Source organism: Aquila chrysaetos, chromosome 3 (genome assembly GCF_900496995.4).
Source record: "Aquila chrysaetos chrysaetos chromosome 3, bAquChr1.4, whole genome shotgun sequence".
NCBI lineage: Eukaryota > Metazoa > Chordata > Aves > Accipitriformes > Accipitridae > Aquila > Aquila chrysaetos.
This window is the reverse complement of record NC_044006.1, coordinates 38683955-38828133: the sequence shown is the minus strand read 5'-3', so window position 1 is coordinate 38828133 and position 144179 is coordinate 38683955. Positions and strand designations below refer to the sequence as shown.

Sequence of the window (144179 nt, the reverse complement as noted above, 5' to 3'; positions counted from 1 at the left end):
GCAGAAACTGTCTCTAAATATTTATGCTCAGCTAAATAATTGCTAAATAATTCCAGTTCTCAGCTGGAAATTCAGGATCAGGCCTAGCCCGAATGGGTGGCTGAGTAGGATGGTATATTGGTATTTTATACAGCAGTCCTCTTACTCAATGACACTTGCAACTTTCAGGATATAATTAATCTCCTTTTATAAAGTGCTCTTCATGGTCTGTCATTGGAACACTTCTTTTAGAAGTATTTCTTTAAAATAAATGAAGCACTTAAAAGCAATATATTTGGTGTTATTTATTTGGGAATTAGTGAAGAAAGTTGTGCTTTTCTGCTCTGATTGTGTACTCTGCTTTACATGAACTCTATTTTTGTCAGTTAACAACTTTGTGTGTGAGAGTGAGATTATGCTATTACTGTCATTATTTAGGCTTCCGCAGCTTAGGGACAAGATTTTTTTTAATGTTCTTTTTACCATGTTGGCTAATACTTACTGTGCTCAAGATTAATGGTGGGCTCCCTGTAAGGAGTTTTTTATGGAGAGACTCTAGGAGAAATTACCTCTTATGAACATACAGGGAAGAGAGAGCCTCATCACTCAATGCAGCTGGGAGACAGACATCTACAGTACAATATTCTTGTATTTTCCTCATCTCAGAGCAGTGTTACAGTGATGTGGCAAAGGGGACTATTTTGAGTTTATGATCATGAAACAAAGAAACATTTTAAAGGGACCTTGTCAAGATTGGGAATTCTGATATTGGTACAGGCCCTCCAACGGACTGGCTTTTGGTTACCTCTGTCTTCTCCCCTAGACCATCCCCTCCTCCCCACAAGACCCCTTCTGTAAATCTGTTGAAATAACCCACTGTTACGATTTATAAAAAACCTGACTGCAGCAAAAGGGAGAAGGATTGCTTCTGGGCAGTTAGCACACGACCACCCGGGCCTGGGAAGGTGCAGTGGGCATCGCAGCCTATTCTACACACGTGTTGTGGGATCTGAGGACTAGGGATACCAGATGGTGTGCTCTTGACACCAATGAGTCAATGTCTTAGCGTTTTCGAGAACTGAGCCCTTTTTCTCAGAGCTGAAATGGTGTTGATCCCTCCCAAAAATCAGGTGCTAGGAAGAAGATATATTTTTCCCAAATAGAGGCTGGGTGATTTGTCCAGGCTTTCACATGCTTTGATCTGTGACTCACTGACACCACCAGATATTTGGACAAACCTGCCATGGGTTGCCACAGTAGAACCAAAATCCTTCCTTGTCTTCGCGTCTCTCAGATCCCTTTTCTGGAGTGCTGGACTGCCAGAAGCACTCCCTTTCCAAAGGAGGGAGAGACAGTTCTGCGACATTAACAATTGACTGGTCAAAAAATGCACCCTAAAAATTTAATACTCTTAATCTTCTGGACTCTTAAGACATTATTGGATTCATGGAAGATAAGATATCTTGTATCTCCTACATGTACAAAGCAGCACCTATCTTCTGAACCAGATATATTTTGAAAATTTATGCAGAAACAGCTCCTTTATGCATTTTCAAATGTTCCTGATCTAGTTTAATCAATTAAAACGACATTAAATGCATTTGAATATCTCAGCTCTTTCTCTTATCAATATAATTCTCAAATGTTTTCTTTTCAGAGCCTAAGGTGATGAAAAATAGATTCATTTACTCTATTACTTCTTATAATTGTGGCTCCAAGAATTTTTTTCCCTAATTTTGAAGCCACAAGAAGACTTTATGTGGCTCTAAAACTGCTGTTGGTTTTCATACCACAATACTCAAGGGCATATCTCTCCTTCAGGCTGCTATTGTTTGCAATCTGGAGATAAAGGCACACTTGATAAAACTCTTTTAATGATGTTAATATTAATACTTTGGTGGAATACTTTATCCTCTAGTAATAGCTTTAAAGAGTTTGTTGAGATTTTGTCATCTCATACATTTTAATAGAAAATTAGGTTTGTGATTAACAAGAAAAATATATCTACCTGTTACTTTATTTTACTTACAGTGTCATATAACGGCTGCCAGTGGAATAATGTATACCTTGCACCATATGTAGCTCAGCACTCATGGTGAATACTTGATGCTTCAGACAGAAAGCGAGGTGCAAACTAGTTATGAGCATTAGCATAGGCCACGCTGTTCACTGTCAGTCCCTTGGGAAACTGCACAGAGGTAACCTGCTCTGAGGACAGGGCGTGAAGTACTTTTGTCTGAAGGAGGGAAAGCTCCCAATCTCATAGGTAACACAGCTGCTCTGATACTCCCTTTGCAGGGAGAAGGTCATTTTCCTATCTGTAAGCCAGCAGCTCTGTGTAGGCTCTGGAGCTAAGCCAGGAACTTGTAGTTTGTCCCTCTCTGCTCCTTTGGAAAGTGTTTATGCTTGAGGAAGTAGGAACAGTGGCTTGAGAGCACTTAACTGCAGGGCCATGATGAGGAAGGCAGAGGAGTCCCCAGCTGTAGAGGGCTTTGTTGGCTGGAAACACCACTGGTAACTGTGTATGATTGCAGTTGCTGAAGCTGCACAGTGCCTCCATGGAAGGTAGCTCAGGTTAGTCCCTGGGCAGGGAGGTCCCACGCTGGCTCAGCTCCTGAGAAGCTTAGGCTGCAGAGCATGCAGCACAGCATGACACCTGGATCATTGCAGTGGGGTCTGCTCCATAAAAGCCAGGATGAAAAAACGGTTCGGGGCTGCTCAGTGCTTAGGGAATTGCCTTTACTGCTGCATGTCTAACAACCATGATGCACACTTTGCTGACTCCTTTGGCTCCCGTTTCTAACCCACTTTTGCCATATTTATCATGGATTTCCTGAGTCTCAGCCAATCAGCCATCCTTTAGGCTTTAGGTTCAGGTAGTCACAGTCACATTCACTACATTTCACTACCGTTTTAGAGACAAGAGTATTGATGACATTAGCTGTTGAATCTGCATCCAGTTCTCCAGCAGGTATACAAGCAGGCTAAAGCAAAGGCTTCACTAAAGGAACTTAAGCCCCTACATGAGAAGTCCTCCTATGGGCTGTAGCACTGCTCACTAACAGGGTTTCTTAAGAAATGTGGAAGCAGACCTGCTTAAGGGAAATCTTACCTGGACATAGTCAGTGGTATCCAGTGCTATTGCTACGTAACAGGAGGGAGGCAGCATTTGCCAAATAGGCCAGATTTACTCACATGCGGGAGAGTAGGCGACCAACCTCCAGTCCCCTTGGCGGAGGGCAGCGCTGCTCTGCCCTGCATGGGGCTGCATCACAGTGATATGAGCGATATCACTATCCTTGCACGGGTCAATCGCTTCAGATGCTGTTGCATTCCCAGCTGCATAATTTATTGTGGCTGCCACATGAGGGCTAGTGAAGACAGCCAGAATGAAGTGCTGTGCCAGTAACAGCCTTGGTAAATTAAGTAGTGATGGGCCTGAGCAGTAAGATTTTGATATGGATCTGAATTTTGAACAGCTCGAGTTCAAGGGAGCTGGGATCCTGGTTTTGGGCTCTGTCCCATTTAGAATTACAGCAAATGAACCCATCACCATTTTGAACCCAATGTTTCACACTGTGATAGTGGCTGTGGGAACACTTGATCAGCTGCTGTCAGTCAGAGCAATAAATTGGCCAGCTTTGTGTCAACTGATGAAAATGCTGCAGGAAAAAGTGCAGGCTTTAAATGTCCTTTGGTCTTTTTACTCTCAGGCCAAAAAAACAAAAGATCTTCATAATAATATAAATAAGAATTAATTCCCCAGATTCCCCTCTCTTTCAAGCTGGTAAAACAATCATCTTCTCTTCTTGCAATGCTCATCAGAGCTCAATTCTTTGTGTCGCAGCCAAGTATAGCAAAGCCACTGCAAATCAGGGAAAATAAACATTCTCTTCTTACTTGTCATTTGAGGTTATCTTAACCTGATTCTAGCTGAATGCCACTTTGCAGAGCCTCATTACACAGCCCAACTATTTCTTCACCTGAAGGAACTTGCCTCCTCCTGAAAAACTTCTCAGAGAGGAAGAAGTTTTCATCCCTCACATATGAAAGAATTTTAATATTGATACTAGACGGCGTGCAGGATTCATGCTTCATAATGAGCTTCTTCTGTGAATCAGGATGGGACTTTAAACCTGTTAGGGGTGGTGTAATGTGTCAATGAAAGAGAATCCTGCTTGGAGTTCCCTAAAAAGACCTAACAACTGTTGGGCAAGCCAGTAGAACTGACTGTGCTGGTAGTTCAGCAGGCTCAGTCTGTACGAGTCTTTGGGCTGTTCTGAGTGCATATTTTTATCTTCCAGATACATTATCCAGTCTGTAACTTCCAGGTGACACTTAACGTGGCACGTTTAGCCTGAGAATAAAGCTTCATTGCAAAATTCAGTGTATGTTGGTTACCTTGCAGGAGCTGCAGAGAAACACTGCCAGGGAGTGTAGCGTGACAGGACGTCTTCAACTTGCATTAAGAAAATACAATATAGACTACATGGTAGCCTTCTTTTATTTAGTGAGGAGCTGGACTGTTAGTTCCACTAAGCTTGACAATCTCAAGTATTAACAGTCTCCTTGACCCCTGTTAGATGTCCTATAGTTATGCACATGACTACTAGAAATATAGAGCTAGCAAAAATGAGTGATTCCTTGCTGAATGCCCAGTATTCATGACACTAACTTTTTCCTTCCTCTTTCTGCTGCCACAGGATTAATTAATACTGTTTTCTAGGCCTCTATGGCCAGAGAAACTCTTTATCAGTTCATTTATTGTTTGATTTTGCTAGTTGAGATGTAATTGTTATTCCTGGGATTTTTTCTTTCTTTTCAATTTTTCTTCCAGCATCATTTCTCTTCCAGATAGTTCACATTGCCCAGTGTAACCTTGCTATCAAAGATAATGGACTTTCTGAAAGACTCTTTAAGTCCCTTCTTCTATGAATAATCCTAATTGCCTAAAGAGCCCATATGGCTTCCATGAGATTACTTGTTTAACTAATGGTTTCTCTCTCTTGCCTTACTGTCTCTTTCAATCCATCTGGTAATCCAAGGTTATAATTGGTCACAAATACTTTGTTAATTTGTTTTTGCAATTCAAAAAGGAAAAAAAACCATCACTGAATAAATGGTTCTTCTTTTTTCACCTTGTAAGGCTATCACTCTTTGATAATTCAAAATTGTAATGAAAAGCTCTAGCAAAATTTTGAAATATTTTCATCTTCTTGGCTCTTCCGACTAGTATTTTTAAACTCCATTTTCCTTATTATGAACCTACTGGACTTATCTAATGCGTATGCATGACAGTAAGTCTGACAATATCAGGCTACAAATATGATTTAGTAAACATGGTTATTCTGAGGAGGGTATTTCTGTCTTGATAGTACCATCATGTATTGTGGTCCTTCACTGTCCTACAGTGCCTTTTAAGCACTTGCCTTCTTCCAGTCTCGGGAGAACTTTTCAAGTGTGACGAGGTGATAATCTGTAATAGGATTTCTGCTTACAGAGTACTCACAGGGTTTTGAAGCTAATAACTTTAACTAAAGATATTAAGCATTCTTGAAAGAAGCATGCCCAAAGAAAGACTAATCTTAATTCCGACATAGAACAATAGATCACCAACTTAAAGGCTAACTGATGAGTGCAGATGTTCAGGGATCATGGCTAATTACATCAAAAGCTGGCAACCACTGGATTCTAAGTACCATATGTTGTTTCTCAAAAATAAGTGGTGCTGCTCCTATCCAAGAGGCTGCCACCACTGTCAAGAAGCTAATAAAAGAGTTTGAGGTCTCAGTGGATCTGCACTGGAGCCAACGATGTAACTTAGAAGCTGCCACTTTACAGATACAGCCTAATGTTTGTGTGCCCGAGACCTAGACAGTAGTGCTCCAGTCACAAGTGTGAGAGTTGCTGTCTGTTCCTCTTGAGAACAATCTTGTTTGCTAGTATTTGATGGGAAATTTGGTAGGGAAATAGGGTGCCTACAGTAATGGTAAAATGTTACAACATTATTACAGGCATTCTGCAAATACTTTAACAGTCCACTGTTTGTTCTGTGAATCATATCACCAATCAAACCCTGGAAGAGTTTCATCTGTTTATTCCATTATGCACGAATATTCAGGATGTAAGTCTTCCTCCTGCAGCAGCAGGCACTGGATCGGCTCTGTTGAGCTCTGTACTCTTAGCTGTGCCTGTCTGCAGGCAGGACTTGCTCCTCCATGTAGTTTGAAACAGTTGTACCTGCCCCACTGCATGGTCATGGCTGATGTTTCAGCTCAGCCCAATTTTCTGCCCTCTCCAGGGGTGAGGTTTCCCCAGGCACAAGGGTGGCTTGTCTCAGCCAAGGAGTTAGACAGGTTGGGCAGGTGGAGAGTCTAAGCTGGAGCACTGAGCTGGCAGGACAGTGTAGATATGTTCATGTTGGCTGAGTTCCCTTTTCTTTCAGTGAATCTTGGAATGGACACCTGGACACCTATGCATACAAAGGCTTGTGGGTATTAGCTGTGAAGGAAGGAAAATATTCCGCAGTAGTTTTACATTAATTTTTTCAAGTAGACCAGTTGCAATGATCTGTATTCTGAGAGAACATTTGTGCAAGAAAAACTGCATATTTTATATAAAACAGTGACCATTTTTATTGTTGGCTGGATGTTCTGCTTATCCACACTCACCTTTTTTGCCTCTTATATCAAAAGCTGATCATAGAAATTAAGCACCTAGCAACTGTAGTGAAAAAAACATAGGGGGAAAAAAGTGTGAGTGCTGAGGGCTCTGAAGTTTCAGTTCCTAAACACAAGACCTCATCTTCTGTTTCATTACAGTAAATGGCAACTTGACCAGCAATTTGGGCAACACAGCCATTATGAAATGCAATGTTAAACATCCATTTTTAAAAAGTCCATTCCGTGCAGTTGTTATGATACATTATTTTCTCTGAATTTCAAATGTGTCAGCTGTCTTATGAAGGAAACACTTTCTTTGAAATAGATCTAAATGGAGCATAAAAAAAAATGGGGTTTTAGCCAAGACCAGGCATTGTAGAAATAACTATACTTCAAGTAGGAGGAGCTCTAAAAGGGCAACACAGAAAGTTACCGTAATAAATACAGTCACAAAGTTTCAATGAAACAACAGGTAGTTTAGTACTTAAAAAGGCAACCCCTTAACCTGTTACAAATTATGACAGTAATTTCTAGCTCATAACACCTCACATAGCGATTGCTATCAAGAAAATCTTCATTTGGAGTGAGAGATGCCTCATCAGGTGTGCTGGAGCACTTGCTACACTTGCACCTTCCTGAAATTGCCTATAACCATGACACTTACTATCCTGCTGTTTATTCACATTTAAGATTAAGAAATTATTCATTGTTTAATACATCATGTAATGCCTCCCCTAGAAAACACCTCCTTTGTGCAAACATACCATGTATTTATTATGAATGAAACTCATTAATAAGTACTGCAATCAATATTTGAGCTCTCACAAATATCAAATGCTAGAGGTTGCCGTTTGGCTGCCATTCGTCTTAATGTCAGGATTTGGAGAACAGGTTGTACTTCAGCAGAGGTATCAATTTCCATAAGTCAGAATCAGAAGTTGTGTCACCTGTTTTGCCATCTACCTACTAAATCTTTCATCTGTCTCTTACACACATGCACACGTGCTGCAGTCCCTAGTTATGGCTGCAATACTTACTGGCTTCATTTTTACAGGAGTGTTCCCCACCACTGTGTTTATCCCCGAGTCAGGAAGATCTTTTTCAAATGACCCCCCCCCCCCCCATTCAATCGTTTTCTACTCAGATTGGTTTCCTCATTCTTAACCAGAGTCTCATTGCCATCCACACTTCATCACATGCGAGGCACTTCAGTCTAGTCCAACTCCCAAAAACTTAGAAAAATTTGAAAATGTAAGTAAGTAGGACTCATAAACTTTTTCAGCATAAACCTCTGTGTATTCTTCTGTTGTCTGTTTTTCTTGCTGTATTTTTCTATTATGAACTCAGTGCATGGAGACTGCTTTGTACATCCAGACAAATCCAGACCTGATGAACAAGCAAGGCTGTAACGTGAGATGTGAGTGAAGTGAGTATGAGTAAATGACTAAATCTGTAGGAACTGAGAAATGATCCCACGGGCTGAGCTATTGGCAAGGCGTGAGATTCAGCGTAATTAGAGAATGATGCCTTTAAACCAGCTCAAGCCCTCTCTGAATGTGGCTGGAGGTCTCATGGAGAAGCAGCTCTGGGAGTCCTCAGGCCATACCAGGTCTTTGCAGGTCACTATGCAGATTTCGGTCCTCGACACATGCCCTGCACCATAGGGCAAGCAGCTCCTGTGATGAGCAGTCCTCTGCCTTCCCCATCCTCTGTTCCCACATCATCCTGGCAGGGATGCTCACTGCCCTCCTCTGCCACTGCCCCCTGCAAGAGCCCGTCCTCCAATGGGCTCACCGCAAAGACCAAGTGCCTCCTCCAAAGACTTCTGCTGCCCTGGTTTTTCTGGTGTAGCCTTTCACGAAGAACTATTCGCCTAAATAAATAATCTGTACACTTTGCAGAATGTTTCCCAAGTACAGGTCTCTTGTACTATGGTACAAGGAATACTGTATTCAATGCAAAATTAATTCAGCTGTTTTTCAGTGTTTCTTGCATTTCTCCTGACAGGTCTTTGGACTTTGAGTGATACCCTTTTGGGACCCTAAAAGATTCCTTTTTGTAACTTCTTCTTAACATTTATAAGATTGGATTTCTTTTCTTGAACATGAAATTGCACGTATTCTGTTCCTTTTTTGTTATTTATCCGTACATGAATTCTTTTTAAATGACTGTTCTACATCTCTTGTCTTTGTCTTTTTTTCTGAGAGAAGAAAACCTACTGCACCAAACCTTATTCTACATAAAGCTGGGCTGGAGCCACCCTACTATTTGTTAGGGCTGATCAATTCAGATTATTTATTTTATTCAGTGTATGAGCAATGTAATACCTGAGCCATTCACAGACATCCAGGCATCAGGCTTCATAGCCTCACTACAAGTAGATATATAATACAGTAAAAACTAAGAATGTAGCAAGATCAACAGTGTAAGAAGAGTTCATAATGTCCAGCTGAACTCATTAGTTGTATGAAGACAGATACCCCAAACCATGACAGGAATATATATGCATGCAATTTAATTGTTACTCAAATATTTTAAAATGTCATTATGGCACCTTCTAAATTGAAATTTCAGTCTTTTATTCTGGGGCTGTTAAGCGGTAAAGTACCTATGTGTTCCTACAGGAAACATAGGTACAGATTTCCTGACTCGTTTTCTGCTATAGATCTAGAAACCTTCCCCTCTCCTTATTTTTTCACATTTTTTTTTTCTTTAGGTAGGTAAGAAGCACATTTGCACAGCAGTCCAATACAGCCTGTATAAATCAGTGTCACTCCATCCAAACAAGCAGAGCTACACTGATTTACACCAGCTGAGGCACCAGCTGAAGATGGTCGTAAATTTTGTGGTGGTTTTTAACTTCAGACTTCCTCCTTTTTCAAGGATATGTGTCATGAGATGTCTCATGTAGACCATGGACAAGTGCACTATGCCATCCCTTTTGAGGTAGTCACAGTCACATTCACTACATTTCCCTATCGCTTTCAAGACAAGAGTATTGATGACATTAGCTGTTGAATCTGCATCCAGTTCTCCAGCAGATATACAAGCAGGCTAAAGCAAAGGCTTCACTAAAGGAACTTAAGCCCCTACCTGAGCCCCTACTCACTCCTCCTGTGTGAGTTTGTGCTACATATAACTCCTAAAGGTGTTTTTAACTGTCCTTGATTGTTCTTCTACTAAGTCTGCAGTTAAGCATAGCTCTGAAGAGACACAATTTTCTTACTCTGGCTCTAGTTTTCCATGGTTCTTTTTTTTAAATATTGACATCCTTAATGCATGACATGTTAATCAAATAAATACTACTTCAAGCAGTGCATAGCAGAACTTAATTTTTAAGCAAGAATATTCTCCTCTCTTAAGCATCACTGAAAGCTTATACACAGAAAAAAGAACAGTATCTGCTGAACTGTATCAGCGTCCTCTGATATAGCGATCTTTAAAGCACTCCTTTGGGTAATAGTACTAATTAAATCCTGCAATGCTTATTCAGTCTTCTGTCCATAAAAACTCCCACTGATGGGATCTGAGAGTCCTCTGAAAAGCAGGGGTAACTTTATTTACGTGTATAGATATGGATTCAAATGCCTAACATTACACAGTCTGTTGGAAAATGTTGGCCTCCATGCTCAAGGACCACAGAATGAGAGACTTCAGAGAGGGACTGACAATCAAATAGGGTCTTTGTCAGCCTCCTACCAGTATAAAGATGCATGGTAAACTACAGTGTATATTGATGGGTAGAATTTCTTTCTTTCAAGAAAAAAAAAAAAAGAAGCATTGAAATGATAGAAAAGGAAATCAATAGTGACTGATTCCAAAGTACAGAAGGAATTTGTGGGACATGAGTTCAAGGTAATGCACAATTATAAGAATAAACTATTTCAACTATTCATACATAATGTTCTGTTCTAAAACATTTGTAACTGCTCTAGAGGAAAGCTCTACACAAAGCCACCAATACCAGAAAAAGCAGTTTGTTGAAACACTGTTTTGATGAAAAAAACCACAGAAAAATTAACTATATGGTAATGTGAGTTGGTCCTATTGTATATGGATAAGTCCTTAAAATTTTGTCACAGATGGGTGAATGGCACATGACACAATGGTGATTCTTCAGTTAGCTATGCCTTGATATCTAACCCCCTGTCCTATCCAGATTTCAGTGATTTGAGCAGCGGAGTCTTTTTCCTTGTATTCTGAATTCCTTGACACTGAATTAGATCTTGTTAGGAAGGGTTTTCTGATCTGCCTGGGTCTTACCAGGTTTTGGGGGTGAGTCTTATATTCTCCATTGCTGTTTACATGCCAGGTCATTGTGAATGCGACCTTCTTCAAAATGTCTTGGCAATTCCACTTGACCTTGCCGGACCCTAGCACCTTTGTTTTTGAAAGTCTAATGGAAAGTCAGTGGGACTGTGACTTCTAAGACACAGATTTTCAAAGCTGCCTGTTTACATTTTTATGATTTGGATTTCTAAGTCCTGAATGTTAAGCATCTAAATCCCTTTGGCCTTGCAAAGCTAAAAGAGGACTGAAGAGAAATGGGGATGGTTTCTGTATAGCACTTGGAAGAATATCAGGTAGTTTATTTTTGCCTGTTCATCCAGCTGCTCAGCCATTTACCATCCTAATAAGTCTAAGTAGGCAACCTTCTGTTTCCCTAAGGAGTCTAGATTGCCTGTGGCTACGTGGATTGGTCTCTAATAGACAAAATATACTATATGCAGAGGAGATCGTGCTGGTGCATTGACATTTGCTCAGGGAGGGGAATTTGCCATCACTGTCCATCTCCTCAGCTGTTTTGCAGGCCATTTCTGTCCCTTCTGCAAAGGCTGTGGATCCTGCGTGTTAGCCCCCCACCACCCGCAGAGGTAAGCCTCTCCCCTCTGCGGGCGTGTGGGCACTGTCCTGTCCTGGGATGTGGGAACTCTGCACGCCAGTGTGGGATTGGGGCTGATGTGGCTCAGGCATCGCCCCAGAAAGCTGCTTGGCATGCAGTGTGCCTGCTGCGCTTGGCAGCCCGGTGTTTTGTGGCTAATCAGCATGTGCTGGAGCACAGACAGCACAGTTTAGAGTGGAACTGACCCCCAAATGTCCCTTTTTGGAAAAAAAGCAAGGGTCAGATTAAAGTAAATCTCACGACTGAGGTGGCTAGGCTGGAAGCTCTCTTTAGTCTTGCTCCTGGCTCCAGATGGCCCCTAGCATGGCAAAGGCCAGCTGGGAGACTGCCCAAAGAGAAGGGCAAGACCGGCTTTGGACACCCCTGGCAGCCGGCCCCCATGGCCACGTCACCCCTGTCCACAGCTCCTCTGGGCTAGCCGGTGGGCTGGCAAGCCCACAGGATAAAACCACGTTCACCCCTCGGCCTGCGACAGCAGACATTTATCTGATGTCAGCTATATCAGTTTGACATTAATATCTCCAGCAATTAGTGCTTTTACAAATCAGTCATGAACTGCAGTTTTAAACTGATTTTAACAACCAGAGCACACTGCCACTAGGAAATGAAAGCAAGTTTTTCAACAGCTATATTTTAATGAATAGGAAAGAGAAACAGACTGTACCTGCTGCTGAGTACTTTGTATTGTGTTTTAAAGAAAATGAGAGTTTTGTTGCATTTTCTTTTTTTTTTTTTCTTAGTAGTAGAAGATCAATTTTTCTGGCTGGACACAACACAGGAGACAAACTCTCAGGCTTCTAATTCCCTCGAACAGGCAGTGAGTTTGCAAAACAATTATGGGCTTCTGTGAATTAGGATAAATAACCTCTCTGAACTGCAGTGTTGTTACATACAAAACCAAAGTATATCCTACAGCAATGTCTGCTGTGCTTTTGTCTAGCTTGAACCTGCCAAAGACTAACTTGATATATGACTTTCTCATAAGCTTAGCAATAAGCAGACATATTTACAAAATTTCCAAACCACTAAAGCAATGCTTGCTCTTCCTACTCCTAAGGTACAAGGAAGCTCAGTGGTGCTGCATTTTCCTGCAAGGGAGTCCAAGGAGATACTGGTTTAGCATGATGTTATGCTCTCACCAGCACCCAGAAGGAGCTGGACCTATGTCTGGGGATGACGGGAGACTGGCCAAGAGCAAAGAAGAGGACATCAAGGATTCCTTTTCCCAATGAAATTTTGAAGGAATTTTAGGAAGACAAAAACCAGTCTCAGTATTTCCAGGAAGTTGCCAGGGTATGTGATTGACTGAAGGTCTGCTTGGATCTTAGGGATGGGTGGGTCCCCAGACGTCATATCCTTGATTGCTCTTTACCCATGCGTCTATCATGACATTGCTTTTATTCCCTGGCACAGAAAGAGATGTGCCAGTATCCTCCTTCAGGCTTTTGGGGGATCTCAGTGGTAGGGGTAGGAGGAAAGAGCAGATCCTGTGTTTCAGTAGTCTTCAGGGGCTCCTGGCCTCCAGACAGTGACAAAAGGAAGCAGGAGAGTTAAAGAAGGCAGAAGACAGGGAGCAACAGAGTGCTCCTTAATGTGCAGCTTTTCTCCCAGGATCAGGCTCCAGCCCATGGCTGGGGCTACTGGGGCTGTGTGGGAATCCTGCTGCCTGACCAGGATGCTTCATCTGAGCCCTCGTCCACTTACCATCATTAAAGAGACCACAATCTTTTAAATGAGACGTGACTTAGCCATTACTTTCTGGTTATGTTCCAAATGAGTAATCATATTTTACACAGGTTGCACACTCTTCAGGGAGAGTTTTTGATCTATTCTTAGGATACTCACTATTAATAATGGGGACCTTTGCAGAGGTAGGTGATAACTCATTAACATTCTTCCCAGAACCTTCTATGTTTAGATGTTGTCATGATAATGCTGTCTTCTGGTACAAGTGCTCAGAAATAAAACTCTAATATAATCGGCAAATTAGCTGCAGAATAATAAGCTTCATTACAGCTAGCCAGCTACTCCAGCCTTCTGCTTTTATCAATGAATTAAAAGCTCTTCATCTGCAGTTATTACTGTAACATGACACGGCAGCAATGCTGAACAGTTGAGAAGGCGATTTTGCTGTGATAAGCATGGTCCCCCACAGACTCTGTGGTTCTGTAGCATGCATCCCTAGCCATGGGATTGTTCTCCATAATCAAAGATTTCATTTAAAAATAAAACTGCATTACATCCAGTGTGCCTGTAAAGGCAGCTTTTAAAATAGTCCTCCAGTGTAGGACAGCGTCAGGATGTCAGTCTGAGTCTGCTGGCAGACAGGAAATTACCAAGCCTGATTCAGTCGCTGCAGTCCTCCATGTATTTTGTGCAAGGGACAATGAGAAAGTGCTCAGGTCCCTGCACAAAGAGTAACCGTAGTAGTTAATGTTTAGAAAAACCCTAATTTCTCTTTGGACTTCTGGATTTCCCAGGGGCTCTTTGTGGAGTGTGGGGTCCTCACTCTTGTCAGTGTCCTTTTCTGAGGTATTTGTCATAGGTAAAGACTGTAACTTTCAACCCTTCTCCTTTCTGAGACTTAGAGATCTTTATGCTGACACTTTCTTTCCATGATATATTTCCTGTGATGTTTGCTAGAATCCTATCTGGCCTTTTAGAGCTGGTATGACTAAACAAAGGTATGATGAAAAACAGCTTGAAAAAGATTTTGAAAAATAATTTAAAAGAAGTTGTCAGCTCAAAATCTGATTGGACATCCCTACTGATTTCAGCAGAAATTACCCTGGGCTTACATCTCCCAGGTACCTAACTACAATTTCGCTCATTTTGAAAGGGATCTTGTCACTCCCTGGTTTTGGCAATAGCCAAACCCTGTCTTTTCCAGGTGGAAAGTCCTTTGAATGGTGCTCACCTGGCACAAGGACACAAGGGCCTTGTGAGAGTGCTGGCAAAATGGATGTCGGGTTCCTGATGCCCAGGCCTGAGAAACTATCTGAAGCAAGAAGTCTGCAGAAACTTCTACTACATTTCTCCTATAGAAAGTCCTCCGGCATTTCTCTTGCTCTAGGCAATGGTACCAGCGACATGGCTTTCTGCTGGCTCTTCTTAAGTTTGGGAACTCCTGCAAGAAATGGGATGAGAAGGTAAGCTCAGAAGAGAGACAAGAGAGAGGTGTTATGTTAAGGCTGGACTGCAGTCATCCTCTCCCTACTGAAACTTTTCTCAGGTGTAAAAAAAAAAAGTAATTGCTAAGTAGTGTAATAGCACACTAAGCAAGCAGGCATACATAACCTTTTTCTGAGGAGGAATTTCTCTTAAAAGCCTCATTCTTCCACTCTCTCTCTAATAACTAGTAACAATATTTTTGTTAGTCTTCCCCCCCTTCTTTCCTAAACTCTTCTGAAAGTGTTCCTGCATGGTACATTAGCTGAGGCACTGGAAGCAGCCTGTGTTAGCTAAGTACAACTTCATACTCCCTGCTGGCACAAATGAAGGGTTGACACGAAAGTGCAAATGAATATCCAGCAGATGCTTTTTAGGCTGCATTACAGTTCAGGAAAAGTTGTACATACTCATATGTTACAAATTTAAAACTGTGAAAAAGCCATCCCTTCAACATCTAGAAAGTCCTTCTTCCTTTTTGGAAGTTTCTAGCCTTTAAGCTTCTTTCTGCAAGGATAAGCATATGCACTGAGTGCACCCTATGGAGTCAAGAACTTGGAAGATTTTTACAAAGACCCTAAATCTTTTTTAAAATGAAAAACCTGAAAGCAATCTCAGCCTGAGTCTCAGTGGCTTTTGAATGCTTTAGACATGACTACACAGTTCAGTATCTGGAAAAGAAGAGCTGCCTTTTTTTTTTTTTTTTTTTAACTGAAAATTGTATCTCTGAAATAACTGCTTTTGCTGAATTTGATTTTGTGTGTGTGAGAAAAGCATCATTTTCCAATGAAAAAGTTCAGCTGCTGTGCAAGAATGCTCAAAGGAAAAAAATTTTTTCTTGAGTTTGCATGACTTTTTTGTGCATGTATTTTGAAATCCCAGTTCAAAATGAAATGCAATTTTGAATTTCTTCCAGACTTGCCATAGGAAAACAACATTTTTCTAACAAAACAATTATTTTTGCACTGAATTTTTTTTTTGCATAAGAAAGTGTATAGGGGTTTTGTTGTGTTTTGTTTTGTTTTGATCAGCTTTAATAATGATTAATACCAGAAATCACTTTATACCAAGTCTTTATTGGCACATGCCACAGGTAGCATGTATATTATATGTTGGCTCCAAAAATAACCAAACCAATCCAGGTAACATTAGCCTTTGCAGGTGCTGATGGAAGGTAGGACTGGAAAAGCTCTGCTCCTTGGACAACTCGGCTGCTCATTGCCAAGGAGCTGGTGCAGAAGGGGGCCTGGCCAACTAGCCAAACTTCTCCTCAGCTGAATCAGTAACACTGCTGATATGCCAGCATTGTGGACTTCCAGGTTCTTGGTGGCCTCCCTGGTCACTGACATCCTATGCTGGACAAAGGCCAGCTATTTTCACCCAGGCCAGGGCAATAGTTTTCCAAGGGATGGTCCATCCAAGAGCCAGTTAATATCTATTGTATTAACTCCTTCAAGGAATTTTTATTCAGCTTCATTGGGGCTGAATGTTGGTTTGATTTCTGTTGCACATTCGTCTCTGTGTAAAGATGAGGCAGGACTATTTCTGCGCCAAGGAGAGGCCCATCATTGCAGGAGACAAGAGAACAAACATTCTCACAGTATAATCAATCTTATAGAGCAGATGGATACAGTAATTAGAGCAAAAACAATTTTGCCAAGAATATTAACATTTCAACAGTTTATCAGAAAGGGGGTGTTGACACCGGTCAATAATTTTCTGATTATTGCAAAAACATCTTAAGTTGTTGACTATTTTGTGCAAAACAGGACAGACTAATTTTGGCCTCCTGACCTTGTTTACAGCAATGGGAGATAGCATTGCCACCAAAATATTTTTTAAAAAAACCAACCAACCAAACATGTGTTTTTCCATGATTTTAAGGTATTGTAGGCCATAAAGATGTATGGGGTTTCCAAAGAGCATATTTATTTATATTTTACTCAGTCTCATGATACTTGGGTGCATGTTGCAAAAAATCAAACAACTGTTGTCAACAGTTAGCACAAGTCAAGCCTGCCCATTCCTCCCCCTCTTCCCATGCATGGATGGGATAAACATCATGCCTGTGAGCCCAAAAGGAATAATAATAATAAAAAAGAACTTAGAAGAATCCAGGACCATCAAAGTTTAAAACACTCCCTTCACTGTGGAGGAATTAGCTTCCATTTGGTTTCTACCAGCTGACTGAAGAACTGGCAAATCTTTGTGAGACATGGGAGGAAATACTGGAATAAAATGAGTACAGATGAGGGGTGGGACTTTTTACTGTGTATATTTCAGTCATCTATTTGTCTTTTATTTCCTTTTCCCCCTCTTTTCTTTATTGTTTCTTCCGTTTTTTCAGTATCAAGGCAATCCTTCCCATCCATGTTTCCTCCCCGGTGCTGTTCCTCACTTGTCTCTGATGCTGTTCTCTTAGAGCACTTTCAGTGGTGGGCCATTAACATGCTGTTACACAGCCCCAGCGGATTGGATCATTACACTGTGCTGAAGGACCCTCTCATCTGCCTGCTGGAAGGGATCCCTCCACGGGGCAGCAAGGTGCCTTGATATTAACTGTTGATTACACAGCTGGATGTGAACATTTGAGAGAAGTCAGCACAAATCCCCTGAAACAATTTCCTGCCCCTATAGGCAGCCCTATAGCTCACATTTGGGTATTGTGAAAGGACTGGGGCTGAGGATATGAATTCACTTTGTATCTTGCTTTCCCTTAATGAATCACACAAGCTGGGCTCTGGCAGAGCCCAGGAAGGAGAAATCAGCAGAAGCAGGGAATTTCCTTGATGTTGGGAATGCCCTCCAGGTTACCTGCCAGACCCCAGTGCTGAAGAAGTGGATAAAAGACCATGTGGCCAGGCAAAAAACTGCAGTTACAGCTGCTCATCTTGTGGGTTGCATACAACTTCTTACTAGCAGTGGTAACACTTTGCAGATATAACTTCATAGCCCTAAACTATGGGGATACTGATGGTTTGATACTGATTAGCAGCGCTTGCAGCAAAACCAAGGAGGTGTGGAGTAGTATGGCCTTAAATCAAATTTTTTTAGCCCCACTCTCAGTGTTGGGTGAATATAAGGCCAATTCCTACCAGTCCTGGTTTCAGCTGGGATAGAGTTAATTGTCTTCCTAGTACCTGGTACAGTGCTATGTTTTAAGTTCAGTATGAGAAGAATGTTGATAACACTGATGTTTTCAGTAGTTGCTAAGTAGTGTTTAGTCTAAAGTCAAGGATTTTTCAGCTTCTCATGCCCAGCCAGTGAGAAAGCTGGAGGGGCACAAAAAGTTGGGAGGGGACACAGCCAGGGCAGCTGACCCAAACTGGCCAACGGGGTATTCCATACCATGTGACGTCACATCTAGTATATAAGCTGGGGGTGGGGTTGGGGGCAGGGGATCACTGCTCCGGGATTGACTGGCCGTCGATCGACTGGTGGTGAGCAATTGCACTGTGCATCATTTCTATATTCCAGTCCTTTTATTCTTACTGCTGTCATTTTATTAGTGTTATCATTATCATTATTAGTTTCTTCTTTTCTGTTCTATTAAACCGTTCTTATCTCAACCCACGAGTTTTTCTTCTTTTCCCGATTTTCTCCCCCATTCCACTGGGTGGGGGGGGAAGTGAGTGAGCAGCTGTATGGTCCTTAGTTGCTGGCTGGGGTTAAACCACGACACTACCATAAGTCAGAGCAACACAACAACTATTTCAAGTTTAGTTTGGTGGCTCGTGACCTCAGTGGAGCCACAGCAAAACTGAGGGCTCAGGTAGCTGAGCCAATGTGTTGGCCACACACCTTTTTTTGCCCAAACAAAATCTTATCCTTGAGAAGTGAGGTGAAGAGGTACAGCCCAGTGACCATGAGTATTTCTTGGAAAGGGTGAAGGCTGGTATCAAATTGCTTGAGTGTCCTCAGTAGAATAACTTTTTATGACATGTGGCACATTTGCTCCTGTGTTTTTCTTCTTGATGTTATTCCAATGGGTTTGGTGAAGCCATGCCCCAAGGCAGCCAGTGAAGTTCAGGAGACAGGTTTGAAAGAGCCTGCCATAGACCCTTGCTCAGCAGATAAGTTGGAAGCCAGGAGCTGTAGGATCCCGAGTCTGAGACTGCTCCAGGTATCTTTAGGTTGTAGGAATATCTGCCCCAATGCCTCTTTAACAACAAGTTGAGGTGTGAAAACTGACAGACAGAAAGAGCTTTCCTGTCATGTCTTGTGCCTCTTTCTTACTCATCTCCTCTCCGGGTGCAAGGTAGAGCTGCCACAGGCTACTCTCTATCATGACCACACTGGGTGGGAGCTGGCTGTGGTGTTTCGCCTCCTTTCTTACAGTAGCAGTGAGTTAAGCTTTTATACTATGATGTCTAGAAAAAAAAAGTAGTTTTTCCCCTTGCCCTAGCAAAGTAGCCAGAGACCATCAGGAGAGCAGCTCAGCAGCTGCAGTAGAAAAGGGGCAGCTGCTACTCAGAGCTCTTGCAGCTGCTCCATGCTGGACCTGGTGGGTTAAAAGTCTGGACTTAAAAGTCCTTGTGAGAATAATTGTCCCACTAGCTGTCTGGCAGCGGTTGTGATCAACAGCTGATGTATTGATTAAACAGGGGAGACAATGGGTAAGCAGAGAGACTTGCAAAAATAAGAGCAAGCAAAATTGAAGCTAAATCACCGGAAATCTGCCCCTTTGACTCTTTAAAGGTCAGGAGTGTGGATCAAAGATCAAGTACTGCAGGAAGCAGCAGGGGAATAAATGCCCCGAAGGGCCTGAAACAGCCTGAGTTTCGGCCTTCAAAGTTTGTGCAAAGCATCTCCCAAAAGGAGGTGGAAAGGAGGAGGGCAATCTGAAGCCAAGCCCTAGGGCAGACGGTGGCAGATGCTGCACGCTGGAGCAGTGCTCCATGGGACACGATGCCAGCCCGAGGGTCTGCCTGCACAGGAATGATACATTGGATTAGGCTATTCACCCTGGCTTCAGGAATGAGCTGTAGCAAACGTGAAATGCAATCACACTGCTTTGATCTGCTTTCCCACGGTGCTTTTTTTGTCCAACAATGTACTTGCAAGCAGTGTCGTGCTTGTGTGCTGCGTGGTGCCCCAGGGAGCCACCCCTGGCTGCAGTGACCATCCATCTGCTCATGGCTCCCCAGAGTGTGTTGCAGAAAGCCCGGTGACAACTGGAGGAGACCTGGGGTCAAACCGGTACATTCCCATGATTCTTCTCCCAGCCATCCTGTAACACACCCTAAAAAGCTTGGGAGCAATGTCTCATGAGGGGATGATGCAAATATACACATCTACTTTTGTTTCCAGTCATCCTGGAAGCCCTCAGTTATCTTTCCCTGGTTTGAACCTTTCCAGTGGGCTTTTGAAGAAGAGAAAGGAACAGGTCAGCTAAACCTGAATGAAGGCGGGATGTGCACAGGGGAGGCTGAAAGAAGGGTGGTACCACATGGTAAAAAATGGCCCAGTTTTGTAGGCAAATGGGGTCAAAGGAGCCTTACTTTGTTCTTGCTGCAGTTAGAGCATAGCTGTGAATAGTGATTGCACTGGTACCATGGCAATGGCCAAAATGATTTGGGTATAAATTTTTATGCTGGTGTGTGTGGGAGGGAATGTTTTGTAAATATGGGGTGACCTACTCCTCAATGAAATTACTCAGATCAGTTGTTTTAAAATCTGGTTATAAACAAGATAGGGAATAAAGTACAGAAGCTGCATTTAGCATACCTGACCAAGAAGACAGTGCAAATTTCAGCCCATTCAAATTCATCTCACTTCTGACTATGGAGGGCTAAGGCAACCATGTCCCTGGCTGGATGCTGGACACTGTCCACATGGATACCATCACTGGGTCACAGAAAAAAACAGTACAGCGTAATCTTCACACATTGTCTAGCAATGCAGAGTGGAAAGCAGTCCTTGGCCTCTTTCACAAATTCTTTGATCTTTTTTTAAGCCGTTTGTGCTTTTGGTATGAAGGGGTGTGTATAGCAGTGAGTTCAGCAGGTAAATGTGCAGAAAACTGCTCCCTTTTGCTGTTTTGTAGTCCTGCTGGTTGATAATTTCAAACATTGCCTCTAGTATTGTTACAAGAAATTTTGAATTTTCTTTTTGTATTCACCTTCCATGCACCACTTATGATTCTGCAGGTATTTGCTAAAGAAGCAAGCTGCCACTACCTTTTTGCAAGCCTTCTCTATATAATCTTTCCTCTGAAACAACTCTGTTAATGTGTCCACTCTTCCTGCATTTTGGCAGGATGGCCAGTATGTGAACCACAAAGTGCTCCTCACTTAGTTTTTCCTGGTGCCTAACTCAGATCTCCTTCAATTTAAACTAGTCTTGCAATCCTCCAGTCATCTCTAGGCATGACTGCCCCCAGTAAGTTTTTATCTAGATATTTCTTCTCACCTTTCCTCCTTCTCTGTCTCCTTCAGTCTCTCAGCTGACATTAAATCCTTATTACGCTGGGGATACAGCATTTTGCCTACTAAGGCAAGCCAACACCACCACCTGTATTTACTACCCAGTCCAAGCTGTCATGCTGATAATGATAAAGACTCACTTTTCCTACACTTCCTATACTTTTCCTACACTCGTTTCCCTGCTGTGGTTTGCTCTAAGGTAAGTTGTTTTCTAAATTGCTTTCCCCAGGTAAAAACATTGACTGCAAGATGAAAGGCCGTGTTTAGGCTGATGATGGAAGAGTTAAGCCATTTTGGGGCATGTTACATGCAGGGGAGCCCCCTCAAGATGGGGCAAGAAGGGACACACAGCTGCAGGCACTGCTGCTAGTTAGCAGGACGGTGTCCTGCTTTAGTACAGATGTGGAAGAGCAACAACAATTGTAAGGTTGGTCATGCAAAGATGGCTTATTTTGTAATGCAAATAACAAAACAGAGTGCTTTTTGCTTTAAATTCTGTTCTGGGAGAAAGTCCCCTGCAAAGTTAGTAGGACTGCATGAATTGTTCTGGCCCCAACAGTTTCAAATCATTGCAACTGATACTTTAAGATGACTATAGCAATACGAAATCTCTCTCTGAAGCCTCTTGGGGCAACTTACTTGCTCCAAAACTTTAGAACTGTGTGTGCTTATATAACTCTGTGTGCCCACAGAGGTCATGTTTTTTCTGTTGTCTTGCACTATGATAAACATCTGGGCCATACAACACATTCGATTTTTTTTTTTTAAACTCCTGGGGCACATCTGATCCGAGCAGGAGCAGGGCTGTAGGAGACAGCTCAGAAAAGTAGGTTTGAGGCTGCAAACATACTGCTTGTGGTTGGATGTGATCCTGGAGGAAAATTAGAGGATTTACAGCCTGGATGTTGTTTTAGCACATTGTGTGGGTAAGCAAATAACCTGGAAAGAGAGTCCTAACTGCATCTGCCATGGTAGCTCTCAGTCGAAAAGACGGAAAAAATCCTGCACGTCCTACACACAGGGACTGTACAAGAGGACAAACTGTTAGGGGACCTCTTTTGCCACAGACAGCTGAGGAGGCTTTTGTGCTACCCTAGATATTGCCTGCCAAGGCAAATCCCATGATTGGAGACCATTGTACATTTCAGGTCAGGAACATTTTCCATGGAGTCTTGGCAGTACCTTGAAGTATTTCTGAGTATCGCTGTAGCATGGCTTGCAAAAAGACCCCATTCCTCCATGCAAGGGTAGCTATTGTGACTTCACTGATGATCCCATCTTTCTCTGGCACCTTCTTCTCTCCTTTTCCTGCTCCACTCTGGGATGTATGTCCCCTTGCCCCCTCTACTCCATCAGCTCAGAAACTGCTTGCCTGCTGCTGGGTTTGCTCCAGTTGTCACCCTCTTTCCAATGCAAGTGGCCTGTTCTAGCAACTCTGCAGGGCTCACAGCGTGAACGGTGATGATAAAGGATAGGTGACATCAGATACATACAGGCCTTGCTGCCTCATGTTAAACTGTTGCACATATACCAAAGTGCTGGCATGTAACCAGGAGAGATGACATTCGGGCAAGATGACCCAGAGCGGGAAGGGTGCCCAGGCCAGGCCAACACGAAACAATTGGCGTGGGATAGCGGGAGGACTGCCAGCAGCAGACCGGGCGGGCAGGCTCCTGTATGAACCTGAAAGCAAACAAACTCACTGCCAAGTAGCACTACTCCTGCTCCAAGGAGGATCACTTATTGCAGTTTGAATTATTAGCTCATTTGTTGTAGTAAACCACTGTGTGGACACAAGGCGCTGTGAGGACACCAAACTAAAATTACATCTGTGTGCAAAAAAAGGCCCAGGAGTATATTTGTATGCCTGCTTTGCTATGGAAGTGTTATTCAAAGCACAATATAAATCATTATGTAAAAATCAAAATACCTTTGGTCTCTGCAATGTACCGGACATCAAAGCACAAGTTCAGTAAGTTAAGCAGAACTGCTAATACTTGATGCTCAAGTAGATCTTCTGTAGTATCTAATTTATACTGCTCTTAACATATGGGGCATTTGCTTTGGCAAATGAACTTAGCAATGTTTCGTGCTTTCCCAGCACACAACCATTGTACTGACTCAGTAAATCACTGAAACAAAATCACTGCTTTAGGGGAACCTTCCCTTCTTTCTCCATTTGCTGCACCTTCCCAACTTAAAGAAAAAATTAAGTGGAATAATTTAACACCTGGACATTTTTTCTGCATCATCTGACCAATTTAAAGTAGCTGTACAAAACACCAATCTAAAATCCTGCATTGTAGGATAGGGAGTCTTGGTAAGTAACAATAAGCAACCTTTTTATGTGTGACTGGGGCTTGAGACTGTCCCCAAGCCATGGACTTGTTGGAATCTGGGTCCTCTTTGGTTTTCTTTCAGGCTTGAAAAACATACACCGGGGACTCTAGCATATACACATAAATCTTGTCAGTTAAATACAGATTAACGGGAATCAGCAGGGAGTAAAAATACTTCACTTTCTTATGGTAAACACCATAAAACATGGTAAATACTTCAGTTTTATAGCAAAAACTAAGTCCTGCCATCCCCACCCAGCACTCGGTTCCTTCTTTTTTAGGCATTTGGCTTTCTTTGCAGCTTAAGTATTATTCCTAGTAAGCAATATTCGTTCCCCATACTTCCCTAACTATATACGAAATACTAATTTCATATGCTCTCAGTGAAGTCCTACTCAGTGAGTTTTACTAACACGTTCCCAACTAATAGTGTTTTGATGTCTCAGTTTGTGTTCTTCGTTACAGAAGTCCAGTCTGATTTCTTAATCTTTGCAGAAATGGAAAGGGATTTTTTTGTAGGATACCAGATGGTGAAAAAAAGGAACAGAAGAGGACATAAGGTAATTTTCCAGGTAGTCTAACCGGTCCGTAAGTCAAGGTGGCATATGCTTGTAGTATCTTAACTCCTAACAGCATAAATCTCTCGCATACCACATAAAGTTGGGATCCTTAATACCCATATCACCTTTGAAAATGCTGTGAAGGATTTAACAAAAATGCTTTTGGTCACTTAGGCCAAGTTAAAAGATTGTACTCGCAGCCCACCCACTGGGACACAAAAATGCACTGCTTCAAACCTCTGTGCAGGTAATATGTGACTACAGAGGCTGAACTACTTGGAAGATAACCTCAGCTATGCTAGGAGAAAGAAAAGCGAAGATAATGGAAAAGAAACAGCTATAATAACTATCCGTAAGCACACATGGCCTCTACTTCAGCACCCATAAAACTTAAAAGGATAAAAGAAAAGGAAATTGCTTTCAAAATAGCAAAGACAATTTTATAAACATTTCTTCTTATCCTTTTATAGGGTGTTGGAGTTGTTGCCCTGTTTCTGGTATTAGGAGTGCTGCGTGTATTAGCTTTTAGCATGAAGAGAGGTATACTCCAGGAAAGTCTTTCCTTCACTTTCTGTTCTAGCCTGCATATGCCCGCGCATTAAAAGTGTACATTTAAAAGTGTATTTTTTTTTTTTCTTAAGCAGCCCTATTGAAACGGTCACTCGGCTCTTCGACCAGCCCAAGGGTGCCAGTAGTATCGTCCTGCACATAAAACCAGCTTGCACTGCCTGGGCTACATTTCATCCTGTCCCATGGCTGTGAACAGGGGTCTGTCCTCGTTCTGAGCAGCTGTGTGGCTGTACAAAGCAATGATCACATTTGAAATCAGTGAAGAAATCCAACAGTGACCACAGTGGCTTCCCTGGACCAGGCTTAGGTTTTGCCCTTTTGCAACCAGCATAGCTTTAGGCTATCAATAGCTTTATAGCTACTGCAAGTTACTTAAGCGAGGGTATAGTTTGACTGTCCTTCCCTTGGAATGCAATGCCAAGTTACACATCCAAGTCCCTCCTAAGCCTTGTTTCCCTCCCAGAGTGATACTAAGGCTTTTTTCTTTTAACTGGATTGGATCCTAAACCCAAATCATGGTGCAGCCCCAACACATTCCCAGGAGGAGCAAAGAGGTGCCGCAGCCGGGAACTGCTCAAGAAACCCCAAGGGCACTGCGGCACCTGCAGCAGTTTTAAAAATGTGGAATGAAAACCTGCTTTGCTGCCTAATATGTATCTTTTTAAAGAACTTAATGGAACTAAAAGGAGGAATTTGCTGCAACCTAAGAGTAATTTGTGCCTTTGAAACTCATCCTGAGTTTTGCAAACTTTTAGTCATTTTAGAAGAGCTGCACTCAATTCAAATCCTGAATTGCACTGGGTGTAAATTGTTTCTCTCCTAGGAAAAGAGAACAATGGTGTGTACTTCACAACTTTCAGCTGCAGATTTCACTCTGGCCTCAACATGAGCTTGTATAAATTCAGAGCTCACCAATTGTTATGGCTTTATCAAGAACCTTATTAGTGATCATTAAAAATAATCTTGCTTAGAAGGGGACTGCTGTGTGCAAAGCCCATCTTTCCTATTTACTTTGTGACTATTAATGGTCTTTTTTAATGTTTATACATTAGTGCAAGGAATAGTGTTAGCATAATTCTAGTGTAAAATAAAACCAGCTGTATCCATTATAAGTGCATTACTGCCAGGAACTGTAAATATGTTTATGCCTGATAGCCTTTTGACTCAATAATATCCTGCTATCTCTGTTGGGCAGGCAAGTTTTTAAACCAAGAAAAGACAGGTTATGATTTTCATAACCAAACTGTGTTTCTTTTTGAAGTATGTTATCTAAATTCAAATTTTAAGAAGGTCATTAAAAAAATCTGTCTGTGATTTTAAAGGAGAACAATTGAAATGTCATCTTCAAAGTGGTGGCAAGAAGGTACAATGTGCACTAAGAACAAGTTATTCCTCCCAGATATACACATACGCAGACAAACCCTGCCATATCATACCATACAAACAATTTTAATTGTGTAGTTACAGTCAATAACCACTCCTAGTCAGAACATTTCTGCATAAAGAAAATTGTGATACACTTATAAAAACAGCCAGCTGTAACAAAATAACTGGTGTTTTCATAGCAATAAACTCATAAAAAAGAAATACACCTTTATACAGAAAATTTATACAGCTGTAGCTTTAAAATTGATTGTAAACCAAAGGAAGACACATTGCAAACATCAATTATTTTCACATTAATTGCATAAGTTTCTAAGGTGATCTATTAGTTTTATTTACCTAAGCTTATTTGCATGATAGTAAAAATTGCATACAACAATAAGAGTGAAGCTTATAGTATGAATTGCTTGGATAACATAGAGCACTTTTTATAGGCAACTGTGTAAAGCACATTTTCTCTATTTAAAACTTTTAAGACACTTTGTTTTACTGCCCATCAAAATACATTTATAAATAGAAAAAAAAATCAGTATGATAACAAGAGAAGCAATATTACATTTAACGGAAACTTCCAAAAAAATTAATTACAACATGATGCTGCAGGATCTACAAATAAATAATGAGGACTAAATTGTGTTTCACATTTTCTTTTTCATTTTCTTTAAAACCATGTAACAATGAGAATGGAAAAAAAAAATACAGTGACCTTTATTTCCAAAAGAAAACAAATCTGAATTACGGCAGTGCCATATAATACAAGGCATTTGTTGGCATATGTTATCTTTAAACTGCATTCCACAGTCTATAGTTCTTTTGTAACATACAATAGAACAAGAGTAACAAACTCTTTTTATTTTATTTTTTTAAATAAATGTGAGTTTCCAAAGATCAAGTGTGGAGTGCTACAGTAATAATTAAAAAACGAGAACAAAACAGAAACAAAAAACAGTAAATCACAAAAGTTGTAATGCTTGTCTGAAGGCTCCAGAATCAAAATCACTGGTATCATGCTTATTGGGTACACTCACAGTGTATCCAGTGAACACAAATTAATATCAAACAATCCTCAACGCTTCATCTGTTGCTGCGAAGCAGTTTGTAAAACAGAGTAAAACATCTAGTGCAGTCTGCATTATCCTTTTTTTCAACTTTTGTGCAAGTTTTGGAAGATTCATTGGCCAAACAATGAATAATAAAGGTTTTTGACAGAACGCAAGATGGAATTTTCATTTCATTAGTAAATACCAGTGGCACTGTTGAAAGAAAATAATACTTTTAGATCAGTCTTTCAATTCAGCATTAATTTCTGTGTTCCCTTCTACCGATAACTCTTCTTCTAGTTTAACTGAAAAAAGCGTGTTTGCATTTTTGTCTTGGATGCTGTCTTCTAAATCCTTGAGCAACTCTTCTTCCTTGTACTCTGCAACATCCACCTCCAAACCAGAATTGTCCTTCAGCTTCCCATGGTGCTTGAGATAGTATCGCTGGTTCTGAAAGAACTTGATAATGGTGTACTTGGGCAGGTCAAGCTGAGCGGAGAGAGTCTGGATTGCTTCTTCATCTGGATACAGGCCTACATCTTGTATGAAACTCTGTAGAATCCCTAGGGCTTCAACAGAAATCTTTGTTCGCGGTCGGGGTTTCTGACGATTTTCATCCTCAGATTCAGCTGGTGATGCTACTGTCGGTTGCCTTGGGGGTAGTCTGGGACCTGGTTGCTGTTGCTGTTGCTGTTGCTGCTGTTGCTGTTGCTGCTGCTGCTGCTGCAAGACAAAGCACAGCATTTTTTTTGTACATGTATTCTTGCTCAGATTTTGTGTTACCAAAAAATCTGGGGCGGGGGGAGTGGGGAGGAATTGCAAAGCTATAAACAAAGGCTTAGTAAGTTTAAAGAACAAAAAGGGGGGGGGGGGGGGGAGAAAAAGAAAAAAAGGCCCATTATTGGTGAACCAGAATTAAAATATGAGTTAGAACTCTCTGCATACCTCGCATGTGTCTATATGTGTGTGAGCAGAGACAGGGGATAAAGGGACTGTGGGATACGGACAGAGAGGTGGAAGGAACACTCTGGCTTTGTCTGACTGAAAGCGCCGATGACGTGACATTGGTGCGGTTTAGCTGACAAATTTTAATGAACATGCTCCATGAGTCAAGTGCAGACAAGACAAAATGCTAAGTAGGTGACATAGTATAGGATTAACTTGACCAGCTTAGCCAGAACTGTAGCAAGGGCAAAGTGAGAAAAGTGCCAGATGAGGGCAAATGCACAGGAGCTCTGCCAGCAGCAGCAGCTGCTGCCCAAAAACAAGGGCTGCAAATCTCTAGCAATAGACAGGCTAAGGGACTGGGGCGATCAGGGAGAAGGAGAGCATTTTAGCTAAGTGCGGAAATATCCCACTGCTGATCTGACCTTAGCATGCACTGAAGTCTTGTCAAACTTGCAAACGATACGACAGAATGCGTTAGCTGGAAGCACCTAACGTCACACTGTCAAACCCGGCCTCGGCAAGGACAAAGAGATCTGGAGGTAGGAAATCTGTATTTCCCCTTCTGGCTCTGCCCTCTCTTGCCTGTGGTCTCAGAGAGGGTCTGTCTTGCCTGTGTTCAAGTATCCCAACATATAAATAGGGAACAAACATATTTACCTGCTTCTGTGTTTGTGCTGGGGATTATTTAGTTAATATTTATAAAGCGCTAAGATGCAAAGCTCTAAATAAGTTGCACTATTATTATTAGAAGGGAACATGCTGCATTCCAAAAACTTGGGCAGTAAAAATGAGCCAGTATGCACATCAGAAGAATACGATAAAGCAAATCACGATGTAAATAATTAACAAGAGCTTAAAATGAAGTTTTGCAAGCATGGATTCAGAAATGTTCTTAAAAGGTGAGGCACTGAGCCCTAGGGACAGAAATGTTTTTCTCATCTACCACCGGAGTACAGTAGACTATAAGATCATGTTTAAAATCTAAAGTAAATTTATCAGCTACTGTTTTTGTTGACAATTCTTTTGCTTCATAGCACAGGAAGCACTGGTTAGTAAGATATTTTGGATCAGCAAATTTCTTGTCATATGGTACAAACCACCAGTTATTATTAAAAAACAACAGCAGCAAAACAAGCAGTTGCTATCACTACATTTCATTTCCCTTTGCAAGTCTCCCCTCGACAATTTTTTTTGTGTGTCGGTAGTGGTTTCCAAGCTTCCAGTTGCAGCTCACTTGCAGACCCTAAGAAGCACAAAATACTGTACAAATAGTATAAATATTATAATTATTTAATTAATTATAATTCTGTCCACTTTGCAGTACCACTCGTAGTTGTGGAGACTTCACATAGGTCTCAACACCCGGTTTAGAAGCCACTGCTTTAAGTGATCTTATTGTAAGGTCTGACACAAATGCTAGTGGAATTAGGGCTCTTGCCTCATCCCTATTCACATCCTTTCATGTTTTATGGTCTGTGAGCAGTCCCATTCAAGGCTTCAGTCCCAAAGAGATCCAAGACTACTCCCAGCACATTAAATTCTTACAAGACTGGAGGCTTTGTACATACAGTTTGAAAACTTGTGTCTTAGCTACATGTTTATGCATCTACAACAATTACCATGTAGAAGAGTAGAGACAGAACTCAGGCCCAATCTCCCAATCCTTACTCTCTACAAGTCATATTAAGAGATTACAATGCAACTGCTTATGTGAATAATATTTGCGAGATCAAACACACAACTTTTATCAACAAGGCAAGAAAATCTAAGTAAGTGGCATAGTGGTTGAATGTTTATGCTGTGCATAACCTTCTCCTTTTATCCCCTTAAGAAGCAATTTTATTAAAAACAATGTACATTTTCAGACAAGTGCTGTTTTATTACTTAATATAGATCTTTTTCTCTCTTTTTGCTAAATCAAACAGCAAGTTTCCAGGCTTTCACAATTATTTTTGTACTTGATATCCTAAGGGATTGTCTTATTCAGTTTGCTTTATCTTTAATATACACTCGTGTTGTTTCTGGCTGCAAGATAACTCTATCCTTCCTAGCTTTGTAAATATTTTTCTGTATAGGTAATACAAATGATACACTGGGTCTCAGCTGAGGTTGGGAAAGGATGGGGTAATATCTGCCCTTTAAGAGGGAGCACTTAAAAGGCTGACCTCAGGTCTTTTGTGAAAGGGGATTAAAGAGTCCCCAGCTCACAGAGACGGCAGTCCGCACCGCCGACCTGGGCTACAATATTTAGCAAAACAGCCAGCCACGCTCCCGGTTCACGGTGCCCGTTTGAGCAAAGGGTGGGTGCAGCCCCCGGAGGAGGGGGGCACTGCTGCGGCTGCCCCAGAGCGCAGGGCTGCCGTTTCCAAGCTCCGTGGCGTGGATCCTGCATCCCCTCCTCTCTCTCCCTGACACGGTGCCCTTGTGCCAGCTCACCTGCGGAGCAGCACCCAGCCAAGGTCCAGCGGTCAGCAGGCCTGGTAAGAAAGCGCCTCTATGCTCTCCTTTCCCAAGGGTGGTGGGAGAGGGGCTCTGAAGGAAAAACAAACAAACATTGACTCACCCCAGCCTTGACTGGGGTTAAAGTGGGATGAGGAATCCCCTTCCCTTCACTCCTACCCGGGTGAGCCGCCGCTGTTGAGGGTTCAAGCTTAGCTTTTGAACAGCAGCACAACAAGGTCCTCCCGCTTTGCTGGTAAGGTGTTTGACAACCGGTGCCAAACACCTCTGCCTTTCGGTCCTGACGCCTGTCTGGCCAGGGACAGCCAGCACGGAGGCCTGCCCTGCCCGGCACGCAGCTGCCTCTGTGCCACCGCGTTCACGCACATTTGCGAAAAACCACCGAACCGAAACAAAAACCATGGGTGGTTGCACGCTCTCCTTTGAACTCTGGTGGCGGACGGCAGTGCGCTCTTATCTCATACCGGGAGACCTGCATTTAGCCTGGCCGGGAGGAAAGAAACACTAATTTCCTTTGCTCCGTTTAAAGCTTTATTTACTTAGCGCTCTGCGGGATTGGCCAAGGTAAACTAACCTGAATCTGTTCTGCTGGCACATGGATAATGTGGGAAGGCCTGTCACCATGGTGATGAACTGCATTGCTTTCTTGTTCATAAATGGCATCGCGTTCAGGCTGAGGAAGACTGAGGAACCTTCGGATCATGGAGAGATTCTCCCAGAGGGTCCTGTTCTCTGGTGAGGGATCTTCTTTCCAACGTAACAGCTCACAGAGCCACCCCTTGAAGATAACACCAGCAAAACATTAGTTTTTTTCCTCACTTCACGAGGGGCAAAACGAGGGCAAAACGTGTATTTTAGAGGTGCTGCATTCTCTCACACTCTTCCCCAGTAGGAAAGGGCTTTCACCGTACAGGCTGGGCTTAAAGCAAACACCAATACACTGAGAGGCTGCTGCGTTATTTCACAGACCCTCGCCAACCACCAGCGTTTTGGAACGCACCTTCCCCTTGGTCCTGCACCACAGCGCTGTTGCTTGTTTGCTTAGAAACAAACTGGTTGATGAAGGCGGAATCCCTTACACACTCCCCTCCGCAGGACAGGGGTTTCACTGACGCCAGTATATTCTCTGTGCTGCCTATTTTCTTTTATGCAAGGCTACACCCATCTGAGGGCTTCAACACCGTGTTTCAGGAACTGGTAGATTGTGTGCTGAGCAATTTTTAAAATCCTGGTACTACTACTCAAAACGAGAAAGTACTTCAATTATCTGCCTTGACTGTAGGGCTGCCTAATGTCCATCATAGCAGTAGAGTAGCTCCCTAATGTCCTTTTAAAAGACAGGAATCCTTTGATTAGATGCAGTCAAGTAATACCTTCTTCCTATCTGCTACAAGTAGAAGTGTCTCTGCAGGTGAACTTACTTCAAGTGATACATGATTACCTGTTTCAGGATTTTTGTCATGGACCCAGAAAAAAACAGTCTCTCAGTTTTACGTACACTATTATGGCGTGGGGGGGAGCAAGATACGTCCAAGATTCTGATACACCCTTTATACCATTTCCACATCACAGGACAGCAAGTTGCCCAAGAGCTTACCTACTCTAATTCAGACATGGTTTTGGGATACATACTATCAAGTCACCTACAGAATCCCCTGCAAGAACTGCAGCAGTTGCTAATTTGCTTCTAGACAAGACATACAAGTTAATCTTGAAAATTTAACAATTGTTTTCTTACATCTTCTTAAAATTTAATTGAGGATTTTTTTCTTAATTGTGTACTGGTAGTTTTAAAAGAAGAGTACAAACACTCTAGCTAGCACTCTGTGCATCAGCAGTGATTTTTTTGTATATTAAAATAATTTAGAAACAAAATATTACATGTGTAAAACATGCATACTTCCTTTCTTTTAGCTTCAAGGATTTGTTTTCAAAACTAGTCCATGCAATTTTATTTCTTAATGCTGTAGGAAAGATAATTTGACATTTTATTGAATCAACAAATAATATAAATGTACAGAAGCTTTTAGATCCTTTTTATATGTACTGGTAGTTGAAAAATGGTTTAGCCGGACTAGTTTACTACTAGATACAATAGATACATAGATACAATATAGATATGTATTTTCTTGAAGACATTCATATCTTTAGCTAACAGTTAATAAATGCAGTGTAAAAATATTGCCACGATAGGAAGAGGTGAAAGTAAACAAATTATCTTAATGCATTCATATTGTATACGAAAATATTTAGTGAGGTGTGTATAAAAATTTGAAGTTCTCCTGGATATAAGTGGAAAACTGAACAAATGACACAGGAGAAAATGCCCCCAAGAAACAGAACCAATCAAAATGACAAATGTTAGAGAGATGGTGGTAGCAGAGCTGAGAAAGCAAAAATTTAAACAGGGCCAAAATCCGCTGGGTGCTCACTAGGTGTGCTAGGAAGGGTGGGGAGAGGGAGGAGAGCAGTGGTAGCAGAAGGGGCCCCCTGCACCCTGGGGATGCAGCACAGCCCATTCCTTGGCCACACATTGAGGGTGGGTGCCAGGTAGTGCCTCAGGGTTAAGCAAGCTGACTGGGAAATGTGGCCAAACGCCTTCATACAGAGCACATAACTTACAGTCTGTCCCAGCTGGAATCGTATGGCATATTTTTAAAACAGTAGCAAGGGTCTGTGGATTCTCCCTCCCCATCGTAAGGCACCCTGGGATGTCTTAGCAGGTTAATCTCCTTGCCCCTAACAAAATCAACATGTTGCTCATGGTTCTCTGCCCACCTTGCTTCCACGGGGACGCGTGCTGGATTACGCTCAACAGCAGTATTAGTTTTCTGCAGTGAGTTAAAAGAGGTGCAATCAGAAGGCATAGGTAGTTTGTTGGGGATGGAGGAGAGAAGAAGATGAAGAGAAACAAATCTAGATCTTTTAATTGAAATGCAGTTCTAAAATTTTCGATTAAAAAAAAGCCCCAAACCCACAAACAAAACCCCAGCCTGCCCCGAAGCATAAAAATTGTCCTTTGGCTGTCTGGAGTCTGCACTGCTTCACACTGAAACTGTTGGACCTCGTTCTAATGGTGGTGAAACAGAGAGCAGAGCTAACTATCACGGCAGTTCAGTGAATGTCAAAAAAAAAAGACAAGACAACCTGTCCTCTCCTATGGCACCTCTCTAAGGTACACAGATAGACTGGAAAAGAAATTGCATCATGCATTCAGAAGCTGCACGTATTTTGTCCAGTGACCACAAGAATCACAGATCTTTTGGAAAAAAGACAGTAGAAACTCTTTTTAAATGTCCAGTAGTAAAAATAATTCCTAACAATCACATTTTATAATAATTAAACTTATTTCACACAGTTTTTCTTAACTAAGAAATTCCTTTTCCCCTTATTGTCTTTTCTGTTTCTGTCTTTACTAGATCAGACCTTATTTTTATTAATTACTGATGGCTAACATATTTCCAGTATTTTTCTATCAACTTTTGCACTGAAATAATACTTCTAATTCCTTATCTAAAAATGATTTGATTAGCTGTAACCTGAAGCATGTCTCTGCTAGCCTTTCAGGGAAGCAGCGATTTTGAGATCCCAAAATCAGATACTTCTGACACGGTACCCAGAATAGACTGCTATTCTACTAAAATGTCTCCTTTCACTGGGTTCATCAAGTTTTTAAAGAAGTAGACATACTCTGGTGAAACATATGATGGGCAACATGGAAACAACCAAGTGAATTATTCTAAAATTACAAGGATAGGAACAATTTTTTGGTCTTCATGGTATATTTCTGAAAATATTTACGAAAGTTGATCTCCAAATATTCTCAGAAGAGATAGTGAACGGGCAGTAACAGAGGCTGTAGGGGTTTACTTAGTTAAGAGACTAAAAACTTTATACCAATATGCCTTCTTTTAGTTCAAAACAAACCAACCAACCCTAAGTATTTCATTTAGTTTCAGGTTCAGAATTCTGCATATGACACAAAGCTCATTCATAGAAGTCAGCTAAATGAGAATGTGTGAAATGTTTTTGTAAATTTCAGGAAAAGTGATCATACAGACTTTTCTAATGGTGAATTTTAAGTTCTGTAAAACTTGTAAGTTTTGTTTCCGTTTGATCTAAAGAAGTAGGAACTGCTGTAGTTAATGCAGTTGAATTTATAAGTGAACATAACAAGGCTGATTTTTCTCCTCTTACACTCATTTAGGTCTAGAGCAATTTCTGCCTAGTTCAAACAATTTATTCTGAAGGAGGGCTTGGGCCACTGTTTTGAGGGGGGGTGTCTTTATAGTCTTACAGGAAGTGGAAAGGACCACAAAATAATAAGGAAATATTTATAACTCAGATTAGATCACAACTGGTTTATACAGCATATATAGTACATAGTTAAAAAAACAGCCTTAAAATAATTAAGCTGATATATCTATGCAGCAAGGCAAACCCCCCAAAACTCTGTAATGACATTGGGAACAACCTTGATTTTAAAACAGAGTAAATTTGCCAGGCAACATTACACTGAATATAAAGAGAGTACAAAGCAAAATATAAACATTAGCCACATGTAAATATGTTTGGAGAACTTTCAGGATGTTACTACTTTTCAAACTGACAAAGTTTAATTTGACACCTTCTGTTCTAAAACCTTTGTTTCTATTCAAAATCACGCCTTTAGCTGCTATCAATCACTATGCTCTCCCTATTACTTAAAATACTGGCATGGGCCCTGGATAAGCTGAAAATGCCATGCAGATGAATTCTGAGATAATATGTTCAAACCTGTTATATACAACACAAATCCTGTAAAGTTATGTATTGTAAACCTACATTTATTGGGAACTAAAAGTCTTAAATCCATCTGCTACAAAGAAAATACTGTTATGCACTTTCAAGTAACCAAGTACCATCTGCAAAGGTCTTGCTACAGTAAGCAAGAAAATGGTGAAAAAAAAAAAAGATGCTAAACCTAAGATATTTAAAATAAATAAGAGTCTTCTGTCTGGTTTTCTGATAGGGATTTAGTAAAAAAACATAAGACATTAGAGGAAAAAAAACTGTGAAAGCCGAACTGCCAAACTATTGCAGAAAAAGCGCAAAGAGGATAACTGCCAAACATTAGACTCTGCAAGACCCATGAGCATGCTTATTTTAAAGAAAGCATCTATGCATTTTATCTGTGTATCCAAATGCTATTTTATTCAGTCTGACCTGTGCTATGTTTAAATAAAATAATCTGCTCTTTCACGTAGAGTCTCTAACAAACCATTTTTGCATCCTGGTATCTTTCTTATTAAAAGAAAAAAAAAGTTAATTGAAATCTGCACTTAAGGTGTAAATACCAACCCTAACTAGATCAAAGAGGGCAGCATTACAGTCATGAAAGATGTTCTCTGGGCAAAGCTTTCCAAATCAGCAACAAACACATCTAGTCTGGGAAGAAAGGGCTTCAAGGTGGAGCAACTGAACTCTTTTGTTTGGTGAATTTGTTACAGTGATAAAAATTTGCCAAATGATGAATATTTCTTACAGAATAACTAACAAAGACGCCAACAGTTTTTGGCAGAGCTGTAATTTGAATCTAAGAAGGCAAAACATTTTAGAGTATCAATGCTAAGATATGAACAGTTTTTCTTTGGTACAGTATATCTAAGATTATTTTGTATCATTCTCTGGGGCATATAGTATAATAAAAATATATGGTGTTAAAAGAAATCAGTCTAAATAGGGAGATATTTGATACAAACATTTTAGCAGAAAGTGTGAATTGCATTTCAGCATCTATTGTAACAAAGACTAAGCACATAATCCATTAAACAGTACTTCTAACTCAAAAAAATGAGTATTGTAGACTAAACTAAAGTAGGCATTTTGAATGAGCACATTTTCAGCAACTAACTCTAAAGCTAGCAATTTATCATTCAGCAAATAATTTCCTACTTTTAAAAGAATCTGTAAGTGTTACTTATGCTAATGAAGACTGTTTTTAATCTGCCCACAAACATGCTAATAGAGGGCAATTTTTTTTTTATTTACAATGCTGAAGGCACTCCAGTTTATAGAACAGAGATATGAAATTACACTTGGTAAAATGGGCTCTTAATTGTCTGAGCAACCCAAATCCTTCACCTTTAACACAAAATCTGATAGACAAAACAAAGGAAAGAACTCATGAACTAAACTTTAAATATTGACTTTTTCCCCTTCAAAAGCCATCCAACTTGCTTTACAAATCTCACTTTTGTTCCAAACGGCTGCGTTCATCACAGATATTTCCATTTCTTTTCAAAACAAAATCCATGTATAAAAGAGAAGAAAAAAGGCTGACATCACCACTACAGTATATGCATATAGTTTTAGTCTTTAGTATTAAACTTGTAAGCTGCTCATTGTACAGAAAGGTTGCTTTTGGAAAAGTCATAATACTTTGAACAAGATACATAATGGTAGCAAAGGAGTACTGAAAGCATTTTAAATTATTTACTAGGTTAAAAGGGTGAAATGGTACTTTAAATACATCAAATTTCATCATCTGGGCCATTTTTTGGTGGCAAAGTGGTATTGATCTTTCCAAATGCTTAAAATTAACTATTTCCAGAAGGTCATTATTTGATTAAAGGCATTAAAGTTGAGGGCAAGAAATGATGCACTTTGTCTTCTTTCCCATTCAAATAATAATGTAATTTAATCAGAACTATCCTTTCATGTCCTGTAATAAAAATGTTTGTCTTAAGATATTGTTCTTTACCTAACATATTAACCTTTAAATGTTATGAAGTTCTTAAGAATAATCTCTGCTTAGAGAAGATTCTTCCATAATGCAATGAAAGGATCTCCAGCATTTAAATTGATAAGGCCAAATTTCCCCTACACATTGATTGGAAAACGCATTAAACCCTTCAACTGAGATTTCTCACAGTGTTCAACAGGATCGAAAATTCAGAGAATTCTGAATCAGTAAGCTTATGCATTGAGAAGCAAAATAAACAAACGTCACTTCAGCACAAACAAGTAAGACAAGTTTAAGTAACAATGGACGCTGCTTTAATTTATCTGGGAAATGCATTTTGCATTACATTTCTATCAGCTGGAAAAATACAGCAGGGAACACCCACCGCAAGGTAAAAACAGAACATTTAACTCAAAATTTGTTTTCAGGTTGAGATTACTTAAATTTGACTTCTTTCTGGGTGAAATACCTGTGGGTTCAGACATGGGAACAAGCCTAGATGACACAAGCAGTCCTTTTTAGCTTTAAATGTTCTTCTGGAATTTCCTGACTGCAGGAAAATTTATTCTGACTGCAGGTTTATCTTTCCTAAAATACATAAATTGTCCTGGTTATCTCCTATGCAAAGCTGAGTAGACCTAAATGCTTCACAGAAGAACTGAAGTCTATTAAAAGAAAGGCCACTGGATATTTTTATAAAATTTTAGGAAAACTAATAATCTACCAGACTTAGTAGTTTTTGATACTGACCAACACATTTGTTAGTGAAAATCTTTTCAGTTGAGCTTATATTTTCAAGTAATTTTAAGCACTGACTTCTGTGAGGCACATACTTCTGAGCAATTTTAAAAACTGCTGTGAATGTTCAGAACTTTGAGATTTCCTTATTCTTCCCAAAACCCCATGTATCTTTACTTCAAGAAGCAAAAGCAGTTTTTTGGCCTGTTCCAGAAGATGAGTAGAGATACCAAAATACGGGTGCCTCTTCTCAAGACGTGGCCTGAAGTGATAATAAATGTCCCCAGAAAGATGGTTGCCTTAGTATTTTATTTACACTAATCAGCCTTTGAGCATTCCCCTAAATCAGGGAAAGTTTGAAACCTGAAGCTGTCCTTTATCTCCAGATTTTCTGGTTTATCTATTTTATTGGCTTTCATTACTAGAACATTGAAAGGAGAAGCCAGATGTGAATTTTAAGCAAATCTGTATCTGCCATCATAATAGATGAGATTTAGCAAAACAAACAAACTGAAAACCCCACAACCTCATAGGGCTTTTCAGAAGAAAGGTAAACCTCACTAGCAGGAAAAACTTCCTTTGAAGAATACTGAAACAGATTATGCCACTTCCTTAAATTTCTTATCCAACGTATTATTTAGCTACACCATCTGCCTGGATGTTACCTCCACCTCTGCTCTGGGTTGTGAAAAACAAATGACCAAACAGCTAGCAGTGGTACTGATAGTATTTCACTGCAATTTTTTTGTGATATTTTAGGGGAAAAGGATTCGTGATGTCTCTTCTTCTGTCTGCCTTTTCTCCTCTCTCGCTGTAACACTTAAAAATTAAATATTTCTATTCTTGTAAACATCCAAACAAATAAATACGAAAAGGAAACTTGCTAAAGCAACCTCTAAAATTCAATGACAATCAGCAACAAGTACAGAAACGAAATGACCTGGAGAGCTGTGGCCCTGCTCCCACAGTCTCACCTGTCTTATTAGACCTCTCCTTCTACCCGGAGCCATGGTGAGTGGCTAAGAGCCAGTGCTACCAAAAAACTTGTCAGATTAAGGTCTAAGGCTCTATCAAAACTGGTGGGTGTGTTCCCTGTTTATGAACACTTGAGACGTACCACCAGCTCATGGAAAAAAAAAAACCTAACCCATAACTGTGACTGAAAACATAAATATCATTACTTTTTAGTTGAGTACAGAGCGAATTGAATAATCTAAATGAAGGGTTTCTCCCAAGCTTGGTTTCTCTGCTCTCAGCCTCCTCCACCTTTCCTTTCCCTTGTTCAAATGTATCTTTTTTACAGTATTGCCTTCAATTGCCTAGCAATGATAGATAGGCACAAGCCCTAATCAAAAACATAATATGCATGCCTTTGAAAATCTTACATAAAATGCAACTACATTCATATGTAAAAAGAAGGAAAAAAAGTAATAGATGCAAAAAAACAGCGGGTGAAGCTTTATTCTGCCTTCCTCTACTCCAGATTCTTCCTCTTTCACACACACGATTCAACTGGCATTATAACCGTGAGATACGCGTGACAAAAATGGACTTAACAATAAAAAAAAAAATCTAAACAAGAAAAAACAACTGCTAATTATTAAATAAGTCAGTCTTGGTCTGGTACATTACTTTTTATAGTACAGACATATAAAATGGGTCAGTGGGTTTCACAGAGGGTGACTGGCAATATATGGTCCTTTATCTTCTAAGTAGAGACAAGTACTGATTTCACTGCAATTCCGATGCTTCCCTTGAAAGTAAACACAACCCTAAATCCAACCATGACCCTTAATAGCCTGTATTTCTTTATTCTTAAACACGTAATCAATTTTTGTATGGCAGCTGTATCTGCAGTTTAGTTAGAGTCTTTAATAGAAAGAACCTGGCAATTTTAAAAATCTTTTTTACTACTATCAATTTACAAGTGAACAGCAAATGTTTATTATTAAGTTGCTTACAGAGATTTAACATTTGCTTTGGGGAAAGACCTCCAGTAAAAAGGCTATAGGGCCAAAGTGTCACTTCCGTAATTACTTATACGTGTGTATATCATGTTGTTAGATGTATTTTTTTTTTTAAAGATTATAATTTCCCAGAAGGAGTAATTTAAATCCATGGCTTCTTGTTTTTTCTTTCCAGAATTCATTTTGGATCCGGGGACAATATACCACACACTGAGGAATCACAGGCTCACAGATATTTGGACTTCGTTGTAAATTCAGTTTAGCTGACAAGATGTTCCAACAAGCGACATCATTCCAAAACATACACAGCTCAAATCCGTTCTCAGACATCCCTTCACATTTGTATGGCCTAACTAAATGTTTTCATATAGGTTTGAATTAGACGTTTAAATATTCTAAGAACATTTCTTTTAACTTGCCTCTTGCAGTTCAGCTGGCTTCTGTGGCTCACAGTTTCACAGTGAAGAACGCTTAATGCTCTGATAATGCCAAGGGTGAGGGGAGTCTTAAGGGTTGAAAAGAAACATTTCCTTAACTTTCCTCCAGATTTTGTTAACCACAGAAAGTCAGAAAATTAATAATGCCCATTACCTCAATGCAGTTTAAAAAAATCTTTAAAATCCACACCTGTGAAAGACAGATGCCTCCCAGCAAATGAGAAGGGAGCAGCCTGAAGCGTGTATCTCACCCATGGAAAAATAAAGGCAATGAGGCCCTTAGAAAGCTAAAATACCCTCACTTGTAGCATGGTTGCTTGGGGCATAGACTTAAAAGAATAGGAAAGCTGGATCAAAAGGGAAGCTGCAGAGATCCAGTTTCTCCCTCCTGGGTGGGAACCAACACAAGAGTGTTTTCAGGTAGTTTGCCGTCAGGATGGGGACAACAACAGCGACAAGGGAAAAGCTCTTTGAGAGAGCAGTACTTAGTGTTAGACTTTTCCTCACCGGCCAAGCAAAGTGCCAGCCAAGCTGAGCCCCAGCCGTATTTCCAGGAAACAGCTTCAGCAGCAGCTTCTGCCCTTAAATCAGACACTGCATGGAGCAGGCACGCTTCTTCCTGCCCTGATCCCTTTGTCCCATTCCCCAGGTGAAAAGGATCAATCCCTTTAGTTAGACTCTCTCCTCATATCAAATAAGAGTAGCAAATGAGTTCTCAAAGGTGAAGCAAACTGGCTGTCCCAAAGCAAAAATAAAAAGAATCTCATTTAAGCCCTTCATAGCTTTTTTAAAAAATAACTGATTTTATATAAACAGCGGAAAGTTCCTATATCTGTAGAGTTTCGTCTTGCATGTTACATTTACTAGAGACGCTAAGCACCAGGCTCGGCAAAATACCTAGTCACCTAAGGGATCCCGCAGACGTAACTGACACGTGTGCAAATCCTGCTCAGTTGGGGTCCAAAACTTCAGGGAATTCTGCTAAGGACCACTCAGTCCAGACACCTTTGCTTTACAAAGATCCTGAAAACTATTTTCATATGCTTCTCAAATGCTGTCCTGAAGTAAGGGAACATGATATTTCACAGGAATAAAAATGAGATGACCACTGAATAACAATGTGTTTTCAGATAAAATTTGACAGATTTGGAATCGGATAAATATTTGCAAATTTGAATTTTTCCCCACTTAGCTAGCTGCATGCTTGCCCTAGCCTATTCATTATATGCCAACACTTTGGGGTAATTTGTAACCAAAAATATGAAGCTTGACTTAGAGGTTACATTTGAAGAAAATGAAAAAATGGACACAAGGAGAAATTATTAGGAACAGTGAAATTAAAAATTATCTGGAAAAAAACATAGTCTCCTTTCTCACCTTGCACCTAGAAATCCTGTAACATTCTTTCAGGTGTAGTGTGTTTTGAATTATCCAGTTTAACATTAAGGGAGAAAATGCACATCTATTATTTCTTACTCCTTCCTTTGCCCGACAACCCTTCACCTGAATTGTAATCGGTCTCTCCTTTAACAAATCGCTTCTGGGACCGTTACTGTATATTTGTGTTTGCATAAGATGCCTTTATTCTTTCCCGTAACGTGTTTAGCAGCTCTCGTTTTTTTCAGGAGGAATTTTACCCTGTCATTTCCTGTTTAGTTACGGGTTGAGCTTGCTTTTGTTTTCTGCGCTGTTTACTTGGTACCCCGCTTCCCCCACTGCCAGGAACCACGGGCTGCTCTCTAACTACTCAGCCTCCTCCTCGGCTTTGGCACTACAGCTTTGTTTTCATTTCTGTACGTCATTAAGTCTCGTACAGCTTGCTCAGACTTTTCGCCCCCTTTTTTTTTTTCAATGGGGCTTTAGTTTCCTGTTAAAACACCGATATACTGAATCTTCAAAAGCCTCTCGAATCAGTGATCTGCCCACAGCAGGCACGAGCAACCTGAGAAATCAAGAACATGGCTCTTTTCCCAGCTAAATCTGTGTCGCCATGCGGGGAAAGGAATGTTTCACCCACGAAGCCGGCAGCACTGGTGTCCAGCCCATGGCTCCCCACCACCCCCAAGGGCATGGGGTGCCCATGCTGTGCCCCACGCACAAGGGGATACTTGTGCAAAGTGACTGCATGTGGGGGGGATGTACCTGGGGTGGGACTCCGGCACGCAGGGGACAGCGGCAGGACAGGAGAAAGGCAGATGGAGCGAGAGTGGATGGTGAGGGTGTATACGGGAGAGGAATGGGGTGGGAAAGAGTCAAAGGAGGGCTAAGAGGAGAGCTGTAACAAGAGAAATTAGTGAAGGTGGCGAAAGGAAAACAAAACAGAAGGTGAAGATACAGAAAGCAGGAAGAGAGATTAAGAAAATCCATCCTGCCAGAAACAGCACCTCTTGTCAGGCAGACAGCAGGTGCTGCCTAGGGAAGAGCTGATTCATGCATCTGGAGTGTAGGAACTGAAACACCTCTACCTAAGAAAGAAAAACTAAAAATAAAAGACTCAAAGGAGGTGGGAGAGGGTGCCACGCTTTTTTTGCTTTGGCAATCCGGTGCTTCCCGACTGCACAACATTTTTCAAATAGTTCTGTGAAGAAACAAGAGCTGGATTTCCGGACCCTTGCAAGAATCCTGATGACTGTTCATGTCAGCGTTCTGTCTTCCAACACAAGCCCTTCCTGCCCTCCTCCAGACTCATTTTTGAGACATCTGCAGCCACAGCACCTCCAGGGCTTCGGCTGCACCTCCAGGACGAGATTTCCCCTTTGTTCGGGGTCTGCACGGACACCGGGGGAGTCCGTAAGAGAGGTGGCACTGCCATGCAGCGAGGGACACTGATGGCACACCTACAGTGACCTACCCCAGCTCAGCTCTGGGGGACTTGTAATGCAGTCAGTACCTGCTGGCCAGGTGGTAAGAGTGTAGGTTTTTAACCCTCTCTGCAGCAGTCTGGGGGGCTATCTATGAAGCCAAATCTTCTGCTCCAAACTGTGCCTTCAGTGGCTTTCAAAAACTATTCTGCTCACCTTCTTCTGACTGACTTTGAACACTGAGTCTTACCTCCCCGTCTCCAGCACTTTCAATATTGCCACTGCATCACAAATCACTGGCAACGGATAAAACAATCTCTTTCTAAAGCTACTTTTTTTTAAACCTCCCCTGGAAGCCTTATTACAGATCAGATTTGATGAATTTCTATCAGATGCACTGCACCACTCCTCTTGCCTGACAATACCTGCAACAGCTTTTAGGGAATCTGCTCAGTTGCATTCTGCACAGATTTTTTTTCCTTGCTGTAAGAATTGTTTTAGAACCTTATAATGAAAACTTTCTATCAAAATTGCATTAATTTCTTCTCTGTGTAGGAAAAGTAGCCAACAGTGATCTACTAAAGAGTAGATAGTTTCAAAAAAAAAAACCTTACTAAGTATTGAAGGCTGTTTAATAATGGCAAACTGAAAAATTCAGCTAAAAAAATGGATTTATAAAAAAAGCAAAACAATTTACAGACAACATTTAGTTTCCAAAAAACTAACCATAATCTGTTTTCATACGAAATACTGGAGTGTTTTAAATTAAAAAAAAAAAAAAAAATCAATTTTCTATTTGCCAAAATTCTAAACACTTTGAGGATTCTTTTTTAGAAAGACTCTTTTCCCCAAAGGAAGAGGTAGAGGGAAGAGTTTGCAGTGAGACAAAATTCGTGGTGAAAAACTTTGGCAGCAAATTTTATTTCTGCTAAATTTAGGTAGCAGTGAAGACTACAGTTTTGGTTAGAAGCTCTTCTTAAAGCGAGGTGTTTACTGGCATGTTATTTTGAAGAACAGCACAGTAGGATGACTTCTTTAATAAGTGGGCATAAAACCCAGAGATTAGAAAATCTCAGAGTGAGAGACAAAACCCCCGTGCAATATCTCATTCCTTTGCCAAAGCAAGGAAGGTTTTTAATAAAGGTCATGGAGAAATAATCTCCAAAGACGGCACTGCCTCCTTCCCCCTATATGTTTACTCTTTTCTTTCACTCCTTTACAGTGAAAGGCAGACCTTTACACGCGCGCACACACACATGCACACACAAAAGGAAACAACAACCAAAGGGGGGGGGGGGGGGGGGGGGGAGGAGAAAAAAAAGCCTGAAATTTTAGTTACACCACATGTGGTTTTCATTTGTGAAAAATGAACAAGCTGTTTGTGGTTAAACTGTCTAATCTGCTGTTATCAATCTAGCGCTGCATTCAAGATTTACAGGATACATCAGCTTCTGTGCCACATTAGCTGTAAAAGGGAGAGGGGGTGGGAGGAAAAAGGAGGAGGAGAGAGTTTATCCTGAGGAATAATATTTCCAATGCAGCCACACTCACACTACATCTGGTTGTGCTGGTAGCGGCAGTTAAATTGAAATATTTCACAGCGTGTGTCAGAAACATGCAGAATGGTAATTATGACAGATCTGATTAAGCCTGAGTGCCACTAGCTCCCTGGCCAGCTCCGGTTGTGCAGGTGTGACCTTGTGCGTGCCTGCGTGTGTAAATAAAATTAATTACAAGCGAGAGGGCGAAGGCTTCGGTGACATCACAAAGCGGAGAAACTCCCAAGGGGGAGACCTAATGGAATATTTTCCCTCAGTCTAATAATACAGTTCATATTGACTTGAGGTAATTAGTGGGATCATTAAAGCAGTTTTCCCGGCGTATTTGGCTGCCTGATCAGATTAGTGAAAATGTTCTTCAGAACAAGCCCTGTGTGGTCTGCCAGAGAAGGAGGAAATAAAAAGCAACAAAGCATATTTTGGAATGATAAGCAGCACTGGACTTTTTGCACAGCATTTTGCAGGGCTGGTCTCGGGAGCCTGTGCGCCCAACTCTCCTGACCGATTCAATCTTTCATCCGAGGCACACGTGCTCCCGCTGCGCGTCATCTAAGACTTTTTAATTTTTGTTTCTCTATCCTTCAAAACTACGCCACCTCTATCCCTTGCTGCTTAAAAAAATCCAAACAGATAAAAGCCTTGTGGAAGCCCTAGCCTTAGAAGAATTGCATTAAGATAACTGAGGGAAGGAAGAAGAATAAATATGTGCTCAGCAATCCTCCACTTCTCCCCAAAAAGCTGTCAGAAGATTGAAGGCACTGGTTTGAGAATTAGTAACATTTCCATTTCCTAACGAGCTTACCCCAGAAAAAAAAAAAAAGGGAAAAAAAAGAAAAAAGTTTAACTATGATATAAAGTCTTCCACAGGAACAGAACACAGAGCCCTAATCAAGAAATGGACCATTTGTTTAAAAACAGTCTATTGAGCATGCTCTACCTTGCAAATGGAATATGCCAAGCTCTGTCACAGATGGCAAGCTTTGACAGTTCCCATCCGTAGCGTCGATACTCGACAGTTCAGCACAAGATCAGTGACATTCTGTCTCATTAGAGCCACGCTAATTATCACAGCTAGTTTCAGGGGAAACCATGTGTTGCAATGGTCAATTTGAAGGAGTCTGTGCATCAACAAACTGGTAATAAGGATCAGACACCTTATTATATGACAGCATGCTGCCTATGATCTGATTTACTGAATCAGAGGTACTGAGGCAACACTGAAGCCTGATGGGTTATGGAATCGCGTGTACACAATGCGGATGTGAAATATGCTTTCAAAATAAAAGGGAGCTATATAGAAACAATACAAATAAAAATTTTAAAATGGTGAAGTTATAATGAGGACTTTTTTCATTTGTGATTAAGACATGCAGAGATCTTCAAGATCTTGTCAGCCAGTTTTATCTTTAATCAAATAATATAAGATAAATAATTCAAAACGAAAACTGTAAAATTATGGATTATGCTAAATTATAATTCATTCCATACTCTGATTTTTCAGTTTCAATAACATGTACCAAACATTCCTTATGTTGTGCCGTCTTGCTGTTTTAACAGAATTTTATATTTTGTAAAGGGCTTTCTCTGCTTGGCTCTCTTCTTTCATTTGTATATTTAATGACTTAAACTTGTACTTCTCCTAGCTTCTCCCACACATCCCTTCCACCGGACAAAAATCACCCAACCAAGACCCCCCCTTTGCCGTTTCTGGCCACCTGCAGGGCTGCATAGTGCCAGGAGCTCAGCAGTCCCAGCCCCAGGGACGCGCTGCAGGCTGAGGCCGTGAGAGCGTTCAGCATTCACTCCCGACCAACGCAGGGCAGGTGCGCACCACATCCCTCCAGGGAGGCTCTCCTTAGGGCTCAAATATACAGCGTTTCCTGAAGCTGCTACCAGTTCTTTAAACGGCCTCTATGTGGATTGTAAGCAGCGTTTGCACAGCTCACGCTGCCACCCGCCTGGCTGGGAACCTCTAGCAGGAGCTGACTTGACCCCACGTGTAAAGCATGCTCAGGAAGCACACTTTTTCATTGGTGTGTCAACAAATCCGGCCTTTTTGTGTTGAAAGCTCTGCCTGGCCCCAGATTGCTGCTTGAAGAGGCCAATATAATACCCTTACCAGCTAAGTATTTTCCATTCTGTACCTTTTTATTTGGCTTGAACTATTTGAGGTTTTAATGCTTTTTTTTCCCTCTATGCAGATTTCCATGGGCAACTGCACACTGATATGAACCACCTTGGAGATTTTAAGGCAGTTTCTCTTCAGTGCATCTTTGTTGATTCAAGAAGTTGCTGTCTACTTTTTACTAGTGGGAACCCAAGACTCACTGAAGTCAACCCAATCCACCAAGGTCATACCCATAATGTGGGATACAGCCAAGATCAGTGCCGGTCCTTCTCCATGTCTACCCAGATCAAGCAATAAGCGAGTTAACTGAACTCAATTTTTCTACCCCCTTTCTGAGACAGAATTTAAAAAAAACATACATAAGGAAACTTCCTGAGGCTTTAACCTTTATTTCTGCAAAGAGATGTCATAAAAGAAATTAAGACATGGGGCAGAGGAAGGACCTGGAGCACTCTAAGCACACATTTCGTTCCCGCAATAGAAACCCGAAAAGCTCCTTCTCTCCGACCCGGGCGAGACAGAACACACTATGACTCTGCAACATGATATTTTGTGAAAGAAACAAATCAGCTCTATCTGCCAAGTTTCACAGCTTCACTGAACGACATGCCGCTTTATGGGGCAATTCTTGATTGCACGCAGAAGCCCATCTTGCTTTCTCAGTTCACACTCTTCCTCTCCCATCCCTGCTGACACCCGATCCTGTCCTGACTCTTGCTGCTCATGGCACCTCTTCAACTGCCAGAGCAATCACCCCGGGGTAGCAGAGGGGGGAGGAAAATAAATTAAAAAAGTAAAATTAAAAACATAGAGGCTGTTGTGTGGTGTACTTCTGCAGCTAATGTTTTCTAACTACTGTATCTCGCCTTCCCACAAGGGCGAGGGGTTTATTTCCAGGTGGACCTGTGAAACAATGGCAGACCTCAGAGCATGTTTTGTTTCCACCTCGCGTCTCCCCGTGCAGTATCCCTCCCCGCTCCACAGAGAATCCATTGTACGCTGAGGGAGGCAGGGGGAAAGAAGGTTTTTAAGCCAAGATTTAAACCCAGGAAGTGACTCAGCTGCTCTGAGGGAGACAAAAGCAGGAGAGGACTTGACAGAGACATGGGGTGACAGGCAAAGGACCGAGCCCCCTCCTGCCCCCCAGGCTGGACCCCGCTGAGGCAGCCTGAGGTGCAGCGCCCTGAGGAAACAGCTTTGGGAATAAATGTCAAGCCCCTCCCTCTTCAAGCCACTTTGTTACCAGAGGGTTACTCTTGGTGATAAAAAGGTTTCTTTCCCCCTCGCTGGAAAATAGTTGAATAGATTGTTCTATATCTGCAGTAATGGCATGTTACATCTTCGTGCCAGATCCACAATACTGTGCTTGTTCAGTGTGGGAAGCTGTTTAAAAATGACTTTCCTATTAGAGTATATAGCTTAGTCTCTAGATGGAAAAAGCCAGATCAAAGATATAGCATTTATAAAACTGCTGGTTAAAAAGATAAAAGTGAGATAACAGACATCAATTTTTCACTATAAATCTCCGGGTTTACTACAACATTAAAATTTCCAGTAAAAGCAGGGTTTTATATACCTGAACTCTAATGGCCTATTCTGAAAATATTTATGTCAGGAAAAGCATGGTATTTGCATGCCAAAAGCAATTTTAGTGCCAATGTTTAGCATTCCCTTCCCATTTAACTCCTTACCATCTACTCACGAGTATCAGATGCTCTGCCTAATGCCTACCGGGTGCACCTCCCCACACAGCCTTTCGGAGGAGGACGCTCCAGGTGCGTACTAAGGCAAAAAGTCGAACACTTCTAATAAAATACAACTGCACAAAAATACTTCCCTGATGGCTTAAGATGGAGTCTCTAGCATGGTCTGAACCACTGATTTTACCTCCATGCCTTGCCTGTGAAACTACTCATTTCCAAGGGGCTAACTGCCTAACCAAAGTGAAAGACGGGGACAGAAGGACAGGAAATTGGGCAACGCAATGCAACAGCTCAGAAGTAACGGGTCGAAACCCTCCGTAATTAGATGAGGTTTCTGGAGTTATGGGTAGTACTCCATTAGTTTTATTCTAAAATTAAAATTGGAGCATGGTTCTGTGAGAGCCAAGCATCTTTCCTTCAACATACAGGCATTTTTATTTGGTGAGAAGAGAGGGCATTCAGCACCTACCTGGCCATACACAGCAATCAGCAGGATTGACGCTGCAGAAAAGTGTTGATTTTACCTATTTATACTACTATTATTTAGGTATAATAATAGGGGCTAACAGCCTTACATGGTAGTGCATGGGACTCTCAGAGTACAGCAGTTGATATTACTTCAGTTTTTGCAACCTGTAGTTTCCTAAATTTAAGAAAGATTTAGCACTATAAGCTGATTTTCAGCAAAGTTTTTTCTTCCCTGCTTCATACTAGCATGTGCAGACCACAGCTTTCCAGGATAAGCCGATATGCCATTAACATAAATGTAACTTCTCAAAACACAGCAAACATACAGAAACACTACAAGTCTCTACTTGCCTTATCTCTTGGGGCTCTTACGTTTGGGGTTTTTTTGTTTGTTTGTTTGTCTGTTTTTATGGAATAAAATTAGATTTCAGCATCTGTCACCATCAGGAAAAAAACTCATCCCTGGCTCCCACATGAAAACATTGTAACCAATGCACAGTTACTGAACCATGATGCCTTAATGATCATTACACAAATCAACTTTTTTTTTGTTTGAAATAACGAAATTAAGAATGTGCTTTCATAATTACTTGAATCAGACTGTCAGGTTATAAATTTAATAGAAACCCAATAAGATCAAATTGTAAAAGTAACGTATACCACGCAAATTTATATATGCGTGGATTCTTTTCATTTTGACTTATTCAGGTGTGCTGATTAAATGTTAGTAAACAATATTGTTACTATTGCCGTTCTGCCACTAAAAAACAACAACCTGGGAGCAGATGCAAAGCACTTGGTAAACCTTTCTGTCTTCCTTTTGCATGCATTTTTCTAAAGCTCTCTTTTCAACATAATCTTAACAAAAAAATACATAGGCCTATTAGGCAGACAACTTGCAATAAAACTGTAAGATTTTAAATACCGACATTAGGTGTTTGCCAATTACAGTTCTAAAATTCCCCACAGATATGATGTATTCAAGCAATTTGAATTACAGTATCTTCCTTAGCTCCTCAGTATAACCATAGTAACTTTTAAAGTATGTATTTTGAATTTAACAGAATTTGAATTTATTCTGCAGATAATATATCGATTCTTAAAAACATAGGAACTTTAAAAATATACAGAATGCATACATTCCTATACGGGAAAGGAATTCAACATTTGAAAGAATCTTCTAGATAAATCCCCAAACTCATTCAAACCTATGTGCCAGATAGTCCCTTTTCTTTGGGAAAGCCAATAAGCCGCCAGCAAAGCGCACCATGAAACTACAAGTACGCAAAACGTCACTCACCTAAGCCAGAGCACGATCTCACTAATATCACTGCAATCTCTTCCTGCTCCCATCACCCCTTCCTTGCCCTGCACTATGACCTCTGCCGTACTGAGCCCCTGTAGCCAGCTGGTTTGTTGAGCATCAGATCCACATGCGGTCCTCCGTCAGTCAGGTTACTCTTGCCAAAGGCACTAACACAGTGCAAGGGAAGATACTTGGTTTTTTACCTCGGCACTACCTAAATAGAAACTTCTGTAGCGCATCATTTAATAGCTCTTCTGTACAAAGTGCTCTAGTCAGCAGAACATTATCTGCAGTCTCCTGGCTCAGGCAAGTCCGGCCACCTTGCAGATGCTGGCTGCTTAGACACCCAGTCTAACGTGACCCAAATCAGTTCCTTAAAAAAAAAAAATAAAAAAAATAAAAAGGCCCTCCAGCAAACAACTGTCTTTGTCCACTGGCAGAGCTGTTTTAGGTCATGTACCATTTTATACCCTAACTCCAGACTACACTCACGATCAAGTTTTTATATCCAAAATAAGATAAGAGCAGCAATGTTCGATTTTAGTGATTTTAAAAACAAAACTGTTAACTATCGCATCATTTTCTAATACGTGTCCTCCAGGCTTTTCACTATAACTGGAAGTGGTTATGCCAGCATTTCCAGTTCTGAGCAGGAAACCAATATCCCCAAATTAAAAAAAAACCCCAACAACAATGGACCTCTCTCAAGAGAGGTTCTCTTAAAGAATATCTTTGAACAAGCCCCTTTTTTGTGCAAGGGAGACTTCTTTGCCCCAAGAAATATTTCTCTTTACCGTTGACAAGCTCCAATGCCGAATTTTTTACAATACAGGTATCTCCTTTAACATACATGGCTTTGCTACATATTTAAAGCTTGCTAATTGGCCGACTAGTAGTCAACTGGTTAGAGAAGACCAAACACATCCAGTTTACCTAAGAGGTTACTTCTGTGAAGCAGCTTTCTACTACAAGTGGTACTTCGGCTCACTACAGACTTGAAAGCTTGTTTAACACATAAATTAACACTGCATTGCTTAAAGTGGGGAGAAAAATAACCTCTGAGAATACAGGCATAATCTCCACAATAAAAGGGAAAAGAACTACGTGTTTGATGTTGTTTCTTTTCTATACTTGGTAGCAAAGTTTGTACAAGAATCTAAATTTTATACCAATACTCCAAAAGAACTGCACTGCATCCTCCAGAAGCTTTTGTGCTTCATTTTGATTACCTGTCCCTTTTAAAGTCAGCATTGGAAGAGCTGTCCCGTCTAGAAATTTTAAGGCTACTCACTTAAATAACTATACTATCACAGAAATCAGATCAGATCAAAATTACGTGGACAGACAGATTGGCTTCATATCTTAGGTTTACGGAGAACTGCAATGGGAAGGGGAAGGTGTAGAAAACGGACAGTTCTCTAACCCTGAGTCTTGACATGTAAATAAAGACATCTGAGGAGCACACAGGTTGGAAGGGGCTGTAACATTCTATCATAATTAGAAACATTTCAAGAGCCCTGTAATTTCCAATCAAAATTACAGTAATTTCCGATATACAAGCCATGATTCATGACAGAATTTTTACATTCCATGGGAGATTATAGTGGCCTGATGTATGACACACTGAGTACAGCACTAACATAAACAATTCAGTTTAATGTTTAAACAGCACTTGGTGTTTAGAATCCCACAATAAAAGAAACATATTATTGTAGAAATTATCACTTTGACAGTGATTGAAGGGTAGGCAGGCATGTGGCCTATAAAGCTATAATTTTTACAGTCCACAGCTTGAGTTTAATCATTTTGATATAACATTTCCAAAATATCCCTTAAAATGCTCCTTACAGCATATAACTTAAAAGACAACATCCTTTCTGTACAATGAAATGGAGTAAACTCCAATATGTGAACAACACAGAAGTCAAAAGTTAAAGGCTGTTAAAAAGAAAACCAGCACTAAAATGCTGACGGTCCAAGAAACGTTGGTCTAACTGATCATTAGCAGCATTCCCTGCAAGATGCTGTATCTTTCTACGAAGCAATTTTAGAGAAGTAAAGGAATAGTAACTAAGTGGACTTAACATTTCATCTAATGTGGAAATTCAGCATTGCAAGCATTGGTGCCTTTCCCATTTCCTTCAAGCGTCAGTATAACTGTGGTTCTAGTCTCTCCCATTTTTCTATGTTTTTCCTTTACTTGCCTCTTTAGTACATTCTCACTGAAATCAATGCTTTTGCATACGCTGGTGATCTTTCTCAGAAGATACGTCACTTATGATAATCACACCTAACAAGTGCTTGCTGATTTCCCTCTCTTGCCACTAAACTTGACAGAAGTTCTTCAGCTGAAGAAAACAGAATAGGAAACCACACAACAAAGGCTTAAAACTGAATCTGCAATATATATGCATGCACACACGAAGGTAACCAAGCAGCCATTGTATTCCACAAAGATCATACATGTTTTCTCAGATGTAACTTGTATAACCGTAATTTGTTGGGTTTTTTCTTTGGTTTTGATGTGGACAGTGCTGCCCCACCTCCTGTGCACAGTGGGTCTGACTAAATATTTTTGCAAAATATAGAACACCAGTGTTCCTTGTTAAAAGCATATGCAATTGCAAAACACCAAAGCCTCGAGATGAATTCAGCAGCAATACACAGAGCTTGCCCACAACTTTTGCCACGTCCACGCCAGCTAAGAACTGATGAACCTGATGCTTTCTGAGCTGCGCCAGACCCACGGGTGCGCAGCAAAGGCATCTCGCTGGTGGGGAAGAGGGAGGGATGTATCTCAGGAAGCCGCTTCTCAACCCTGCCTGGTCAAGGGTAACGAGAGGTTACCTTTGGAGCTCTGAGCTGTGGTATTGGGCTGGTGTGCTAACCCAGCCACTCATTGTAACTCACACAGAAACAGATCAAAACCGGGGGGAGGGGAAATAATCACACAGGACAGGGAGGCCATCGCACCCTGGGAACTTTACCTGGCTTTTGGTAGCCGCAACCTTTGCAAACAGTGCTTGAGACACCTTAGCTCTCTTCATTTCCTGCTGAATCTCATCGTAAATGGAAGCATTAATGTTCATGGAATTATTTTCTGTTTTTCCATTCCTCTCTGTAGCAATAGTAGCAGTTTTGACCTAGAAAATATATTTTATGAGTCATTTTTCACTATGAAAAAGTTATTTTCCTCTCTTTCCCTCCCCAAGTAGTTCCCCTTTCCATTTTATTCCTTTTATTCAATCTTCCTCTGATAGTCTTTCAGCTTTTCAGACTTAACATTATAAGTTATCCGTGGTTCAGGCAACTGGGAAACAAGAAAATTCAGCATATTGTAACAGGTGAGTGCATCTGAAATATGAGTTATCATTAACTGACCACTGTGAATTTCAATGTCATAAAACAAATTAGGTGGAAACCTGTCAAACAGTCTTGTAGAGACTTGTGAATCCTTACATGATTTCTTTGCCCCGCACAAATTAAGTCAAAATTGTAACTGTGGCATAAAAGAATCTCTAATGAAATAAAAAACTGACAGATATATCTTGATTCATGTTTTATGTCCAGTACACTCAAATGCATGATGACATAGAAAAGTTGTGGCTTTAGATTTAACTTTCTAAAACATTATCAGTTTAATACTTAAACTGTTTTTAAGAAAGCAATAATTTAGAATAATGCATATTTTAACCACTCACTCATGAAATCAGGATAGGGTTTTCTTAAAACTATTAATTCTAGTTGTATTTCACTTACGTTCGTGAAATATTTATTCTTCTCGCAGTCCACATTAGAAAAAAACCACACATGAAAACAAGACAGAATGATTACACTACCACCTCTATGCTGCATCTGCAGCATTAAGGAAAACAACAACAAATACATCAGTAGTGACATGATGTGTAGAAGACTATCCTTTCCTTCATCCTCTGGAAATGATGGAAGTGATGTTTCAACACCAAGAATCATCCCACCAAGGTTAGAGAGCAGTTTCTGCAATATCAGTTGAGAGGTACAAAAAATCAGCAGGTACTCAGCTTATCCTACAATATTCTCAATAGTTAAGGACAATGTCTTTCTTTAGCAGCTACTCTTGTGATGCTTGCCCAAGATTAGTGGACCTAATGGAGCACTAATCCTAAAGCGGACCGGAGGAAAGGAAAGACTGGATTTCTGCCAAGAACCCACAGGGTGATGATGTAAAAATCAAACCTTTAGACTTTGATTCAAACCTACTGGTTCATACTGAGGTTGTTGAGAGCTGATTTAATTTAGCCATTCAGAAGTTACACGTCTAGTCTAAGTTAGTCATTCAGGCTACCTCTAAACCTAATGGACAGAGCTTGGCACTTCCAGAGGGTGACTCACCCTACTCTTAAGTATGTGTCTAAACCCAAACTTTCACTATCAGTTTAATCCAGTGCAAGTCAGCATCTTCTGTGCTCTAAAGTCCCTTGAGGTTCAAAGGGAAATCTGACATGATAATTCATCTTCTAATCTCACTCTCTATGAGCTTTCATATGTCAGAGGTCTCACGATACAAGAGTCAAAGGGTTTAGGTGAGACACGTACTTAGGCAAATCATCAGCCCATTTTTACCTAGAAACATCATGCTCAATTTGTGTTAAATATCCTCCACAGTGTTTCTAAGATAAAATAATCTAGCCCAGAAACTGGGAGTGCATGCCACTTTTGCTGAGCCTCATTTGTCTATCAGGCTTTTCAGAAGCTGTGCTAACACATGCCCGTTAGCGGCAAGGGGCGAAACCCCAGCAAGAAGGCGGCGTCCACACATACTTTCCCCTGCCTCCTTCTGGCAGGCATTAGCACTTTCTGGTGTCTGAAAGCAGGAGTCCTAAATGAAAAGGGAAATGAAGAAAAATCTCAGAAAGCGGCATACAGTTTATCACATGATTTGCTTTTGTCTGAAAACAACTGGTACTTTGCAGCCATGACGTGGAGAGTAAAGCGTTTCCTTTTCTGCAGTGTGCCATTTTACAGGTGACATTGCAGCAGAGGATGGCCAAGCCTGGGCCAACAGCTGCTCAGAAACATTTGAGGCACTTGGCAGCGGGCAGCATGAGGATCAGCACCATGAACCTCTCTTCCCACCACAGAGTAGGAAAACGCATGCCTCACACTGGCCAAATCAGCATGGGGCCACAAGAGCAGGTGCATCTCCTGAACACCATACAGTGAAATCATTTGAAAATTACAAAATCAGTGGCAATTTTATAACCTTTAAATGAAAAGGACTTGCTGAAAGATAACATCCCCATTGGTTGTCAGTTAAGTATACAACTGGAGACAGCCTTCTCTGCTTGCATGTAAAAATCAGGCTAAGCTAAATTAGAAAATGAAAAAGTGATGGCTTTGTCAACACACCTTCTTGGACCTTGGGTTTAAATTTTGGCAAATTTATTTCAGTCCTTCCCAAAGAAATATTTCTAAATTGTAACTAACTAATCTTTGAGGGTCCTGAGTGAAAGATGAGAAGACTAAGGTATTCAGCTAGCATGCACAAGTCCATGGTATCTTTTGGGAAGGTAACACTTTGCTCTTGTGATTCTGATCGAAATGTCTCTCTTCTGTAAGCACACTGCCTTTTTGATTGCTACTCAGCTTCAAAAGACAGCTTCACATTGTAGCAGTACTTCATAGACCACTTAACTGAGATATGAACACTCAGATCATCAAAAAAACAGGACTCACACACCACATTGGAGACATAATTTAAACTGTGCATCTTGGTCCACACTTTTCAATGCCCAATTTAATAGGGATATGCATTTAATCCAGGGGAATTACTGAAAATCCTCATTCTGGTTGGCAAATCACATCTATCTTTATACAGGTACAACAAACTCAACTGCATCTAATATGTCACTGAAGTTAAAGCAAACAAACAAAAGAAGTCCTACTGCCTTCTGTTGATATTGAATTAGGAAGTGAACAACAGGAAACACTAATATCTGCATCAAAAAGCCATATTAGCCCAAAGAGCTTCAGGAGAATAAAAGTCTTAAAGTTATAAAATGATGGGTTTGGGGATTATCAAGAGTTGTTGGTCACAGCCATACCATCTCCCTCTCCAATTCACATCATTGGGTAAGTATAAAAATTCTTCCCCTGCTTCTTAATAATTTCTCTTCAAAGATCAGGTATAGACTGTGGCTGGACTAGATGGACCATTGGTCTGCTCTGGTCTGATGAATTCCATGCAATAATGCTAATTAACCTCTTGGAGAACATCCATACATAAAACTGTTTCATAATTTATACATAGCAAGCATCTAGGCTGTTGTGTTGAATTTAGAATTGAGTTCAAGACAGAGGCTGTTTGAAGCTGCGTTGAAAAAACACCCTCCTCCTCAAAAAACGCAACAGAAAACAAAAAAGCCCCCAATGGTGCAACTTCAGGACTTGGGAGAGGAGGTGGAAAAAGTATTCATTTTGAAGAGAAAAACAAAACAAAACATAATCTCTCATCTCATCCACACTTAAGCACAACCTCCCACCCCACCCACACTTATAGCCACATATTCTGTTTAGGAAAGAAACCACAGATCAGCTAAATTTTTTTGACAGTAACCAAATTTTGCAAACACTAACTGAACAGGGAAGCATTATTTTACAAATGTAACACACTGAGAATCAGAAATTTGTTTGGCCATCTTCCTATCACCAATCAATTTAGTCTTTTAAAAGTACTTGAAAAAAAAATAACACATCTATCCCCTCCTGGCCTGCCCAGATATATCTTCTCATCAAATAAGACTGATTACAGTAGCAAGAAGTTCTGGATTAATTCAATTTTCCTAATGAAAGGACAGCTTGCTATAGAAGGAATAACCAATTTGAAGAGGTTTTCATAAACATGGAAGCTCATTTCTTCCTCATCGAAACTGAAACAAAAAAATCTTTTATAACACATTCTCATAAGTACTGTTTTAGCTTGGGAATAAAAATCTTCTTTAATCCTGGTTTAGCTTTTAATATTACATCGTACATTAAAATTCATAAAGTAGTTCATTCCAGGCAAAACAAACTACTTTTCAGTTCTGCTCTGCAAATAGCACAGGAGGTACAATAAATGCTGTTGCTTTCAGAACAGCTTTTATCAGGACAAGGTTTACTACTCCATTATTACAGTGGCGCCTGGAAGTGCAGTTATAGTTAAGTGTCAGGGTTTCCATTAACTCTCCTCCATGGTGGTTTTCGTGGGGGTGGGAGGGCGGGGAGGCTTGCATTTATTATTTTGTTCATTTTTACTTTCATTAAAATGCAACTTCGCACAAAGACTATCAACCTAAATCTCAAATTTTGCAGATGTAACAATAAAAATTTTGCTGGCGGTGACGTATGGCATGTGCATGTGTTTGAACTCCAGGGCGCCAAGTTTCACGGGAGCTGCTGTTATCCAGAGTTCCTTGCAATGGAAGTTCACTGGTCCTCAAACACCAGCAAAGCAGTGTCCTCCTCAAAACTACTCTTTCAAGAGTGACATCCTGTCTCTGGGACCCAAGCTGAAATTGCTTTAGCATGAAGGAACTGTAATTTACCTGTAGTCAGAGGGAGGCCAGGATTATATTTATGAAAATGAAGGGTTTTGTCAATGGAGTACCCAGAACCGTGACTCATGCAAGATTTGTGATACTTCTTAAAACACTGCTTTGTTAAAATTATATTCTGCTCCTGGCATTACACATACTCTGTTTTTACACAGGATGATGATGGGCCCCAAGAGTCAGCAAAAATTTTCATTGGGGAATATGGGTGGTGAGAAGGATTTCTCTGGGATCTATCTTCCGAAATGGGAATTGCTTGTCCTGAGAAGGAACTGTTCATAACTGCAGGATGGCTAACAAGCTTTAATCAGATTATTTTGAAAAAGAAAACCTGTGACTTGGTCACCTGTCTCCATCATTTCCCCCAAGTTGCACTAAGGAAGAGGGAGTCCTCTTCCCTCCATACCCTGAACTGCCTCGATGAGAGGGAGAGGCCATCGCTAGCACCTCCCTGGGGAGCTCCATCCACCCTGAACATAGCTCCACACTCAGCGTCCTCTGAAGTATCCCCACATCCTCTCATTCCCACACAACGTGTAATAGACTCATCCTCTGAACCTGACTTAGGGATACCTGGAAAGGACCTCTGTGGTGTGGTCTGCAAGATGAAGGTGTTGAAGAGGGGAAAAAAAATTAATAAAAGAAATAGAACAAGAAAGGACCTTTTTTCCCTCCTCTCAGGCTAGTGAGGTTAAACTATGTCTCTGTGCAGTACCTACCTGATGGAGATGCTAATATTTATAAACTCCACTGCCCCAGGAAAGAGCCTGACAGGCAGGCTTCTGCCCCAGCAGGTGGCAAGATGAACAATGTCCAAGGGAAAAATTCTTGTATACACTGTCTCCTCACACGCAGTCTGCCAGTGTGGAAGATAGCAGACTTTTACAACTTGACCAGCTTAGAGGGCTATACACATATCCCAAAAGCTCATGCATTAGAGGCTAATGATTTCAATTTAAAAAAAAAAAAAAAAAGTAAGATTTTGCTTCTTTGTTTAAGTCAGAAGGAAAGGGAGAAGTAAGGGGGACAAAGAGCTTCTTAAAGGATTTCAAAAAAGAATTGGAAACAATCCAGATACTAGTTGCTACTTGAGCTAATGTAAGAATGCTGTAAAAATGAGATAAATTCAACACAGTTCCTTCTAACTCAGGCACAAGGGTTTATGCTTGGTGAGTTCCTACTATCCTATCAGACCTCCAAGGTCACGCTTTCTGTTTTTGCATGCAACAGTATGCAAAATTCACACAGAACAAGCTCAGCTGCTAAATGGTTAAGTCTGCTCTACTGTCTGGCCACCAGTTGGCAACACAAAAATGCAAAATAGATCCTTTTCAGGATGTTTATTTTCACATCCTTCTGAAACTGATAACTTGCAATTGCAAAATAAACCTTCATGTGTGGCACATTAGCTCCCATTTTTCATGGTTTCATAGTTTTAATTGTTTCAAATGTTACACTGGTCTAAAGATTTAATATTAAGTATGTTGGCTCTTGCGTAAATTCTGTTGTAAGGATAAACGGTCTGTTTTGTCTTTCAATAGTTATCCAAGAAGCTCACAGCTAAGCTAGAAAAATATTATGCTCTATCCCTGTATAGTGGACTTTAAATAATTGCTTATAATAAATTTAGTAGTAAGGATGCTAGTAGTTTTATTTCCTTAGTATCAAATATTCAATAAACTGTGGACATTTGGGGGGGTATCAGAGTAGTAGTTTGCATTAATAATTTTGCAGTATCCTGATTATAATTTATTTCTGCTACGATTTGTAACGTTATACTTGCCAGTGCAACAACTGGAACAATTTCATTATTATTTCTAGCATTAAGTATGGTACTTATGTTACCAACACAAATATTTCAATTTTCAAATTTATGGCTCTGAACACTTAGTAGCAGGTGGCAAGTGCTACATGTGTTTATAGGTGGGTAATTCTGGCAACATGTAAAAAGGTCACACAGAATCCCAGCTCAGAGATTTCTACATTCTCGGTCCATCCACTAGATAAAGCGCATATGTTTTGCTGAATGACAGAGAACAATATAACAACTAGAAAAATAACTTTTATTCTGTAGAGCTCAAGTATTAGTCTGTTAGGTTTCCTTGTTAACCTGTTTTCCTTTTGGAAAGGATCAAAACAGAACTGTATGCTGTTTCCACTTTGAACTGTTGCAATTAGGTTAACTATACTCCTGACTCCCACTAAAAAAATGAAATGTAATTATGAACAAGAGCACAGTAGAGACAGATAGATTCCCCCCCGCCTCCAACCCCTAAATTTGGACTTACAGCATGTTTTGTCAGTTAAGAAAACTCCTAAGTCTCACTTTCTTTCTGGCTGCAAGGGATTTATAGTTTAAAGTGTGAATTAAAACCAACACAAGGACTACCTCTGACTTGACATCCTTCTGGAAGGTCCTGTAATTAACTCTGTTCTTTAGCTGTGAAATTGCCCAAGACCACTTGAGACAGAGTGAGACATTACCTTGGCAGAAAGGGATAAGTTAAGAAGGAGGGTTAGCCTTTGCTCTGAATTACCTGGGCTGTGGGAGCATGTACAGATATTAAAACAAACTCAAATGTTATTTTAAACACCGTTATCTATATTTAACTCTTTCCCACTAAAGCATTGCTATGTAAATAGATTCTCATCCTTTATCTTGAAGAGTATCTATAGTGGATTTCACAGACTAAACTCAGTTAATGATAACAAAACTAGAGCACTAGCACAGTCCGTTCTTTCTGCTAAAATTTTTTTCTCTTCGTGTGAAAGTACTGCAGCAGGTCAAAGTGATCTTCTCTCCTCCCTTTTCCTACAATTTTGTTATTCATTAATTTAGTGTGGTCCTTAGTATCCATTAGCTGCAGGAAAATTAGAAAAATGTTCTCAAGGAATTTATAGCATTCAGAATGGGTATGGAATATAGTCATAGCGACAAGCCTAAACCCTGTTAGCAAAAAAACTGCTCTGTGTTTATATACTCAACCATCACAAAATCCCCACAATCCCAGAGCCTTGCTTTATACAGCAAATCTGGACTGTGTATACAGCATGATTCCCACATATCTGCAGATCGGTTTGTTTTGTCCCTGCACAGGTACAACCTTGAGCCACAGCAATGCAGAGTATTTCAGAAAAGATACAGTGGTTTTGAGTGTTTCATCCACAACCGCGTTTCTTCTTTGTGGAAATCCTACGCATTCCTATGGCTCACACCTGTATTTCTCATGTACCCTAAAACTAGCAAGGACTACCTTGAATTTCTCGATACCACCCTACCAAACTTTATAATTTGGGGAAAATTAAACCAATAGTCCCACTAGATTTTACAGAAATCAACAGGAGTTTCTTTTGAACAAATACTAAATGAAGCTTTAATGAACATATCCAATCTTTCAGTGATGGATATAGCAACTCTGTTATGTTATCCACTTGCCAGTAGCTCGACCTGGTGAAAGCGTGCCCAGCATTTTGGGATGGAGTCTTCTTCCCCCCATCACTTTAGTTTTACCTGTTCATTTTCTGGAAGATAATTTTTAAGGCGATACGATGTACTCATACTTCTGCTTTCATTCCCACTCGGTTTAGTGGTCCAAATCCTTCAAAATCCCTATTTGAACCTCTAACATTAAAAACAACACCTGAGAATTATAGGAAAAAAGAGACAGCTAAAAGCCAGCATCTTCCCGGCCCAGTAAAGCTTGTATCTCAGTAAAATGAGCAAAAATACTCTGTAGGGGCCATAATGGATAGAATTTATCTTAAAACTAGAAAATAGGTAGTAATAAACTGCTACTATCATCCATTATATTTCTTAAATTTAATTTGTGATATGCACTGCAAATAATGATTCTAGAAGCATTTAAAAAATGCAGCAGTAAAAGCTTTCTTCTTTTTAAGAAAGGTATCACCCAGCAGGACAGTGAGAAAACACAATGAGCAAATCTCAAAGAGAGAGAGTGGTTTACTTGTGGAGGCCGGCTAGGCGGTGTGCTTATGAGAGGTGCGGGGCCCATTGCAGAGGCTGCGTTCAAGCTCCTTTCCCTTTCGTCCTGGTAAATTCGATCTCGTTCAGCTTCTGGCAGCTGCAAGAAGTTCTGCATAGCCCGAAGGTTTACCAGTAAGGACTGCGAGGCAGTCTTGGGATCCTCTTCCTTTCGGAGGATTTCTGAGAGCAAGCCCTGTAGGGAGGGAAGAAAAAAACATGCTGCAGAGTTAGCCTAGGTGAGTGTCTGTAAAACCAGGCTCTGCAAAGCCACTGCTTATCAGTCCTCTTTCTTCTTTCCCCTGGGCTGAGAATGAGAGCAGCAAATGCACTATTCACTCCACAGAGGAATATATTAATGGCATTTTAGGTAGCAGAGAAGAGAGCCTCAGTTATACCCTTTATTTTATTAAGCATCTGGTTTACATACAACATAAACTGAATCTGCCTAATAGGTCTCCTTCCTTTTACTGGCTTAACTTGCCATGAAACCTTTCACAGTCAACAAACAATCACAAGATGTTAAGAATAAGTGAAATAGAGACAGTGCGGTGTTCTCAGGCTTCCCAGACAAAAAGCATAGCCAGCCTACAAAACATGGCTTTCCACATTTCTAGCAACTTAAACAGCTCTTTGAAAAGAAATTATATTTCACAACTAATCTGATACGATAAACTCACAACGTTCCTAATGTACTGCTTAACTCACTCAGGTCCACATTTTTTATAAGTCAATATATTGTTTTGAGAGTTGTATATTGGAATTTAACGAGTGAGGAAACTCACCACTGGATGCTCCCCCTCCTTCACCTTCCTCCTCCTCCCACCGTCCCCCTCTCCTCACCAGGACAACCCCAATCCTCACCCAGTCCATGGCCTGGGCTATTTATTTGAGCACCTGCTGTACAGGTCCCATTTCCCAAGTCCATTTACCACTGTTGTCCTTTGACCACTTTCAGAGTCCAGCAATCATAGGTAAAAGCACGTGCTGGGGAATGAGAGGAAAACAGCATACAGGGCATCCACAGCAGTGAGCCAAAGAAAGGCAGACTGCAGATGATAGCATGCTGCCAGGGTACAGTACAGACCACACCAGGTTTCCTATGTAATCATTTCATCTCGGTTCTTCAGCAATGGAGTAGGCCTGGCAGTCTGGGACACCTAATTACTCTGAAAGATGAAATATTTATGAACCTCTGAGTGCAACTACAACTTTAATGTCAACAAGTTCTTGAAACCTTCCCCCTATCAAATTCTCCTTTTAAATATGTCAGGCATACAAAACGCTCTACTGTCTTGAGGTAACAAGGTGATGATAAGAAAACCAACTTTTGCAAAAGCAGATGTGAACTTTTTAGAATAAATGCTGCTGCCATGCTGGGACAAGGAGAGGGTTGGTATGAGAGACTTTTATTCCTAGTGTAACACGGGAACACAGATGTGGTTCTAAAGAAATAACACAACCCAATGTTTCTTCTCCTGAAGAACTGTTGTTATCGGGGATAAAGGAGGAGTGAATGGACAGAGGGAGGCAAGCAATAAAAAAAGCTAAAACTAACTAAGAGAGGCAATCCTGAATGAAGATATCCATTCCTAAGGGAGTGCAACAGAACACTACGGCCTAAGCATCAGCCTCCTCTGTATGGAAGTCTGATGCTCAGAGCACCTATGGCAGTTGTCACCTCTCTCAAAGGTCCTATCCTTAGGGGCAAAAGCCCCTTACAAAGGTGCTGCTGCAAAGCCACCACTCTCAGGCAGCTGTGCTTAGGCAGGGTCAGAGCCCACCCAGTGCGGCTTTGAGCTCTGCATTTCCCCCGTTGCCCCTCCATCTCTCAGGGGCGATGAGGATGGAGGTGCTAACCAGTACACTGGGGCCAGTGTGGTCCTCATGGCCCTGTCTGTGCCTGCACACATAAGAGGGAAATGGGATGGAAAACACGAACAGTCTTTATAGCACCAAGCATGAAAAATAATTTGGAGGATTAAAAAAATAATAATCCTGGGGGATACTTTCTTACCACTATTCTTCATCCCTCCTTTTTTCTGGTATCCAGGCAGAAACTACGCAGAAGGTAAATAAATGCGTTAACAGACAAAAGTGGCATTTGAGTGGAGTATAAGTTTTAAAATTTTTCTTAATGACTAATCTAATAATAAATTTACGTATTAGCAAATATGGAGATTAAATTCTTGTCTTCCATTTTTTTCTACTTCTAAGTAGTCAAACCCACAGTTACTATTGTTTGTCAGTGGTAGGGTTACATGACCCATCCTCCAAGGGAGGCAAAAAATGACTTTGTGCCACTGGAGACAAGGCAGAGCTGTCTGCAGAGCACAGGATGTACGACAGAGGTGTAAACACATGCGATTTCTGACTGCTACTGTGCTGAAAACCACTGCACCAGGACTAAAAAGAAGAAAGAAAAACTGAACTCGAGTGGACTGATCATTGGCAGGAGAGGAGGCTCCTTACTAACAGCCAGCCTATTGTCAGCCACAGGAAATGTCCTTGAAAAATACTTTAGCCCATAATAGAAAATATTTGCTCATATAAGCCTTTGCCACATAGTGGGCAGCTAAAAAAAAGCAGAAAAGGCTGTTTTTCTTGTATAACTTTTCTCCCCTCAGTGAAATAAATAAAGAAAATTGGGTTTTGTAGTTTTCTTGCGTTTGTCAGTACAACCATTGCTGCAGGACACCTCTTGGTGATTAGATATGCCATTAAGTATTCATTGCCCTCTCCTTCCCCCATCACTGCCATGACTCTTTGCATGAGCTGGGAGCAGAGCAGAGGACACAGATGCAGAGAGAGCAGAGGAGATGAGAGAGTGGGGAGAAAGCAAGGAAGAGGTGTTTACTTCTAGGAGCTTTGAACCTAAAGGTCAGAATATGCGAGAAAATAACATGAGAAATAAGGTATAGTACCAGGTGCAGGCAAAGTCTTACAATTCAGTTTTCCTGCTTCATATATTACTTCGTTTCTACTATTCAATTTTCTGAGCACAAAACTTCAGCTAAAGATTGTTAGACAAGATGTAAAATGGGAAAATCCTAGAAAGAAAACATCAGCTCTCATATCCAACCCCATGCCGATATGCAGAGATTTACCGTTCGTTTTACCAGGCCTGAACTGGTTTGCCAAGGTACAAGTCTTGGTGTGATCTCCTGATATTGTACTTCAGGTTGCATAAAAGCTAAATGCTGTTTTGCATAGAGATTATAAACACTGTTAGGCTCAGAGTCCTCCTCACTGTTCCTCCCTTGTATTCTTTTTGCACGGGAAATGTATTTTCTTAAAATCTTACCAGGTCCCATTGAAAAAAAGAAAGTTAACGTGTCATCACAAGTATAATTCATTACTAATTGCACAAAAATGTTCAATAAATATTATCAGGGCTTTCAAAAGCTAATTATGAATTCTTTAAAAATGGAGATAAACGAAAGTGTCTGCCAATATGAACAAAAACACTGTCTGGCCCCCAGTTTGTCTCCTCTTTGAATGTAATCACTGATTCAAATAGATTTTATCAGCCTGATAGAACTTCAAAGCTCCCAGAAGAAAAATGCCATTTGCCCAAACCTCCCCCAAAACAGGCAGAACATCCCTGAACGCTATCCCTCTCTGTTGCAGGGTGCTCCCTTCCCATGTCCAGGTGGAAGATTATTCGCAAGCTCCACCCACAAGCCTGGATCCCTGCCAAGTAAGTTATAAGCAGACACATTTATCTGTGTCGCTTAGTAGCAAGAGGAGAGCTGTCATGATAGTGTAATAGCACCTTTTTACCTTTTATTCAATAGTGATATGGGTAGTGTGCTTTTTCTTAAATTACACTACGAAGAATTATATGAATACAGTGGCAATTTCTGTTATAGTTAAGCAGGCAAATTTCTCTCTACCACATAATTTACAGAACTCAAATTCAATAAAACATTACATGATGGTCCATTACTGTTATCAATTTTGAATAATCCATCTTCATTTTTCATTTTACTGGAAAATAAAGTGTGCCAAAGACAAAGTGGAGGAAAAAAAAGTGCCTGAGAAGGTGGTTTGTGTAAACTTAGATTTTGTTTTAAAATTACATGGAGCCGTTTACTGCATCCAAGTGTTCTCCCTCGAAATAGCAATTGCCCAGAATTAGCACGAGCACAGTCCTAAATACACAAAAGTTTTCACATATGAGAAAATGCATTATACATGAATGAAAGGCAATGTATCCTGGCAGCTAATATTTTAAACAAGCATGGGGGTGAAGTAGAAAGGAGGGGGAAAGAAAAGGTATCTGGCAGAAACACTGAGAAGTACTTAAAACCCTCAAGATGAAAAAGTCACTGGTGGGAAGAAAAAAAATTACAATAGTCAGACATGGCAAAAGCAGCAAAAAGCACTCCCCCTCCTTTCGCGAAGATGGAGCCGAGAGGTCACCTCTGTACAGCAGCACCCAAGTTCATGCGGCAAATGTTACGGTTGAAAGTGTACACAAACAGAGACGGGCAGCCCCAAGTTACAGTTCCAACCACAACCATGACTAACACAATTCCTTGCTCGTGCGGTACGTACATGTCACCCTGCCATGCACCGCGTTAAGCTACGCCTTCAAGTCAAATGTCAGACTTGCTTGTGGGAGCCCAAGCTTTCCGTTTCCTGACTCATGTTTACATTTACAAACAGACGACAGAAAGGGTACAGGAGTTTGCTTATTTGTTCAGGCCGCTGAAGGTGGTTCAGCTGAACAAACGCCGATGCTCTGCTCCAGCTCTCCCGAGAAGCACAAAACAGAGCAGAGAGCCTCCCAGTTCAACTGCGAATTTGCAGAGGCAGGCTGAGCCCCTCTGCTGACGGGAGGCTGTGGCAGAGGCCAGCGTGGGCACCGCGCTCTGCGGGGCTGTCCCGATGCATCGGCGCCGTCGCCCCGCGGCTGCTCCGTGCCACCCAGGCCAGCAAGCTGATCCCAAATGACATTTTCTCACCAGCAAAGCGCAAGAAAAGACTGAACTCGCTCTTTCAAGAGAGCGGAGGTGTCTGCATAGTGCACTGACGTCAGCCGGAAAAAATACCATGTTTATTAATTCTGCCAAACGGCAACCAAAACATAAGCGGCTCGATTTACCAAAATTACCCCAGCAGACAGAGAGACTGGTAGACACGCCTGGTAGCCATGCTTGAGGTGAAACTCGGATGCACCAGCACAAATCCTGACTCAACAAACTTTTCCATGGTGCACTACAAAGAGGTGCTAACAGGATTCAATCTGTTTCTTTGCAGCCAGTGAGCTGGAATCGCAACTGCTGAAGGACAAATAACACTTCAGACCCCACTGCGCTCTGAAGCCTTCCTAGAAGGACTACTGTGAAATTTCTCATGGGGAGAGGCGCTCCACCCTCCGAAACTACTTCTGCTCCCTACAACAATTGTTCTATTGTGCCTGTATAGATGTTAATTTTCATTCAAGTTACAGCTTTCTGGACTCCTCTTTGATTAAACTTTGCAAGGCACATTCCTGAGAACTACACATTTTTGAAACTACCATTTTGAAGTCAAGGGTACGGGGGAAGTTATCCAAGAAGATATTAAGGACACTGTTTCAATTTTCTGAGGTGTGGCGGGGGGGGGGGGGGGGGGGGGGTCCACCTTATAAATAGATGATAATTAAAAAAAGAAGACACCCTGGTTTTCAGAAGTAATTTTACCAAATCCTTTCCTTTGAGCTGGGAAGAGGTAGAAATATTTCTAGGCAACATTTTTGCCCCCAAACAAAAAATTTTTGAAAATTAGGGCCAAGTGTTGAATTACCACGCTAAGCCAGTAGCACCCACCCTTCCCACCCAAACCCTCCACCAAATTCTATATTCACATTGTAGAGCACAAGTCTCTAAAAAACAGAGGTGCCGACATCTTCAGCCAATTCCACCAAAGTCCACTTTTATTGCCAAAACATTAAGCAAATTACTCTTAGTTTATAGTTCACTTCCTTCCTTAACTTTTATGCAGAAAGCAAATCTCTCCCCTCATCTGAGACTGTATCTCGACATCAGGGTTTTTTTGCGCAGAACTCCTAAGCGATTTCAGTGACATCTTCTGCCTTTAGAAACTGATGGCATGATATGGTCCCTGGACACGGCTCAAATACACTTGTGACAGTTTCAAAAATGTCAGTGGTAAGCCTGAGTTAGCTTTTTATCTCAGAAAACAGTAGATGAATTTAAACAAGCATTTTTACTTGCTCTAGCCAAAAAAAAAAAAAAAAAAACCAACAAAAAAACCCAAAAGACAAAAGATATTACATCAATATTAGAAAAGAACTTCTAAATAGCATCAGTTATTAAAGTGCTGCTCTAATTTTAGTTAAATGTGGTGTATCCTTGAATAAGCTGTGATAAATTCTGAAGTACGGCAAGCAGAACAAATTTAAGTGTTTTCATATAAGAATCACAGGTATCTCTACCTATGTTTATACTTGGACATTAGCTGTTACTGTGGGTAAAACTGACAATTTTCAGTTTTGCAAAGGTGAAATGTGCCTACAAGAAACTCCTCTGGATTTCAGGAGGGCTTTGCTTCACATGAAAAGTATGCTATTTCTTGGCAACACTGAGGCTAACATTGTCTATGCTTCTAGTATTTTTCCCTTCTGTTCCCTATGTTTGCCACATTACATAACAAATACTGCAAAATCTTATGTAGCTAACTGCAAATACTAATTTGATTAGCTAACACAGTTTGTAGGATATAGGGATACTACCCTGTGTTATTTCAAGTTGATTTGGTTGAAAATTGCCAAAGTATATTACATATATATTTCATATCTCTTCATGGAATTTGTTTCCAACGTTCATTTTGGGGTTTCCTCCCAGTTTTGGGTCACTTTGAACACATTTTACCAAGATGGTTAACCACAACGTCTGTGGAAGAATTGAACTTTAAACAAATATTTAATAACATTTGTAGTTAGAAAAATATATAGTAATCAGGAATCAGTATTTGCCCTAGAAATCTGGTTCTACAGTTGCATTCACCACATCTCAAGAGCACCTTCTCATACTGTGTCATATAAATTCAATGTCCAGTCAGAACCAATCATCCTTGTATTTTAGGTAACAAATACTGTCCATGCACAGATGATAGACCAAAAGCTGTAGGCAAAACTAGCTGACAAAAACTGAACAAATGACTTTGCAGGGGGAAGAAAGTTGAGAGAAAACAAGCTGCTTTTAGGCAAGTCTGAGAAAGAAATAAATATATAATAAACTAATTATTTTCTGAATTATTTGCTTGGCTGTTTGTCCAGGTAATATAGCAGCTGCAAACCATTGTAACTTGAAGCTACTATTATTACTTCAATACTTTATAATTTCATGAGCTAAAATATTAAACATTGTATTAAACAAAACTCTATGTCATTTATTTGTAAATATAACAACTGACACTGCCTGGACTCAACTTACGTAAGTAATCCTTGCATGAGTTAATGTATCCCATGGAATTTGGTATGAAAGACCCAGATCTTGAAAGACTCCTCTGCTGTTAAGAGGAAAGACACACACACACACAGAGCTCTACAGAGAATTCACACCATGACTCTACTTTCTTTTAGCTAAAGGAGGATGTAAAAATTTTTAAGGCAATAATAATTCAGAACAATTACAAATGACATGCTGATTCAAACCTGGTACCAGTGCATTTGAAACAGAATTTTTATTCTCTAAGCTATGCGGTGAGAAACATCAACATTTCAAGAGAAGCCCAAATTATGATTTTTTTTTTTTACTGTTATTCTACAGTGGGCAAATACTTGTTCCTTAAGTTTAAAAATGTGGAATCCAAAGCAAATTTACCTATGTCTTTTTAAAATATTTCCTATTTAAAAAAAATCTTATTTTATTTTCTGTTAAAACAGACTTCTAAAATTTTGAGATCTTATTATTTCCATTGGATATACTGACATTTCTTCCATAATTTCTGCTTGATTAAATTCCATGCAACATGGCATTAAGTTAAATTCATAGAGCAGAATAAATTATAACAGGGTTAGCTTCTAAAACAGGTGTAAAAAATAACACATTTTAGTGTTACTTATCAGCTTTGCTAGGGCTAGCTTTTTCCGCATTGAAGAGCTGAAGTATATGTTCTGACGTGGACATCGGCAATCTCAGCAACTACTGTTTTTGCAACAAACTGCAAAAATACATGAAAAGAGTAGATGATCTAAAAATAAAGCTTTTTTTTTTTTTAATCTTTTCAGAAGCCTGAAAAGATATTATTAAGACTTTCACTACAAAACAGTAAAAACAAACGTGAACAAGAATAGAAGACGATCTCCAGTACACCTGTGAAAGAAGACAAGTTGTTCAGTGCATGCATGTGGTCACGAAGGGTATACCTTTGCAACACAAAAGGCAATCTGGTGGGTGACTTTGTGAATGGTTCTGCATAGAGCTGTTCATTTCCTTCCCAGGGAATATTCAGTTATTCATAAACCATCACAACTGGAGAGGAACCAAGGTGTCTGTAAGAACCATGGGTATTTCCACAAACCAATTACTGAAGATTTCTGTATTTTATCAACATGGACACTGGTCCTGCAAGGAAGCGTGGTTCCTTCACAGGAGCTAAGTGGCAAGGCAGAAATGAGGAGAGAGACTTAAAAGGTGATAATTACTAAATAGAGAGGGAAAGAAGGGACTCTTAGATTTAAAAAAAAATAAGAAAAAAGATGACTGACCTGAGTTCGGTTAAAAGCCACACGTGCAAATACTGCCTGTGAGATTCCTGCTCGTTTCAGTTCATCACGGACCCACTGGTAGATTTCGGAAGACACCTCTGTGTTTGTTGAGACCTGCTGCTCCAACGGCTTGTTCATGGATCTACTGACAGGAGGAGGGTGGTTCAAGTACTGTTGGTTTAAGGACTGCTGGGCTAGAAGTCTGTTCACTGCATACTGCTGGTTCAGCAACTGGGCCATTACCAGCTGCTGATTTACCAGCTGAGGGCTAATGGGAGTAGATACAAGTCCAGGGTGCAGGTTTGGAAGCGGGGTCCGAACTGATGGTTGACTACCGTGAGAAAGCTGAACAGGGGATGGAGGCTGTTCGGCTGTGTTCCCTGGGACCGGCTGCTGACCGAAGTTGACATGGTTGGCACCTTGCTGGGATAGTTCAGAAAGGCTATCCATCTCAACTATGGTGGAAAAGAAACATTGAAAAAGCCAACATAAGACCGGAAATCACAAACTTCATGCTCCTCGCAAGACGTGCTAATAAAAATAAACAAATATAAAATGGCGCATTCAGGTTCAAGCTTACTGTACTCTCCAGCCTAGATCAGGCGGCCTATAACATCACTGTTGCGGCTATTTGCCTTCAAAATTTACCTACAAATAATGGTGTAGTGAATATTTAAAAAAAAAAATAATCCAACAAACTGCCCATCATCATCACCGGGCCCTTGGAGGTACCAGCAGAACATCAGAGGCAAAACCACATGCTGGAAACCACGTATGGCAAAGGAGTAACCTCCTGAGAGTTTGGCAAAGGCGCAATGCAACCAAACCGCGAGCGTGCGGCTGCAGAGTGCATCGCGCAGCAATGGATGCAGGGGACGTCAGACAAGGCAGTAAGCAACTAGAGAGGGGGCAAAGATGAGAGACAGGAAACCACTCTGTGCACTGCAGAAGATGCAGGTGAAATGGTAAGTGCATCTGCGCGAAGGGTAAGGGGGTCTGTCATGGGAAAGCACACCCCGACCACAGAGGACCAGAGAGAAAGAAGACCCCGGTGACTGGTTTTGTTCCTCCCGCCATGTCCCCGCCATGACATCTGCAGTTCCCAGCCACTAGAAATCTGTAACAAGCAGGGTGAGGTGTGGACCTCCCCATGCTCTGCTAATTTCTAGATGCTGCATCAATTGTATGGGACTGCTAGGAACTAGTATAATTTATGTAAATTACACAGATGGGCTCCTTTATCTTGCAACCATGTATGCATGTTTTTTTCAGTGACTTGCAACATGGTTGAATTTTTTTTCTTATATTAACTCATCTGCCTTGACACACCCTCCTTTTTAATTAACAACATAGTTTTTTAAACTACAAGAGTTCTTCCAGCTCCCCTCTTGTGCAAGATAAGACAATATAAAATAACTCTAGGCTGAAGTAAAGGAGTCTCCTTTTTATCACTGTATGTCACTTTTTCATTTTAAACAATCTCAGTTCTAGAGCTTTAGCAATGCTGGTCTAGAAATAGCCTTAAGAAAATATGCTTTATTTGAAAACCAAAACTCCAGTAGCTTCACAAAAGTGTGGTAGCAATTTTTTTCTTATACTAGGAAAGCATATTAAACAAATAAAAAGGCAGTGTCTGAGCTTTTCATAGTAATTATGATCTTCACTAACAGTCACTCAGTGCAAGACCACCCTTTCCTCCACAGGGGTGAGAGCTGGAAGAAGAAATCGGCACCTGGATTCCCACACGCAGCCCTGCCTTCCCCCTCTGTCCTATCACAGGCAGAAATTTAAAAAATAAAAAGCAAGCCGGTTGTTCTGCAGAGAAGTGTGGTGTGCAGAGCCTGGATCAGTCCCCCAGCAGAGCACCCGCTGCTCCTCACCCGTGTGGCTTTGGGGGTAGTTCTGCCTCTCCCCACAGCATTAGGTAACACAGGAATACACACCACACACACCCCCCATGTTTCCTATGCACTGGCTTCATTGTCCCCAAATGAACGGACGGATGAACGGATGGCGAACCTGTCTTGGCAGGTCACGTAAGGAAAATTTGGCAGGGGTTGCCCCATGCAGGAGCGCTGCTGCAATGGAGGTGGGAGAGGCTGCTGCAGAGAGGTCACCATCCCACGCAGGCACTCTGCTGCCTCGCGCACAGACCACCTGAAACCAAGTGAAGTCTTACCACCGACTTTGGTGGTCTCAGAAGAAGGGCTCGGTGTTGCACAGAAGTATAAAGTAGATAAAGGAAAGAAGCTGCCTTTTTTCACTAGCAGAAAGTAGAGATCAACCCAAGTGGGCCATTCACTTGGAATAGTAATTCAAGCAATTATCACAAAAGTGATGCATTGTCTTCATTACAGCCTTAAGCTATAAAAGGCAAGGAACCTGTTTTGGTAGATGAATGATTTTGCTTCAAATACTGAAAGCTAAGTCAAGCTCAAAATTCAATCCAAATTGAGGTCCCATTTCTTCATTCTGTTGAAAACTACATAGAAATTTTCTGACATAAAGTGTTTAAAATTATGTTAACAGGTTTAAGAAATAGTTTTAAAAAGGGACAATACAGAAAGATATAAGGTATTACAGAATTAGTATGTCCCACTGATGGATTTTTTTTCTCCAGTATTTTACTTGTGCTTACTACAAAAAGCAAACAATTGTCACAACAACTATTTGTTAAAATGAATTGAAATCAGGGTCCCAAAGTTAGAGAAAGATATGAATTTATAAAATTATAGCAATGTTTTTGGAAGGCAGTGATAGTTATAGAAGCCTGTTTCTTTAAATATACATTAGCCGGGGGGGGGGGGGCGGGGAACACAACAAAAAAACACCCCATACATTCAAAAAATGAGTCCATCACAGTTCCAGGAACAGGTTTTTTAAACAATTATTCTGGGTGGTAGAAGATCTCTAGATTTACAGAATGACAGCTTTACATCTCTGGCAACCCAAGTCAGTTTGGCTGTTTCAATAGCAAATATTTATTTAAATGAATTCTTTCACTATATATGTACTTTCTACATCTACTCATCAAAAGCATCCTAAACTTATCATGAAGGGACCTGGCTTCCTTATGACTGTGACAGACCTCAGTGTGACACATAATGGTATGTATCCACCATCACGGCAATTTTTTTTTTTTTTTTTTTTTTCTGCTTACCCATCATATCTTTTGCCTTCTTGAAATGTTTATACCACCTTCCAAATTCCTGACATTTTGCTGCTGAGACATTTGCATAGTAAGTGCTGTTCACAATGGAAGAAATCATACTCTGTGTGAAAAGGGGAGAAGAAAAAAAAAATCTGTAATACAGAGCAGTACAAGTCAAAGCACAAATTACCTCAATTGTTGAAACCATTATATTTTTAGAGTTTGAGAACCATATTGCATTTTTAATCCTATCATCCAAAGCCTTTTAAAAAACTCATTAATTGAGCATAAAAACAAACCAAGGTGTATTGTAAATGGGAGCAAAAAAAGCAGATGTACTAAGGGAAGAACAAAGTTATCGACCAAGAAACATCAGGCAATGGGATGTGCTCTGGATGGAAGATGTTAATCTTCGAAGTGCATTTTGTTCATACTATTTCTGCTTTTAAGTTTGATTGACCCTTCATGTACCCACACAAGTTTACAGGCATACAAATCCTACGCTGATGCTAAAAACACAAGCAATGCCCCAAGTTACCCATGCCCATTCCCTTTGTGCCACTTATCACAGGGCAGACTCCAGAAAATAGTACAATGAAAGTTTATCTGAATGACCTATTAGTAGGATAAAATAAGAGGGTAGAATAAAATATGTATGTAACAATCCAAAACGAACACAGACTTGCTTTTCCTAAACAGGGTATTTTAAGTGATTTGCAGAACAGGCTTATGAAAAGCTTTTATTGTCATGTCTAATTCTGTAACTGAATATTAGCTGTAAAATAGACCAAAGGATGATAGAGACAATTTTTTCTCAAAGGTTCTCGAGATATCAGATAGCTACAGTGAGAAATTTACCTTCTGCTCAGTTTTGACCAATTTTAAAATAGTAGAATTTACAATGCATAAAACTTTCAGTTCCACTACATTCTTTTTTACAAAATCAATTAAGACTAAGCCTTGCAAAATGAGATAATGCTCCAACTTGAAAATTATACTCAGTATATGATGTATGAACAACAAAATTAGCAAATGTAATTTCAATAGACTGAACTTTGCCACCCTTTAGATGTCTATGTGGAAAGTAGTTCCTTTTAGCTTAACTACAGGAATTGTCCAGCATATTGAGAAGACAATGACAGTCAAGAAGATGGAGCCCTGATTATTATGTTTCTTCGCTATTCAGCATGTAACATTTAGCTATATTTGTACTGTCATAAAATTGATGTAGAGCATTAACCCTCTGTTACACAAACTGCAGTAACCACTGGAAGAAAGAGTTTGGAGTAAAAATGCAATAAATACTACTGTAAGTCTTCTTTTATAAGACTAGTTCACTTCTGAGTAAAAGTACCTTGATTACTGATCTTAGTGAAGTTCATTATAACCATTTTCTAATGTATTACTCAGTAACAAGCTATTTGTGGAGGCTCAGAACTGCTAGTGTGAGGCCAAATGTGGATACCCTCTACTCACCAGGCAGCTGTTTTAATGTTTCTCTGAATCACCAAAATTCTTACCATTCCTTGATATTAACCTGGCATTTCTGAAATTAGCTAGAAGCCTTTTGTCAGTGGTATAAAAGGAGAATGAAATCTTAATAGACTACTGCAACTCTAGCCTGAATGACCTGAACCAAGCTCAGCTGAACCCAATTTCAATTTCCAATATAATAGCAGTATCATTAATGTCTAATACTTACAAAATTATTGTTTAAGCTCTTTTACAGATTAAACTATTTTAAACATAGGCACATGATACATAAGGCATGATTTAAAAAGTCCTTTGGATCTGAACTGGTAAATTATATGAATGCACACTTACTATACATACAAAACTTGCATAACTGCATGTGCAAAATAGGAACTGCACATGTAATGGGCCACCATCCCATATTAGCTTCTGCATATTTTGTGGATGTCATTTAGACTTCAGAGTGGGTTTCTCTCATTTTACTTTGTACCTTTCAGATGTCTTATCCTGCCCAAACAACTTTAGTAAGTATAAAAACATGTATATTAATAATAATTTTAATAAATTACCTATTATTGATGAAGATGTTTGCCTAGAATTTCCTAGTCCTCCCTTCCATGTCATTTTACAAAGAAGATATGCCAATGACATGACAGTTTGTGACTGCTTCTTCAGAAATAAATTTAATGCAGTTACTTTATTTTACAACCAAATAGGGGACTGGTCTGTTTAAATAACACTGCTAGGAATTTTAGCTTCTTTGACACAATATGAATTTCAGGCTTTGATGGCTAATACTGAGATTTTACTCCAGCTCTTCAAAGTAGATAAAAAAAAACCCTACAGACATTATCAACACATTTTAAAATGAAAATTATCCTGCTTTTTCTTTGAGAACACTTCATGCAAGCATTCAAGTGATATTACCTACGCTAAGAATCCTCATCAGGAGGAATCAATGATTTATTTACTAATTCACTGAAGGCAAAATTTTACAAGCCAGATAAAATATTACTACCTTGTTAACTCAGAAAATAACTTGACAACATTGAATTTCATTGTTTCTATGCTTTATTTATTGTCATCAAACCTGCAGTCACATCAGTGCAGAGAGATGCACTTTACTATAGAAACCCCTATATAATTCCTATTGCTGTAGGATTCCTATATGTTTTAATGGCAATCTACATATACAAATGCCCACTATACTTAGGGCCTAAAACTGAAGATTAACCCTATGAGTTAGTGGTCTTCAGAGATCCACAATCTAGACTGGAGGCATATTGAAGTTTTTCTTATTTCCTGGGTCATTACATGTGAGGAGCTCCCCATGTCTTGGCTTATACTTATCAATAATCAAAATGAAAATTATTGTATTTGAAGCACATCATATTCAGGTACTACTGTACATAGACATTCCTTATCTGTAAGGCACAGAGGCAGATGCCTTCCATATACAAGGATGACGAATATAAATATATCATACAAATATTCACATGCATCACATTCATCTCTCAATCTGATTTCTTTTTCGCACGTCACAAATAAAATTGAAAGAACGTAAAAACTGGTCACAGAGCTGCAGTCTTAAGGTATTTCCTAGAAGTTTATCCTTGAAAGTAAGTTGCGAGACTTCAAGATCCCAAATTTCCCTCTTTGCCCTCTCTCCACGCCCCCTCCCCAACCACATCACTTGCAGTCCTGTTCTGATAATCAGGAGATCTCATCTGAAATGATGCCACCTTCACAGAAATCCCACTATTCTGGAATGATACCATCTGCTGCAGCCCAAGTGCTCTTTTTTTAGCCAAATAAGTTAATTATAATTAGGCATCCAACAACTGTGTGGAGGTAGGGGTGGAATTTGTTCTGAAGTTCAGCTGAGGTTCACCCAGCGTAGTTTGAACCAAATCCCATTCTCTCATGAAGATTAAATACCAGAGGTTTGAAAACCAGACACCATCATTTCTCAAAGAAGTTGGGGAACTCCCTGGGGAATATCTTAAATCTCAACCAGAACTCTTTTCATACGCCCATCAAATAAAACCCGATAAAACAGTAGCATCAGACACCTTTCGTATTGTGCCAGAGTCTAACGCAAGGTGCATCCTGCAAGACATGGGAAGGACCCGAGCCTTTCATGCCGGCTGGTCGTCGTAGCCACCGCTGCAGGTACTACAAGGGAGGCATTTCTGAGTCATTGCCTCCAACAGTGCTCTCCAACCAGGTGAAGTATTGTTCGAACATCGCTAAAAGTATACTGTTGTCCTTTTTGCAAAACAACAAAAACAATGTTAATCAGGTTAATTCAATCATCTAAACCAAAACTGTTCATGCTTTTCTGCCAAATCAACCAACCACAGCAAAATCTGTTATCAGTGATTGCTCAGCTTCCAGTCAAAAAAGCTTTTAACCCCCACAGTCCCAAAACTTCCCCTAAATAACCTTAAAATTATTTTTATATGGGCAGAATGAGGTTGTTTTCATGCCTCATGAAGGGGTAGTTGGGCTGCAGTATTTACACAGAACAAATACATGCTAACAGACTTAGCAGAGAGTAACAGACACAGCAGCTTCCTAAAACAACTCGGCTGAATTAGGTATCGGGGATTCCTTTGAAAATGAAACATTTCCCTCAAAAGGAGCATTGTAACCAAAACTTATTTAGGCCTTCCAGGTTGTTTAACTAGGAAAAAAAAAAAAAACCCCGAGCTTTTTTGCAACTCATTCATCGGTGTTTAAAGCTTCAAGCCTGCTCAGTGGAAGGGGCAAGGGCTGCAACAACTTATTTACACAATTATCTAAATACGATTAAACAGCTGATGGACAAATATTAAACTGGAAAATGTATAGTCATTTCAGCTTAATGTAATCCTCTTTCTGTAAACACCCAAGATGATTTTTTTTCAACCAGAACAGTCCTGACATCTCATAAGCCTAAGGGTGAATAGCAAGAGATTGTTTTTGATAGTTATAAATATTCAAAAGACATGCAGACCATCTGCTTTCATAATACAGGTAAAGCAAGACTGAAATGGTGACTGCTGTATAAAAATGGTTCTTTTAACAAAGTCTTCCTCTCCTCGAAAACTATAAAGACAGATGTCAAAAACTGTTTACACAGGGTAATCAGGAGCGTGCAAAATGTAATATTCCTTTTACACACAGTGCTTGCTAAAGAGATTTTTTTTCTTTTTCTTCCCATCTGTGTGTTGCAACACATTTCTACAAGTTAAAAACATTTTTTCAAACAGAGATCTCATGAATACCCAAAAACATGCTATCTGGTTTCTGAATGCTAATTAATTTCAACTAAGGAATCTGATTTTTTTTCTGTAGGAAGGAATGCATGCTTTTGAAATGGAGTACTTCAACAATAACAGGCACTGAAAACAGAACACCCCACAAGTTTAATTTTGCACTAGTTTGACACTGGCTATTTTCACAACTGTTTTACATTCAAACCCGCATCTGCTAAATCTGGCTATGAGACAGACAGCAACTATTCTCCCGCTTTTCAAATGAGATTTTATTTATGTTTTACTATTTATCAAGTTTTTCAGTATAAAGCCTTGTAACAACATAATGGTTTTGTCAAGTGGTAAGTAGAAGACACCTCATCTTCCAAGCAGAATATGAACAGTGCTGCCCATAAACCCTACAGTCAATTTTCAGAGCTGAAACACTAATCTTGACAGTAACCTTTTAATGTATTATATTAATGGCACAGAGGCGTTAAGCACCTTTTTTATAATTCTCAATAAAATGAACATTTACTGAACAATCTGTCAAACTACTGGCTCCATTTTTTAAAGCCAAACTTTTAAGGCTCTATTCTATTTTCTCTTCCTTAAATCCTCCACTTTACATCCCTAGACACCAGCAGGGTAGCATGTTCCAATGCTGCAACCCTAACATGCCTTTAAAAAATTAAAAAAAAAAATAGAAAAAGAAAAAAAAAGAAAAAAAAAAAGAAAAAGAGAAAAGCTATGAGCCTTTGTCCCTAGACCTAGTTTGAATAGTGATAAAGTTGCAGCACAGAACAGAACTTAAAGATTGAGGGGGGGAGGAGGAGGATCTTTTCATAAAGGACAGAGGAACTTTGTTTCCCTGATCCTAGCCACTATCAGTGGCTTTTGTTTGCGTGGAAATCGCAAGCACCAGTTTTAATACAAGCCGTACTCTTAGGAGTGCTTATTTCTCAGGAGGCTCTACGTTAACATTTTTCAAATGAGAAGGGGACATTCAAGCCCCAACCGGATAACACAAGATTATCCCCAAATCAAAAGATTTTAGCCTGCCTCTGCCTACGCCAGCCCACGTACTGCAAAAACCCAACCAGGGCAAAATGTTGTTCTTAGTGTTCTGGTATGGCAGAGAATTATCATCTGCCACTCCGAATAAAAGCAGATCAAATATATCCAGCCACTAGCTGTTTTTTGAACAAGGAATAATGAAATGGACAGATAATTGCATATGAAGAATTATGTTGAATTCCTTGGTCTGTTACCTTGAACTATAGCAAGTAATGCAATGGAATTTCTTGTCATATGCCCTATAAATATGTAGGATAAGGGAAAAACCCACAGATGGACAGAGAAGAAAAAACTTTTGTTTGTGCCTTTGGCATTGCACTTGGATGGCTATCTGACCTCCATACTGTTGCCAGGGTCAGGAGAAGTAAGGTTCTGCATGGCAAATGCTGGTCATATAAGTTAAAACTGCTTAAAGGCAGATTTAAAATGATGGCACAAGCTTTTCTTCCAATACATAAGCATGTCTTTCCTCCTTTCTCCTATCCTTGTAAAGCCTAAATTATCTCCTCCTCCTTTTCTGCCTTATGTTGTCCTTATGTATTATAAATGTACATATTAACGTAAACATGAAGCCACACTGATTGTAATGAAGGAAGACATAAAACAAAAAGAATCCCAATTGTATATACATACATATACACATATATTTATATATATATAGAAATATACCCACACACGAGAAGATTGTGAAAATCAGAAATGAGGATTCAGCATCTGAAGGAACTGATCCTTGCATTATTTTTACCATTTTGTAATGTAAATTCCCAGTTGCTGCATGACAGAGCAGCATTCTCCCAATGTTTTCCGAGCATCTCCCACTGACAGATATAAATAAAGCTCAAATAAAAAGCTGCTTCCCAAGATACTAGTCTTATATCTACAAAGGTTAAAAGCTTAGAGAGAAAGATAGGTAGGTGGGAAACGTTAATTCAGATTTGAAGAACTTCATAACTGCTTTACAAGCTTTATGGCAAGTGCTTAGACTTTAAAAAAAAAGAAAGAAAAAGAAGTCACAACCTCAACCTATGAAAAGATAAGACGACATAACACATTTTTGCCTTCATTGTCAGATGTCCAACATGAATCTTTTTAAGAATCCCAGTTTTTATTGCACACCATTTGTAAATGGCAGGTACGTAGTAGTAAAAGTCCTGGCTAAACCCTTCCTAAAATCAACGTGGATAAAATATAAAATGCAAAATAATCAGTATTCAGTAAGTTAATTCTTGCTTTACTTCATGGAATGAAAATGGTCCTGTATTTTGAGGGGTGAATTATTACATCCTAAGGTATATTATTCTGCAAGTGCCTTTGCCAGAAGAGCTCTGAAACCTGAAAGCTCCACGGGTAAGGAAAGCACTATCCATTTTAGCCAGCAATCTGCTTGAAAAAGCTGTTATGAAGTTAACTAGATTGCTTTAAACTGCTCTTTTACCTTGAATTGGGAATGCACATTTTCAAGGGCTCTCCCCATTGCTCCTACTTTGATGCCCATCACAAAGCTATCTCGGGGTGTACAGGCAGAATTTCTGCTAGATGAAGCCAAACCCAGAAGCCATGCTCCAACTGTGGCTGGACTTCAAGTCCAGAGAACCAGAGCTAAGCTACTCCAGGGTAAATTCCATCCTTCCTTCCCAGTCCTCTAACGTGGAGACAGGGTCCTCAGCCCCTCTCCAGGCTGCTACTGTTCCCACACTAGGCAATGCACTACGTGCAGCCTGCGTGCTTATGCTCACCTCTTCTCCTCAGGACACAAGGAACGAGACTAGAGGAAGCTGGAGCCCAGGAGGACAATCCAGATCATACACGATAGACGTGGACAGGGCAAACCAGGATTTCTTGTACAAGAATAAAGGTTGAGGTAGGTGAGATATCCAAGGCCCCACAGACTGATCTGGTGAAAATCCGGAGTAAGAGACACCTTCAGCCTTCCTCTCAGATAGATTGCTTTTATTTCCAACCACTCCGTTCCAGCCAGGTCAGAGTGCTTCTGACTTGTTTCCTATCTAGAAATGCTAATCCTAAATGCACATGCTTCCAAATGCTACCCTAATGAAAATGCTTTGTGTTATAGGGAACATTTTAGATCTATTAATGCATTAAGTTCAGCTTTGGGCACATAAAACTTTTCCACAAAAATGAAGTATATACATTCTTCTGATAAAGATGTTGATAATTGTTCTATCTTCAACCAGCTGCAATGGTTGTTTTCACTACAGTTTTTGTAAAAGGCTCTTCAAAATTGCTTAGCATTATCTACCACGTTAAGGAAGATTTCCTTGCTGGGAAACAGGACATGATTTTCAGCAAGTCTCTTCTCGGATTCCACTGTTCTGCTAGGCAAAGCATCAGATGTCTGGCATGAAGTTGAGCCCTAAGGCACAATGTCCAGACAAGAAGTCATCAGACTCAGTAGCACTAACAGTTGTCTTGCTGAATTTCTTCTGGTGTTTAGGATAAGCCTTTTCTTTGATCTCTTTTCCTTTTTCTACACAAGTTTTTGCAGATTTTTAAACCCAAAAGACCATTTTGAGCATCTATTTGGACTCAACATAAAAAGAGACCCTAGAAGTTCATCTAGCAATTTCTGAATTCAGCCAAGTTACCTGTGGCTGGGCTAGAGCAAACATCTGATATTGATCTGAAGACTTCTTGTGCTGGATCTTTCACCACATCCCATGGTAATCTCCCTCACTAGATATGTACTTTTTTTTTTTTTTTTTTTTTTTAAAACGTCTGGCTAGCTTTTATTTTGAACTTCATTGACTTCTGCTCCTAGTCAGTGCATCTCTCATGCCTCTGATTGCTTGCTTAAATACCCCTCTAGTGCCAAACGTAACATCCCTTGCCTATCCTTTGTTTAAATGGTTAAGTGTCAGATTTATTGTTTCAGGCCATGTGCCTCTTTATGAGCCACCTGTACATTCCTAATCATATAGACCCAAATTCTGTGAGGATATTTATGCTACTAAAAGCACATGAACAAACTACTTTCTGTCCTAAGAAAAATGTAAAAATTTGTCAGGAGAAAAATGAGTTCTAGTATGAAATGCGCTGTGGATTCTTAACTTCTGTTAAGTAAAATCATATGAAGGTGACATTTTAAGCAGCTATGTTAGCCAAGAAACTAGTTTTGCCTCTGTGTTGTTGCCTTTCACTGACAAGAGTTTGTGAAAAGTATAGATGCTCTAAAGAATTCATAAAAAGATGCAAGATTCAATGAAGGTATCTCAAAAGAGAAATGTTCAAGCTAGCTTTCCATGTGGAATATGCACATGCGCTTTGAGGGTCTATTTATTAAAAATTTTTTCTTAGTTACCCCTTATATTAAAATATATAAATTAAAAAAAAAATTAGCTAGATTACGTTTAGCACACAAAGGTCCTCCTTGCAGAAAGTGCAGAATAAGGAACACAGCTTTAAGAGCTTGGGGACATACTAGCTGGCAAGTAAGTATATTTTGGTGGGATTTTATTGTGATACATATATATATATACCTGTGTATATATATATACATACACACACACAACCCCCCACAATTCTGAGAGAGTCTAGGTATACTGATTCAAATACAAACACAACAGGTAAAACTTAGGGAGCTGAAACCTCCCCTCCATCTCTAGAAAGGCCATTGACAGTGGTGTCCTTCGCATGTGCCTCAGGTTTTTCATCATCACGAAACTCATCCTGCTCCATGACAGTTTACTAAAAAGTATCAAATCCTTTGGAAAGGTGGCACAGCCAGGCACAGGTTACGCTTTAGTGCAGTCTCCCCCCGCCTCTTCCAGTGCAAATTTATGAAAGAACTGCAACTCTCAGTGTAGGAAATCTTAGTACTCAAAAAATAAAATAAAAATAATTAAGAGACAGGTGTATATGAGGAGAACCTTTCATCTGTTCCCACCCCTAGGGAACAGAACTTTTCCCTTTTGAGTAGTTTATTCCATGGCTTGGAGTGAGGCAGGTCTGAGGTTGCTGCTGTCCTGAAAAACCTGCCCTCTGATCACTGCTGCAAGGCACCAGGGGAATCTAATACTATTTGTGCTGTTCTTAAAGAAGCGTCCAAGGAAAGAGAGACAAAGCTCACCCTTGCCTTATTTTCCTACCATGTTTCTTGGAAATAAAAAGGAAGAACCTGTTATTAATTTAAAAAGAAAAGAAAAAAAAAAGGGGGGGGGGGGAGCAAGCTTTGAGAGTTTTGCTCAGAGTCTGAGAAACGCATCTCTTTTCTTCTAAGTTACGATTAGAGTGAAAACATGCAAAGAGTCTGGTCTGACAAGGCGAGAGTTGCTCCTCTCTCAGCATTGCCTCTCAGTAAGAGGGTTCTACTTTGCTTTTATTCCTGTCAGGTAAAAAATTCAATTTTCTCCCGACGCATCTTTATGCCTACACCCCTGCGTCCCCTAACACAGACGTATCTCAGCTTTAAATCTGCTGACAGTGACGCTACAGCACCTACAGAATTTGCTCAGCTTTTGGGTAGGTTTTATAACCACACTGCTCTCTGTGCCTCCCACCACTGCTAGTAATAACTGAACCAGTCAGGGAAGGTCTCTGCAAACCAGTCGCAGCAGTGATTAAGATGTAGACATACATATCTCCTCGCCCTTTAAATAGAGGGCTTAATTGGCGATGTGGATAGCAGCTTCCTAATGGACAGAAATTAAACTCCATTTAATTCCTGAGCAGACACTTCCAATGCACACGGTTTACCACACATTTGGAGCAGGGAGGGAGGGGGGAAGGAAGGAGTCGCACGCACAACTCGCTCTACCTCTGACAATCACCAAGGAAAAGCAACATGAGGACCAGAATGGCATAAGTGTGGCAGGTGTGAATTGACCTGCACTGGCAAAGCTGCGAGCTGGGAAACTTGCAAATCACATGATTGTGCAATACTTGGCTCCAGTCAGTGCTATCATGTTCTTTATAAAAAAAAAAAAAAAAAATCTTAAAGACACGTACATCAAGTTAAGGGATTAACTGTCAAGTGACATTACTGAAACAGAGACAATATATTTCTTTATTGGTAATGAAATTCAGTTAAAAGTGAAGGAAGTGATAAAGAAAGTACTGTTTTGTAATGTATTTTACATAAGAACGTAATATAGAAAGGGAAGTGCAATTAAATCTTAATGTGGACTTTTTTATTTTTAGTTTATCATCTGGTTTACATTTTGAGCCCCTTTGCAGCAGTAAATTATGCTGGCATTTCTTAGGGAATAACTGCCATGTTAATTTAGTTTAATAAAATAACTGACAGAAAAGGGGGAAAAGAAGCAAGAGACAGTACCCCCCCACACATGCACTCCTTATCTTTAGCTACGTATTCAAATGCTTTCTATATGAATTGTCCGTGGTCCAACTCCAGCACCATGTAATAATACAATACATTACAACATAGTACAATACAATCTTGGGTTTCTGTAGCGCCCTTCATGCAAGCATCCCAGGGTGCTTTACAATCATTATGAGTTAAAATTAAAACTGAAGCACATACAATTCCTAATAGAATCATTTTAAAAATGCTAAACAGAACAAATAACTTTTAAGTCTAGATTTAAAAGTCCCAACAGCCAGAGCTTTCCTTACTTCAATTGGCAATGAGTTCCAAAGCTAGGGAGCAAAGCGACTAAAGGCTCTCTCATGTTATGTTAAAGGATCTCTCATGTTGTTTATACTTGTGCAGTACTCTACAGCCAACAATTTACCAATAAGAAGAAAAAAAAAAAGACTTATTTGCAATCTTGCTTTAAAGAATACTGGAGGAGTGGCTTGTTAACCCTCTAATAAAGTTATGGAAAAAAAAAAAAAAAGAATAAATCAGGGTTCACACTCAGCCATGACTGCATTAAGAAGTATGCGAGAAACATGAATGAATGAGTACAGAATTTTGTAACAGTGCATTACTTGACTGCCTCTTAACCCACTAAATATAAAAAGAAAAAAAAAAAGGCATGGTTATATATATATATAAAAAGAACAACATCACCGCAAATATTTAAAATGCGAGTTATTCTAAATACCAGGACCACTGAGTGAAAACAGAAGTCGAGCAGGGCTCAGTTCTACAACACGTGCACATTTTAGAAGGAAAATGTATCAAAAGAAAATGTGCTGTGTTCCTTTTTTTATTCTGTCACTTCCCCAAAACTTGAAGTCCATATGACGCAGATAATCGTTCACATGACACAGTTCTCAAAATTGCTGAGATACAATCCCAAATGGTTAGCACACAAAGTGGGGAGCACAGTCCCAAAAATGTTATTCTCTTAGAAAGCATGGATTTTGTACTTTGTTCACAGGAGAGCCTGGCTGAAGACAGCTGCTTATATCTCCATACAGCTGACTTCAGGAATGTATTTAAAAAAAAAAAAAAAAATCAACACTAGCACCATCTCTCTATTAGATTCTCCTCCACTTTTTCAAAAGCAGAAACACAAGACCTCATGACAGCACAGATACCAAGGGACATGTTGACACCGTACAGACTCCTCTGAAGTCAGAAACTGCATTTATTTGAGAAATGAGGTACGTTTCCCTCCTCCCCACAATAAGTCCAGGCCCCATTACTGTTTTGGAAAGGGACTTTGACATCCTCATTATAGTTAATCCTAATGAAGAGGCAGAAAAAAATAGCTATATATTTTCTCCTTCAATAGGGCACTGCCCAGATAAAACAGTTGTAGATAGACTGACATAGCTTTAACACTGAGAGTGTTTAGATAGATCTAAGGAACATAAATCAGTGATCAAAAGATCAAGCAATCAAAAGGTTGAGTATCCTGCAACTGTCCTCACACAGTCCTACCAACCTGCATATTTCATCTTCCCCATCCCGTCAGCAAGAGGCTCTGTACTGCCCATTCTATCTGGATGACTAAAAATCACCGGCACAAATTTTAATAGTTAATTGAAAACATTTTAAAAATCCAGATAGTACGTCCGCTTGCAGAGACATCAGAGTGAATGCTCTTGAGCAACTGAGGGGTGGGTTGAAAGGCCCTGCCTGCCAAAACCTGAGCCCAGGCCCTCAAGGATTTATTCCCTGAAATAATTAATGACATCTTTAAAATCTAAAGTACAGCAACTTCTAAAGTAGAAAAAGGAGCTGCATTCCTTACTCAGGTTATTAATTATTGGGGGAGGGGAGGAGGAGGAGGAGAGAAGGAGAGAAGAGAATCACAAGAAACAAAGAAATCCTAGGACTTGATCTCAGGTCTAGGCAGGTATAATTGAAAAGGGAGGACAAAACCCCTCAGTTTTGTAAAGCAGGAATTAAAAATTGCTCATAAAAAGTATGTATTTTGGCAACTCTTAATAGCTCATTCCTTGGTTATTTATAGGTCTGGAAATTTTAATTTTAGCAAATGCAACTTTTTTTAGTTGGGATTTTTTTGGGGGGGCGGGGGGGGGGGGCAGGGGTCAGAACAGCAGTGAGGAAATGTGAGAGGATTTCTATTACACTGCTTATTTGCTATGACGGCCAGGTGCCTTCAGATCAGGTGAACTGAGAAACACTGATGTTCCGAGCAAGCTTTCTGTCTGGCGTCTCTGCCAGATCATATAAAGTCTGCACGATGCCTGCATAAAACAGCATGCAAATTCAGGGTAGGATATCTGACCAAAAAGGAAAATATATGATCTATATTGTGCCCATGTCAGATGCAGACAATCATTCACTACAGCACGGAAGTTTGATCAAAATGTAGTCAGGATAGCTATATTTATCACAAGTGCAAAACTATTCAGACTTCGGTATCATCCCAGCACTTGTTCTATGTGTGCATACATTTCATGGAATGCAAGCGTATATCCCTCTAACTGAAAAAATGCCATTTCCTCATCATCAAGAGCAAAATTATGTTAAAGACATTGTGGGGGGGGGGGGGGGGCAGCGTACACAAATATCTTCAAAAAGATTTAAAATACTAATGCAATGTCTGTAAATGACTATGTCCATAAGTATCACAGCACTGGATATATTCCATGGAAACATTGCATGTCCCCTACAAACAAAATATTTAAAAAAAAATAGTAAACCATGAGATTTGAGATTCTACTATACATCTGGCCTGGAATTTCTCATCTGTAATGCACTGACTATTGGTTGTCCTGAGAGTCAGACTAGATACAAGCAGTTTCAAAGGGTGAGCAAAGGACAGAAAAAAAACCAAACAAACACCTTTGCGTTTCAGGATACTATGGGGGAAGAGAAAGAATACCTTGCTTCAGAAGTGCTTTTGCAGTGGTTTGACAAAGTGCCTGTTTCTGAATACTAACAACAAACATTTAGAAAGTCTTGTAGAAAAAAAATCAGGTGAGATAATACCAGTAGAAAAGTCAATGTCATTTGATCACTGCCATATTTTCAAAGCATTGCCCAGATACTAATTAATCGCTACAATTTCTTCGTTTGGTAGGTGACTTATCTTTCTTTCATGGAAAAGGTTACAGGAACTCAAGATAAGGGGTACATCTAAATGTTCAAAAGCGCACAGTGAGTTTGTTCCAGAATTATCAAAAGAATTTCCAGGCTCTTCTCAGGTCAATAGCCCATGTTCCTCCCCTCTCCCCCATAAAAGCTTATCTAACTATATATATATACACAGAGAGAGAGTGTGAGTGAGAAACACAATAATTCAATAGGGACAAAAACCCCACCAACAAACACAACCCTTATAATATCAGTATAAATATGGTCTGTAGTATTTCAGTTATTTTAACTGTGGAAGTAATAAGAGGCTTCTCCACTAAAAACCAAAGCAGAGCAAAACTGTGAAAGTGAAGTATGAAAATGCTAGGACTAAGGCTGAGTAGAGAGATGGAAGGACTAACATTAAATAAATAAATGCAACAGGCCTGCCTGCCTGATCACTTTAAAGCAGCTCCCAACAGACTGAGGTAGAGAAGAGCTCCTGTGCAAGGGGTTGGAAATAAGAATTGATGGTAGAACAATTTCTTTACAACCCTTTGGAGACTGAAGAGTCAAAACAGAAGGGAAATGAGATCTAGGCCACTCGCAAGATGCACCAATTTAATGGAATGCAAAAGATGGCCCAAAATTGAGCCCTAGATAAAATTCCAAGTTGCCTTCCCCATCAAAAGAAGTCTGGAGAGGAAGCAGAAATGAAGCGAGCCATGTGTATCAAACGTGAAAAGTCTTTCACCTGGCATCTGCGTATGCTGCTAATCTCTAGCAATAAAATCTGCAAACCTGAGGTAAAGCATGAAAATACACACTGCAGCGCATAATTCAGAACAGGCTTGGCTTTTCTACGCAAAATTTGCAGCGTCCTTTCACCAAAAATTTGAGACTACATCTCTGGACAGATGCTTGCAATTCCATGGCACTTCAGAGCCATGCATTTGCTCTGTTCTGTCCCAAGCACTCCAAGTCACGTCAACAGGGATTCCCCGTGATGTGGGCTCGTATATTGAGCAATAAACCTGGCCTTCGAGGGTGGCCACAGCAGTCACAGAGTGAGACAATTACAGTAGCTTCAAAAGAGATCGTGTATTCAACTCTCCTAATGAGAGCAAGAGTCACAGTGGTATTTTACCAAGGAAGGCATGAAGAGTTCATACCTGTATGCCCCAAGGTTTTAGCTGGACAAGAAAGCAAATGGCAAAAAAAATTAAAAGAAAAAAAAAAGGAAAACCCACTCAAGTAGATGATGCTGTTAAGTTTTCAAGACTCTACACTTAAGACAAGCTGGATCTTAAAGTTTGTTTGCTCACATTTGTTCAAGCTATTATATGTATCTGCACTATAAAAATAGTTTGCTTGGGGTTTTTTGCAGTGCATAGAATATCAGTAATCTGAATAAATATAAGCAATTTTTTAATACACAAAATGCAAGATTAATTAAGAAAGTGCAGTAAATTCTAAGTAAGGATGATGATTCTCAGTTTTCCATGCTTAGATGGGGCTTCAGAGATGCCAAGCATTGAGCACAGAAACTTAAATGCTTTACAACAAATCCTTCCGTACCTACACAAAATAGAGTACTGCTAATGACAGTGACAGAAAACGATAGCTACTCTTGTTTCCACTTTGAGTCATTTTTCTGTGGTTAATAAATTATATCCATAACAGTGTTAATAAGTTATGGTACAGTGTCACTGCATTAGTTTGCATTTGTGATGAAGCACTTCATATGGCATTACCTATGCCCATGGAAGTACATAACAGGAAAGCCACTTCTCTGCGCACAGAAGAATCTCCCATGCTGGCATTCTGATGGACCCTCTAAGGAAACATTGCCTCCTGACCTCTGCCTTGCTCCTACTTCTCACCTCTGTTGCAGCAGCACACCACTGCAGGGCAATTCACAAACTTTAACGCGTTTAATAAAACACAGGCACTCTTAAATCAGTGTCCCGTCCATAGGAGCAATATACAATGAGTTATTAGTTAGGCAAATACAGGAAGCATTCAGATCAATTTAGTCATGTGAAAAGGACACCCTCAGATCAACATGTCCTCCGTCAAGCTCCCGGAGGAAAATGGGAAGATTTAGACTGACTGATGGGCTCTTGATCAACCACTGTAACAGCTTGTTTTTCCAAAGGTGCAGAATAAATAAATGTATTTTAAGTTTAATGAGATTAGGTCTTTAAAGAAAAAAACAGAAGCTATCTAAATTCTTGCAACCCAACTACCACAGCGTTGGTGAAGATAGAGATGACAAAACTAATAAGCATGCTTTTAACACCAGAAAGAAGCTCACAGCTTTAAGTATATTATTTTACAAATAAAGAAGTGCAAAATGATAAACAGCCCCAAATCAGAGTTCTGTACTCTGGGGTTTTGGTCATCTCACGCACTAACTTCAAGAGCTGTTATTAGTCAAGAAGCTTTTTGTCCATTAAAATTCTTAGATAAAAATTCAGTATAGTTTAAAAACAACTTTTTAAAAGAGTGTAATTATTGAATTGTCTCCAGTACCATGATACTGTCTCTAGTGAAGTATTCCTTTTAGAAACTTTTTTCTGCTTTATCATTGCATCATCTCCATATATACAGAAACTGCTATGTGAAACACAATGTCCAAATAGAAACAAAACATTCCATCTCAATAGAATTTACTTGCTTTCCATCAGTATCAAGTAAAAACTATCACTGTTAGGTTAAAATGGAGAAAAATCCCAAATTATCTGCAGCCTCCATGAGCCAGCAGTGCAAAAGCTCACATGCTCTTATAGTAGGTACGTACAAGATAACTTTGCAGACATATTACTGGAATGGTTTGCAACCAGTGAAGATAATTTTTATTATTTCCACTTCAAAACTTCTTATATTGGAGCCACATCACTGAAAACAATCTAACCATAGGGGAAAAAAAGTGATGGGAAAATAGCCTGCTAATATATCCGCTGGAAAGACAGAGAAAGAGAGTGGCCCTCTATAGATCAAGTGAAGTCTTTCAGAGACAAAGATTCCAATATTCTGAGCAAGAGAAAAAAAATCCCTGTAAAAATACCTTGGCTTCCTTAACTTCCTTTTTCCCCCTCCCTACCACAACTAGCATCATTTATTTGTATACTGAATTTTTCTGCACTGCACAACAAAATACCTTTTAAAATTAAAAAGGTAAAAATAAATATGTTCCCACCACAGCATCATTGGACACGGTACTGCGTAGAAAAATAAGTTGCGCCTTCACAGTAATTTGATAAAAGAATGGCAAAAAAGAACAATACACCAAGGCTTGAGGAAAGCATCAGTTCAATATTTAGCAATGCATAAATTGAGATTTCATTTTTGTTTAGGTATATTTTGATTAGAACTAATAAATGACTGATTTTCCTTTGGTTGTTTGCAACAACAACACATCATCCAAAGAGCTTTATTCTTTATTCCCTTCTCATATAGCATGCCAAAGACTGTCTCATTTTATGAATTAGCATTTAAAACTACTGTAGGTTATCTAACAAGCATTCAGATTCAATAGTACTTTTGACAGCAGTAAGTAAAGAGCCTTTTAACATCTTGAACACATGTGCTTGAAAAAAGTAGTTGCATCAAAGCAGTTCAAAGACTGAAGACAAAAACCAGTTAAAATCCAGTTTTCTATGAGACAATTTTAGTGTGGTATAAACAACCTTTCACGACTCCCCATGGGAAATGTTGTAAGACTATATTCAAAATGAATCAGGCATATTTATAAAGATCACGAAGTGGTCAAATGAATTTGCATTTTTGGCAGATTCACTCCATGGGTACTACTTGCTACAGTCTGTAGAAATCTCAAATCTCACATCAGCGTTGCCTATAGTGCTTTATTATTTATTACATGTTATGCTAAGTACCTGTGAAAGGGGACATTCCTTGGCCAATGAACTCTGGTTCATATCCTTCAGTAAGTCCTTCAGAGCATTTCTTACTGTTGTGTGAGACCATTGTTCAGGAGGCAAGTCTTCTAGTTTAGGGCAACTATTTGAAACACAGATTAGAAAAGGGATTATTACAAGATTGCATCCTGCTGCAGAACATTCCTTTAAGACAGACAGATTTCATTTCGCGCATCAAGCAGATGCATCTGGAGATTGCTCTCGGTCTCCTGATTGTTCCGATTAGTTAATTACTTTATACAACACATCTGCTGTATTGATGCATGAATTATACATCAGCTGCATGTGGCGACTATTTTTTCATGTTACTTCTACCTTCCTGCTCTGATGCGCTTGGTAAAACAATTTAAGGTGTAATGCTTTCTCACAACTGATCATGAAAAGCATTAATATATTAACTGTTTTTTTTCTTTTTTGTTACCGTGAAATTTAAGAACCTAGACAGCAACAATAAGTGTGAGCAAGTCATTCTTTTACAAAATGCACACAGATGGTATTGTTCATGATATGCAAAGATATTTTTCTCTTAAGTAAACTTTATGTAAAATGCCTTCTTGTAATGCATCATTTAATTGACTAAAATGCAATATAGTTTTAATGAGATATCCAAAGAAAATCTATGTATCAGAGCTATAAAAGTTTTCTGCAATAGTATACTGTAAGTTAAAGAAGAATTAGAGTAACTAAAAATTAATTTAGATAAGCTTTTGTACTTTGAGCACACACCACAGTAGGAATTAAATACAAGCAATATTAACAGTAAGAGCAGACAAGTAACAGTTCACGTCCCAGAACTGGTATGCAACTTACCTGTGTAACTGGATTTTCAGTGTGACCACATGATACACGTCCTGCAGCATGTCTGCTACTGTAGCATCAGGGGCATCTGTCACATAGGAGAGTGGAACTGGATTCCACTTCCCAACCTGGATAAGCCCTGCGGGATTTTTATTTTTTGATGGTAGGGGGAGTGGGCAAGAAGGGCAGGAAAAATTGAAAAAAAAAAAAGTAATTTATCTGTTAATTCCTAGGGGCAAAAGAAATATCTGATTTTAACAAGATCACCACCTTTGTTTCTAGCCTCTTAAATCTGGCAAAACAAAAGAACACCCCCCCAAAAAAACCCCCACCCACACACCACCAAGGATATGCTTTATCTACATTATGAAATTATACAAATGCACTACAGTAGAGATTTTTCAATATGTATAGAAGTATATTTTCCTAAGTTCCCATGAATTCAATAGGACATGATATAATAGTTAGCATTCCTCTTAATAAATTAGAAAGGATTTTGCAATGCAAGGACTGAGTACAAAAAAAAAAAAAATACTTTGCAGTCTATAAAACCATCAGGAACAAAATAAAAGAAACAGAGCTGGATATTCAGTCATAAATGCAAGTTGACTCTCAACAGTCCATCTGCTCAAATATGCTTTACACTTCCTTGTGGATCCTCAGTGGAGCAGATTATTAAGGTCAATAAGCATACTAATGATTCAGTTGAAGTCTTTTTTTTTCTTTAAACAACAACAAAAAAATTTACCTCCACATTCCCCACGAACAAAACGTGCACTAACTAAACAAAAATACATTAAGGAAAAAAAAATAGAGACAGAATCTGCAAGAAGTTTAAGTAGTAAAACCTGCCTCGCATTCCTGAAAGAAATCCTGCCCCTCCCCCAAGACCCCACAAACAAACATAATTCATCATACAATTTCGTAATCTTATTTACCTTTTGCTTGGGCAGCAGAGCTGTGAGAATATCCGAGTGATAGCAATGCCATTTCAATCAGTTGGTTGAAAAGCATATCCTTCCTCACCAACACAAATTCTGCATGCTCCTCCTTAGAATCATACTCAATGGCATTTTCATAATGTTCCACTACACAGAAAACTGGAAGCATACTTCCTATTAAAAAAAATTAAATTTCATCTATTAAACTTGAGTTATAGTAGAGTAGGTGGGTCTATGCAGCGTTATGTAAATAAAACCTGTACAAACAGGTAGAGGAGGCAACAAGAATCATCACAAATATTTGATAAACATATTCCCTGAGTCCTTTCACCCTCCCCAAAAAAGAGAAAGTTCTACAAAACATACATCTCTCTGAAAAGCAGAAATGCAAATTTATCTTGCTTGATCAGATACAGATTAAAGAATTACCTTCTATAGAAACAACAAGGTTGACTGAAGAGAAGTTGATTCTCTCTGTCCTGCCTGATTTGTTGTGAGTAGCAGGCAGCATGAGAACCTAAATACATACTGCAGATGTCTTCACTGTAAGCCATTTTAGTACCAGCTACATAATTTTGTTCGTTAACATTAAAACTTTCTTAGTCCTGCCAAAAATATTTAATTGCCTTCAACATCAACAACAAATCACCTTGTGTGTTATACATTCGCTCTGAAAAGAGTACACAAGGAAACAAGGCAAAAGTTAACACTAATTTGTGCTTCGTTCACTGAGTGCACTTGAGCACTACTTTCACTCACATCTTTAAGAAACAAATCATGATTTCAATGCCGCTTTAAGAAGTGTACCTGCAGTTTGGGCTTTTTTTTGTTGTTGTTGCCTCCTGCACTTTACGTTCCACATTTCTGGTATTCGTTGCTATTTTGGTATGCCTGAAAGTAATTACTAATTTCCAGTTTTGTAGCATCATACGACAAACCATTCCCTACGCTGCACAGAATATTAAGCAAATAACCTTTTTCCTTTCCTTTTTTTGTTTTTTTAAAGGTTTTTTTTCCCTCCCTTTTGACAACAGACAGAGAAGTAACAAATGACCCAAGCTGTTTTAGGGACAAAGTCTCTTCCAGCAATCAGATTCCTAGACTTTGTGAAAATCCCTCCCAGCCTCCCAGACGAACACAGATGACATGATGACCTCGGACCTGAGGTTTTAGGCCCCTGTCCCACTGTCTCCAGCAGCGCAGGTTAGGATCTCTTAATGACAGAAAGCAAAAGGGTTAAAAGCAGATGTACAGAACTGTCTTATGGCAGCCTGCCAGAGGGGTATCATCTTTAGCATAAATGATGACAAGGGTTATTTTAACAGGGCACCCAGGAACTCCAATTAGTCCTACAATGTTAATGCCTCTATAACCACTGCCCTCTAGACTTACGGAAACCTCCTAATGTGCTAAGGTGCACCAGACATGCTGTAGTCTAAAAAGACGATTTACTCTTGGCAATAGATAAACGCTTTAAGGCCACGTCTGTTGATTTGTGCTCTAACATATAGCAAGAAATCATGATAAAAAAGATACCTCTTAAGCACGTATGTTTAAACTACATCTGTTCACCAGAGAGTCAATCTCTGGCAAACAAACCCCTTCAGGCTTGCTTGGAAAAGCTCACAAACTCACTCCAGTTTGCCCAATAGGCTCAGCATGAAAGACAAGACTAAATGCTTGCCAATATTTATGTAGTGCAGGAAGGAGCTTTATTTTTTTTTTTTTGTCTTGTTTTTTTAAAACCTAAGTGAGACTGGTCAGGAAGGGAATGAAGACCAAAGCAAAAGCAGTACATGCAAATTGGTGATTTCTTCGTCGGTTTTAATTAAGCTGTGGAGAGCTTTCTAAAACACACACACACTCTTCATCTGCAAAAGGTGGTTTGTTTGGGTTTTTTTTTTTTTTTTCCCTTCTAGGCTCTCACAATTGATGTTTGACCTACTACCGTCTGACTCAGAGTAAGGGCTCAAAATTCTTAAGTAGTTTCACCATTAATACCTGAAGATAAAATGTAAACAAAGCTTCATTTTAACAAACAGTGCAGATACACTCAAAACCAGCTAAAGAGTATTTGTTTTTCCCCTTATCAGTTCCTACAAATTAAGCTCTGATGAGACACAAAACTAGCAATGCCCAGGTACTTCGCTGCATATCAGCACACTTTTTGCTGGGTACAAGGTCTCCTGAGTTGCAGTGTTCTGGAAAATGTGGTATTTTACACATCACAGGAAAACCTCCTGGCCAAATTCTGATGTACAGCATAGATGATCAGAGGTGGATCCTGGTAGTGCGACACAGGTATCATCTGACTACAAATCAAGCCACTAAATCTTTTAGCAAACTGTCACTAGTGTCCTTCTGTTAATGTGAAAAATGTTATACAGGAGAGCACAATCTCAGCTGGCTGATCACTCCTGCTAGTACTTGGCAAGACCTCCAAGTGCAGCAACTTCATAACCTTCTAGTATTAAAGGGGAGAGCATTGGTCAGCGCTCACTGCTAAAAATACAGAATGATTTAAACCTGAAAGCAGTGTTAGAGCTTTTGCTGAAGGTTTACGAGTCTGTGTAAACAGCACGTCTGCCATAAGGAGCAGTGAAGTCTGTAGAATCCTTGTCTAAAACTGTCCTGGCATTAAAGTTTGCTGTGCAAATATCACATAATACCAGAGACAGCTGAAATCTCCTATTTAGGAATTTATGGAACTTATATGTTTGCAGGCGTCAGAAAGTCCTTTTTATATAGCCCCACTGCTTCACTGTACAATATTAATGCACTCTGCTTGAAAAGCCGTAATAAATTATATTTTTAATGCTCTTACCCTGGCTTTCTTAAGATGCATACATTCTTGGCAAACAATCAATAAATAGGGTAATCATGAGCAGAGGCCAAAGAATTTGCTGAAGTGCTGTTTTTCCATTTTTAATAGATAAAGATCTAACAATACGGACTGCTGTGTCTGTTCATTTCAGGATCAATATATTCTTTGTTTTCGCCAAACCGAGGAAAAAATAAATGATTGTACGATAAATGTTATGCATCAGACACAATGAAATTCCTCTGCCTTCTAACTTTGTGCGTTTAATAGTCTTGGTTGCATTTTGCACTTTGCTTAGCAAATGCAAGACAAATCTGGATTATAAACATACACTGATTATACTAAGAAAAGTAGAGTCTGTTTTAAAACAAATGCCAAATTACATACAGCATATTTTGATTTAAATTAGCAAGCCTGCAGGACATGGTCAAAAAGACTTACACATTTTGATAAGCAAAATTTATAGATTATTGTCCATTAAAAGTATTTTCAATGCAAACAAAAGCCATCCATATACAAACATCAATGATTCTAAATGTGCCTTTTCCTTGTGTAAATGTCTAATTACAGCAAACCAGCCACTGAAAAATATGACACCCAAGTTGTTCATTGTTCAATAATGAATTGTACTTAAGAAAATAAACTGCGAAGATTGACATCATAAATGACTTTTCCAATGTGATACCTAAAGATTTACACTCTCTCCTTTAAACCAACTTGCAACTGTTATAGAAATACTGCTGCCCTTCCAAGCTTGGACCATCATTAAGAGGAAAGGCGAGAATTTGGTTTGGGGGTTTGGTATTTACTCTTACATAGTTTGGCGTTTCTTAGCCCAACACTTACTCAAAGAAATAATGCATTATATTACTCCTATTTCAATGTAGGAATTTGCTTTTATCAGGGCAGCTAGCCTTTACCTTAACAAAAATCAGACTCCACCCTGTAAAGCAAGATGCTCCACCCAAGCATGAAGCTTATATTTCCCAAATGTGATTTATATCAGAGTTGGGAATATATAGTATTTTAGAATGGAGATTTAATCCTGAAATATAAATGAAGTAGAGTCTGCAAAAGTATGCTTTCCCCCCCAAATATTATAAATCATATTTCTCTAATGCAGAATTATCAAAAGTGTTACCTTTTCTAATATTAGTTTTCATCAGGTGTCCAGAGTGTTTTAAAGGCACTCCTTGCATTTTAGTTCCTGTACTTCCAAGTCTTCCTCTTCCTAATGGGCTCCCATTCTGTTCCAAGCGCGCAATTTTGGCTGGTGGACCCTTCGGATCGCTTACATTGTTAGACATTTCTGAATGTTCTTTCCCCTGAGTTGCCTCGTTCAAATGATCCATACTCAGTCCCGCCTCTAAAGATCACCTGCCATGATTCAAAAAAAAAATATATATATATGTTGTACACGTGTGCGCATATGTATACGTACACAGCCTGCACATGTACTGAGAGAGAGATATATGTATCATAAGCTCATAAAGAAGAATAAATAACTATTTTAACTGGAAAGAAGATGCCTTTTTTAAAAGAAACAAACTTATTCTCCAAAAATGACCTCATACCCCCACTTTACAGAGAGATCGCATCATAATCTGATGGAATTATTTTTTTAAAGCCAATGAGAGTACCCCTTTAAAAAAAAATCTTCAGAGATACTCTACTAAATCTGAGAGAGACTAAGACTCATATAAAAGATGATGATTGTCAAGTTATGTGCTCCAACACAGCTATTGTTACAAATCTCACAGAAAGGTTTGTTATTAATCCCGGCTGTTTTTATTGTGTTAACAGAGAGACAGAAAGAAAAAGATTCTAGTGAAATATTTCTCAATCTACTTGATTAAAAAAATGGATGCACAATAGAGAGATTGTTAAAACTTTAGTTGAAGTAGCAACAGATTTATTAGAGATGTAGAATATTGTCCATTTACAATTCCTCCCCCTCTTAAAAATAAAAGTTAGAATTTAGCATTTAACTTCGGAAAGCAGTAGTGGAAGATGGTTGCTTTTGAGTTTCCTAAGCAATACTATACAAAGAGTTTATCAACTTTTGCAAAGTTCAAAATTTGCATATGAAATTTTTCAGATGTTAAGCTTTAAGTGTTAAATGGACTCGTTTATTGAATTAAGAAAAATAACTGAGAAGGTAGCATGTCACAAAACATAATGCTGGAAAAAAAACCCACAATTTGTACAGTGCTTTTGAAGCCCTTAAATATAAAAAAAAAAAAACCCAAACCCGGGGTGATGCTAAGTTATGTGCTGGCACAGCTATTTGAAACCAAAAAACAGAAGTAATTTCAATAGCAAAGGTATATGTTAGCATGCTTACATTTCCCTTTTTATAAACTTTCAAAACCTCCGTCCATGAGTAACAATTCCAGTTAAATCACTAAAAATCTCCCGAGCCTAGAACATAGCGGAGTAAGTTTTGAGGATTTTTGTCACTCATCGTAATCTGTTTTGCCAACTATATTAAAAAAAAAAAAAAAATCAGTTGCTGAGAACACAGACATCTTTCTGGTTATGATTTCATTCATCAATACTGTTGTGATTGTTAAGTATTTTACCCTACCTTTCTCTGAGAAAGGTGGGACTACACTGACAATTTTGTTATGTATATAATACAAGCACTAAGGACAGGTGACTAGACATTAATTTATGTACCAGTATTTACATTAGCAAGTACAAATACTAACACTGGGGAAGTCGTATTTAGAAAGACTGGTGTGAATCTGATAATTGCTACTTTCTTTCAGTTGGCTAGTAATTCAATACATTTTCTGCACATTACATAGCAAAGCTATTAAAGCCTAAACATCTTGGCATTTTTTTATATACTACTATGTCATTGGTATATATGCCAATGACAATTCTGTAAACTATTTTTTTCTTGTTTGAACACCATGCTGCTTTTCCCGATATGGTGAAGAATGAGGCAATATATTAATCCGAACATTTACAAGCAACCTCAAGAATGACACTGAATAGCTGAAGTTCAGAAAATCGGGGGTTTTTTTCCTTATGCTGTAAGGTGACAGGCTAAGGTTTACCATTCAACTTGATCCCATCTGTTTTAGGTCATGTGTCTCATTAACAGTAAATGTACCTATTTTAGCCACTTTTCGAAAAGATTTTTTTTTCTTTTTTTTTACTGTGTTAACTGCAGCCTAAGTAAAGAAATACAGACCAAACCGTTAACATCTTCCGATGTTTCTGAGGATGCTAACATACTACAGGGCTCCTTCTCTGAGACTGGTTTCTCTCAAGAATAAGAGGATTAACAAAAAGGAAAAAAAAGGGGGGGGGGAAGAGTAAAACAAAACAAAACAAAAAAAGCCTCGAACAGGAAAATCCTTGTCACTTTTGGCAACTTCAGAAGTACTCTAAGGCACCGAGGATCTTTGCTACAAAAAGTATCTAGTCATCATGAGTCAGAATCGCACTACATCATGTACAGTGAATAAAAGTGATAGATCGCAGTTTAGTTAATACACTGACTACAACCAAAACACCAAATGGGTCATTTTCACTTGGCCTGAGAATACCCACCCATCGGCATCCTTTCACCGCTTAGTCATCTTGTAAAAAGCTTTATGTTACAAAGCAAAATTACATGCACATAAAACACCTAATTTACTCATTTAAACTCCATGCCCAAGGCTAAAGTTCACTGAAACCTCAGTTTGGAATAGTGATGAGCAACAACCAGCGTGGCCTGCCCAGGGAGAGGGTTGCAGGGAAGAGCTATGATCTCCGCCGGTTCCAGGCCGAGAGTTTCCCCGGGTTTCGCATTTAGGCATCTTTCACAACTACAAGTTTTCATCACAGGCATTGAGAGAAGAGCCCAATTTCAAGGCACAGTTTCCCAGAGACAGCATACACGTACGGGCACACCGCGCAATTTCTGAATGAGAGTTGGTGCGGTATCTCCTTTTGTCGCGATGAACGCCACCGGTATTATATTATTTCTTCCTCTCCTCCTGAATCAGCCCCCTCCCCATGCCTTTCCCCTCCTCTTCCCTCCCTCCCCCATAAAAACCCATAATCACATTTGAGAGAGGCTCCGCACTTATCCGTTCCATATGGCTCTCACAATCCAGGCCAAGCTTTCCCTGTGACCTTTTAAAGAGACAAAGAAGCAAAGTACTTATCTAGAAACAGAAACACTGCAGTTTTCTGAGTGAAATTAGCAAAACCGACCCGAAACTCACCACTTCAAAACTTGACAGCATATAAATAACAAAAACAAAGGAGGTTTCCTTTGCAGCCCGAGCTCTTGAAGAGGAAGAAGTTCAAGACTGATGTTTTCTAGGTCCCCCCCTTTTTGGAGGGGGGGAGAGGGGGGGCAGCAGACCTGAGGACTACTTCCCCTAATATTCTCTTATTTTTTCTTTTTTTCTTGTTGCTATTTTCCTCTAGGCGGGGAGGGGCAAAAATAAATAGCAAGAAACAGAGTAGCCATGAGCAAAAATGGCAATGGACAAAAAATACAGATTAAATATCTATTGAGAGCGCCAGTTTTCGAGGTTTAGCAACGGAAGGAGCTGAAGATCAAATTGATCAGACAAGTGCAACGCTCAAAACGAGGAATTCATAACAATAATTAAAAAAAAACCACAGTAGCAGGTTTAAATTGAGGTGGAGGGTGACTTAAGTCTAGCTATCCTTTCAAAAATAAAACCAATGCATACAAGAGAAAGTGAGAAAGAGGGGTATTAAAAAAAAAAAAGCAAAGGGAAAAAAAGGCAGCTTTTCTACCTAGTGTGAAGAGCAGAAAGTCTACTTCTAGGTTGTCACTTACACTATTATTCTCCAATAGGCACCCAGAGGAGCAGCACACACAGAAGGAGCCCGCTCCCCTCCCCCTCCGCAAAAATACACACCGTAACAGCCCCCAAACTTTCTGCGGAAACCTCAGCCCCAGAGATCGCTACTAGAGATTTAAAAAAAAAAAAAAAAGTGTAGAGAAAATTGCAGGAAAAGGCACTAAAATGCCACTTTTAATCTCGCCTTTGCGGTCCGGGGAGGGAAAAAGAAAAAAAGAAAAAAAAAAAAAGGCAGAGAGGACCTGTCTCCTCTCATTTACCGGGGGCTGTTGTGCGATTGAGGGGGGAGAGAGGGAGCGAGAGAGGAGGGGAGAGAAAAAGAACAGAGGGGAGGAAGGAAACACACACAACAAGGCACACCACCACCACTACAAAAAGTGACGAGGTTTCACTCCCTCCGAGTCCAAAACCGGGAGAAATTACAATTAAAAAAAACCCAAAACCAACCCTATTTAAAAAAAAAAAAAAAAAAAAAAAAAAACGACAAAAAACCCTGGTTCTGTTTCTGCAAAGGAAAAAAAAAGAAAATCTGGGAACTCCTAGAAGAGTTGCTCGCAAGAAGGGGTAAAAAAATATAAAATAGAAAGGTTGCAAAAAAGCCAACAACAACAAAAACCAAGCCAGCAAAAAAAAACAATAATAATTGAAAAAGAATAATAATGGTAGGCTTTGTTTTTTTGTCTCTTTTTTTTTTTTTTTTTTTTTTTTAATTCTCGTTTCCCCTGGCTGGCCGAGTATGGTTGTTATTTAGGCCGGTTTGGTGGTTGTTGCTGGATGTTACATGGATATATGTGTGTGTGTGTGTATGTGTGTGTGTGTGTCCCCGGACGGAGCTGCCTTGCTCTGCTCTCTCTCTCTCTCTCTCTCTCTCCCCCCCCCCCCTCCTCCTCCTCTCTCTCTCTCCCTCTCTCTCTGTTTCTGTCCCCATTAAATTATTAGTTGACTCATCACTACTCCTCCTCCTGCTGCTGCCGCCGCCGCCGTCCCCTGCTCAGAGCCTCCTCTCCTCCTCTCCGCTACCGCTCGCTGCCGCTGCTGCCGCTGCTTCTTCTTCCTCCTCCTCATTTTAATACAAAATAACACCGAGGCCACCGGCTTTTTTTTTTTTTTTTTTTTTTTTTTTTTTTTTTAACATCCCGAGACGGGAGGAGGACGCAGCCTCCCTGCTGCTGCCCGGAGCCCTTCCCCGGCGGCCCCGGATCATCCGACGCGTCCTGGGAGAGAGAGAGAGAGAAAGTGGCAGAGGAGGAGGAGGAGGAGGAGGAGGTGGTGGTGGTGGTGGTGGTGAAGGAGAGAGGCGTGGGGGAGGGGAGGCCGGAGCGGGAGGGGGGGCGGTCGGGAGAAGAGAGGTGGCAAAAAGGGGGCCGCAGTGAGGAGCGGGGAGGGGAGGGGGCGCCGGGCCGGGCCGGGGGGGGGGGACGGCCGGCGCCGCCGGTAGGTGAGTGGGGGGGGGGGGGGGGCCGGGGGAAGAGGGCGTGCGGCTTCCGGGCGCGCACGAATTTGCAGCCAGCTGGGTGCGGGTGAGGCGGCCCTGCCTGCGCCGCGCACAATGCCCGCCGCGCCGCCCCGCGCAGGCAGCGCCGGCCGCGCGCCCCCTGCGCGCACGCACGCACGCACATGGCAGATGGGGGCCTGCGGCGGAGGAGGGGGCGAGCCGGCGGGAGCGTGGCGTGGGGGGAACGCGGAGGGCGGGGGGCAGAGGAGGGGAGAGGAGGAGGAAGAAGAGAAGGGGCGGGGGTGAAGGCCGAACAATATCCTGCCGAGCGCGCCGCGCCAGCGCAGCCCGCCCCCGCCCCTCCGCGCGGAGGCTGCGCGGGCCGGGCCGCGGCGGGCAGGTGCACGGCGGCGGCAGCGCGCTGCGGTGCGGAGTTCCCGCGCCGGGGAGGAGAGGGGGCGGCCGGCGCGCTCGGCGGGGGCAGCCCCGGGGGGGGGGGGGGGGGGCCGGCAGGCAGGCCACGTGGGGAGAAATAAGTTCCCCCCCCCGCCTTGGTATCAACAGAGGTGAAAGAAAAGCACCGGGCAGGCTGTAAAAGGGCGGCAAAGGCGGGGCGACGCAGTGTGCCCGTGTCCCCCCTCAGCGGAGGGCATCGTCCGCACGAGAGCCCACCGCCAGCTTGCGCAGGGTGAGGCGGTGGGCGCCGCGGATGGCGCAGTCGCCCGGCGGCAGCGCCTGGGGAAGGGCGACGCGTCGCTCCGCGCCCCTCTGACGGCGGAACGCCGCAGCCCCGCCGCGGTGCGGGACCCTACGGACCTGGCCCTCCACCGTGTCTGCGGACCGGGACCGAAAGCCACCCGTAGAAGGTGCAAACTGGAAGGTGGTAACGCATCGACAAAATACATAACTGCGAGACAGACCTAACTTTTTTTCCCATCATGCACTTGGTAAAAAGTAACCCAACTAGACAAACTTGAAAGCAACAAGTTTGTACAAGCTACGAGATAAGAGAAAAATTAAACCTCTTTATTGATAAAATGCGCGGGGTTTGGGTATACTATGGCTAAAAGGAAAGTTGCATCATCAACCAAAGAAAACGTGAATTATGGCACAGACAGATGCATAGCCAAAACGTTTAGGGTAGTAACTTTAAAAAAAAAAACAAAACCCAAACCCCAAACCAACAAAAAACTCCATACCGCACTGCATATACAAACTTGAAGCAGCAGCAAAAGTAGAGAAGTGGGGAGGCTAATACCAGTTCTGTAATACACAAAGTAGCATGGCCTCTCAACAAAGAAAAGGTGAATCAATAAATCCATGAAGAGCAAAATTATCACTACACATATATTACTATAAAAGAAGAGGAATGCATTGAGACTAGGTGAAGAAACAAGCTGATGTTTACCGAAATAAGCACAAACAGCATACGGGGCATGCAGGAAAAAGAAAGTGGTAATGGGGTGAAATACATGAAATATTTATCATGTTCAGCAATGCACAAAATAGATTATAATCTCAGAAGCAAAGAAACGCAAGGCTCGAAAATGAATACACTGTTACATAATACTGTTATTCAAAACGGAGCAAGTGGAGGTGGCGTACAAAGGAAACGTGAAAAGTTGTACCTATGTTGCATGTCCTGAAAAAGGTTACTAAGATTGTTACCAAGAGCGCTGAAAAGGAAAAAAACCCAACCAAAACCCAAGAAACATGTTTCACAAAGAAAAACAAGGGAAAATGTAGGTGACATCTTCCATAACATATGATCAAGGGATAACTGTCTAGCGGGTTGTTTATTTAGAAACCAGTCTTTTTCCAACAATAGATAGATTGAGTATTATTCAGTCCCTCTGGAAAAAAAAAAAAAAAGAAAAAAAAAAGAGAAAAAAAAAGAATTATTATTTCCCAATATGTTTGAATACTTGGAGGAAAAATGGTGTTAACTAGTTGAATTCAAACTTTGCGGGCACTATGGAAAATATCAACATTGTATTATTTTTCATCCTTTTCAGGAAAGCCTGCTACAGTAAACTTCAGCAGTGAGCAAGACTGACTAAAGAAGAAAATTGTGAAGGATGAGAGAGTTTCAGCTGGCAGTATGCTGCCTGGAGTACGATGGAAGAAAAGGACACTGAAGATAATTTGAGAGATGCAGAGCTGATTAGAATAGAGCAGTTATTTACAAATATGATTTGGAACAAGATTTGGGAGTAAAACATCACCTTATAAAAATGATTGCCAGATATGACAATAACAAAAAAACCCCAAACCAACCCCCCAAAACCAACAACAACAAAAGATTAAAATCTGTTCTAAAATAACTTTTGCTTTGGTGTTCGCAAACCGTTCCCTTCATGGCTAAAAAACCCTTAAAATGTTCAGATAGAAACAAAGTGATTACTCCAAAAAGCAGAGACAGTGAATTAAAGGAGCAGGGAGATAACAATCTGATAATACAGGAGCACAGAAGGCCTAATAATGATATTATTATGCACACTAACTAAAAACTGACAAACAAATATTCTGTTAATTATATAATCATGCATATGCTTCCTATGCTTGAGATAAATGATTATGGAAAATAACTCTCTTCTTGAAACTGCATATATGTAGTAAACCTTATAAACTCCCTACAACATGGATTAATCTAATTCCCATACGTCACTTATGCCCGGTAAAGTATTTACTACAGACTTGGAAGGCTGAGCGTGGAACCCTTGCTTTGACTAGAAAGCACGAATTACTGAAGGCTGCTACATCTTGACATATAGACAACAATCAGATATCTCTTATCAATACCAAACTACTTGGAATAAATTCAAGATACAGATATCTGATTTTCATTTGACCTATTCCAATTTGCACTTCACTATGTCAACTTTGATATTAAAATGTTCCACTAGAATAAAGATATTTATAATAAAAACATATATAAAGAACAGAAGATGAATAGATATTGTCATGGATACATATGCAGGCAATCATTTAAACATGCGGCAACAGTAACATCACATTTTTCATAGCTTCTAGTCAAACATACAGCAGACAAATATATGCTTAATAAAGCTTATTAATCCTTAATAAAGTTGTTGCACTGTGCTTATGATATATAAATGCATTGTGCCCTAGGTTGTGTTGAAATAAGACAAATATGTAAAAAGTTGGACTGCGTTTTTTCAACTCCATGGTGAATTAACTCTCAAACAGCAGTCTCAGTAGCTGCAAAACAACACAAATTCTCCAGTGTGGCATGCTGCCTCAGTGCCTCCTAAGGTCTCTATTCCAATCTTTTCTTGTTCAAAATAAATTAGGAAATATGGGCCTAAATCTTGAGGCTTGGCTCTTGTGCAACGCAAACAGAAATGACCTGGCAGCAGAGCAAAACCAGCATGGCTGTGTATTCTCTTTTATCAGATTTCTTTGGGGAGATCAGGCTGATTGGGTTTTATACATACGTACTTCTGACATCTCTGCGGCCATTCGGGTAACTCGTAAGCACCAGCCAGTGCTGGAGGTGATGCAGAGCTGTGCAGCAGCAGCGGGACTGCCGGGAAACTCACTTCGGTGGGGATCTGAATGCGTTTTCCCCACTGCAAGGGGTGATGTGTGCACAACTATGACTGACGGTAACTGCTGGAGAGCAAGGCAATGAAAATACCAATCCGTAGCTTTCTGAAGGTAAACGTCTATGGCCAAAGGTGGATGGCTCCCCACTGGGCTTGTGCCTGATTGCCGCATGGGTTAGACAGAAGTGTGGGTTAAGGGGAAGGATGCGCCCCACTGTCCTTTCCCACATCTATCTGTGCAAGCCTCGGCACAGTCACCGCTGCAGTGTGGACACAGTCCTGCAGCCCTACAAGTTTTGCACCTCTGACTGAAGTAGTTTTTCGGTCTCCTCAGACTGACTTCCCCTCTGTTTTGCCCTGAACAGCAGTTGCTTGACACCGCTCAAACACTTTAACCAACCTGACTGCTGCAATCACAATTTACATACGACCCAAGAATCCGATGCGCACCGATGTGAATCACAGCATTCTGCGACATCCCCCACGCTGAACTCAAAAGTTACATACCAACCTAGATTTTTTTTGACTGCAACCTGCCCCAGCCTGGATAGGATGCCTGTCAAAAAGCAAAAGTGCTATGAAATGAAATTCATAGCACTGAAAGGCATCGCACACAAGCTGTCGTCCCCTCTCACATTTTGCATGAGCAATTTCTGCTCGTTTGTGTTCTCTCACACACGATGTCCTGAAACAGTTACGTAAAATGAATATTTAACTTACGATAGTCAGCTGTATTGAACTGCATTTAATTGCTTATTAAGTGAAGTAAATTATCCTTACCATATTCGTCAGAGGTGAAAAACCTACATATATGGCTACATGTAGTGCATTCATTAGTTTACGGACCCCAAATCCCTTGGAAAGTATCAGGTATCTACACAGTGTCCCATGGTGCAGCATTTTGTAGTTGGATGTCTCAGCTAGCTTGCAGATATGTAAAATCATATACAAACAGACATCTCCCTATTGATTGCCTCTGTGACGAGGCTCGTTTACTCCTGCAAACATTTTCTGCAGTATATTTCAATCACGGAATCTTTTTTTAAAAATAGAGTTGAATAAGAATATGCAAAATGCAGTTTTGGATAAAATAAGTTACTTTTAGTCAAACTACTGCACCATTTTGCGAAAGCCCCTTTCATGGCTGTACGTCTATTTGGACTAAGATGCTTGTACAAGTGAAGTAAATACATTCATTTGCTGATGTGGCCCCAACAGTCATTTCAGTTTGCCCCTTGGTGCCAAATGAGTCACAGAGAAGAGAAATGCAGGAAGAAAATTATGGAGTAAAACCCAACGAAACTGTTTGGCATGATAAAGTAAAGGGTGAACATGACCGCTAATGAGAAGAGAGAGTCTTTCACCTCTGGTTGCCACGAGAAATCCTAGCTGGTTGAAATTGTAATAGACAGGTGTCCACTCTCCCATAAAAGATCGCAGCAATGAATATTAATGGATTAATCACATAAATCTTACTCTGTAGTTGCAGAGTTGCCCACTATGTGGACAAGCTGAGTTCACTTCCTAAGTGTATCAGCATTGCAACTTCCACAAACACTATCTATATGTTATCTAATATAAGCCAGTATTTTTTATGACTATGGATTTCAGAACTACTTCAAATAAAAAGCTTCAACTTAAAAAAAAGCATTTTGTGGACCATATCCTCTTCCATCCGTAGCAGTAGACTAGATCCTTGATGAGTCATGCTCATAATTTCCATGTGGCAGGTACAGCCAACTACTTCCACAAAAAAGAACAAACAAACAAAAAATGCAACAGAACTTTATATAATAATATTTAATGCAATTAGGCAGCTGGAAGAAAGGAGGAAAGCTGGCATCTTAGGATCAGCCAAGTTACCTATGTCATAAGTGTATGTTCAGCAGGTCACTAATTTCACAGCTTTCTCCCCAGAGGTATAATTTTTAGGCTTATCACGTGAAGATGTTTAATGTGGGACATGGGAGATAAAAAAAGAGTGGTTCTTGTTAAAGCCCTGATCATTGCAGCACTAGATAACTCCTAGGCATGAGACGGGCATATAATTGTTACCTAGAAGAAGAGTTGGTTGATAAGCAGTTATTTTAGGGATGTGTCTGAATAGAAGCTCTATTAATTTAATAGTACGTAAACCATGATCACAGGACATATAAATCCACAGTTTCAGTTATTTTTACTTGTTAAAAGCAAAGTTACACCAAGTTCTCTCTGAAGTGGTTTGCAACGTTGTTGACTAATTCCCTTCTCTTCCCTTTCCTGACTACTTTTCCATCACCTCCAACCACTGCATTTCTTTCTCAGTCAAAAAAAAAAAAGGATGCTTTTAGAAATACAGAAGTTTGATCCAACGATTCTGGGTGAGGATGAATTTCACACAGCCCAAGCAAAGCTGTACATTATGGTAGAAAACAGCCTGAACCATTGCGGTTAGCACTACAGAGGATTATTCAAGCATTATTAGCTCTCTTAGATGCTCATGCCGTCGAGCTCAAACCGCAGTGACTTGTTACATGGGAATACTTCATCAACAGGACTATCATCTTTTTTTTGACCTGATAGTATGAATAAAATCTACTGATAAAAATTGAAAACATGGAAGAGTTTAAGTCTAAGGAAATGGTTAGAACTGATTGATGACTTGAACTATGTCAAACTTTCATTATGAAACCCAAAACCACATGAAATGTCCTGTTTCCAGTTTCACTGTTAACTCAGAACTCTGCCCAGGTTCTGCTACACTTTATCTAAGGTTCAAAACCTTTTAAGTAAAACTGTGGATCTAATTATGGCCAAACTTGACAGGAGTCAATATTCATTGTACATAAAATACATGCAAAATGTGTGGTTTTGGTGTAAAACAAATTGAAAGTTGGTGGTTTTGGCCGAATTCACTTTTTGTTCTAGGGCTTGTTCCAATCTCAAACTCAGATGATTCTACAATAACAAAGACTAAATGAATGAGTTTTTCACAGTTCTTTTCAGGAACAATTAGCTGTTAATATTCACAGTTCTTTTAAGGAACAAGGTACCTGTTAATATTCAGGCACTAACATAAAAAAGGTTTAGCATATGCAGTGTCACTAAGATAAAGGTCATTTATACATGTGTCAGAGTATGCTTAGTTTAAATGCAGGTAACATAAGGCAAAAGCAAGTCACTTCAAAATGTTACTCCAAGTACCCTGTAAATGTTCAAAATATTTCTCTTGATTAAGAAAAACAGAAAAAAAAAAAAAGGAGAAATGACCAAAAATGCATTCAAGTATTTAATTTATTTATTCGCTAAAACAACTACATTTCTGGATTTCCTGCTAAGTGGCTACAATGGAAAAAAACTGAGATGGAGAGCAGCAGTTGGGAACCCACTAGACTACAATATTTTCAGGGCAAAATGAGGTTAATATTTATGATAGTTCATTTATACTCATGCAAGGACTAGAAGGAAATGCCTGATTAAGTGTGTAAAAATTAGTTCCTGCATTAAATACAAAAATTTTGGGGGAAAGTTTGTATTTTATGTTGACATAACAATAGGTGAGTAAGAAGAAACTGAGGCATGCACATGAAGTTTCCTAGCAGAGCTTCAGCTGTGATAGAAGAAATAACATTTGAAACTAATTATTTTCACAGCATCCGTGTTCATTTCCTTAGGATCTTTTCCATATAATTTGTTTCTGTCAGGTTATACTACAAAAGCCTTCCCGTATTAGATTTTTTTCTTCACAAATGTTGGTAAGATGCTCATGAGAAATTTTGAAATATTCTGCTCCTGAAAAAGATGCGGTGCATTCTCTCAACTAATTTTTCTTTTATAGGTATACAGATGGAAAATCTCCCTGCACTGCACCTGAAAACGTGCTGCTTCAAAGGTGGGTGAAGCCAGGTGAAGAAGTGCTCCAAATTATTGCAGTCATAGAAAAGTAATGTCCAAATCAGCTTATCCCCGTGTTTCTGAAACATGGGCCACCTTCAAATACAAGAATCCCTCAATACACTGCCATGAATGAACTACACAAAAAACCTGTCATCTCACATCTAAGCCTGTGCTTAAAGCTGTTTTAGATATTTTTGTGTAAAAAGAGAAAGAAAACATATTTAGCTCTTCTTTTATTTCATATAAACTGGTTGTTGCTGTGGGCATATCACAAAGGGTTATCATCTTTTTTGCTTGATTTAGGTCTGTGAAAATCTTTCCATGACCAAAAGAAATATTATGCCGAGTCCGTACTGAACTTTTTAATAAAAAGCAGTAAAACAATCTGCTTCATTGTCAAATGATTGAAAGAAATTTAATTAATGCCTTTGGAGGGAAACACCTATATAAGTATCACAATCACAAGAATGTGCGTATATGCATATATGAATACACATGCACAGCCACAGTCTACCCTGTTGCTTTAATGTCATAACACCATAGGCCATGAGCAGCTGAAGGCAGAAGTGAACTCATACAATTTAAAATATTGTCCTGACACAATTTTAAGGTTAAATGACATTGTGTAATTTATTAAAAGATTAAATGCTGGCTTCATCACAGGACAATTTAGCCCTAGAAAAGGAAGGCAGTATAGAAATGCTAGCAGACAAACAAATTAAAAATAGTAAGTTATAAACAGGGGAAAATGAGTTTATGCCACACCAACAAAACCAGAAAGAAACAAAAAAACCCAAACCCCAAAAGCAAAAAACACAAAGATGCATGAAAAGCAGTATGCTATGTTAGATGTTTATCTATACATAAGAGACAGGTGTCACAAAAACAAAACAAAAAAATCACGAAGCTAAAGAGAAACTTTAACTCACCAGTTTCCATCTGTTATATCTGAATTCATGCATAATTGATTATCCATGACTGGTAAGTTCTTTTTTTTCACTAGCCTAACACAGTTTTCTAAACATTATGTGTTAAATCACCACCAAAGTAAAGGGTGTTTGAGAAACCGTAAGGGCAGAATAAAAATTTTTTAATGAAAAATAACATGTCAGTTAATAATAGAACTGACCTATGTTTAAGAGAGAAATTTTAATCATGTGCATATTAAATATTAATAACCTATTCTGTTATTGTTATAATAAGGTTAAGTAAGCTTCTCCATGCTTAAGGAAAGAGAAAAAGTAGGAATATGTAACAGTGAAAAAAAGCGCTGAGAAGCAGAGACATAAGGAAAATGTGTCAACAATAAACAAGAGGAAATGAGAAAGAAGGAAAAGATGAAGGTGGAAACTAATCTCTATGTGTCATTATGACTGCCAGAGTACTGGCAAAGAAGCAGCATCCTTTTATTTCAATTTTAATCATTTCTGAATTTTAATACCCTGCTCCTTTTGTAATTCTCCTGGCATTCCCTATATGCATCCAGCCCAGCCAAAACACCAGTGTAAATTAAATGGCATGCAACCACACCACTGATGTAGTTCTCCCAGTAGAACCAATTGAGTGACCAAAAAGCAGAGAAGGTATGACTACTTTGTGTCCCTGTAGACCACCGGCCAATTAAGTGACTTAATGTTCTTCAATTTCTTTAATTTTGAAAAGAAGGGCAGTGGTTAGGTAACCCAGCAATATAGAGCCATTAAAAAAAAATAAAGCAAGCCAGTAGTAATACAATAATCAGTGACCATCAGGGCCTGGAAAAATGAGTTTGCTCTCACTGGCACTAAGGAGCATCACATGATTATTTAATTACAGCTCTAATTTTTGTCTCGTGGATGGCAACATATCAACAATTAATAGGGCAAATAGAGGAGACTGCATTTTTAAAGAGACAGAAACTATATGAATACTGCTTGGAGATGTAATTTATCAGACAATCTAATGTTTCTTAAGGCATATCTGTCATCATGCCACACATATAAAAAAATTCTCCTAGTTCAATTTTCTCACATGTTATCTATAAAATTATTCTGAAATGCTTAGAAAATAATAACTACACCTATGAGTACGCTAACTGTCAATTTAAGTAGCAATGCAGAAGTCAGTTTCTCGTAGGACATGCAGTCCAAATAAAGCAAGCAGTGGAATCACAAGTTTCAAATGTAAAAATGTTATTATAAAATTATTACATCCTTTATCTTAAAAAGATTATAACAAAATTCTTCAGGAATGGCCAAAACGATTATGGTATTCAGCGAGTCAACTGAAGAAAAAAGAAAAAGAAAGCCAATAAAATACAGTCAATGGGACAGAGATTGATTTTGATTGATTGATTTTACTGTGAGATTTTCTTATAAAGCAAACAAAACTAGGGGCTCAACACCAATATTGTACTGTTCCTGCACAATACTGCTAGTTTAGAAGTGAAAAACAAAACCCGAAAGAGGACATACATATGATCGATTGAAAAGCTCTGCTCTAAAATGGTTGGATGCAGTTCCCATTGTGCCTCGTCCTGCAATGACCGCAGTGCGAAACACGGGGAACTGTGGGAAGTTCAGTGTGTGGAGGAGCACTTTTCGCAAGCTACAAAATTACAGGAATCTGCAAATGTATCAAAAGAAAAACTCTGATTTTATGCACCTGATCTTTCTTGCAAATGTACTGACTTTTCCACAGCAACGTGTGGACCGAGTTATGAACCCCATAAATTTACATTATCCAGAACATGTTTCAGACAATACTCAATATCTGACATGGGAAAGGTAAGCTCCAAATTTCCTCTAAATGTTAAGCTGTACATGTGAAAAACCTACCAAACTACTCCTAGAGATTTTTTTTTAATCTTACTTCTCAATATACAACTTAAACATGCTTTTTCATTTGGTGTTCTAAAATCTATCCTTTGAACAAGCAAAGAAATGCTGAGTTTGGGCCCTTGCACAGAAAAAAAAACCCAAACCTGCTAAACAACAGTTCGAGTATTATTGCAAAAAGAAGTGTAACTACAGAAGAAATACTATTACAATAAATGCCCCATTCCTCCTGAAAATTGTGTAAAATTAAGTTGTTTTCATTGAAGACATGAACATTCTGGATTGGAGATCTTAATCTATAATCTTAAAAAGAAAGCTGGCAAGCAAGAGCTTGCATGTAAAAGTATATATCATTCTTTTTATGCACTAGTTACTATACAGATAACATGTCTCACAAAGACTGTAATTAAATGTCTAGTGCAGAAGTAACACTAAAAAGCACACAGTATTATTATATGACAATGAATCCTTAGAAGCTAAAACTGTCATTTTTTTAAGTTTTAAGATGCCTTTAATTATTCTTGAGACTTCTTACATTTATCAAGGAAGCCCACCTATGATGAAAAGCGTTAATGATTTAAAATCTTTCTAATACGGCTCTCCACAAAAATATTAATTTAATCTTCGATTATAAACATTTTAAAACTCACTCTGCAATTTCTTTCCACTTCATTTTTTGCCTTTGGTCCTTCTGTGAGTTTGTGTGCATGCAGACTCTCTCACACTCTCTCTCCCCTCCTCTCTTTCTGTCTTTTATTTAGTGTATTAGAATTGGAAATACAGGGCGTGTATGATATTTAGGATTTTTCTCCTGTTCATTGAAAATGTTTTTAATTACCTGGCTGTTACAAACAGACACGTATTCTAAGTGCACTTACTGAAAAGGAAATACCTTGGTCATACCTTTGCATGTGGTTTGAGTTCAGAGCAGCAATTCTTTGCACTTGTGCTATACAATGTTTTCCACTCTAGGACTGATTTACAAATATAAAGAATTAATTAATCCTTCAGTGTTCTATGAAACATATATATTACTAATTTTATAGCTGGGTAAATAAACCAGGGGCACATTAAGGCCACATTTATAGAGGGATTGTGTGCTGCAGCTTCCTTTTCTTTCATACGAAGTTGTAAGTGCTGAGCATTTTCGAAATCAGGGTTACAGCATTAAGGATTGCAAACATGGCATGGTCAGTTATTCACCCAAGATCACACATTTTTGTGAGGGCTGAAACCAGAACCAGGACTCCAGACACCAGAAAAGATTACAAGACATGACACAATCCGCCAGGTATATATGATCCGAGTGTATCACCACTTCTTCTAGCGAGCAGCAAGTGGAACGACACACAAATGATTGCTGCTGGCCAAATAAATCCTGTCAGAGCAGGATCCTGGGAAGATGAGATGCACTCGAGGTTTAAAGCACCTCCCTCATCTCCTCAGGTCATATCATGTCATAATGTGCCAAGGGAAAGAGATAGAGCAGATAGTCGCTGGGAGTTATGCAAGGCCAACACAGCTGATAGATGTGGCCCATCCTGATGTTCTGCACCCAGGTGCAGCTGGGGTGACTGAGGTCCATCTGCAGGGGAGCAGACTGTTCTGCCTACCTAACCTGCAGTTCACAACAGAAAAGCACGAGGTGGCGGGAGCTAACTCTTGTGAACCTACAGCTGTGGAGATATCTTTCCAACGAAGCTTTACGACAGCTCAGGGAGAGGAGCTAGTATGCGCTCCGGTGAAGGGAAGCCTTCTTACAGCCTATCCTAATCCCAGCATACACAAATGCACCCAGTCTCACAGGACAATTGATCTCCAAAGAGAGCGCTGCGTATTGGTATTCTAAATAATTAGCTAAAAGGAGACCTTGGCATAAATACTGAGTCTTAGTGTGTCCCTCAGCCTGTCTGAACACCTAACACTGATCCCCTACAAGAACTGTAGAAATGAAGGTCTACCAAATTCTGCAGCGATCCACCAGTGGGCATGGGAGGAAAGTCAGGCCCAGCAAGTTTAAAAAGAGATATTTACAATTCAGACAGTGCCTGAGGTATGTTACTATGCTCTACTACTGTACTCTACTATTACTATGCCATTCCTACTACACTGCACCAGATTACACAGATTAAGAGTAGTTTACAGCTGGTACAAGGCACGAGGACCAGATCAGAACATATGAACGAGATCGGTACTGGCAAGTCTCTTTAAAATTAATCTCTGTCCAAGATTTATACCTACTGAGAGCAACGCAATGCAGAAATCATTAGAAAGTCAACATTTGCAAAGGAACAAAACGGATATCAATTAAGTAATGAAGTGTTGGTGATAACTGTGGTAAGCTTAGATGCCACAGGATGGCAAATGTTTGAAAACGCCTACGTTTTTGAAGGGAACATTATAGTATATCCTTTCTGAAGTAACAGTTACAAGTTGTGGTGGGGGTTGTAGAGAGTTCATGATACTGCTCACATGGGAACTGACATACAAGCTAACTTAATGTTAACTACAATAATTTCAGAATCTGAGGAAAAAAATGGACCTCTCAGGTAGAGGTTATTAATGGAATCCTCCAACGGAGAATTTAGGAAAGCTTCCCGCAAACCGTGGGTTATTCTGACTACGGTTATCTTCAGTTCAAGTGCCAGCTACGCAGACGCATTAGTCCAAGATTAAAAGCAACATCAACAGGGTTTTCTGACATAGACTGCATAAAGTTGCAAGATTTCAGTGTAACAAGCAATAAGAACTATAAGTTACTCTTTAACCGTCAAACTGTTTTACTTTTTTTTTTTTTTTTTTTTTTTAGAATCAGTAGCAACTTTGTGACAACTAAAGTTTAAAAAATGCACTTGATTGCATAGTGACAGATTTGCAGAACATTTTTCATCACACACACATATGTGCTTTCAGTTATTAATAAAATGCTTCTGCCCTTAATCTGCCATTGCCTGAATATACAATTTCAGTGACTTGGATAGACAAATACTGTTAAGGAATTCTGTTTTCCCTGTTTGAGATGCAATTCAAATACATCAAGTAAAACTGAATACTATGTCTTTAAAACTGGCTTCTGCATGCCACAGAAAGGAATACGGATTCACTTTTCTATTAAGTTCCTCTTGGATTGGAATGATAACAAAACTTTCTTTTCTTCCTTACTACCACCCCCTGCTCCCCCCCTTCCTTTTTTCCTCGTTTTAAACAAGGAAGAGCCAGCTGCCCTGGATAACACCACAGGTAGATATTAAAATGGAGACAGCCATTATTTAGTGGCGACAGGAATATAAATACATGCAGTAACCTATAAACTGGTGTTTACTTCAGGAAAGTAAGTCATATTTTTCCTCTGATTGCCGTGCTGTCAGTTTAATGCAGCGTAAATAAACAGTAGGTGCATGATAGCTTTAAGTAGAAAGTGTTCATTCCACAAGAGGAGCAGATTACTGAAGCCTGATGCCTATAATGGCAAAAGCAGAACTTCCATTTTACCTGAAAATATAGCCTCCTGTGCTAAGAGACTTGTGGCTTTTCTATTAAATTAATTTGTCAGAATTCTATGAAAAATATTACGTACTCAAAGAACTTTACCAAAAACATTCATTTTTGCAGCCCTCAACTTGAACCATTTGAAAAAACAAAAGCCAATCACTCCTCTGTAATTTCATCATCCCATCGCTCTAAATGAAAGCTTTATATAATCAACCTAATATAACAGAAAATAAAATGATATATAGAATTGCCCATACTTTGAGTTATTTTGTTCTTATAAATATATTCCCTGACTGAAAGTAAAAAAATTCCCCTTTGGAAAAAGCAATGATTTCTGAGAAGATTGTATATACACTCTACATCTATTAACATAAATTATAAGAAAGTAAAATGTTCCAGATGTGTTTAAACTGTTGTAGAAGGAAAGTTTGTGGCTTCATCGGACATATATTAAATATATCTAGAGAGAGCAATGGCAGTTATATACAAGAAAGCAATAAAATGCTTCAGTAGTATCTATGTTAAAATAGCGTAGTTCCTACAAATATAACTAAAACATTTCAGAAGTCATACTTACTCCAGTTTTAATTCAGAAATCTACTTTTAATATATTTTTCTATATATTGCAGATTATTTTATTAATAATCTCCTTGATTTTTTTTTCCAAATACAGCTGGAAACCTGAAAAAGGGCTTCAAATTAATCTGACAATGCTTAGATTAAAAAATAGGAGACAATAAAGAGGTAACAATACTTCCAAAAATTGAGTGGTTGACACAATTAAAAGATTTTTTTTTTTTCCAAGAACACCTGACTTCACCTGATCATCTTCTAAAGAGCAGTCACAAACGTTTAAACCCCTCTCTCTCTACCCCAAACCTGAAATGTAGGATGAGTTAGTACTTATTCAGGACTTTCCTACTCTAAAGAGGTTTTTGTGCTGAAGGGGTGGATGTGCCCACGTTCCCGGCAGGACTGAACGTGGCGGTGCCCGTGGGATGCTGGCAGGGCTGCAGGCAGGGCTGGCGCTGCCCGCCCTGCCTTGGGAAGCACAGCAGCAGAGGGCAGGTGCTCATCAGCTGACCCGCTGGGCCTACGCCGTAAACCAAAAAGGTGCCCTGCTCGCGTACAAGCTCGGGCTATCGTGACAGACCCTCTCTGCTTCTCGTTCTGCCAAAGCACTATGTCCCATTAGCGAGTTACAGATTGACTCTGTCTGCTTTACAGTGCTTTCTCGGGAGCGCGCAGCAGCAGGTTAGGGTCCCTGCGTCGCGAAAATAACAGGAGAAGAGAAACTGCGAGAGTTACTTTCCTATTTAAAGTATTAAGAACAAAGTATATAAAAAGGAAACGGACAGTTTTTCAAAGTGTACACACAAAAAGCATTCCATTTAAATATTTTTTGTTCCAGTAAACTCTTTTGCATACAAAGGACTTATTTATTACATATTTGAACTTGTGGGAAAAAGGGAAGGAATGCACTGATTCCTGAAATAACTCTACAGTCTTTTTGGAGACTTCACTCTTCTGTGCTCTTGTTCTACTCAGAACAGTTTTATTCCAGGGACGGAGGAATTCCTTGGAGTCAGTTGTTTCTTTTCTACTCGCTGTTTATATTCAAGAGTGGGCATACATAGCATACTAGCCAGTGATTTTAATGTCTCTTCTATTGCCTTATTACGTTATGTGTGCTATCTGTTTAGATGCATGCTTGTACGTGAACATGTTGCATTTTCTGCCTGCTCATTTTGTTACCTACTCTACGTTACTACAGATTTCTGTGCAAACCATTGCTTTGACTTGAAAAGCAAGGTGATACCAGTAACAACCTCAAAAAGAAAATGAATTAGAAAATGAGTGTATGTATAAATGTATTAAAGAGCATATAGGAATATGGGGCTGAAAAAGCACTCTCAAATTCTACAAATAGTGCTGCAGAGTAATTAGGAGATACCAATTGCAGAGAGCATCCTACATTCATGTCTACAGTCTACGCTTACTGTTTCAAGTTGTTTTTGAATGGTGCGCCTGACTTGACACATTTCTATCTGGTGATTGTGTTAAATGCTTGAAGAGATAGTGAAATATCCAAGCATTCCTTGTGCTAACTTACAGCTGAAATTTTACACTTATTGTAACCTTTTCTAACAATGTGAGAAAAACAGAGTAAATATATTAAATTTGTTTCACAACAGATGCTTAGGTTGTTAATATTTAAGATGCCTATTCATGCTATTCCTGTCTGCACATTTGTCAAAAATGTAAGCTTGAATGCTAATGTTTGCCAGCAGACTACAGCAGACAAATATACGAATGCACTGTACCAAAATAATATAAAGTAGAAGCAAGGGACTGCTGCTAACTCCCACCCCGGTAGCATGGACCAGAATGAAAGACCATACGCCCCGGAGTCTCTGCATCTGAATTTGTGAATTATTTCCACGGAAGCGCTGCGCTCAGTGGGACTGACTAAAACCAGCGGAGAGCTTTTGTCAGTTTAAACTCATTTCAGCTTAGGAGCTGGTGCAAAGTATTTCATCAAACTTGCATTTTAGCGAAGTTTCTCTCGCAGTTAGAGAAGCCCGGAGACTGCCAGGGGGAAAACTCCGGACCGGGCAGGTGCCTGTCAGGAGCGCTCCCCCGGGCAGCCAGCGGAGACGGCGACAAAAGGACGGCGGTGTGAGCAAACCTCGGGTGGCGGGTTTGGAGACGGAGCGGAAAAAATAAAAAATAAAATCCTGGAGCACAGAGGCGAGTTCCTGGCACTGCTCCCCGTGACCGCGGCACCGCCGGGTCGTGCCGCGGGCGGGCGGGGGGGGGACGTGCCGCCCACCGCCACGGGCGCGCCCCCGGCGGGGCGATCCGCCGCTGCCCGCCCGCCCGCCCGCGCAACCCCCGCGCCCCGCGGAAGCTCCAGCCCGTGCCCCCCCCCCCTTCCCGCGCCCCCCACGCCCGCTCCGACCCGCAGCTTCGCCCCCCGCCGTCGGGGCTGCCGCCACCCCGTCGCCCAGCGCCCGCCGCTGCCGGGAGGCGCGCGGGGCCGGGGAAGAAGTTTGCCAAACTTTTAGGTTTTTTTTTTTTTTTTTTTTTTTTTTCCTCTGCCCCCCCCCCCCCCCACCCCCCGCCGCTCCCCCCGTGTCGGCGGCGGGTGAGGCGGCGGCGGCGGGCAGGGGAGCGGAGCGGGGCCGGCGGCCGCCAGCGGCGCGGCGGCAGGTGTGAGCCCGTGCCGGCCGGGAGGCTCCGGCAGCGGCAGCGCCAAGCGGAGCCCCCCCCCCCCCCCGCCCCGCGCCTCCCCCCCCGCCCGCCCGCCCGCCCTCCCGGGTCGGCACCGCCGGCCTCGGTAAATCAGCACGGCGGGTGCCCCCGGCACGGCCCCGTCCCTCCCGTCCCCGAGGAGCGACGCCGAAGGAGCGGGACCGACTCACTCATGGGAGCGCGGCGGGCGAGGCCGGCGACACCTCCGGCTTCCGAGGCGCCGGCGAAGTTAATTGCACTGAAGTTCAAGTTGTCTTTTCACCCATCAGGAGTGGGCGTTTAAAGGAAGGAGAGCGAGGAGGAGGAGGGGGAGGGGGAGGGGGGAGAGTCTCTCTCGCTCTCGCTCGCTCTCGCACACACACACACACACACACGCACGCACGCACACGCATGCACGCGCGCACACACACACACACGCCCGCCCGCTCGGCTCCGCTCCGCTCCCGAGCTGCCTCAGCAAGGAGGAGCCCGGACGGAAAACACCAGGGCAGCAAGGTACCGGCGTGGGGCAGCCCTGCCTCTGCCTCTGTCTGTGTCTGTGCGGGTGTGCGTGTGTGTGTGTGTGCGCGCGTGTGTCTGTGTCTGCGCCCCCCCCCGCCCGCTGCCTCGTACGGCCCCTTCGGGCGGGGAGGTGCGCGCTGCCCCCGGGGAGGGGGCGGCGGAGCCGTCGGGGCAGCGCGGCGGCGGGAGGCCGGCTGCGGCCCGGGGCGGGGGGGGGAAGCTCCGCGCCCCGCGCCGCCGCCCGCTCCACGCCTGCTGCCTCCTGCCTGCGCGGCGGCGGGGGGCTGCGGGGGTGGGGGGGACCGAGCAGCGGCTGGAGCGCGGCGGCTGCGTGTCTGTGTGTGTGCGTGTGTGTGTGCGCGGCGTCTCCTCCGCCCGCTCCCGGCCCCGCGTGGCGGTGGGCCTGACTTGGTGGAAGTGCCTGGGGCGGGGGGGGGGGGTTGTTGTGGGTTTCCGTGTGTCCATCCCTGCCGCCCCCCCCCCCGCCCTGCGAGAGGGGCCGGAACCCTCTTCCGCCCTCGCATTGCATTCCCGGGCACCGCGCCCCCCGGCCCCCTCCCCACTCTCCCGCTTCCCTCCATCCTTCCCCCGCTTGTTTATTTCCACACCTGCCCCCGCGCCCCGTGGTCGCCCCCCCGCCTCCGCTGCTCCCCGGGCCCCAGCGGCGGCCCCTTTCGGCAAGCAGCGCCCCACGGCCACTAGCGTTTTGAGGCAGAAGCTCCGCGACCGCGCTGGTGGCCTCCGCGGGACGGGGGTGCCCGGGGTGAGGACAGGCATCCCCCGCGGGTCGCTGCCCGCCCGCCCGCCGCCGCCGCCTGGCAGCCCCGCTGCCCCGTCGGGGCCGGGTCCCGGCGCGTATCACCCCCGGTTCCCTTGCCTGGTGTTTCACCGGGCACCACGTGCTTCTCAGTAACGCTGTCTGAGAATTGCCTTTATTCGTGTAACTTCTCCTTGGGGAGGGACTTGTTCTCTCTTCTTTTGTTTTTAAGACCTTCTTTCCCATCTTTGCTGATGCAGGATCTGGAAGTGGAGTTCCTGGAAAGTGAACCTGGCAACGAGTGCAGATTTCCCTGAAAGCTGAGGCTCTTTCTTATTCCCTAGGAGACTGAGAAGAGAGGGGACCCTGGATGTCAGCCCCATCTCCGGTTTTTTATTTGTCTTGACTTTGAGGCAGATTTCCTCTTTCAGCTCTGGGAATTGACAGGTACAATTCCTGTAGGCACCTTTTCATGTCTCAGAAACAAGACCAAGACCGTGAAGTTGATAACGTCAGTGCTTTTCCTAGTTAACCAGTGGTACGCCCTTCTATTAATTGCTATTAGAAAGTGCAACCTTGTAGCACAGTTATTGAATAATCATTAATCCACGGAGGATGCACAAGCCCAAAGGTTAATAATAAGAATAACAATTAATAATATTGACCTTGCCAGTGGGGAGAGTATTTTCGTCATAGTTATTAAAAGGCACTCCTATTTATATGTCATACAGTGGTATAAATTTGGACCCAACATGTAGAGTACCAAATTACTGCAGCAACACCAGAAATTACTTTACCCCATTATCTCCATGTTATCAGGCCTCTGACTTTTTCTCCCTTTAAAATGTATCATCCACTACTCTCTCATTTTAAAGAGAAATGCTAAGTCTTTAATCAATTCTGACATTTCCACTAGAAAATAACATCGAGCTCTCTTATACAGATAAAAATTTATTTGCCTGCAGCTGATCTGTTGTAGTGTTTTGGACCTATTCATTTCTCAGAGAGGACTTAGCTTTTTATGGTCTTTAGGTACCACAGGGTAATAAATAGAAAGGCAGTACAAAGGGGACATTCTCACTTTGTAGGTCCAGCTATCCGCTCCCTAGAGCTGCCTGCTCGCGCAGCTATTCTGACTGACTGACTGACTGACTGACTTAACCTTCTTTCTATTGTCGAAGACCCATCTCCTTTATTTGTATCACACTTTCCTGGCTGGCTGGTCAGTAAGTCCTAATAATAATCACGTTTCATGTCTTAGAAATCTAATAGTCAAGTTACTCATTCTTATAAATTACAGCTAAGCTATTTGGGTTAGTCGTGTTATCCCCACTTTAAAGGCAGGGAAACTGAAACAGGAAAATTAACACATTTGCTTGAGGCCACACATGGATTTAAGAGTAGATCCAGGACTGGAACTGAATTTAGACCAAGCTCCCTCTTAAAGATCCTCAAGCGCGCTATGGAAAACGCTTCTTTAACAAAGAAATGTAATATAAACATTATTTTTCATCAATTTTGTATATTAGTCAAAATACACACACTTTTTTTTACATCACATTTCCTATTCTAAAGGTAAGATTTATCCAGCTTTTTAAAAAGTGTGGTGATACCTTTCAACTACAGAGGGCTGTTTACTTTGGAAACAAGAAACATATAATATGAGATTGTGAGCAGTAATGGGAACAGAATTGCTCGTTATTAGGTTACTGTAAACAGTGTTTGCTGGATGTTACGGGCCAACAAAATATAACGAGAAGTCCGGCATTAGCGTAGATAAGGTGCTATTGCTTACCTAGTGTGCACTGGTTTTCACCATAATGCTCCTTCAGTGCTTTCAGTATCAAAATACTTAGCATGGGTCTAAACACTGAAAAGCATATGGGAGAACCATATACTGTGTTTGAGAGTTATGGTTTATGTCATTAAGCAGTGAGTTTTACCAAGTTGTGTCATTCATGTCAATGAAGCAAGATGTATATTGCCTGCCCTTTAGCTGCGGCATGTCATCAAAGCTGTATTATGGTATGACTGAGTGCAGATGGCATGCCTAAAAAGCAGGTGTACAATGTAACTTTCCCATTACTGACACGTAGATATTTCCTCTTCCTCAGTGTCCACCCCCAGATGTTTGCTTGCCCAACCTTCTACAGGAACTACAGAAAGTCCTGCTCATCCTGCTCATCCCTAATGGCTGGAATTGTACAGTCAAAACCTATACAGAACAAGTGTTCACATATATTTTTATGTATTTATGCTGACAGCTCCATTGTGAGCTTTTTTAGAGTCCTGATCTGAGGGAAGTGGGTGCAGATCTCATTCAAGTAATCATTCTCCAATACCATTACATTACCTGCCAAAACTGAAAGTGGCATATGAATCACAATAAGCCACTCATGAATTTGTGGATTTAGAGCCTGCCAAGGAACACCAGAAATCCACATGATTTCAAAGTCCCATGAGTTTTAGGGACTTTGAACAATGTGTAAAAGTACATTTATCCAAAGGCCATCTTATTGATGACCCATCCTATAAGGACTACAGACATAACCAATTCAAGTGAAGGACAACATTAACTGAAAATATTTCTGTTCAAATCTTTCAAGTGAGGTAGTGAAAGTGGTGAATCTGCTAATTGAAACCATGTCAGAGACCCTTCCTGAGGTGCCCCTTATTGAAGTGCTACTGTGACATAATGATGTGGAAATATGCTTTTGTGTGAGAAGAGCTATTGGATCTTCTGGGAAATATCACAGATGCTTTCCAGTTCCTTTCAGACATGTAAATATCTTTATGTTTAGACATGAGTTGAGTGGGGTGGGAAGTGAAGCCGAGCGAGGCGTGGAGTGGGGTTAAAAGCATCCACATAGATCCAGGAACCAAGTAAATACATGTGAGGTTTTTTTTCTGTATCTGAGGTTAGCTAGGGCTTGAAATGAAATGTCCGTTATTAACAAGAAGCTCTGCATGAATGTATGCATACTTGAGAGTTATATTGACCCATAGTTGATAGAGAAGGCCATCTTCTGCTTGAAATTACAGATGATCAACAGAACTCTCAGTAATGCTCAGATACTTAGGTTGTTCCCAAGTAATACGTACCTTATCAAGTATGGTTTATTTCCAGCTTGTAGTATATGGCTAATGCTACAGCAGTGAAAAACACTACATGCCACCTAGCACTTCTTAACGATTGCTTGCTTTCTTCATGGTTTGCTTTAAGCTAAGCACTTCAGAAACTGAAAATAACGTTTGAGTCGTTTTTTCCCCCTTACAATACAAAAACAGCAGCATAAGTTTTGTAATCTACTTATATGTTAGTACTTGTGAAACATAGCAAAAAAGCCTGCTTACTAGCATGGTCTACACATAGCTGTCTCAGCAGCTTCATGAAATATGAAGACTTGGTTTGAGTAACTATGTTCCAACCGGTATTAGCGTTATCTGTTGTAGATGAAAAAGGCAGTGAACAAATACAACCATGCTGGAGTGGCCTTCTGTGCATATTTTAAATGCAAGTGGCCATTATCAGCTGTACCATAACCTTGTCTGATGTTTCATCTCGCTGGTGGCTTAGTAGAAGACACTCAGATGACTTTTTCTGAATGTGGCTGCTGCTTTCAGTGTATTTCTGCAGTCTTTTGATTATTTTACTCTTTGTTGGTTACACACCTATCTTCTGGGCTTAGGCCTATGCTGCCTCACTATCTGAATGCCTCTCTTGAAAATTTGTTCACTGAAATGGGCATCACGTCAATAATAACAAATTAATCTGTCCATCTCCAGACTGGGTTAAGTTTCCTCCAATCATTCACTGAAGGTTCATGTTTCCAGGTCCTGATGCTACAGGTACCTCTATCCGTTCAGCTTCTCTCCAAGGTGATAACTACTTTCTGCTCCACATCTCTGTTACAGGAGATCTTTTGATTACCTATAAAAGTAAACTGCATCCTGTAGATTTCCTCTTAAAACTTCAGCTTTACGGAAGAGAAGATCAACTTGCTGCAGGTGCATCAGTGACATCAAGCTCGCTTCTTTTTTGCCTGACTGCCATCTCCATCTTCTGTCAGTCTAAAATTATCATTTTTGAAAGGACTGAAGGAGTTGTATTAATATTTGTGTGAACCATTTTTCTTGCACATTGTCTGTTCTTTTCTTCTTCCCCTTGGTGTCTGGTTCGTCTTGGCAGCTTTTAAAAATTCTGTTGCCTCTAGTGAGGGACTGCCAGATTAAACCAGTGAAGAGAAACCAGGTGACTGTCTACTTTTACAAATATAGGTTGTGTATAATAAATTCAGGTTTTACATCTATGCAAATTAAATCATCATATGATTCTGACTACATGCATTTTTTATCAAATATGGCGTATATTTCACAAATTATATTTAACTTATAGTCATGTTGCTATTCTGAATACCTAGCTGGGAGTTACAAGGTGTGCCACTAGATCTTAGTAAATAGGCTTATGAAAACAGAAGAAATAAGAGAAAATCACCTTTTTTTCTCATATTCCTGGTAAGTCAGTGGAAAGGCTTTTCCTGCTATAGGTGATGATATAAAAACCTCACCACTAAGCTGTTTAGAGACACAAGTACATCTTGTTACTAGAAATGTAGAGATTTTGTAAAGGCCTAAGCAGAACATGCCCAGAATAAAGAAGTTCTAGAGCAATGTGTCTTTTGGTCTGGAGTTTACTGCATCTAGTTAGTAAGGCCTTCCGCTAATGGTTCTGTCATGGAGTGGAAGACATTAGTCACAATGTCAAAATAAACATTTTACTTCCGCAAAATTATATTTTCACCTCAGGAATATTGTGAAGTGAAAATAGGATTTAGCACAATTCTTCCTTGGGGGTTTATTGACAGACGGGGCAGTTTTAGTGTAAGGCCCTAAGCCTTGCAATACGATCCCCAACCATAGGTGCACGATACTTTGAATAATCAATCTGTCAGCTGAGCTATGACAAGGATTATGCTGTGAAGGTAACAACTCAATGGTTTCACTCTTAATTGTCCTCGGCAACTGCTGCTGGTTTTTTCATAAATAAAATGATATTTTGGTGAGCACAAAGATGTCTCTGTCAATACTTGTATTTTGGTCAATAAGAGGGTCTGGATGGTGTGAAACGTGGGACTCAGTGGAATTTAAGCATGTGAACAAACAGGTGTGATTCGGAAAACGTCTGCTAAGCAGTTGCCTAAACCTCAAAGCGCTACATTTGCCTCTCATGATTCATGCCTTGGAGTTAGTTCCTTTTCCACCTGGGACTCCCGAGCAGCCTTTCAGGAGTGCTCATGCGCAAGTCCTCTGGACCCCAGGACCACCAACGTTCCTCCACCCAAGTGTCCTGGTTGACTTGACCTCCTGGCCACTCCTGGAGCATGCCCCAGACTCCCTGACACAACTGGCTTCTTGACAAAATGCAGCAGAGTCACAGTGGTAAAGATGGTACTTACTCCCAGGACTATTTTTTTTTTTTTTTGGAGGGGGGTGTTGTGTGTATTCCACAGCAATTTAACATAGCGAGGACAGAAATAATCCCGAGAAAACTCTGCGTGTGCCCTAGCCCTGGGAATAACCTAAACATTAGATTATGATCTAAGGAATCTTGAATTAGTTTGTGCTCAAGGGCACTGTTTCAGCAGAAGGGTCGAGACTGCCTTTTTTAAAATAACCATCAGCCTGATGGTCAGAGTCCTCCCTGGGGTGAGAGGAGTTGTGAATTGGGGCCTTTCAGGGCAGGAGAGATGAATCCCATGATTGTGTGAGTGCTCTAATCACAGAGTTGTTACACAGAGGGAGATGGGAAGCCAGCTTCTCCTCCAGCTATGTTTTAATAAAACATAAGTTTTGAAGGAAAGATCACAGGAACCTATTTTCATAAAAAGAATCAGGGTGTAGATACTGAGTGGATGGAGGCATCTCTCAGACAGCCCTGGGTAAAGCCCTGTCTTTAGAGGTAACCCTCAGGTAGAGCCCTGGCTTTAGAGGGAGGCAGGATTTTAGATTTGGGAAAAAAACTCATTTTTTTCCCTGGTTAATTCCAGTCAGCTTATGTTGAGGTCAAGGCACACTGTGCTGGCTTTTTTCCAGGCCGCCCGGGTGTCTCTCCATGTGCACCACAGGAAAGTCACTCTTTCTGGATACCTGGTAGGGGACCATGGGCCGAAAAATTCAATGTTGGAGCACCAAAGTTTTTGGAGTGCCAGAATCCTCTACAGGATTAGGCCATAAAACATATAAATCAGCATCTCTTTATTCATAAAAGACGGTTTCATATTAACACCAGTACTTAGTATCTGCTGTAATTGTTCTCTCAGTAGGGTTTCTGGTCCATTTTTATTTTGTGTCACAAAGGACAGCACAGGAAACTGTTGGATTGCATATTATTTGTAATGAAAATTCTCACTGTGAGTGATTCCCATTAGAAGCTGTAATGGCTAGCATGGCTAGACACTTATATTGGTTTGAGTCCTGTGGGATACAAGGTTAGAATTATATTTTTATGGAATTTAACTAAACTAAAATGAAAATACATACTAAAATTTTGACCTTTTTTAGGAAAAGGGTAATGATATTCAAAGATGCTTATTCCTCCTCTAAAAGTCATTTCATTTTACCTACTTGCAAACTTCCAAAATCAGGGGATAATATATTCCTCCAAAAAAAGGTAACAACATGACGGCAGTCCAGTGCACCGATTTCCCCTGCCATGGCATATCTGACTGCTTTTGCCACATATAGGATGTATGGGCACAATTCAGACAGTCTGTCCCATGCATGTTTCCTTCCCCAAACCTGCTTGATACAACTGAAGAGGAGGTTACAAAGCTGCCCTGGAACCCTTCCATTTGTGATCTGCATCCTGCAATATGGAATATTCTAAATATCATGGGCTTTCCCTAGCTAACAAGCTGGTTATTCTGGCTATGCATGAAGATACAGATTTGGGTCTTAATTAACATCTGTAGTTTAATCAAACCATTTATGATCCTGAGAAATCTGAACTGTAGACTTTCTGGTTTTTCTGATGACAGAGAAATACCATAAACAAAAAGGAACTAAAATAATGGTTTAGTACATAAAGCCTTTGCACCAGCTATTTTGTGGAAAACTGGGAATGCCGAAGATCATATTTTTCAGTGTCTGACAAAGATTTTAAAGATAATTGACATGAGAATAATACATTAGGGACCTCACAAAAGTTTTTGGCGTTTAAGTTTAAACAACATTCTATTTAATTTTACAGGGACTAACTCTCCTGCAGTGACAATGCTGTAAATCTCCAACTAGGCCCAGTTTTTTATTATAAGAGACGTTGGCCCAAAAGAGAAAATCTGGAATAAATTGCCATGAAAGTGGATTGGCCTGTTTGGTCTGGTGACCTAGTGAAACAGTCCAGGACTTTATAATCTTCAATGCAGACAGGTCTTCATTGTTGAAGGAAGCAGGAAGTGTAAAGAGGGCTGTAATTGCATATTCTTTAATAAGAAATATAATTGTTGCTTTCTGCAAACAGAACTCAGACAGATTTTAATAGTGTGCACACATTGAAAAGCCTGTGAAACACACCCTTCTACCCTAATTTGTTCATATACATTGATATATTCTAATGTATTTACAGCCTCTACAAATGTAGTCCATGTCGAACATTTCTGATGTGCAGGTTCCTTACTCTTTTTTTCCTTTTAGATTGACTATGTTTTAGAGAAATAGAATGGAGCAAGATTCAGTAAGAGAAAAAAAGGTCCAGTAGATGTGGTGGTTTTGATATTTTGAAGTTTCTGTCTTAAAATAAGTGTTTATCATTGCCATGATTATAGTGGTCAGTCTTTGCTGCAATGTCAGGGCCATACCATCTTTCATATTCATTGAAATAGTTCCAGTTGTACAACATGTTTTAAAAAAAACCCCAAACCAGTACTGTATTTTGTTTCAGGAAACTTCAAATTAGGAAAGTACATCTGTGAAGTGGTATAATTTTCTTTGCTGAATTTGAAGAGATCACATCTTATGTTAAACTAACATCAATAAAAATCTTGGTCAATATGAGGAAAAGTGGTGTTGTGCAAAGCCTATAGTAACTACTGAATATGAAGTTCAGCAAAAGCAGACATGAGCTTCCTCTAACACAGCTTTACCTTTGGTGGCTTAGATTCAGTTCTTATTTCTTCATGTTGTATACTCTTGCTGTAGTCATTACAAAACAAATGGTCTTAACTGGCATTAGTTGTATGGCTTCTCATGAACCATGGTAACAGGCTTGAGATTTATGAACGATTGTTTAGTTTTCATCAAACTCCCTCAATCTGTAGATCTAAGCAAAATCATGCCATATGTTGGAAACGAGTTCAGTAGTGACTGTCCTTCAGCAGCTGTGCTAAATTTGTATTGTTCTGCAGCACCATTGACAGCTTTTTTCAGGACAGTTGAGATCACAGATATATATTAAATTATTTTAATTTCCATTGAGTATCATATTTTAAAAGCCTTGAATTCTTCTTTCTGTGAAATGTGAAGTTAGGAAAACATTAGCTTTTCAGCCCAGGAGACTCACGCCTTCAGTTTATTTGTAGAAAAGATACACCATGGATAGTGGACTTGTAAGATTCTCCATGATGACCTGACTAGAATAATAATCAGCTCAAAAATGTTAAAGGTTTCAGACTTTGTACCCATAAAGCTCATGTATTTTTTTGTTTTACTAAAAAAAAAAAAAAAAAAAAAAAGCAGCTGCATTCTTTTGTAAATCTGACATTGGCTTTAGAATATAAACGCTCATCTGATAGTAACTGTTGTGTGTTCATCAACTCCTTTTATATCTTCCACTAATCAGTCACCCCCTGATAAAGGCTTCCATTGCTCAGGTGACCTATGTGTGAAGTATCCCACTTTAGTCCCCGAGGGGTAGTCAATATCATCTATCTGATCAAGGAAGAGTAGGACAGTCTGCAGTATCTACTGATGATATTTACACAACTGAGGTTTAGAAAGAGATTTTATTAAAAAGGATATCTGCAGAAAGAAGAAAAGGACCACTACTGTTTGTCATAGTTCATACGACTTGTCTTTTTTAAAACCGCACATCGAGGTAAGTTGTATCTGTGCAAGCAGGAAAATGAAATCGTGGTTTGCTACTGCTTGGCAATATTCATGCAGTGAGTCAAGTCAACAATACTGAGGTTGAGAAGAACACAAACCAAGGAGGTTGCCCATGCAAATGATACATCCTGGTTGCTTCCTCATGAACTCTTCCATGAAATCTTGCTGCACCCATCTTGATTGCATATGCTAATCCTGGCTTCTTAATTGACTCATAACAGATTTATCTGGATTTCCAACTTCCTCTTCTCTTTAGAATGTTAATTAAAAGAAAAGCGATTACGCTTAAGATATTCATGACAATAACAGAGTTTTCTGCTAGAGGTGTTCAGAGCCAAATTTTGCTTTTATTTATAAGGGACTATTTAAAATCAATGAGCTCGAGTCTGTTTTGTGCTAGGGACCTTTGGATATGCACAGAGCAAAAAATGGCCTTAGCAGGAATGGAAGACAGTTCATATAGTATATTTTCTAAATTTTACCTCATACAGTAAAATTGAGAAAAAGCCCCCAGCTTTTAGAATAAAACATATATAACAAGTCAAAAGCCAGTTTGTTTGGATGAAAATGAGCCCAGAAGTGCTCATGCAGACTTGTGTATTCTCCCTTTCTTCCCCTAAATCAGTCACTGTCACTATGAGGCCTGCAGAAGTAGGAAAAGGAGGGCTTTGATATTCTCCGTATGGAATACAGAGATTTTGAGTCATGTCCCTAGCATAAACAGATAATTGTCCTTTCTTATTTCTTAAACCAGATGCGGAGCTTGTTTATTTTTACTCAGGATTTAGGAACTCTTTAAATAATAGTTATGTTTTTTGTCATATGGACAAAATGAGATTTAATTAAAGAAGGAGAAGTAGAATGAAAATGCTCTTTCTTCTTCTTTTTTAAAAACTTCATTCCTATTGTGGACTTGTACAGGGCTTTTTTTCATGTGTTTTTTTTGTTTTTGTTTCTTCTTAGCAAGGCACTTTGTAGTCATAGTCTTGCTTGGTACCCCACCATATTGTTGTTGGTGATTTGGGGTTTTTTTATATTCAGTAGATTAAATCATACTATCCTATTTGGGATCTTCCCACCATTACAGCTTTTGCCACCCATAACCTTATTTTATGATCAAAGGGGAAATAAAGGGAAAGCAGTAATGTTAATAGGCTTTCCCATGCAGTCTCTCTGGGAATGGTCTTTTTATAAGTGTCTTGAACTTGACCTCTTCAGAAGGCCCAAAGGTCCAACACACATTTTTAAAGTTGCATTTAAATTTTAATATTTTTATTCTGTGAAGCCATTTAAAACCTGGCCCTCAAAACACAAAGCATAAATCTTTCAGGACAGTCATACAGTAAAATTGATGTGTGCGGAAGAGAAGTTCCGGAAAACCCCTAAAGCTCTGTTGCTTTGCTTTTCATGTTGTTTTATAGATACGTTCCCTACAACACTACCAAATAATCAAACAAAATCCAATGAATAATATTGTGATTTCATCACTCTGGCATTTGAACTTGCAAATACAATTTAGCAATGAATTAGGAGAGGAAAAGTTTTGCATTGCCCCACCCTCATTATAAAAATGTTCTTCAGAGCCAAACATTTGAGGCATTAGAAAGATTTACAGTAATAATATAAGTAGCTATAATGAACTTGGGAACAAGGGAGTCTTGTAAGAGATTCTCAGAATGAGAGAGAGGTTTTGTAAGCAATTCTATCAACACTAAATAAATATTTAGGAAGTTTGTCTTCTCTTAGTGAGTCTGTATAATAATTGTAGTGCTAATAGGAAGTATATGATTTGGATATGAGAAGATATGTATCTCTGAGTCCATACAACTTGTTTGTGTGGGTGAGTCTAGTTCTCATTAAGGGTACTGGTTTGACTGTCCTGATTGCTGCAGTCTTCTTTCCATGAAAATAAGTCAGCTTTGTCACCAGCTGTGCAAGGTTTGCAGCCTTCCCTCAGTTCATCTGAGGACAAGCTCTTCTGTCTGCAATCTCTTTTTTTGGGATGGTCAACAAGGCAGCCAGATGTGACAGGTCAATTTGATAATATACTTGGAAAGGAAAAGAACATGTGTTAAATGACTGAACTTGACCCGTAGGTGGGAGTCACACCGTTGCTCATCGTTCTAATGTCAGTGTCCACTCCTCAAGCTTGGTAACACACACAATTCCTGTTTAATTTTCCTTTCTTTACTTGTGCAACTTTCCTCGCTCCAATTCCTAAATCCAAATCTCTTACCATACCAGTAAACAGAGAAAACTGGGGAACAGGGAAAGGCAAGGTATGAGGGAGGTAGGCGAGAGTGGTTAGCGGTCACCTCTGGCATCTCTGCCCCAACCCCCCCCACTGTTCAGTGTCCCCATCCGAAGGGAGTGGCTGGGATGGAGCGTGACCTCTTCTTCCTGACACTCGCCCTGGCTTCCCGTGTGCAAGGCTGAGCCGAGGATGTGGGCACAGAAACAGGGAATCCCGTTGAAATTACTGGAAAAAAACCCTCTCATTAACTTAATGAGATTTGGAACATTGCAAGGGAACTCCAGCTGGAACCAGATCTGAACCCGAGCGCGAAACATTCCTGAATATACTACCACAAACTTGTTTCAAGGAGAATATGTGCTCAGACATACAAATAGCTAGATTCTGATCTCGGTAACGCCAGCCTGAGTCTCTTGACTCATACAAACTGCACTCAGAGGACTAGCCCTGAAGACTATAAAATGAAGATGCACACATGCCACAAGAGACTGCGAAAGGAGGGTGGAGCTACGAAGATTTAGCCACACACCTTGCTGGAACACCTTAAGACAGGTAGACCTGGCAGCAGTTGGCTGAGACGGGACTTTCATGCTGCATAATCACTACTTTCCATAATTAAGAGCAGAGTCTGACTGGGTTCATGCTTCATTGTGCTGTAGTCTAGCTACGCTCAGATTCTCAATACCAGACTTCTTGCCCAGCTCTCTAACAAACACACTTCGCCTTCCTTTCTTTAAGAGAAGTAACTGAGCTGCCATGATTGTTGGGCTTCTCGGGGGGAAGAGGACCGCCTTGTGAATATCAAGAAGATAGATGGAGGAGAGAAGAAACAGATTCTCCCTTCAGCTTAATGAGATAAGGCAGCAGGCTGGGCTCAAAATAGGCAGAGGAAGTGCTGAATGACCCAAGTGATGACAGGCTTGGTGGCATTCTTCTGCGTGTATAGAAGACACTTGTTTTGTCCATATGTCTCCATACTGTAGCTGAGAAACTACTGTAGTGTTCTCCTGGAGTGATATTCAGACTGCAAGTTTAGGCTGAAGGGGAAAGCCAGTCTGTTTCCATCTAGTTTATAAACTTTTGAAAAATGTCAGTAGAGTAAAGATCTCTATGTTAACTAGTCTGTATTCTTTTCCATCTGTGGAAGTACTAAAAGTTCTCACTTCGATCAAAGTTAATGTGAGTTTTCCTGGAATAAGAATTGGCCCTTGATAGAGCGTTGACTTGTCACCTATTTAAAAGTGTTTTCATTATTTTCTGATTACTTACCTAGCATTGCCAAGTATAACTTTTCTTTATTAAGTAATTTAATACTCAGAGCTCACAGAAAAATTAACATGTCATCCATCTCTTTCATTTTAACTGATTCAAAGCAAACTCCATTTCTTAAAGTCGATCCCTTTTTTTCACATTGCACATCTGAACTTGCAGTGAAAGACTAATACAAAATAAATAAAAACTTTCTTTTTTGAAACTTTTGAACAAGTTAAAACACATCCAAAACTCTATTCGCAGTAATTGATACTAATTAAAATGCTGAAGCTGCATTAACAAGAAATGAAAAGGAGTATTTTGGGTCTTATCTTTTGCAACGTGAATGTTTTTCATGCTCAGCTTTTCATAAATGCAGAATTATTATACCTTGTATTATTTCCATGGAAAATGCTATTGCTGTTTGGCATTTTATGGGGTGTGGTTTATAATTTTATTAACACCATCTGTTGTTTAAAAGATAATATAGAATGTTTAAAAATTACCAAAAATGCTGGTGTACACAGAATCAGGAGCAACATTTGCAGTTTGCTCTTTGCCTGGCAATTTATCTGCACATAAAGCTGATTCATGTTGAAGACAGTTGAATTTAACTCCTTATGGTTCATGTGATGCTTTAAATATCTGCACTGGACTATGCAATAAACACTATTAATAATCATGAACACATTCTGTATCTGAAACAGCCTTTGCTGCCAGATCTCCTTAAAAATGCTAAAGGGTAAGGAGGGAAATGAAAGGCCATATTATGAAAGGACTAAGGACCCTAAGGATCACCTTCAAACAGAATTACATGTCTTTAAAAGGGAAAGGCGGGCCAGCAAGATGAATGAGGAATGGATTTGTTTGCGTGACTTATGTTTCTGCTAGAAACACTTAGACACATCTAAAGGCAAAAAAGAGTTTTTAATTACTGAACAAACCTTTTTTCCTGAAGCTGAATGGAAACAGCATCATGGGCAGGTGGTTTTACACATTTCACTCCACCCACAGCCTGAGAGCAGAGCCAGTTAAAACACAAAGGCAGGAGAGGTCATAAATACAGGAGGTAAGGGATGCTTGAGTGAACTTGGAGAAAGATCACTGAAAAAAGACCAGGAGAAATGCCTGTGGTTGGCCTGCATCTTGGCCAGGTGGAGAGCTATTTCACCTTTGCTTAACAGGCAAAACCATCATGGCCGCCTCTGATCTTTGTCTATTACCTAACTGCTTAAAATAAATAGCCAGCTGCATTTAGGGAGAAAGGAGAGACAAAACACTATTAGATAAGAGATTGCCAGTCACGATTTGACTCTTCTGGATTTACGGGGCAGAGACAATTGCCCTCTTTTGTTAAAGATGTACAAAACCGAAGATACTTTCCAGCATGATCCCACAAAATAAAATCCGTAATGCCTTGGCTTCCAGCTACATATTTCCTATCTGAAGAATATGCTGAGGAGGACAAGTCCCCTGTTACCAACGAACGGAAAAGCGATGTCAAGGAAAGGCCCATCAGCCTGTTACTGGCTGCCCACACAAATATTTTGGACTGAGAAAAACTGCACTTCAGACTAATAAGAATCCAGGTGACAGACATTTTATTTAACTTGATACCATAATTTTGTCTATAAGGAAAAATGGCCTAACACAGCTATTCCAGGGGAAAAAAAAAAAAACGTTCTGGCTATTCTCGTACAGTATTCATCATAGTCTGGGGTAAAAAAACCGAACTCCAAACAAACAGACAAAAAGTCCATGGGTGTATGCACTTTATCTTGGAATTAGGCTGATTTTTATTCTAGAATAATTATTCCACTCACAATGCAGAGTAATTATTCCCAAATAAAGTCTTTTTTTTATTGCAATGAAGTGTCCACGGGGAGCTATCACAGAGTAGTTATCCCAGAATTGCTATGCTGCTTAACTTCCCCCATGTAGGCAAGCCTTAAGAAATCATATCCAAAAGAAGATCGAGGAGAAAAAAAAAAGTGTCTGTGCATGTGTTACAGCATAAAGTGTGAGAGCTAAAAGTTATACATTGTAATGTAGATGCTGTAAACCACACATTTATCCCAGGAAGGTACACCATAATAGCAGCAGAAAAGGCTTTTGTGGAAACATGTAATAAGAATTCACGCCTTTTCATTTGAAAGTTACTTTCAAATATTTCAGATTGAGCTTTTGTCTTTATTCAATGCAGATGGACTGTTTACTAAGCAATTTTATGGTATTCCCTCTCTGGATCTGCTGGGAAGCTGTGATTAACAGCGATGTTCAGTCTTTTGGAATAAGGTAGCCCTGGTACGGTGCTGGGTCATAACTCCTTAAATGAGCTGAAATGCTCAACCTTTGGTGTGTGCCTCAACAACAAATTAAACTCAAGGGTGAGAATGAGGAATGTTTTATTAGCTGAGCTGGTACACCTCCTATTATATTAATACTTTACTGAGATACACAGTGCAGTCCACCCTCTCTCTTGCTTCAGGCTGAGTGATGTATAGTTATAACTGTGTTCATTATATTTAGGTCATGTTTTCACACTCTTGGAACTTGTAAAAAAACCCACAGAAACTATGTATAAGTCAAAGGACTCCTGGAATTTGTGGTCCTGGGCAGGAGTTTGACTATCCTGCCACTTTATGTCACTCTCAAGGTTTCCTTAACTATGGGTGACCCAGACAGGACCATCTCCTCTGACTCCTGTCATATCTTCATGAAAGAGGTATCCTTACAGTATCCCTGGAGTGTCTCAATCTCATCCCTGGGGCATACTGTGTGACGTGCTGTTAGATTTGTCCCCACTTCCACAGTTGCTGTGGTATCCCTGGCAAAGCCCTTCTGACACTTCTTCCCACACGTGGGTCCCACCGATATGCACACATGTTGCAGTATGCGGCCACTCGTGCGGTTGGAGAAGGCAGGGCGGAGGAACATAATGTTCAAGCATGAGGTAGAAAGTGCTAGTTCTGTTGGGAGCATCACAACAGGCTGATGAGGTACCATATCTACCAGCCAAGGCCCCTTGACAGGCACCGGTGTTAACTCCATGCCTACACCTGGCTAGTGAGAGCTGCCGCTGACGAGCCTAGGTCCGATGTTTCTCGGCTGCTCTGTGTCCATATCGCAAGCCAAACGATGCTGCAGTGGCCTCCCAGGCAAGGAACGACCAACCCTGTGCCTGTAATTTTGGGATAGGTGGAGGAGCACCACTATGTTTTTGTTTGCTTTTTCTTTTTTTGCCTGGAGCAGGCAGGTCGCCCATCCCAGGGCAAAGGCTGGTGGGCACCGTCTCCTGGAAGGTCACTAGGTAGCCCTCCCCGGATCGGGGGAGAGCAGCTTGTCGTTTGCAAACCCACCAGCCTTCCAAATCCAAGCAACTGCGGGGGAGGCGGGGAGAGGGAGCTCTGTAAGGTCTCTGCCAAGCCTTGCCGTGACCTTAGGTGCTGCCTCAGTGGACACGGCTGCGGCAAGGGGAAAGCCATGTGCAGTGCCATCTGGGCCCACGCTGGCGAGGTGACCCTCCCTCCGGCGCTCCGGCTGCGGACACCTGTGCCTCTGTCTGCCTCCAGAGCCCCAGCCCCTGCTCCTCTCGCAGATCTCTCCGTGGGAACAGCTCAGGCATCTCCTCCATCTCCCCTCTCTGTGGACAACAGTGATGAGCTGCTGTGTCTCCACCCCAGCTAGTCCAGGGCTCAGCAACACGCACAGTCAGGATGTGGATCTCTGCGGTCCCTGTACCAGGACAGAGGAGATGTCTGTGCAACCTCCGGGGAGCCTCGCTCGCCCCTGCAGCCACACCGTAGGTGTAGGCACCACTGGGGACTGGCTTGTCTCCTGCCACCACAGGCTCTTACAGCTCTCCACTGCTGCCCCAGAAAACAGTCGCGGGGGGGGGGGCAGAACTTTGCCTTAACATGCCTTTGATTTCAGTGAGGTTGAGAGGACCCCCTCGGCAAGTAGGAAAAAATAATATCCTAATAACCAGCATTTAGAAGAATCTCTCAAACCCTGTAGGGATAATTTCCTCAATATATGAACACTCTTCCTAATTTCTTGTTTGGGGAAACGCGGAAAAAAATCACCCACCAAAAGCCAGGGTTGGGAGGGGCTGTTTGTTTTTGTGAGTCTTCTAGCTCTTGTTGCGTTTTCATCTTGCTCAGCAGGACTGCCAGGCCCTTCCCTTCACATTCTGATACTACTTCTTTGTGATCTGGATGCAAACATTAATTGCAGAAGTGTTTGAATTTTTTAAAAACATGTTACTGAATTTTTTTTTAAAGGATTGTCAGTAATGTTTGGCTTCAAATTTGAGAGTTGGCTGATGAATCCCATGCCGGAGTGATATTATTCCTACTTTTTTGGCACCAGATACTTGTTCCTATTGCTTTCAACTGTTTTCAGTCAGGAAAATAAAATATTTGTGCTGATTCTGATAATCAGCCTGTTCTTGCACACTTTCTTAACTGTGATATTGCTGAGGGTAATCTTGTTACTCTTTCAAACACCACAAGAGGATGTCACAGTTAATGCCTTTGCAATAAATGGGGCTGTCTGTCCACAAACCATGGAGGTATTCCCATACTGGCTTGCACTTAGTTTATGTTTCTCATAGTTTTTCTTCCTGCAATCCTGATTGTTAACACTAGGAAAATGAGCTATGCTACAATCCAGGCTAATTACTGTGTTTTAACACATTTTAAGTCAGAGTAGTGCTGTTTAAAACCATGTCAGCAGGTCACACACTGATGGGGATATAACTCACCTTTTTACCCTGTAACACTTGTATTACTGCCCACTCAAACTCTTCTCTGTCATGTCCTATATACCTCACCTTATTATGAGGAGCCTGCCATCAGTCCATCAACCGTCGTGACAGTAACAGTAAGAATGTTAATTATTTAGCCATGATTTCCCTCGTCTTGTTTTCCCTTAATTTTAGAGTTTCTCTGCCACATCTTTCCAAATCTAAAACCTGGAAAAAAAAAATCAAATAAATGCTTTTCTTTGTTTTAAAGCTTGTTTCTTTTTGTTCTGCCATAGGTAAGGGAAGTATATAATTCTGACATCTGAGAAGTCCGGGTAGCGCACAGACCTGTGAGATAATACCTACTGTTTTACCTTGCATGACTGAAGGAAAGGTCTTTTCCTTCCAGCATTTTCCCTTCATTTCTGTAGGGGACTAATTTTGTGAATGGGACTTCTGTTGGGAATCACATCCCCAACATTCATTTGCAGAGATGTGCAAAGCAATCAGCCTGACATCTGTGCCTCTCCAGTTGCATCGAGGGGACTGGGGCTGGTGTATATGCAATGATCTTGGCCTCTCGAAGAACGATATGAGGACTGCAACTGAGACTATATTATTTTGTTTTTTTCTTTCAGAGAACCTTGTTGCTCTGAGTCCTGTTTTGATCCTGAGATGAAACAGGCTAAGAAAACTCAGCCTGCTTTTTCAAAAAGTGGGGAATGACTGGAGTGAAATAGGTGGGCAGGAATCCCGTGGTGATGGGCCTCACACTATTCACGTCAGTTCTTAAGTTCTCCTTGTCACATCATTTAAAAAAAAAAACCAAACCAATCTTAATTAGACTCTGATGTTTTCCCAAAACAGTGTGTTGCCATGTAAATCTACTGGCCCAATGACAGTTACACAGGCTGCCTATGTAACATAGTTGTGTGGAGACACCACAGTCCCTACGGACTGTCAGCCACGGAGCTAAAAATGGGATTAACCCTGGCATGGCATCTTGTGTACAATAAAGTATATTTGTTTTGGTGGAATGTCCGTGACTCCCTTTATTCCTTATTACTCTTGATGTTTCACCTCCTGATACCAAGGTGTATCAGAGTATAAAAATAAGTCTCTTTTGTGTACTGGATATAAACAGGATCGATTTAAATGTGCCATTTCACTCTCACAGACCCAGCAAAAAGTCCCTTAAGGTTTAAGTTTATCAAGTGTGTGAACTTTACCCAAGACCCATGGTGCTGACATCTCTGTATGATTCATAAAGAAACGTTCTGTTTACACATCAGCATGAGCCTCAAGAAGTAGAGTTTAGACGTGGCTTGAAATATAGGACAGAAATTGAATGTAATAATGAAAAGCATTTGATTTTCCCATAAAAGTAGCAGATACAAGGTCAGCAAGTGAAACATGAATATGCCTATTACTATCAGTGCTTCAGTCAGACTCCCAATCCAAGGCTTTTGTTCAGAAGCTTGTGACTCATCTATAAATATTTACCAAGGTGGCAAAATTGGCAGCAGGGACCTTGTACTTAAAAGAGGAGGTTTTTCTAAACAAACATTTTTTCAGAAGAATAGGTGTTTCATCTTGAAGTTTTGTGGAAAGATGTAGGAAATTTCTGCTCTGAGGTGGAGTATCCTAACACAGAACATCCATAGGACTGCAAACAACAAATGCAGAAATGGACAGTTTTGCATTTAATCTTTAATTATTTTTTTTTAAACCAAGCCTGGGTCAAAACAGATTTCAAAGAAGAAAATAACCAGCTTTCAAATACTTAAGATTAATTAAAGCATAATTCTACTGTATTTTCAGGAAAAAATATATGTGTTATAATAAATCTCAGAAGCATTATTTCACTTGGAAACACATTTGAAAGAACTGCATGTTCTCAGAAGTGTAGTCACATTAGAAGTAGTTCATTAAAATGGTTCTAACTTTTTGAAGCGTGTTAAGTCTGCAGTATCTATTCATGTGAGGTAAAATTGCAGACTGAAAAACTTGTAGATGTCTGATAGTACAGAAGTTACTGTTGTTGTAAATCAGTCTTTTCTGTGGTTAAATGATAGGGTGGAGAAGGGTGAGGGTGAAGCCAGTAACTATCTTTCCTCTCCATCTAATTTGAGGGAACATTAAAAGATGAATGAGAAAAGGATTTTCTTAATTTTACAGCAGCTCCACAGCTCTCTGAGTTCAGCTGCTTTTTTTTTCTTTTTTTTTTTTTCTTTTTCTTAACTTTCTGGTAAAATGGACCTCCATTGATATAAAGCAATGTGTAAGATACTGCCTTTTCAGAGGCAGCGTGCTCCTAGACTGAAGAAACAGGATTTCCAAGCTGCGTCAGATGCTGTTTGGGAACAGAATCCTGCCTCTCCCTGCTCTGCCCCCCATATGTCGGCTGCTCATGTTGTAGGACACTAATGAACCCTGATGGACCTTAATGATAAGGAAGTTCTGCTCAAACCAAAGGTATACATGAGGCAACACCACTTCTCTCCACAGCAGGACAACAATCAGAGTTGATGTGCAAATGGCCACTGGCAGATGCTTGTTAAAGATCGATGACTTTTCCTTTTTTTTTTGTTTTACCTTTTCTCATGGTTTTTATTCCTTTGAATTTTTTTTTTTTTTTTTTTGGCAGTCTTTGGTGGCTTTCTAATTTAGATGAAAAAATGTAAATAGGAAATGAACCTTTTAATTGTAGGGCTGCACGTCCACAATCCTCACTTTTAAAGAACAGCACATGGCCAACGTCTCTGAATATCAAACCGATTTTATTTAGGTGTCTCTTTTTGGGAAGCTGTAAGACAATTATCTGATTTACCATGATCTGTGAAATTCCATCCAGGAACTGCCTAAACTTTTAGTTTCTTTTTTTTCTCCACCACTGTATATTTATAATTCAACTGCTGTGGAGCATTTGGTCAAATAGTAAGATCATATTTACATTCCAGCAGTGATATGCGGCCTCAGTCAAGGATCAGGGCTGGATAATGGTTTTCTTGTAAGCTATTTTGTTTTTGTTAAATTAATAGGAAAAAGATTATTCTGACCCAGCAAGTTTATAATCAAAGCCTACAACAGGATACAACAAGGGGCTGAGGCAGATGAATAGGCAGTAAACATGTCAAGAGGAAGAGGAGGAGGAGGAGGAGGAGAAAAGCATATTTTTTCCATAAGAAATAGTAATTTCCACTCTTTACCTGTTTGGTCACTGTTTCTTCTGGGATATAGATTCCAGGAAAGATTATTTGCAAGTGAATGAGTCCTCCATCCTGCCAACACCTGTACAGGTGACTAAATCCACACACTTTCTTTAGAGGATTGAGGCTTCAGGGTTTTACAGTTTTGTAACCTCAGCCTCAAGTTTGATTCTGTTTTTTGATTACCTTCTTGTCTAGTGTCATAGTGACAAAATGGCAATCAGGCACTTCTGCTTTTATATTTACAGTAACTTTGAGTGATCATATGGGGACTCACACAGGAAAGCATAACTTACTTTGAACCTCCTACCCTTTCCTCATGTATGGCTTAAAATAAGTAGGCACAGTTATCAAACTCTTGTCAGGACTTGTAACTTGTCTGCAATAACAAGGTTAACCAGCAATAGCAGTCTATGCTCTGTGGTTGCATGCCAGTAAAACACTGACAAATTGAAAACTGTAATGAGAATAAACACATTATGAATATACCAAGCACATTGACACTTTTACATTAGGAACTGCGGTCATGGTAAGTAAGTTGCCTTGTCCTAACCAACCCCTGCCTTTTGAAATAGGGCCCCATTTTAAACTTATCATGTGCTCTAAAACAGTGGTAATAAACATGTCCCATGTGCCATAACCCTAGGATTTCAAGACATGGTTTAAAATGATTTGTCTGCTTGGTGTATTCCTACTTCCCCCAGTAAACAAGATTGAAAGTTAATAACAAGAATGCTTTCATATATGAAAACATAAATTGTCATGGAGCTGAATAGAGTTCTAATTTATAGGCAATCAGAATCTTCAAGCAATAATTGTTCTATTATTTTTGTTTGGATTTCTTTTAGTATTTTTATTTTTTTTTCCTGCAGATATGATTTGGCATGTGTTGATTAATAAAGCATTCACTGAAAATCATTTTCCAGCAATGAATTCTCCTAAAATGAGCTCAGTGATGTTCTGCAAATTACGTAGAGGATTCTACGGACAGAAGAGTGTGACTTCCTGGTTTGGTATACAGCACGTATACACGCAGTAAGGATGTGAAAGGGTGGGTTACTACACCAGGGCTGACAGCTCTAGGTCTAAATTCAGCTCTTTGCATGTAAAAGGGGAGTGAACAGGGTTGTCCGATTCCCCTCCACCGCACGCATTGTTTCGGAGCGTGGCGCAGCGCAGCGGCAGGCAGTCGGTGCGGTGGGCAGCCCTGGCACGGAGAAGCACAGCTCTCAGCAAGCAGGTGTGTCGCAGTCAGGAGCGAGCTACATTGGCAGTGCTGTGCGGGGAAGTTTGTGCAGCGATTGCCAGCACTGGCTGGAGCAGTCATTATCTTTCCGCTTTGCGGGAGCCTTCTCGATGTCTGTTTAATTTCCCCCTCCTTCCTACCCCTCCAACAGGTGAGGCTTGGCTGGTGCCCATAGGGGATATGTCACGCAGGAGAGGGATGGCGGGGGAGGAAGGAAACTTTAGACCCTAGAGTGATTCAGGTAACCCAGGATGATGCTGCCAGTGGCTGGAAATGAAAGCAAGTGCTTTTGAGTCTCCAAAGCTCTTCGTGTTGTGGAGGATCTGCTCCCAGCCGAGCCCTGGCATCCGTGCAGGACCCGACAGGCTGCCTTGTGGGTGTCCTAGGCAGCCTGAGACCTACGGCACTAGCCTTTGTTGTCACTCAGATTTGGGGAGCAGGATGTCAAAAAGGCAGAGGAAGGAGGTGGGGCCATAGACCTATTATCCCTCCTTATCAGCCCATGGAGTGGGGCCAGTACCTGAGGGAACAGCGTGGAGCATGATTGCTCACCTCCCATGGAGAGAGGGTGCATGCCTTGAGACTGTAGCTGGGTGGTTTTACTATCCTGCCAAAAATTCAGAAATTTCCCTCTTTGTATCAGGATGAAACAAGTGTTCTAAGGTGACTCTGGAGAAGCCAGTAACCTAGAGGTTATTAGGACACTCACATGGAAGATGGAGACCCATGCCGCAAGCGCTCCTTTTGCTTCACTCAAATTGGACATTTGAACCTGCCAGAGGCCATGTACAACAGATGTCCCCTTTTCACCATCCTAGCATTTTTTCAAGGGTGGGATTTTCCCCACCTCTCTGCACAAATCTCTCCTCCACCCTGTGTGAATCATTTAGGCAGTCAGAGAGAGAGGCCAAGCAGAAGAGGTGAGAGACACCAGCCTGGATTAAGACAGCCTGAAGCTGCAAGCTTCAGCATTAGGCAAAGTTTTGTCCTTGCCTCACTTCAGTGAAGTTCCCTCCTGGGGAAGGACAGGTGACAGCAGAGGGAAAAGGACCGCACCATTCCCCAGCAGTAGACTCAATCCCATCTTAGTCCTGATGGCAGGGGTGACAGGTCACTAACATTGAGGAGAGGACGTGTATTTGCAAGGGTGAACAGGCAAGGCTGCCTGCCTCTGTAAATGCTTTCTGAGGGCTGTAATCATGTTGTCTAACTTCAGCACCCTGAACTAACCGATGCAGATGCCTACATCTTCCTGTGGGCTATACAGAGAAATTAGGCTCTCAGATTGGTTGCCTGAACGTAGGAGTCTAGCACCATTTGGGATATGCTCGTGTCACCTGCCCGGCCTGCAGCTGCTGCAGCAGAAGGGCACAGATCTCCTGTAGCGCCTGTGTTGTACTTGTCAGCCTTGGGCTGGTATCTTGG

The 144179-nt window shown here is 40.5% G+C and overlaps 1 protein-coding gene and 1 long non-coding RNA gene across 8 annotated transcripts; one reads left to right on the top strand and one right to left on the bottom strand.

Moving 5' to 3' along the window:
* Positions 1 to 26036: 26036 nt before the first annotated feature.
* Positions 26037 to 120185, bottom strand: SATB1 (SATB homeobox 1). Of its 7 annotated transcripts, XM_030009230.2 has the most exons (13): positions 100630 to 102516; positions 100468 to 100537; positions 97545 to 97780; positions 93580 to 93756; positions 92654 to 92780; positions 91802 to 91925; positions 73707 to 73818; positions 70547 to 71001; positions 61808 to 62020; positions 53256 to 53411; positions 31012 to 31215; positions 30414 to 30509; positions 26037 to 27755 (listed from the first exon to the last, which is right to left on the bottom strand). In XM_030009230.2, exons 3-13 carry the CDS (start codon positions 97753 to 97755, stop codon positions 27270 to 27272), a joined length of 2361 nt encoding a protein of 786 aa, XP_029865090.1. In that variant the 5' UTR covers positions 97756 to 97780; positions 100468 to 100537; positions 100630 to 102516; the 3' UTR covers positions 26037 to 27269. The 7 variants fall into 7 exon arrangements, with proteins under 7 accessions (XP_029865090.1, XP_029865088.1, XP_029865087.1 ...); XM_030009228.2 differs by lacking the exons at positions 100468 to 100537; positions 100630 to 102516 and adding an exon at positions 119858 to 120185; XM_030009227.2 differs by lacking the exon at positions 100468 to 100537.
* Positions 102630 to 105763, top strand: LOC115339360. The gene is made up of 2 exons (XR_005932080.1): positions 102630 to 103545; positions 104695 to 105763. It is a non-coding gene; the product is annotated as an uncharacterized LOC115339360 (long non-coding RNA).
* Positions 120186 to 144179: the final 23994 nt, after the last annotated feature.

Coding starts and splice junctions, on each gene's coding strand:
- SATB1 (XM_030009228.2), bottom strand. CDS start 97,755: ATGGATCATTTGAACGAGGCAACTCAGGGGAAAGAACATTCAGAAATG. Junction 71,002..73,706: donor GAAGGCAAAAGATATGATGG/GTAAGCAGAAAA, acceptor TTTCCACCATAG/TTGAGATGGATAGCCTTTCT. Junction 53,412..61,807: donor CGCCTAGCCGGCCTCCACAA/GTAAACCACTCT, acceptor TATATTTTCTAG/GTCAAAACTGCTACTATTGC.